Source organism: Vigna angularis, chromosome 8 (genome assembly GCF_016808095.1).
Source record: "Vigna angularis cultivar LongXiaoDou No.4 chromosome 8, ASM1680809v1, whole genome shotgun sequence".
Taxonomy (NCBI): Eukaryota; Viridiplantae; Streptophyta; class Magnoliopsida; order Fabales; family Fabaceae; genus Vigna; species Vigna angularis.
Window position 1 is genome coordinate 29,504,668 of NC_068977.1, and position 144,179 is coordinate 29,648,846.

At 30.1% G+C, this 144,179-nt stretch overlaps 7 protein-coding genes and 1 pseudogene across 16 annotated transcripts; 6 read left to right on the top strand and 2 right to left on the bottom strand.

Annotated features, from left to right (window-relative positions):
• The first annotated feature begins 11,301 nt into the window (after positions 1 to 11,301).
• Positions 11,302 to 14,691, top strand: LOC108345909 (F-box protein PP2-A13). Its single transcript, XM_017584757.2, has 3 exons — positions 11,302 to 11,949; positions 12,165 to 12,283; positions 13,726 to 14,691. The coding sequence occupies exons 1-3, from the start codon at positions 11,611 to 11,613 to the stop codon at positions 14,159 to 14,161; spliced, it is 894 nt and encodes a 297-aa protein (XP_017440246.1). The 5' UTR covers positions 11,302 to 11,610; the 3' UTR covers positions 14,162 to 14,691.
• Positions 14,692 to 18,191: 3,500 nt separating this feature from the next.
• Positions 18,192 to 20,993, top strand: LOC108345908 (F-box protein At4g00755). Of its 3 annotated transcripts, none has more exons than XM_017584756.2 (6): positions 18,192 to 18,384; positions 18,632 to 18,783; positions 18,907 to 19,317; positions 19,420 to 19,595; positions 19,852 to 19,970; positions 20,529 to 20,993. In XM_017584756.2, exons 2-6 carry the CDS (start codon positions 18,648 to 18,650, stop codon positions 20,710 to 20,712), a joined length of 1,026 nt encoding a protein of 341 aa, XP_017440245.1. In that variant the 5' UTR covers positions 18,192 to 18,384; positions 18,632 to 18,647; the 3' UTR covers positions 20,713 to 20,993. The 3 variants fall into 3 exon arrangements, with proteins under 3 accessions (XP_017440245.1, XP_017440244.1, XP_052723140.1); XM_017584755.2 differs by having other exon boundaries at positions 18,195 to 18,384; positions 20,458 to 20,993; XM_052867180.1 differs by lacking the exon at positions 18,632 to 18,783 and having other exon boundaries at positions 18,195 to 18,384; positions 20,458 to 20,993.
• A 4,709-nt stretch (positions 20,994 to 25,702) lies between these two features.
• On the bottom strand, positions 25,703 to 32,895 carry LOC108345390 (probable transcriptional regulator SLK2). Its single transcript, XM_017583988.2, has 10 exons — positions 32,836 to 32,895; positions 30,841 to 32,057; positions 30,522 to 30,653; positions 30,175 to 30,223; positions 29,115 to 29,329; positions 28,957 to 29,025; positions 28,339 to 28,439; positions 27,166 to 27,259; positions 26,985 to 27,054; positions 25,703 to 26,838 (listed from the first exon to the last, which is right to left on the bottom strand). Exons 2-10 carry the CDS (start codon positions 31,798 to 31,800, stop codon positions 25,940 to 25,942), a joined length of 2,589 nt encoding a protein of 862 aa, XP_017439477.1. The 5' UTR covers positions 31,801 to 32,057; positions 32,836 to 32,895; the 3' UTR covers positions 25,703 to 25,939.
• A 586-nt stretch (positions 32,896 to 33,481) lies between these two features.
• On the top strand, positions 33,482 to 44,550 carry LOC108344138 (peroxidase 31-like; annotated as a pseudogene).
• Positions 44,551 to 45,559: 1,009 nt separating this feature from the next.
• On the bottom strand, positions 45,560 to 52,244 carry LOC108345388 (probable transcriptional regulator SLK2). Of its 4 annotated transcripts, XM_052867411.1 has the most exons (11): positions 52,037 to 52,198; positions 50,176 to 51,376; positions 49,842 to 49,973; positions 49,481 to 49,529; positions 48,475 to 48,689; positions 48,316 to 48,384; positions 47,706 to 47,806; positions 47,020 to 47,113; positions 46,843 to 46,912; positions 46,442 to 46,688; positions 45,990 to 46,349 (listed from the first exon to the last, which is right to left on the bottom strand). In XM_052867411.1, exons 2-11 carry the CDS (start codon positions 51,145 to 51,147, stop codon positions 46,130 to 46,132), a joined length of 2,169 nt encoding a protein of 722 aa, XP_052723371.1. In that variant the 5' UTR covers positions 51,148 to 51,376; positions 52,037 to 52,198; the 3' UTR covers positions 45,990 to 46,129. The 4 variants fall into 4 exon arrangements, with proteins under 4 accessions (XP_017439474.1, XP_017439473.1, XP_017439475.1 ...); XM_017583985.2 differs by having other exon boundaries at positions 45,560 to 46,688; positions 52,037 to 52,244; XM_017583984.2 differs by having other exon boundaries at positions 45,560 to 46,688; positions 52,110 to 52,229.
• Positions 52,245 to 60,432: 8,188 nt separating this feature from the next.
• Positions 60,433 to 64,037, top strand: LOC108343912 (protein COFACTOR ASSEMBLY OF COMPLEX C SUBUNIT B CCB2, chloroplastic). Of its 4 annotated transcripts, none has more exons than XR_008244926.1 (7): positions 60,433 to 60,675; positions 60,882 to 61,000; positions 61,121 to 61,192; positions 61,605 to 61,748; positions 62,536 to 62,689; positions 63,035 to 63,153; positions 63,546 to 64,037. XR_008244926.1 is itself a non-coding variant. In XM_052867408.1 (7 exons), the coding sequence occupies exons 1-7, from the start codon at positions 60,495 to 60,497 to the stop codon at positions 63,547 to 63,549; spliced, it is 807 nt and encodes a 268-aa protein (XP_052723368.1). In that variant the 5' UTR covers positions 60,435 to 60,494; the 3' UTR covers positions 63,550 to 64,037. The 4 variants fall into 4 exon arrangements, 2 of the variants coding, with proteins under 2 accessions (XP_052723368.1, XP_017437843.1); XR_008244925.1 differs by having other exon boundaries at positions 60,435 to 60,675; positions 63,035 to 63,212; XM_052867408.1 differs by having other exon boundaries at positions 60,435 to 60,675; positions 63,021 to 63,153.
• Positions 64,038 to 78,879: 14,842 nt separating this feature from the next.
• Positions 78,880 to 81,298, top strand: LOC108345620 (BAG family molecular chaperone regulator 1). Of its 2 annotated transcripts, XM_017584248.2 has the most exons (5): positions 78,880 to 79,186; positions 79,279 to 79,673; positions 79,877 to 80,133; positions 80,255 to 80,401; positions 80,515 to 81,298. In XM_017584248.2, the coding sequence occupies exons 2-5, from the start codon at positions 79,418 to 79,420 to the stop codon at positions 80,944 to 80,946; spliced, it is 1,092 nt and encodes a 363-aa protein (XP_017439737.1). In that variant the 5' UTR covers positions 78,880 to 79,186; positions 79,279 to 79,417; the 3' UTR covers positions 80,947 to 81,298. The 2 variants fall into 2 exon arrangements, with proteins under 2 accessions (XP_017439737.1, XP_052723428.1); XM_052867468.1 differs by lacking the exon at positions 80,515 to 81,298 and having other exon boundaries at positions 80,223 to 80,362.
• Positions 81,299 to 104,176: 22,878 nt separating this feature from the next.
• Positions 104,177 to 106,541, top strand: LOC108345619 (BAG family molecular chaperone regulator 3). The gene is made up of 4 exons (XM_017584247.2): positions 104,177 to 105,054; positions 105,320 to 105,576; positions 105,665 to 105,811; positions 105,916 to 106,541. The coding sequence occupies exons 1-4, from the start codon at positions 104,796 to 104,798 to the stop codon at positions 106,348 to 106,350; spliced, it is 1,098 nt and encodes a 365-aa protein (XP_017439736.1). The 5' UTR covers positions 104,177 to 104,795; the 3' UTR covers positions 106,351 to 106,541.
• The last annotated feature ends 37,638 nt before the right edge of the window (positions 106,542 to 144,179 follow it).

Consider the following 144,179-nt stretch of genomic DNA (forward strand, 5'->3'; position numbering starts at 1 on the left):
TTAACCACATATACTTTTTTATAAATAAAAATTAAGTTAACTAACTTATCATAAAATTATTTCTTTAACAAGTTCAACAATCAAAATTCTAATGAAGGTATAATGTAATTTAATGTCATATTACATTTTAACATATACCTAATTTACTGAGAAATCATTGAAATGAAATTTGTTCTTTGTTACATATAAAATCTCTAATTATTCAAATCTACCTGATAATTTGTTCATGTTTACAGCAATTCATTGATTCAGATTTTGACCACTGGTTGGAGACTACAAATTGAATCCACCCTTATTGAAAACGTTTAATTTATTGAATACCACAGAATTTCAATGCAAAAACAATCAATGAATCTAAAGATTCTGAATTACTTTTTTTTTTTCTAAATTTCTTTCTAACTATTATTACGAGAAAGATGACAAAATAAATTGAGGAACGGGACAGCCTGGCTTTTGACTGAGGAAACAGTTTAATGCTCATTTTAAAAATGGTTGACTAATACTGTGAACAACTTTTTCCTAGTTTGCCCAATTTTCAAGAAACCAAACATGATCTCTTATAATTCCATGACTTGTTATTTGGTTCAGGAATGACAAATGAACTTATCATTATGATATTATCACAATTAGGTTTAATTTAAACACAAAACTCTCATGAATATATATATATATATATATATATATATATATATATATATATATATATATATATATATATATTTTAAATTATTAAAATATTTTTGGTTTATTAGATTGTAAATACAACCTGTATTAACTTTTCTTTTATTATTACTTCTTTCACTTGTTTATAGGATACATTTTGTAAAAAATCTGTGTTAAAAATGTGAGTAGGAGTATAAGTCCTACATTGAATAATGAGAAAATTAAGTATTATATAAGAATATTTATAAATTTATTATTTTAAAATTTTGAATTAAAAGTGTATCAATTCTTTATATAAATTAGGTTCATATTTTATTTGGTATTCTACTTCTTTAATGACTCAGTGATATCATAACTAAAAATTTGTCTTAATAACTAACTCAATATAATTTATGTATTAAAAGTATTCATAACAAATATATCATATAAGAAACAAAACTCATAATGTTTTAGATAGAAAGTACGTAATGTGAATCTCTTGTATAAATTGAATTCATGTATCATTTTAACATGATTATATCGTATTTCTTTTGTCTTAATTTTATTTTTTAAAATAATATTTAATAAACATTTAGAATAAAAGGCCGCTGTATTATTTTTTTTTTTAATGAGATGAGACAAAGTTTTATACCTAATAAATATGAAAACGAAAATAAAGATCAATTATTATTTTACAGGTTAAGATGAAAAAGCAACTTACCTTATGTAGTATCATGATTTATTTTAACTGTTATATTATTAAGTTTTGAACCAATTTGTTGGATTTGAATTTTTAAGTTGATGGATTAATACAGATTGATAAACAACCCTAACCTCCCATACAACCTTCAAGGTAGATATGCCAAATTGTAAATAAGAGGATAATGCATATACAAAATCACACAATATCTTGATTTTGTAAGAAAAATAATAATAAAGTATATACTATGAAACGAATAGCCTCGTGTGACATTTTTTTTATGGCGAACGTTAATATCATAATGAGAACAACTTCTTTTGACAACTATGAGAACAACTAATTAGAATATAGCTTATGTTTTTGTAAATAAATACTTGATCAAATAGAACATGTTACTTATATTAGGTTAAATAATTAATATTCCGTAAATTTTTTAAATGTAACCATGTGTGATTCTCTATTTGCCAGCTACTAGTGTACTTCATGTGGTTTGGTTTTAAACTTCCAAATAACTCTTAACACGTATTTACTTATATATTATAAAGTTGTTTTTACAAAGAAATAATATTATAAGGTTGTAATGAATATTATAAAATGGGGTCAACGAGGGAAATCTTTGGCAACGTAAATTTTTAAATGCATGTGAAGTGTAACACTCTTCAACATTGATCTTCAAAGATTTTTATTCAAGATTCATATCTCCAACCACTACAACTTGAGACTTTTTGTAGGGACAAGAAGAAACTCCTTAAGTATTTAATATTGAACTCGAGATAGAAATAGTATGGAAAAGAAAGACAATATTGGAAAACTTTTCGTTGCTTCTAGGTTGATCATATAATTATGGGATGTTGTTTTGCTTTCATATTATAATGATTATGAGTTATGTGTTAATTCTATGTTTATTTTGGTTTATGGATGACACATAATGTCTTTTAAAAAAAGTACTGTTTAAAAATATTTTAAAACATAATAATTAAATGATTTACAACGTTTCGCATACAATCAATTATATTATATAATATTTGATTTGATTATCATAACTTATATATTAATTATGAGAATTGATTATTTGAAATTTAATTCAATGTTAAATTCTACAAATAATTTTTTACAATTAAACATAATCAATTGGATTATTGTGAGACTCAAAATATTTTAATAATAGACTTTAAAATGAGTAAAAAATGAAGTTTATAAATAGAAGTTAGACGATATTTTTTATCAATTTATTTTAAACTTTTTAAATTTAGAAAATCCTTTTTCTCTCTATATTATCTTTATAGACAAAAATGAATTTTTTTATCACAGAATTGGTATTATTGTAGTAAACAAAACTACTACATCTGTATTGTGTCAGACAGTTTACATACCCCTCACTACATATATACCTTTTAACTTTCTTTTCCATACATCAGTTACTATTCACTTTCTCTCTCGAACTCTACTCTTTTTCTCTGCATAATCTCTCGCACTCATTTCTCTATGTAACACTCACTCCATCTTAACAGTGGTATCAGTAGCAAGGTTGCGAACCTGGTGGATCAGTTCAAGAAGATGGCCGACGTAATACATAGTAACCTTCCTGTGTTTGATGGAAAGGGGTTCGACGGCTGGTGCGTTAAAATGGACGCCATTCTTGGTTTTCAAGAGGTGGACGAGGTAGTCAAGAAGGGTTTCAAGGAACCATTGAAGGGTGACTCTAAAGAGACGAAGCGACAATATAAAGAGAATAAAATATTAGATTGCAAGGCCCGAATGCTTTTGCACCAATGCGTGTCGGCTGCCATCTTCTAGAAGGTGTCGGAGGTAGTAACGGCGAAGGAGGTTTGGGACATTCTTCAAGAAGGCTACGACAACACAGGCAAGGTCAAGAAAATCAAGTTACAATCGCTTCAAAGATAATACGAACTCTTAGGCATGGAAGAGCAAGAATCGGTTGTTGACTATATTGGAAGGATACAAGTGGTGGTGAATGCCATGAGAGCGTGCGATAAGGTTGTGAAAGATAAGAAAATTATGGAGAAAATCCTGAGAACGTTAACTCTGCAATATGACCATATAGTCGTAGCAATTGAAGAATGCAAAGATGTGGAGAATATGAAGGTTGAAGAATTGCAGAACTCAATGGAGGCTCATGAACAACGTTTGCTGGAAAGAAAGAAAAGCAAAAAAAGAAATGGGTCTGGGTTCGAATCAGGCTTTACAAGTAAGAAGTTTTAAACCTAGAGGACGAGGCGCTAGAAGAAGTAGAGGCAGATCTCGGAGATGCAGATCTGGAGGAAGAAGCGTGAGTATCTCTGATCAGAACGTCGGAGAAGAGTACAACGAAAACAAGAGGGGCGGAAAGCAAATGAGAGAGAGAGAGGTAGGAAGAATGTCGATAAGAGGAATATCCAGTGATATATGTGTAGTAAGTATGGACACTACTCATCCGAATGCTGGCACAATGAAGTCGTGAACAAAAGTAAAGAAGATGAAGTCAATCTCGCACAAGATGAAGTCGTGAATAAAAGTTAGGTCTTTACATAGGTCAAATCCTAAATTACCTTAGTAAAAAATTTTATTTCTAATTCATTAACCATTAGATCACAATGAAAATTTATTAAGAGTTCTTAAGATATAGTACTTCATTTTGACTATCTAGATTTCCATTTAAACTTTTGTAGTTAGAGAAATAGTTTTTGTAGCTGAACTAATGTCACATATTTTGTGTTTCAAGTTACTTTAGTAACAATCAATTCCAGCTTTGTTAACCATTGAATTGAACTTAAAATTTTAAAGATATTCTTAACCTAATATTCTTCAATCTCACCGTTCAAATTTATATTTAGAAGTCTGTAATAAAAAATATAACTTTTGCATTTGGAATAAGGTGTGAAATACCGAAAACAAATATTAAAATATTTAAACACTGAATTATACCTTTACTATTACATATTAAAATATTTAAATAGTAAATAATGACTTTACTATTACATATTAAAATATTTAAAAGTGAATGATGACTTTACTACAACATATTAAAGTATTTAAATAATGAATGGTAAGATTTTACTATTATATATTAAAATATTTAAATAGTAAATGATAACTTTAGTATTACTTGTTTGTAAATCTATAAAAAAATAATATCATAAATAATATAAATTTTCTATAATGTCAATAGTTTATCTTTTCGTGGGTGTGAGTGTGATTTTGACTTTATATATATATATATATATATGAGAGTAGATATTTCACGAAAGGTATTGAGAATTATGAACGTGTAAAGTTTTAAATAGGAATAGACGCAGGTATATATTTATAAATGTATTTTAATGTATTTTTGTTAATAAAAAATTATTTTATTTTTAAAAAAATTACTTAAAATTTTGAAAAATATTGAATACGTATTATATAATTTTTTTTACTGAATATTATCATTTAATAATGATTTTATTTGGATAGATAGAACATTTTAATCAATGAAAGCTACTTGTTTATATTGATAAATCTTTAAAAAAAATTTGCTCCAAACCTAAGTGCCAACCCAATACAAATATAGGGTTTGAAACTAAAACCTAAATCTAACCAAATTTTGGCTTCCACTATTTAAAATTAGGTTTTCAATTCTTAAATTTAAGTTGGTTGGTTTTAAACATTATAAAGAGAGATGCTAACATAAAAAAGAAGAAATACCAAAAGGCAAGAGGAGCATAAAGAGAAAAGGAAAAGGAAATTGACCAAGGTGACAATTTATAATTATGTGGATACACCCAAGAATAATTATTTTGGTTTCCTATTGATCAACTTAATGATAACGTTTAACGGAAGTCAATTAATATTAGGAGTCACGATTGACCAAATTTTTTTAATATTCATATAAATAACTTCTTCATTCTTTTTTTTTTCTATTAGATTTGTAACTTATTTTTCTCTCATGATAAGCTTTATTTGAATACCTTATTTATTATCATAATAAGATTATTTTTCTAATAGCTTTATAAAAAAATTTATAGTAAGTTTCTATCTTATTTATATGGAAACAAAATTAGATGCGATAAATTTTGATGTACAAAAACAATTCACTAGTCTATTTAAAATGTATTCTAAAATATAATCTATTTAATAAAAAATCATCTTACTTTAAATATAAATAAATAGAAACATAAAATAAATATTATGTAATAGTATTAAATAACATCAAAAAATTCGATAATATATAAACATTTGTTATGCTCTTGTTTGCTTTTAAATGGATACATTTCAATTATTGATATGACTGTTTTATTAGTAAACTCATTCATAAACTATCATTTCCTCCTTCAAATTTTCCACAAAGCTAACCTTATCTTCCTATCATTTTATTACTATATTTTATTCTCATTCAATTATTTTATTATGTCTTCTTATATTTTAACTAATGATTTCTTAATTTCTTAATTTTTTTCAAGACAATGAATTTCATTTATTTTTTAAAATAATAAATTTTTTTCTCCTTTCAATTTCTTATATTCTCATTTATGTACTAAGAATTTCCATAAATTGAATAGTTCTTTTTAAAAAAAAAACAACTAAAGTTTCAAATTTCATGAAAAATATAAAAAATTGTCTGTTAAAACTTCAATTTCTTATCTTACACTATCTTTCAATTTATCAAATTTTAATCATAAAAACTTCTAGCATTTGATAGGAATGGGATATATAGCATCGATCCTCCAAGTCATTTATTAGATCATAACTTCCAGCATTTTTTTATATTATAAAAGTAGAATTAGTGTTAGTGGTGATTAAAGAGCTATGATATTTTTACTTCCTTAGTTCACGTGCAAATGTAACTGTGTGAATGTGTGCCCAGAAAGAAGAGAAATTCGTCCATATTCCTTAATATGTGAATAATGAACATCATTTATTAATATGTGAATAATGAATTCTAATAACTTTACATAAGAATAAATATTAAAATTACACTTTGAGTATATTGTTTTTGTCACTCCAAAATTACTAGTTAAGATCACTAATACAAAAAAGAATAGATACAATAACACCTATGATATAAAATGGAACAAATTCATCTTAAAGAAGCATTTTTTTTTTCTTTTCATCTAAATTCATGTTCTATAAATTATGTATCCAAAAATAAATCAATAATTAACAAGTAATAAACCCTTTTTCAACAAAAACAAATTTTAATTCTCTTTAAAACAAAAAACCGAAACATATCTACAATTAATAACAGCATAAATTGATATATGATCTTTTTCTAGAAAACGTCTTAGATTTCTCTTGATTAGAGATAAAGAGAAAAAAACATAAATAATATATGTACTCATATCCGAATATCATGACCTATTTATATAATTTTTTTTTATTTTCTCTTAAATTTTAATATTTTAATTTAATCCTTCAATAAATTAAAATATTACTTATCATCTCTACACAATAAACCTTTACAATAAATTTTCTATGATGTATGATTTGTTATATATATATATATATATATATATATATATATATATATATATATATAATTCAAATTGCTATCATCATTAATTAAAAAAAGTAATTGAATTAAAAAATATTAAATACTATGGCTTAAAAATATGTAATTAAAAGAAAAATTATGATAAAAATATGAATCATAAACTGATGATGAATAAAATCAAAGAACATTTCACATCAATAATAACAAAATAAAAGTGTTGTTGGTGTTGCTTACTGCTTTGAGCCAGAGAGGAAATTGCATATTGGGAAAGGCAACAGAAGCAAATTTGCAATGATTATCTTTTTGACCTAATCAGCATTTTTGTGCTGTGTCATTGTTGGGCAAATGAAACATATCCTCAATGCATGCTTCAATCTGTTGCCTAGTCAGCAGCTGTGCTGACTCAGTGCCAGGTATGCATCACTTGTTCCTCCTCCAACACAAACCAAAACTTGTGGATGCCATCGCTTCAAAACCTCAGCTCAAAACAAAATTCCAAACAACTTGTTCATAAATTAATCTCCACTCATCTCCAAATACATTAAATATCATTTCAAACTTCGTGGCTTAAATATTTTCATTTATAAAAAGCCTTTTTAATTTTTTATTTTATTCCAAAAGTGCATAAAGTTACTCCATTTACAACAATAATTCACACAGAAATCACACCGTTCATTGGTTCCTTTTTCTTTCTGTTGTTTTACTAAAATAGGTTAAGATGGTCTAGTTCTTACAAAAGCTTGGAAATTGTTGGTCCACGTTTGAAAAAGATATAAATATCGATTATTGAAGGAAAATAAGAAAGTAAATCTAAGTAAATAATAATGTTTAAACCTTAATTAAGTTTTAAGAAATTAAGAATAAGATTAAGATATAAGCGGTAGTAAATTGTACTTTTTATTAAAGTTCAAATTCTATGAAGAAGAAAAAAATAAAGTTATAAATTAAAGTAAATGTAAATTGAAGGAAATTGATGGACTTTATACTTAGATAAGATGAAATATAATAATGTCTAGCATTATTAAAAATTGAAGCAAATCGATTTTAATTGGAGCAATCTGGTTCGTGACTCTAGTGAACTTCGACCGAATTGTTGATAAACTTATGTGTCAAACGACCAAGCTTAAGAGTAATAATTATAAATTAAAAATAAAAGTAATATTACTTTCTTGAAAAGTTATTAATTTTTCACTTTACTATGTCCCTTTTGATGCTGTGCTGTACTCGCCTATAAATATACAAGAACAAGATGGGACCATTAAGTTTTTTATTTAAAAGTTACCAATATTTCTATGCTTTTACGTTCAAACAAACATTGATGTTATATATGTATTATATAAAGGAATAAATTTGTTTTTGATGTTGTTGATTGACGTAGGAAGGAGCAACAACAGTATATGTTTCTTATGCCTGCAACCGAAACTGGATAAGATCGATTATCCACGGCCCACAACACACCAAACAATTTCTTTTTTTAAAAGGATTATTTGATTTAATTTAATGTAAATGTTGTCTCGTTTGATTTTACAAATTTTATGCAACTAAAAAACTCTTTTTATTTTATATCAATTCATAATGAACCTTAAAACATTTAAAATAACAAGTTTTGGTTGATACGCTGACAAATGCTGAATTTTTTAATGACTAATAATAATAATGAAATGATTTTGTTGAACACGAGATTTTGCAAAATTAAAATTGAGAATCCAAAATTAAACCGTTGAAATGAAACTGAGACGTTGATACCACACCAACTCAAACGCGAAACTTCTGATCTTCCGATGTGACTTTCGGTGCTAATGGATTTAGTTCAATCCACTTTGGATAACATTCTCCCCTTTCCTTTTCAAATTATCTTTTCTTCATCTTAACAACATTCATACCAAACTTTAATTAAACTACAAACTAATTTATACAAACTAATTTAAAAATATAAAAATACATAAATAATTTATACAAGGCACGATTAAATCTATGTATATGGTAAAGTGTTAATTGCTTGGCCATGAGACCGTCATTCAAGGACTTCAAAATCATGTTTATTTGTTTTTTTTTCTCTTTTTAGATAATGAGGTTATCATTTTTTAGGTTATTGTTTTGATATGTGGAATTGAGATTAAGTTTTATTACACGAAAAATCTTAAAACTACAATTAGGCTAATGTTTTAGTTTTAGATTTTCTCTCTCCTGTTTGTTATGATTAGGTGTATTGGAAGTTATCTCCAGAAAATACTCTGATGTTAAAGTCAATGTTTGTCTGAAGTACTGTATAGTAAAAGTAATTAACTACTTATATATGAAACCTGTATTTATAGATTTATGGGTTTTTGATTAGTATGGATCTAATTCCGGTTCAATCACTATCCAATTTGATAATAATTGAGATTAAAGTTGACATGATTATTCTTTTTGTTAATCTTGTTTTTGGTTCGAGCATCCGATAAACCGAGCGTTTCATCAAGATACGTAGACTTTCTCGTCAATGGTTGACCAGACAACATTAGTGTACATGTACTATAGGATTTCAACAATAAAATATAATTATGTTATTATATTTACACTAATTGTTTATCTAATTAAAACAATTATTTATTCTTAAACCATTAACTATTACTAACTAAATAACGAAATTCAATCAATCAAATTTATCTTTTGCTCAACTTCCATATAGATGACATGGAGTTCGTTTGAAAGAAAAAATAATAAAGATAATATAGTTGTGCATCGTTTTTCAAAAAAATAAGAAGATAATTATTTTTATTCTTTTCTTTTATTTTCATGTTTCCTTCGCCATTTATCTGTCTTTACAGTATGCGTATGAAATTATCTAAAACTTTTAGGCGGCACATCCAACATACGAAAAGGCATGCAAAGGTATCATTATATTGGATATGTAAATAATGCAATGATTTATGTTTTATTGTTGGCTCTTATTATTATATGGTCATCACCATCATTATAAAATGGCTAAGACATATTTATATATAAAAGAAATATTTTTTCATGTTCCTATTCAATTTTCTTACACTCTTATAGTGTTTTGTTTCAATCTAAACACTTTTAAAAAACTAACAAAAATTAAAGATTAAAGAGAATAAAAATATAAATTTTATTATGTTTCCCAATAAATTAAGAGACTAGACTATTGAACACTTAAAAGTGATAAATAATAAAATATTCTCATGTCAAAAAGTAAATACTATTTTAAATGCAACTTGAGAAAATAAAATTTTATATTATTTAAATTTTAAAGGACTCATTTGTTTATTAAATAATAGTAAAAACATTTATAAGTGAGTTATTAATTTGTTTGATTGTTTACTGAAAGTTTCCGGAACATTCTTTTTAATCCATAAATCAATTCACGACTCTATTGTATTTTTTTTTACATTTTAAATGAAAGGTCATTTGTTGTATGAACTAAGAAAAAAATAGCTATACTTCGTAAGATAGGGTTATTGATTTCATATACTGTGCCTTTTGTTTTCTTTTCCAAAGATGATTATTTTGGTCTTTTTTTTACTATTTCATTATATATTTCTTTTATGTGTGGTGATAGTAAAGTTCTCTTAAACACAATATGTTAATATTTTTGCTTTGTTTTCAAATGGTCAATGTTCCTGTTTATACATCATACATACGTATAAATTGATTCAAACATAGTGTATTTAATTGAAATGAGAAAAATCAATGATTCAGAAAAACATCAACAATTTTTTAAATTATATTTCTTTCAATATAATCTCATTGTTCCAAATAAATACACATACAAGTAGGTAGGTAAACTAGCTAATTTGATCGGTGGTTTCCTATTGGCTTCTGAGTAAATATTTCAAAAAAATTACGAAAATAGATAAATTCAAAATAAATTATAAAGATAATAAAAAATAACATACACCTTCTATTTAATGATCATCAAATCAATAAAAATCACATTGAGGAGTAATAGTATAAAAATATTATGTTATAAATAAATCTAAACTATTTTTTTATTAAATAAGAGTTTTCTACCTTTATTTGAAAAAAAAACTCAATATTTATAAAAAAAATGAAAAAAATATTAAAAATAATTTTAAATATAATTTAATTTTACAAAAATTATGTATTGGTATTTATTTATGTATTGTAAACTCGTTTTATTAAAAAATATATTAATATTAAAATAAATTTATTTTATTTTAATTTTGTTGATATTAACATCAATTACCATATATTCAAAGTATTAAGTGTATATTTTATTAGTATCAGAATTTACTTGGAATTGGGATAGAAACATAATTTATATTCTATATCATAATAATTGGAAAAAAGAAAACGAAATTCATGAAATATGAGAGAGAATATAGGGCATCCATCGTCTCCACACAGAATGAATATATATTAGGATACAATTAATCAACACCCCATATGATATTCTTTCACACTCATGGACACGTCCACTTTTAATCACCATTTCTTTTTTTTCATGTGCCAAAATAAGAAGAATGACCAAATAATTTTCACTTTATTTATAAGTTTTGCCTCAAGATTCCACACCACAAGTGTCTTTCTTATAAGCCAAAAACTGAGCTTCCCACAACCCTTTCTTTAATCCAAAACTCTCAATAAAACTACATGGAAACACCTTCACTTTCTCCTTCTTTCTCTCTTATGCTCTATCACCTCCTCCTTTACCACTGAACTATCTAACACAACAAATCAACAACAACAACAACAAAATCAACAGCATCAAGAACAAACCCTTTTCACCATACTCTTCAATTCTCCAATCCAAACTTCAATTTCTTCTGCATAATCAATCATGGGGGCTGGTGTTTCCACAAGTGCCACAGAAAATGATGAAGTTGGCACCTTTTCTTTGTCCTCCCCACAGACGACAACCCTTGATGATGTTCCTGAGAATTGCATCTCTTCTCTCATGATGAGTTTTGATCCACAAGAGATTTGCACATTGGCCAGAGTGAACAAGACCTTCCACAGAGCTTCTTCTGCTGACTTTGTCTGGGAATCTAAGTTGCCCTCAAACTATAAATTCCTTCTCAACAAAGTACTTGATCAACACACCAATCTTTCTTCCATCACCAAGAAAGAGATCTATGCCAAACTATGCACACCCAATTTCTTCGATCATGGCACCAAGGTAATTCCATCACTACTTAATTTAGTAATTTCGTTCTTCGACATCAAATTTGATGATGTTGAGGAACCGAACCACTGAATCTTAGATTGATTGATGATTAGTTAATACAGATGTTGTCTTTCCAATTTCATCACTTTTCTTCATCTTGTTTCCGATTTCTTTCTCTCTTTTCATTGCATTGAGAAGTTTGATTTGTTCCTTTGTGGTCAATTTAGGAGATTTGGCTTGACAGATGCAGTGCACAAGTTTGTTTGTTCATTTCTTCAAAAGCCTTCAAGATTACAGGAATAGATGATAGAAGATATTGGAATTATGTTCCGACTGAGGAATCCAGGTGAGATATTCTTATCTATGTAATCAAAAATTAAACAAATACTTAGTTTTTTTTTCTATTTTTATGAATTTTATTTATTTTATATGAAATTTACCATTGCAATTATGTTAAAAAATATACATGTATATTTTTATATATTATTAATAAGTGTATATATATAATTAAACCCAACACAAAAAATAACTAAAAACGTGAAACTGAAACTTCAATATATGCAATTAAGGTTGTAAAATGCTTCTGAATTCTGATGAAAAATGGGTTTGGTTGTGTATTTTTTTGTTATATAATTTATTTTTCTTATAGTTGTTGTTGCGATCAAAATTAAGTCTGTTTTCTTCATGATGAGGTAAAATTAAAAGTGGAGTCTTTTTATTTTTTTGGGTTAAAGTCATTTTCGAATTTTTGAACAAATCCAAAGCCAGCACATGGAATCCAAAACTCTTTTTCTTGCCGTATTTGTGCAGTTGGCGCCTCCGTCGTATAATAATACAATTAAAAAACATAAAAAACGTTTATTTTACGAGAATAGTAGCTATTTTAGGTATTTCAAGAATAAAAAATTAATATTTTAATTTAATATTTTTTTTTTTTTATTTGAGTGTGTTGCAGTTTATATATGTCATAGAAATTTCTCATTTTGAACCGTATTGATAGAAACAGGAAAGTTTTAGGGAGGAACCTTGTTTTGTAATAGGTTTTGGCAATTTGCTTTACCATATTAACGAAAGCGATTCGTCCTAGTCAGCCATTCACATCTTATATGAAAATTAAAGAAAAAAAGTGCAAGCAATTTGCACTTAGGGAATGCTATAAAAATAGATTGAGAAGGACGTTTTGGAAAAGTAATAAATCAATAATTAAAACTTAGACTATTGTCAACTAACTCTTCCTAGTCAGCATCTTTTAGATAAAAAGAACAACAAAGCAAGCAACTTGCATTAATAAGATATTCTGTAATTGCTAAAAAGGACTTCTATTCCATGAAAAGTACTATTAATTAATTAACATTGTATATGTAGGCTTAACTTATGGTAGTTCAATATATATCCGACCACAACATAAACATCTTTTGTTTGAATTCTAGATTCTAATTCTTCGTATTGTTTTTCTGTTTTTAATTTTTTAATATATTAAAAAAATTATAAAATATTTTAAAACATTAAAATTAATATAAATGAATATATTTTAAAATATAAAAAAAAGCAGTAAATAAAATGAGTTTGGATTTTCCATTGATTTTTATGTATTTTTTCTCTATTTGTTTTCAAAATATACTTAAACGGACTTGTAACTATAAATTTCGAGTTGGGACGTGAATTTTAAGAAAACTCAGTTGAAAATGAAAAAAAAAATAGCAGAAATCTTTTTATTTTTTTTGTATATTGTTTCTCTTTTACTAAAATGGATGTATTTTATATGTTTAACATTTTTTAATGATGCAGGTTTAAGAGTGTTGCATATCTTCAACAAATGTGGTGGGTTGAAGTAATAGGAGAGCTAGAGTTTGAGTTTCCAAAGGGAAACTATAGTGTATTTTTCAAGCTTCAATTGGGGAAGCCCACAAAGAGATTGGGCCGGAGAGTGTGCAACCTTGACCAAGTTCATGGATGGGACATCAAGCCCGTCAGATTTCAGCTATCTACATCTGACGGCCAGAGTTCACTCTCACAGTCCTATCTGCGTGGGCCTGGAGAATGGGCCCACTATCATGTTGGGGACTTTGCAGTTGAGAAGCCCAATGGGCCAACAAATATCAAGTTTTCTTTGGCCCAAATTGATTGCACGCACACCAAAGGTGGGCTTTGCATAGATGGGGTAGTGATTTGCCCAAAGGAGTTTTCAGAAAGGCTGAAACAGTTTAAGGGGGAGAAATGTTAGGAACACATTTTTTTGGACATACTCTCTTATTGATTGAAATTTATTAAAAATTATTAAAGAAAAGTTGAAAATCTTTTATTTAGTGAGTTTTTTTTTCTTTCTCGATTTTGTAGTTCTTAATCAATTTTAACCATTAAGAGAGTAAGTTGAAAAGAAGGTGTTACTAGCACTTTTACTTTGGGGAAAGTATACTTGGTATTGTGTTTTCAGTTAATCACTTTTGTGAGAGGAAAATTAGGTCTAGGCTTGTTTAATTAGATTTTATTTTTATTATTTTATATTTTTCAGATTGTCGGGTCTTTTATTAAAAAAAAAAAGGAAGAATTACTTGGGGCACCCTATTTTTGTCATAAAGGAAGTCCTGAACACGAATTGGGAAGAGGAGTTACTTGTAGCAAGGCTGTTGTTGTACTGGGTGTCATAATATTGGTGCAGCTGTGTTTTTTTTTTTACTTTTTTTTTACTTTTTTTTTTTTTGTAAATAAATTTAAATGTGTGAAATAGTATTCAGGTTGTATTTTGGTTTTATACGAAGTAACTTGTAATAATAATTTAACATCTTTCCAAATTTGGGATCATTTTCATTTTTAAACTTAATTAATAAATGAATGTAATTTATTGTCAAACAATGTTAAAAATTTGTTGACATGACAAACTGAGTTATCACATGTGTTTATTTGTAACAACGTTACTTGTCACATCAACAAATTTTGAACTAAAAATTTATTGTGGAGTGTATATATGGCCTTAACAAGCTTCAAGAAGGTGGTTTACCCACTTTAGTAATACTATACTCTGTCACAATTATAAATAATTTAAATCTAATTATTCTTTGTTTACTAAAGGTAGTGATTCAAGTTTTTTATTATCTTAAGGAATGATATTATTATTGTTGGAGTTAATAATGATGCTATTCTATGAATTTTTTATGTGGGTTGAGCTTATGTTTAATTGATGTTATTTGTCTTTTAGTGAATTCCCTTCTTAAGGACTCATTAGTGGTATTAGAGTTGATGATTCATTTTTGTGACCGACTCATATAAGTACAAATGGTCCTTGTATCGAAAGTCTTTTTGATAATAGATTCGAGTACATATGTCTCGTTAAAATAAACAACGATATGAAAAAGTAACTCTTAGTTAATGATGTTTTCGCTCGAGGGAGAGTGTGTACTAATGTGCAAAGAACTAATCCTTAAGAGATTGTTGGAAATCCAAGTGTAAGTCTAAGTTCTAAATTGGATAGCGATAAGAAAATTGAACACCTTAAAGGCTTAAGATCCAAAACCAATTGTCTTAAAGTTTTTGAATGAAAGTGATGTCAATTGTTGGAAGTCCCACATCGACTAGAGATAAAGCCAAATTATAATATATAAGTGAGATGCAGAACCTCACCTTACAAGCTAGTTTTGTGGGGTTGAGTTGGATTTAAAGCGCATTTTCTAATATGGTATCAAAGTCATGGTTGGAATCTATCCTAGTGATATTTTTTGTTTCTTGGACATTTCTATTCCACCAACTATCAGACTGTTATCGGATCATCCAATTTAAACATTCTCCCTTGGTAAAGACCTATCATATTTTAAACATAACAACTCTTCTTCATCAAACATTTAAGGTTAAAAGATACCACAAATCTTACTTTTCTGTTTTAAGATTACAATGATCTAAATCTAAAGAAGGAATATTTACATGTCAAAGATACTATACGTTGTCTCTTTTAAAAGACTTCATAATGATATCATGCAAGCCTGCAACTATTCTTATGGACTCAAATATAGAAATCACACTTAGAATTAAATTAGCTTATCCTGGTTAATATTGACATATGCTTCACTATGAATAAATTTAGTCAATCTATTTATAATCCTTATGTCAATACTCAGCTTAGGTATCTCAAACACACTATTGGATAAGATATTATTTTTAAAATTAATTATGATATTCGACTACATGCTTATGTTGATATTGATGGGGATGTTGTCGAGATAAAAAAATCAACTACTAATTATGCATCCTTTTTTACAACTCTTTAATCTCTTGGAGATAAAAAAGGTAAAACATTGTTAGCAATTCTTCTTAAATGCAGAACTTTTGTCTATTTTGTTACCCCTTTTATCTTTGTAAGTTATTTTAGTAATTTCTTTCTTTTATTGCCTTATATATTTTAGCCAATTCTTCTTTATAAAATAATAATAACTCTCTGTATTTTGTTTTCCTGTTACTCGGTATATTTTTACTTCATTTTTCTTTTCTCTGATAGAGTATCTTGGATCAATATTATGAGTTTATTAGATAAAAATAGGTCTCTTTAAAACTTAATTAAGATGATAGTTTAAATCTTAAAAGTTTGTTTACAATAGTAATCAGTATTTTTTTTTTCTATATCATCCATAATGCTCGAAGTGTTTCATTATTATTTATTAAAAAGAGAAAAAAATTATAAACAAATAATTAAATAAAAAATTGTTCTAAGAGACTCAGCCTGGGATTATAAATTATAACTCTTGCTAGGCTGGGATTATAAGTTATAACTCTTTGCTAGACACTTTTTCATAGTTCTTATTTAATTATTTTATTCTATTATTATTATTATTATTATTTTAATTCGTATTTTCCTTTTATTTAGTCTCCTAAATCCCTAATTTTTTTTATCTGTTCTAGTTTTCTAATTCAATAAAATAATTTAACCTTTACCAGTATCTATTGATTCAACATTATCATTTTTCAATAATACAAAATAGGTTTTAAAAACTGTTATTGATGCTTATCATTGTTGAGAAGAGGAACAAATGGACAATATAGGAGACTTTTCTTTATTAAATTACATTTATAAAATAAAAAATGATTCCTTGACACTAACTTTTTCTTTTACTTATAATTTATTTTAATAATTTAATATTATATTTAAATAATAAAAATAAAGTTTAAAACAAAATAATAATATTTATAATTTTTAAATAAAAGTATAAAAGAATGAAAATGTCAAACTATCTGAAATTTCTAAACATACCCTGAAATTGTACTTATGATTTTAAGATAAGTTAGGCAATCACTTTAATGGGTATGTTTATACAATCATGGCCATGTGATCCAACTTTACCTTTCACCTTTGACATTCACTTTTGTTAGGCGATGTTATCCCACATTTTTTTTTTACTCAATTAGAATTTTAAAAGACTTTTTTATATATAAAAAAAGTTTTTTAGAGCTTAAGAGACTTTGTAAGGATTAATGATTTTTAAATATGTTTTGAAAAAGCTTTTATGATTAGAATTTTTAAAATTTTATAAAGAATGAAATCATATTTGAAAATATTATATGAATTTACAAAAATTTAAATAATTTCATTATTGGGACATCTTTTTTCGCAAATATAGATATCAGTCTTTTTCAGTGCTCAAATAGTGGTGTCATCTTTCTATAAATGTAACATAAGTAATGGAATGATCTTGAGATATCGAACTCAAATATAGCGATAGATACAAAAGGTAATGCCAAATTAATAAATGATGAGAAATAATATAAAATGTTTTAAAACAACTTGTTATAAATTTCAACAATACTTTAAATTAAAACTATCTATATTTTTTGTATATTTCAGTGAAAACAAGTTAAACTTTTGTGTTTTTTTTTTTCTAAACGAAGGCATTTTGAACTTGTTATTAATAAAGAAAATAAATACATAATAAAACATTAAAGTAATTGAAGGTTTATTATATAATGAAATAAAATAAAATAAATCCTCGGAATGTATACATTTTGTATTTAATTCTTTATGCAAGTTAACATTGATAGTATTTTAAATAGTAAATAAACACGTGATTTTAGTATTTTATATCATATTTAATAACAAAAAGCAATCATTTCCATGATAAAAAAACATTATGTATTTTATTACATAAGTTTTGTCTTATTATTTTATGTACCTATGTATTATTTTGTTGGAAATAATCAAACAACAATAAAAAAGATTTTTTTCTATCCTGATTCTGTCTTATCCATCTGCTATCTAAGTTTTCTGAAGAAGTTTTCATAAAAATCTAGAGAAAGTGTTGACTTATTATCGTCTCCAAGTGCAACTAGAAACACTATTTTCTTTACAAACAGCTGTTCCAAACGAATTACCATTCTCCTGCTTCTGTCTAATCTTTATTCTTCAATCCACAATCAAAAGGGTCCCTCTCATATCTTCAGATCCGCACTCTCTTTGCAGAGAAAAAGGTTACCATGTTTCATGTTTTCAATGTTTCGTTATTTGGGTGTAGCTTTATTTGCTCATCAATTTAATTGCTTGAGAAAAGCAACCGCCTTTCCTTTTCAACTTGTTTGTGGATTTTTTTCATTGCATTCTTCCAAAATTAGTCGTAATGCTGGTTGCTTGAAGATTTTCTTTTTCAGATAACCAATTTTACAGTTTATGTTGAGTGTTGTGTTGATGATTGATCATAGCTGTTCTGTCTGCTTTAAGGCTTTGGTTTTTGGAAATGACTGAAGAGAAAAACAAAATGGATTTCATTCAATTGCTTGGACCTGACATGTCAGTCAAGATTCTGACCCATTTGGACGCCCCTTGTGATCTTATTAGGGTTTCTGCTGTTTCTAGTTCTTGGCACCGATTTGGTAATCTTTCTTAGTTTATTTCCTTGTAGTGGGATTTAATTTTTTAGTGCTTTGAACTTTTTTGTCCAAAAAGTGCATATTTTTCTACTCGCGGTATTGATATGCACTCTTGATATTCTGCAGTTCTTGAACATGGCCTTTGCAAGCAACTTTGCTTGGCAATGTTTCCTGAAATATCTGGTGTTACTCATATGATTGAGCTTGACAACATTATTGAACCACTGGGAAACACTCCTGGCAGTTGTGTAAATTGGGAGTATCTAAAGAGAAATCATAAAGTCTATGCATTCTTGTCCTCTGGTCTTCATCCTGTGAGAAAAAGTTGTATCTCTAAAGCTATTAGTGCATCTAGCACTGATAACTATCCTGAAGAAAGCATTCTACACACATTGGAGCCTGGTGATAGAACTGAATATACAGCATCATACTGGTCAAGCAAAGGGGAAAACGATCCTTCTGTTCCTGAGACTTTAGTTTACAAGCTTGTTTCAGAAATGTGTCTTGTTACAGAGATTCATGTCCAACCGTTCCAAGGTTAATAGCTAAATTAAACTCCTTTGTTTTGTGAATTGGGTATGTTGAGGATCATGAACTTTTGCTTGATCATCTGACAAATAATCTATGTTTACTTGTCAGCATTTTTTCAGCATGGCTTGCCTATATATTCTGCTAAGGCTGTCCGATTCAGAATGGGACATCCAAGATACCCAATTGAATCGGAGAGTGCTGTAGATAATATAACTGCTAATGAAGTCTTGGGCGATAATCAATTCATATGGACGTATACTTCACCTGAATTTCCAATGTGCCAAGTGAGTTGCATTTTAAAATGCATTTCTTGAATATTCTTTTATCCATTCAATTCACTCAACAAATAGGAGTTGAGATTCGTCTACTGATCTTTTCTGGGAATCATTCACTTAGTGTACATGTTTTACCTGCTGAATATAGCAAGTGTGAATTTAGCATTTATTCATTTTAGATTGAAACTACATTGTTTTTTACAAAACAGTATTCTATGCTCGTGTTTGACACTTGAAATGGGTCAGTAACATACCGACTTTACAGGAAAACAGCTTGCAAAAATTCAACCTCCCTAAACCTTTTCTGTGCATTGGAGGCATTCTGCTAGTTGAGCTATTGGGTAGAGTTCAAAAACAAGAGATGGATGAATTATTCTACATATGGTTTGTTTCTCAAGCCTTCTCTTTTATCTAATGTACACATACTAAATTGACATAACCTAAAGAACTTAATCTTTGTCTTCCAACTGTCCACTCTTCAATTAGACACTGCTTCTTTCATTATATGACACCAATGCCACTCAAGGGTCATCATGAAAAGGGCTTTTGTTGCAATTTCAGAGTATAGATGAAAAGTAATGTAATAAAAGATGACATTTCATTAAAATGCCATACTTCTATTCTAGGTACACGGGATGTTGAATCATTCATCATGTTGTCATAGTGGCATGAAGAACCTTAATTTATTTCCTTGAGTTCTCTTTGTTAGTTCATTGCCTACATTTTATTTAGTGTTTCTTTTCCAACTTAGAACATGGTTCGATAAAATTCCTCATAAACACTTCTACAGGAGAAATTTATCAAAAGTTCTTATATTTTAAGAATGAATGGGCATTTGTTTGTTTATCTGTCTTGGATTACTATGCTGCAGCATCTCCCATGTTCAAGTCATGGGACGGCCACTTTCACCAGCATTTGATGTTAAAGTTCATCATCCATCAGGGAAGTGTACCTTGAAATACCATCCTCCTCCGACAGATCCTCACATGTCTTCAACATCTTCGCCGGACTCGAGCAGTTCGTCGCGCCTGCGCATAATAACCTCGAGCCTAGTGCAGAGGGGTGTGAGACGTTGGGAGCAAATTCTCTTGGGTGCACTGCTTGGTTCTGGCCCTGTTGTAGTTGATGATTAATGGGAAATTGCAAGGAATGAAGAACCTCAATTGTCAATGTAAAGACTTTTGGCCAAGCATTTGTATAGCATAGCATATGTTGAGCACAATAATTGTAGGGGCAGAGGCAAAGTTTCATCTTTATCTTTTTCTTTGTGTTACATAAGTCTTGTCTTCTTGGCTAGTTATAAAGTGTATAATGCTGTAAAGAATGTGTCTGGTGTGGCTTGAACTGATAAAGACAGACATTTGTGTTGATGATAAGAATGCTAATGCACACAATCTTTGTACCTTTGATATGGTGTTTTCAGATTAGGTTTCTGTGAACTTATATTTTAGAGAATGAGATATGTGCAATGCAAAATAATAGGTTGAGACTATGATGAAATGTGTTTATGTACAATAAGTTTTGAAGTTAAAAGTATAATTGTTGGTTTTACTTCATTTTTCAGAGCGTATTAGCATTTTATGAGGTAAATTCATGTCATTCTCTACTGGAATTGGAGGGGATTTGGTTCTGACAAAGTTATTATTATTATTTATTTTAATAAGTTAGAATAATTATAACAATTTTAAGAGTAAAATTATAAGAAAATGTGTAAAGTGTATATCTTTATTACTTGTTGTATGTATTTCTAAATAAAATGAGAGTTTGGTTTTCGTACTTACTTCCAAAAGGAGTTAAATTATTATTATTATTAGCAAAAATACAAAAATACGTATGTTCTCTTTTTTTATATGATAATATAAAAAAATAAAATTATTATTATTGTTATTATTATAATTATAAAATCAAATCTAAATAACTTTTAAAGTTTTATTACAAATAAATTTTATTTATTTTGTAGGTAATTTTTTAATTAGAAAATGATTAAATTAAAAAAAATGGTCAAATTGAAAAAACAAATAAATTTTAAAAAAAGTGATCAGTGAAACAGTAAAATAATTATTTTAATATATAATAATAATTATCACAATTTATAAATAAAAAATGCTTTAATTATGTTTTGTAATTATATATTTGTTGGTTAATTGAAAGGCTCAAACTTGTTTACTAAATATAATATCAGATTAAATGCACCATTCTATTGAGAAGTAAGTCGCTTATCTGTTTAAAAGAATTTAAGCAAAATTAACTTCAAAATAGACGTTTATTAGGTCAAATTTCCCTAGAAATATTAAGGTAGGCTTTACACAAATTATTTGAAAATGAGTTACTTTTTAAATAATCACTTATTTTTCAAAAACACATAAAAACACGTGAATATTTTTTCAAAAATAAGCTAAAGTAGTTGCATTAAAATGTATAACAAACTAAGCTTTGCCGAGACTATACCTAATTGAATTTATATTTATTTTCGTAATAACTATACTCTATATTCATTCAATTATTTATTAATTCAATTGACTTTAAAAAGGTTATACAAGTTTTATAATGTAAAGTTAACGTTGTGTTTGGATACGATATTTTAATAGAGAATTATTATTTTTTATTAAATTTAAAATTTTTTATAACAAATATATTATTTGGATAAAGAATTTTGAAAGAAATTGAATTAAGAATTTTATTAGAGTAATTTGATTATTTAAAATTAAAAATTAATTTTTTTTAAAATATAAGAATTTGAATATTTTCATATTTTAAAATTTATATTTTGAAATTCATAATTTCGGTTAATTTGGAAATGAGTGGATTTGATTCAATCAAAACTTAAGTAAATTCAATTTGACTTGATATAGTTTTAATATAATGTTTAGGCCTAATTTAACTTAACCAAACTTAATTCAAATTTTCACTCAATTGTCTTGATCTCATGTATGTCCAATCCGAGTGGAATCCGATTGAACTTGACTCAACATGAGCTACTTGGTTGAACATGATCTTACCTCGATTCAGCTTGACTTGGACTCAAGTTAATTCAATTCTAATGGTTTTGGATAACTTAATACAATTGAGTTTTAACCAACTTTGCTTAAGTCGACTGCTCGACCTTACTTAACTTGACCGAGTTTAAGCCGATTTGACTCAAATTAGACATAGACAGACTCAACTCGACCTACTTTAGCTTGATCTTGATTGAGCTAGGCCCAACAACATAAGCGAGAACAAGGATAAATCCATATAAAGAATCCAAGATACGATAAACTCATAGCATAACAAAATATAAACTCATTTGATAAAGCTTAAAAAAAAGTTGAAAAGAGTATGTCCTAATGAAGACCTTTCATGGATGCCTACTAAAAAAATTCTTAGAGTTCTATTAAGACCTCGGCAAGTGTACCAAATCGTTCAAGTAATATAAAATGATAAGACCAAGTATCGTTTCCCAAGAGACTCGTGTAACACTAGTTAATTACACGATTAACAACTCATTTAGATTAACAAATATACGAATAAGTGCAACAAAATAAATTGACAAGGAAATAAAAGTGGTCTTTGGCATCCAGAGACGCTTAAGAGCGGAAAAGACTAGAATTGGTACAAAATGACAATGTTAACGTTAATTTTCACCAATTCACTCTTGTGCATACAAAATTTCATCTTCTCTCCATCAAATTACTAAATTCAATCCATAAAAACACTCTAGCCCTAATTCCTTAAGTGAAAGAGCCTAGCTTTCACCTATTAACTATCAATCTCTTGATTAATTAACAAGCAAAACCCGCATTAAGAACTAGGATCTAAGACAACAAGTGAATCATCTCCCATCTCTAAAATCAATGAACCACTAGGACTCTTGTTTCAGTTATAGATTACATAAGATACATTCCCATACCCATCAATAAAAGATCAAGCCATGAACATCTCTATTACACGCAAGCTTTAAGATTAGAAACAAGAATACTAGCAATTGATAGAAAAGGCATATATATATTTGAATCATTCAACAAATACACAAGAGTTCATAGGCTACGACTAATCCCAACAAGATAGGTTTGGCTCTCCATGTCCATGGAGAGCCTTTAAGCTTACAAAATGGTCATGGAAGAAGAAGAAGAAACCAAAGAGGAAGAAAAGAGTGTTCCCACAAACCCTAGCAGCCCTCCAAGCTCTCCTCTAAGTGAATCGCGCCTCCAAATAACCAAAGACCCAAACTCCTTCGCGTTTTAGGGTTAAATAAGCTCAAATTGCCACATCAGCGAAGGTGACGCTCAACATCCCTGGAGGAGGCGCCTAAGCGAAGCTACGAGGTTGTGGCGCTTAGCGCCCCTGAAGGGGACGCCCAGGCGAGAAATTCTGATAGCATCATGGCGCTCAGCGCCCTATGCTAAGGGGCCCTTAGCGCGAGCACACCAGAAATCAACTTTTGTGCAGTTGGTGCAGGTGGCGCTCAGGGCCCCTAACCTAGGGGCCCTCAGCCTGACTCTGATGCACTGCATTTTTTTCTCTTTTTCTGCATATATCTGCTTGCTTCTATGGCTGGTTCAATTCTTTACATTGGTGGAGGTTTTTCCAAGCACAATTTTAGCTACGAAATAAGGAGATTAATAACGAATTTATATCAATGTAACCGAAAACACATTTATTTAGAAAACAAGACAAAAGAAGAAGATTAAGTAAGTTATAAGCTAGAAAAGAATTGATTTTACTACTAAAATAATGCTTAGATAATTGTAAGAATTAGCATTATCAAGTTCCCATAATCAATTAAACGAAAGAAAGTAAAAACAAATATTAAACTAGACGGAAAAGGTGATCGATCATAAAAGAAAGCTTACGTCTTCGTTTCTTATTCATCTCTTATTCCAAATGTGAATCAAGAAAAAAAAAGATGAAAGAAGGGTTAAGAAAGATCAAACCACACACAATCTTCAAATTCCATTTTTAGATTTAAAATATTGTTAGGGGTAAAGTTAGTTTAGTACAAGACGTATTTAATTTTTAGTCCAATAAAAAACTTCAAATTTAATCTTCAAATTCCAGTTTTTGATTAAACATATTTGATCTTTAATAAAAAAAATGTCATGAATGTTTGTTAAAGAAAATACAATTATCCTTGAAGGAAACCAATATTCTTTTCTTTGTAAATTGAATAAACGCCTGTCACAATTATTAAACATCATAATTCGATTACCTTGAGTATTATTAAATATTATCCAAATCCAAACAAAATTAGTACAATTAAAGTTTTTGTATTAAAAATATAAAAAATTTATTATACTAAAAGACATATTTGTGATATATCATATTTTTATTACAATTTTATCTTTTCTAGATTTACAATAAAAAAATAATAATTGACCATGATTTATATTTATATATATATATATATATATATATATATATATATATATATATATATTCAATTTTTAAAAAATAAATAAACTATTATTATTATTATTTTCATTTCGTAGATTAGTGATCTCATAATTAATCGTCATTCAATTTTAATTTATACTCTTATTAAAATTCTATCAAAGATATTTTTATAATTGATTATATTATATATAATTTAATTTTTCTTTCATCCCATTAATAAAATGTTTTACAATTTTTTTTTATTTTCATTCTATATTTCTTAATCTAAATAACCTATTTTCTATTAAGAACAGTATTTGATTACGTCATTATGTAATTAATTTAATTTTTTATCACATCAATCAAGTTTCCTACAAAATTTTCGGTTGTTTTTACCTGTTTTCACTCAATCCAAATAGTACCATTTTACACCTTGTTTTCCTTCTTTTCTATCATAATTTTGATTGTTATTAAAATCAGATTTTACAAATGTATAAAATTTACTACAAATTTTCACTTTTTACCTTTTAATTCAAATTTTTTCCACCCTCTTTTTATTTCATTAAAATTAGTTGTCATTAACATTATATATCTATATATAGTAATAGACCACTTGGTATCCTTCCCACATCAATTTCACTTTTTATCCTGTGTTTTGCAACGAGTATTTAAATAGCTTAGGAGGACATCTTGCTATGTATTATAGGTAATGTGGTGTTGTCAGTAGTGGCATTTGATTAAGCTTATTAGATAAGAAATGTAAGTGCCGTATAAAATGCTTACTGTCATAGTCCAATAGATTACACTTGCAGGACAAAAACTCTCAAATAAAATCCCTAAACACCTACTCGAGTCCAAGTCCAAACAAATTCCATCGAGAAAATTATGACACTGAAAACCAGGAAAAAAACAGCATCTATTGAAAGTATCCTGTACAATGATAATATAATAAAATAAACACTTCAACAAGATATGCCAATTACATGGCTAAGTTGTGTTAGTCATGCCTTCCATCCAAAACCCATGTTATCATCAAGATCACTGTTAAAGAAGGAGCTATCCGCGAACTCATGGCCAATATCCTGAACCATACCTTGCAAATGTAGACTTTGTGGCATATCAGATGTTCTTGGGTTGAATCCATGGTTGCCACCAGCTGCAGAAGAATCACTGTTGGAAGCTGTTTTGAAGCTGTTATTCCTTGAAATGGGTCCATTGTTTCCTGGAACATTGACAGAACCTCCACTTAAGGATGGAGCATGGCCCCCAAAACCCAGTGCATTTTTTGCCAGATTCCCATTTGCATTGGGTCCACCAAGAGACTGTGATTGCATTCCCCCATTGTTATTTGACATTTCCTGCATCAGTTGCTGGATCATCTGCTGCTGCTGTAGGGCTTGATTTCCTTGGGACCCCTGGGAATGACTTTGTTGCAGTAAACCATTTCCACTTAACGTACGCTGTTGAAGGAGTTGTTGCTGGTGCTGCTGCTGCTGTGGGGGTAGATGGGGACCTGGGAAACCACCTACAGAGTTTTGCATTGAGCCTGGAATTAAAGAAGGACCAGCTCCTTGCAAAGCAGAAGAGGGACTTGGGTTCGAATTACTGAATGAGGATCCAGGATTGGAGCCAGGGCTAGAATTCATTGAATTTTGCCTCATGAGAAGATTTTGGTAGTTGGTAAGAACTAAATGGGCTGACCCACTCAAAGCACCACGATTAACCATATTATGAGTGCTGTTTATGTGGTTGTTCAATCCAGGATTCATTGCCATCAGCTTATTGAGTGTGTTTCTATCAGTAGGCAGACCATGAACACTTGCCATCTGTTCCATTTCCTGCATCTTTTGCATCTGGAGCTTTGAGGCTGTTGCTAGTCGAGGATAATTTTTTAAACTCTCTGCACGTAAATGTTGGATCAATGTTACAAAGGCTAACGACAATGTAAGAATATATTTCCAAAAGCCGAAAATTGAATCAGCTTCATACAAGAATTTTAAACTAAACTCTAGGGTAATATAATCATAAAAACCAGAAGGAAATTACCAATTGCCCCAATTTTGTGCTCTTCACAAATATCAATTAGGTCTTTCATGCTGTTGACAACCTCCGATATCTGTCAACCGCAGGTAATTAGGATTGAGAAAATACATAGCATAACGGATGACTAGTTTTCTCTATAGTACTCAACACTACTAAAATTTTGAAATACAATTTTATAGCATACCTGCAAACATCTCACATATCTTTTAGAAAAACCCAAGTCATTAAGTGATTGCAACTCCAAAATTTTAGCAAGCTGGCGCCCCGCTGTCAATACCCTGATGCAAAATAAACATTACTTTAAGCTTGAGTCCAGTCTCATTGTAATTGTTAACTTGAACTAGGCTCACAACTCAACCCAACGCACAAAACAAATCAATAATATATGTAAAACAACTAATATAATTCTCTTACTAATTGAACCAATCAATGTCACAGACTGTTCTAACCAGATACTTTTTAACCAAACATGGCTTGTAAAATGCCCAACTGGAGAGTTAGACAAATAGAAAACAGAATCTCAATTTCTAATCTCTATTTAATTTAAGATACCATGAGATGCTCTTAATCTTGAATAGCCTTATTGTAAAAATATGAATGCTTGTGACTTGAACAACCCTGTGTACATATAAAAAATGTTAATTTTGTAAAGCATGAGCACCAGAATGCACCAAATATGCCCACTGGAAAATCTCGTACTACAATTAAGATCTTTCCGTTTCCTATTTTATGGCTATTGACTTCCAGCAAGAGTTTTTTTCCTCTCATTTTCCACATCGTTCCAAATTGGATTGCCATATTGCATTTAAAAAAGTAAAAATGTTCAATAACCTTTTTTATTGAAGTTGTATTTTTCAGTTAAAAGTAATAACACGAAAAAAGCCTGTATCACCTAATCACTAACGGCATTTGCACCACCACCCCTCTGCCCCAAAGAAAGAAAAAGGAAACATACAGGGAATCCAGTAAATATGAAAAAATATAGTTTGCACCATATGCTTTCTAGCCATATCGCAGTATGCACTATTACAAGAATAAAACATCAAACAAGCTTTGGAAAATAAGACTGATTTATTATTCTCAATCATAAAAAATACATTATGATACTCTCTATTTGTAATAATCTAATTCTCCAAAAAAGGGAAATAGGAAAACTAGGAAAGTAAAATAAAGGGAAATAGGGAAACTAGGAAAGTAAAATAAAATAAAGATTATATATCTATTTCCTCTAATTAGGAAGATTCTAAAGATATTAACTCAAATTAGAACACAAGCTATGCAGTAAAGAAAAATATATCAACTGAGAAGGATTTACGAAATATACCATAAATTAAGGAACAACAATGCATTAACTTACATGTTGCTGTTTGTTTGCAAATCTTGCTGAGAAACCCCATCAGCCCCACTTTCAGCAATTGTACTCTGGCATTTTTGAGCTACCTGAACTAATTGGTTGACCTGAAAAAGTGTAAATCATATGAATTAGCAGCAAAATGAATACCTCAATTATGCCATATGACCAACCTTAAGACAGGTGATCATCTCTTATTCCTCGTCACTTAGAACTTTAAACCTGTCACCTTTAATTTCAATGATCTCCACTTTAATAAAATAAGGGAAAGCTTCATTAATGCCCACCAATTTCCTTATCCAAATTTCCATATATTAATACTGTCACCATTCACCAATTTTCATTTATGCATGACGTCTTGAGAAATATGATGGAAGAATTCAAGATGTGAGAAGTTAATTATAAAATAAGCATGCACATGCCGAATTTTTTTATACAGAAATATACGGAATATGCAAAGGAATCCACTCAAGGGTAGTCTCAACACCCTCAACTGTCTATTAAAACCAGGCAAGAAATGAAGATCTACTTAACCAAAATATTCAACCAAATAGCACCATCATCTATTCAAAACAAAGAATGACTCCAAAAGTGAAAAGCAGTCTAAACAAAGCAGAATCATACCTGTGGTGCAACCAACCTTCGAGGAATAAGTTCTTCATGCCGCCTTGCGCAGAACTCCCAAGATAATATCTGGGCAAATTAACAAGAATATCAGGAGGTCATTACATAAATAAGATTCAAATAGAAAATACATTAAACTATAAAAACAATTTTGTAACCTTCAAATCTTGAGTGAATATGATGCGAAGTTGGCCTTCACGAACAACGCGAAGCTGCTCATATACACTCTCTTGGACTGCTTTTGCATATTCTAACATCATTGCACCAGAAGGAAATCTTATTTCACGTGGCAAGTCCAGAAACAAAAGTTCATCAATCACTCCACTGCCAAATTTGATTTCATTAAGTCTAGGTAATACTTCATAAGTCGCCTCTGAGAAAATCCAGAATGTAAATATTAGATTATGAGATTTATATAAGAAAATTAAATAAATAAAGTGCTAACCATCTAGCCTACATATACATCCAATGCACAAATTGTGTATCTACCACTGTTGCATGCTAAGAACAAGTAATTTGATCATCCTATTATTGGTTGCATTTAGTTCAGCTAGTTTTGTTAGACTCCAAGGTTAAAAAAGCAAAGTAACAATTAAGATTGTGATATCTGGTCACTGGTAAGCACTGACTTCAGTGGGTACTTATCAGCCACAAAATTTAAACAAAATGAAGTACAAATCGAAATTTTACAATGAAATTAAATTCTCATAAAAACATGCTACAAAACAACAAAACAAGGACCACTTAGATTTGGTTTGATAAAGCAGATTGTTTAAATTTCACGTTTTCAAAAATATTTACAAGTAGATTTAATTACTAATTCGATCCCTATAACAGCACAATCTTTACAATTTAGTCCCTACACCAAAAATGACTCATTTAGTCACTATACAATACTTTTTAAACTCATTTTAGTCCTTACACATTCTTTTTCATCCGTTTTAGTCCCTATAATTCAAGACAACAGTATTGTACTTTCCAACCCTAGAAGATATGTAGGAACCAATATCAGATGAAGGGGCAAAATCGTACAGATTGTGCGGTTATAGAGACCAGATGAATAATTTATCATTACAAATATATCCTTTTTCACTGTGTTTCCTATTTATATAAAGTTGTATACGAAATGATGACATATTTGTAATAATTTGAGAACAAGAAATAAAAAAAGAATCTTAAATCATATGGACTCCAATACTTCCTTTTTCATATACTTACCAAACCCCCTTCCAGATTTAGAACCACAAATATCACACTGCCACGCATCCTGAACAAAGAAAAATCCATGTCAATGCATGTACTTATCAAAGATTTAATAGCACTAACAGATCGAAAGGGTAAAATGGTATATACCAAAAATAGAAAGCAAATCAAATGAAATTATTTAAAGTATAACTCTGCTTGAGCATCATTCTAAGAGTTGTCAACAATTACATAAGTTAATAAAATCTATTAACTTTTTTAGAGAACATTGAATAAATGGTTATCAGAAAATATTAAGACATCACCCTATTTATTTAGCAAGAAATACAATTCAAGAATAAATAACAACTGCAAAAATTTACCATTGCTGCTGGCGGGAAAACACCAAGTGCATGATGCCCAACATTGTTATATAACGACAAGCACCACCGTTTCTTTGCACGATGAGAGTAGTATTCAGCCACAAATTTTCTCCAATACGCAATACTATTATCCTAAAGCAAACAGTAAAATTCAATAACAAAGTTGTAACAAACATAAACTTCAAAATTAAACAATGCGCTCAGATATAATAAGTTCCTGAAACAAAAGGAATAACCTTGAAGAATAAACAGATTATATAGTGAACATATATGTGACACTAAGATAGGCCATCACAGGCAGAAAATAAACAGAACTCACATTTGGCCGTTGCCTTTGATGATAGAGATACTGCATCAATCGACGAGCACAAACCCCACTAACACTATTATCGTATGGACGCTTGACGGCAGAAGAGGGCTGCATCACTTGTTGCTGTAACTGCTGCCTCAATTGCATTTGTTGTTGTTGTTGCTGCTGCTGCTGTTGTTGTTGCAACTGCACTCGCTGTAACTGTGGCATTGACTGAAAGAGTTGTTGTTGTCTCAGTCTCTGCTGTTGTTGAAGCAAAGCCTGTAACTGTGGATTACGACCCTGCAATTGCATGGAATCTTGTCTCTGAAGAATCTGTTGTATAACCTGCTGCTGCTGCATTATATCTTCCTGTTTGATATCCAGTCTAGGTTTTTTGGACAGCTGAGATACATTATTTGGATCATGAATGAAAGATCCAGGGACATGTGCACCCATATGAAGGGTAGACGGACCAGTTTGAGAAGCAGGCAACGATGTCGCACTTGAAGCACCCTGCAGCTGCTGCTGATTCTGCTGCAATTGTTGAACATTCTGATCTTGATGAGAGCTCTGCTGTACTACAGAGGAACCATCAATCACTGATGAGCCCGAAATACTAATATTATTTGACGTAAATGACATGGGTGAGGCAGGTAATCGTAAGTATGAGTCCGTGTTAACACTGGCACTTCGCTGCAAATGGGGGCCACCAGAGAGAGCAGAATTTGCATCTGTGACTAAAGAACTAGCTCCAACACTTGGTGCTGAGTTTGCCACACTATTTAGAACTGCATTATTCATATCCCCAGAAACCAGACCCAGGTTACCGGCTCCCGAAACCGTGCTTGATGAATTAACAAAAGATGAGCTTAAGTGAGAGTTAACTACACTCTGTGACAGTCCATCTCTTTGAAAGAAAACTCCAGAATGTGATGATGATGATTGGGTTAACCCTCCCGTCACCCGCGAAGGTGTCATGGGGGGCATACCCCCTTGGTGACTGCAGTCTATGTAGCTCTCCAGAGGCAAGCTTAACTCGTACTTTAAATATTCTCAAAAAGCTCATGAACTCCAAGTAAACACAGATTGTTTGTGAACTACTGGTAGTATTTCTCCTATCTCTTCTTAAATCTTCAAGCTTCACTCTATTCCAAAGCCTTTTACCAAACCCACCAACTCCCGTCCAACCAAATGCACCCAAAACGGTTATTCTTTCTCAACACTGGACAACTTCTGATCTAAATCTAAAACAACAAAGAATAAAAAAGCATATACATATTCGTTAGTACAAGGAAAACTTCAGCAAAAATAAACACAAGTGGGCGAAAAAAAACCCTGGTTTAGAAGCATAAACCCGGAAATGACCAACTCCCTTTTCCAATAAAAATCACAACGCAACAATCTCACACATCAAATCCTAATTCCAACTGCTTTACCTGCTCTCAAGACAGGAATTCGCTTCAAAGAGAAAAATGAGGTAATAGTTGAGACTGTAATAAAACCACTTTATATGCATGCTAATGGCAAACTATTGAGATGTCTAAATCCACTCGCTTTATTTTCGCATCAGAGCTATGACTGTTCACTTTTCCATCTAAGGTGAATCAGAACCCAAGTGTAAAGATCAATATCATAGTGATAAAAACAAAATCTGAAACTCGAAATTCACATATCCAAAAGCCCTAAAACCCAAAATCAAATTCAAAAACATAAAAAAGGAACTGAAAAGATGAAACTAGTACCCCCAACTCCATTGCTGGCATGCACAATAGTTCACTACCATCAACAAACAACGAAGTAACCAAAATACGGGAACATCGCCCAAACAACAGAAAACGGAAACCTTAAACCTAACACCACAAAAACTAAAGAAAGCAAATAAATTATAATTCTCTACACGAATTTAAAATACAAAACATAAAGGATTCACTTCAAGATCGATCAGTAGCTGAAAAATTGAAAACCCCGAATGAAGATTTCAAACAGTTCGGTGCCAAAACGAATCGTTTAGGAACTACTCACTGCGAAAACCGCGAGCTGAAAAAAAGAAAGCAAACGGAAGTGTAATGAATTGAAATCGCAGAGTTTATAACAAAGTTGGAGTGACCCGTAAAACCGGTCACGCGCTATTGTTCACCTGCAGTGGCAGGTCAGTATTGAGACACGCGTCGCGAAAGTGACAGCAGAGATTAGTCGGTGATACATCGCAGCCACTTCAATACAATTGCTGACGTGGCTGGTTTTGATTGGAAAGCAGTTTTAAACATGAAAGAAACTGTGTGTAGATAATTTTCTCTTAACATCCGTACGTTTAGTTGTAATTGGAGTGTAAAAGTCGAACAGTGTCTTATCTTGTATACAACTTGTTTACACAATTTTCGGAGGCATTTTCTTTTTTATTTCAGCTAGAAATCATTTATATTTAAATTTATTTGCAATATAAATATGTTAATAATTATGATGAACAAATATTTTAATTTGGATCATCCGTTCGTGTTTGATATACTTTTTATATTTTACTGATATTTATTTAGATTAAGCAATAATATTTGTATGATATTAATAATTTATAAAAAAATTTATGTTAGAGAACTTCAATATATAATATATAGATTTAGTTACTTTTTTGGTCTAGAATGTTTTTGTTTGTTAGTATCCGTTTTCAAAAATGTCTATATTTGATCCCAATGTGGTATAAATTGTATTAATAAAGTCCCTTCCCTAAATTGGTATAAATGAATTAACTGTGGTGACATGACTATGAAATCTGATCTTTTTTTTTCTCTCTCTACTGCTCTTCTTGCAACGCCTAATTTTTTCTCTCTTTTCTATTAATGTTTCCTTATACCGTACACTACTTGGTCTAGAACATCAATTTGATGAGTTTTTTCTGCAGTTTGGAAGCCTTCAAATTCAACGAACTTTTTCAAATATTAATTAAAATCAAAATTAGAGAATTGGAGTTAGACAAGCTAATGACTGAATTAGTTTTAATAAAATCTGGAAAGAGAGCAGTAGCAAGAAGAGTTCTCGTTAAATAAATTGAAATTCATATTGAAGAAACCTAATTAAACTTCATATTTGGCAATTTCTCTCTCAAAGCTCACTTCTCTTTCCCAATTTTTAGTCTTTCTTTTTTGCAGGCAGACCTAGCTTTGGGTTGCCTTTGTGGAGCTCGCGCAACAGGGAAGCTTCCTTCCCTTTCTCTTTTCTCGTTTTACCCGTTGCAAGGACTTCTTTCTACTTTTCCTTCGCAGTTCTAGTTGGGGGTTTTGTAGGTAGGGCACGAACACCTTTCTCGAGGTGCGGTAATTGTTGCAGCAGCAGCGCCTCTACGAGGTTTCGACCTCAGAAATCTCTGTTTTGCGAGAAACCCTGTTGATGGCGTCGTTGTGGAGGGAAATAGCGGACCTGGTGTTTCGCGGTCTGGTGGTCTTCGTTCATCAGCGTCCTCGTGGGCACTAGGGTGGTATATCGCATTGGGTAATGATTTATGTTTCTGCTTTGCAGGTGGATGGCGACGTTTTGGTGGTTCACGGGTTGAGGGTTTCGACTTCTGTTCTTCTATGTGGGCTTGCGAATTGGGGGTGGTCCTGAGTTCGTGTTTGGGTTAGGATTTTATTTGTAAATTTCTAATCTTGTTTTCTGTCTTTGCGATCTAAGAAGGTGAGGTTTTTGTTTTAGTATTATTCTTGGGGGTATGGTCTTCTTTCTCTGCTGGGTGGCTAATTTTTTGAGGTGTTAATCAATTGGTAATGTTGCATTATTGCGTTCTGTACTGTAGGGTTTCTTGGCTGATGAAAGAGGTGTTTGAGTTGTGAGGGTTGGTGCTTGTGGTTTTTGAAAAAGTTGGGCATTGTAGGAAGAGCAAAAGAGAGAAAAGAAAAATATCAGATTTCATAGCCATGTCACCACGGAGTTAACTTCGTTTATGACAATTTAACGGAAGAAATTTCATTGATACAATTTATACCACATTGGGACCAAATAGAGGCATTTTTAAAAGCGGGTACTAACGAGCAAAAACACTCTTAATGTGGGGATAAAAAAGCAATTAAGCCTAATATATATGATTTTAATTTGATTTCGCATAACAACACTCTTATATTTATTGTGTTTTTAAGAATGATTATAAACTTTTTAATATGCATATATCATGTATTGTATTCTATTATTTTTAAAACAAAACATATTGACATATCAAATACGTGTCATATTCAATACATGTATCATATCTATGTATCATAGATTAACAATGAAGAAATAGATTGTGTGACTTATTCATATTTAAATTTTTAAATAGATAATTGAAATGACTTAGGAAATAAGACAATTAAATGGTATACTTATTATATGTTAGATTTCCTTTTGAGTAACCTGTGTATTTTGTTATCATTTCGAATTGGATAATCCACTAATCCAATTGATAGAAAATTATCAATGGATCTATTTTTTTTTTACTTTTACTAGAGATTCAGAATATATGGACTCTCTCTAAAACACCTTATATCAATGAAATTTATCGCTATGTTAGCTATGTTATCAACTGAACAGATTAGTCGAGAATCTAAATTATTCTATTTTCTTATACTAGAAATGTATAGCGGTCAACTAGGAACATTTTCTTCTAAAAACATTTTACTTTTTTCCAACATGTGAGAATTAGAATTAATTCTCATTTATCTACTTTCTTCTATGTGGGGTGAAAAAAACACGTTTGTATTCAATTACAAAATTTATTTTATACAATGCAAAAAGCTATGTCATTTTTATTACTGGGAATTCCAAGTATGAATTTATGTAGTTCTAATAAACCAACATTAAATTTTGAATTTTGAATGATTAATTAATCAATTATATCTCGTGACACTGAAAAATACATATTTTTTTAACATAACTAGAGAGCAATCTAAATTGAATAAATTAAGATGGAATAAACTAATTAAGAACTTAAGCAAATATTAAGGTGAAATGACACACAGATAGCAGTGGATGGGGACAAGTTTCATTATCTCATCCTTATTCTTTTAGCAAAATTTCATACTTTATTTCTAAAGTAAAATTTTATACACCCTCGTTTTCATTTTGACGTGTGTGTAGGAAAAAGTTTTACAATAATAACTATATATTATGATGATGGAAAATAGGTAGAAGAAGGAAGAGATAAATGTTACCTTTGTAGCTTTTTCATTTCATTAATGTTTTCACCCAAGTCAAATGTTCTTCCTCTTTCTCATTTAATTTTATCTTCATTTTATCATCCTTTTCAAAATCTAATTGCACCATGGTGAAATTGAGAAGTTAAGGAATGTATTGAATCAATCGGATTTAAAAATAAAGTAAGTTTTTATATACCCTAGAAAATCACTCTTCTCTAGTTTTCTTATTGTTTTAGTTATCAATCTTAGTGGGGTTAGTTAAAGAAAGTGGTCCTCTCAACTTGATTTACTATAGATTGAGTTTTTGTCTTTTTTGGATAACTTGCTCAAGGTTCTAATTGTGAGAGGTTAGGTTTCTTGAGTTGAGGGAGATTAACTTTGAGGAAAAGCTATTTTTAAGGTAAGAAAAGGTGGTTGAGATTTTAAAATATTATAGTTTCATATTGTAGTGGTTTAAGGATAAACATTTGTTATTGCATATTATTATGGGATAAATTGGTTACATTGTTGTTGATTGAATTCGACTATTATTATTCTTGGATTTTGTTCTTTGTTTATTTCATTAAGCATGAATGATTTGATCTATTATAATTTGCTATAATCAGAATGAGAGTGTGCTAAATATTGGGGCGGGGGGTGGGTGAGTGGGTGGGGGTGAAAAGGTGGGGCTAGATGGGTGGATGTATGTGTGGGGAGGGGAGGTGTATGTGTGTGTGTGCATGTGTTTGTGTTTGTGTGAAAGTATTTGTGTGTGTATGTGTGTGTATGTTTCTCTGTCTTTGTGTGTATGTTTGTGTGTGTGAAGAGGCAAGGGCTTGTTATGCTCTCAACTTGAGGGTAACATTGTATACACCTTTGTCTAACCCGACCTACATTAGCATCCTATCCTAGTAGTCGAGCAGCTTGCCCCGCTTTAGATACACAATCGACCTTCCTTCGATGAGTTAATGCAACATTGTACCTTAGGGGTTTTATCCTCCCAAGCCACTAAGGTCGATCGTATTACGTCTGAGCAGGCTATGAGCATATAGAAAAATTCCTTCAACGAAACGTAGATCTATTCTCTTAGTGCCCGACTAACATGTCAAGCAATGACCCAACTTTCCTATGTCGTCACATTTTCATCCTTTCACAGGCCAAACTCGTGGCTTAAAGAAAGCAAAAGTATGAAAAAGAATGTCGGTACTCGTGGGTATCCACAAGTAAAATCCGCTACAGGTATTTAGTACCCGCGGGTAAGAGGTATTTGCGGGTAGCGGGTATTTTAATACCTGCTTGTTAACGGGTCGGGTCTCACATTATCCGTACCCGCGGGTACCCATTACCCGTTTGAATAATGAAATTACAATTTTATCCCATTAATTTTTTTTTTCTAACTGTTTAATTTTCATCAAAAATGGGCTAAGGCTCAATGGTGGCACAGAGCACATTCTGATTCGTAAATCCAACACAATGTATGTCCGATGGTGGCATAGAGCGTGTTCTGATAGCACGGGCACGGTTGTTGCACAAATGAAAAAAGAGGCAAAACAATAAAACCTGATTTAAACCTAAGGATAAATTACATGTTAACGAACGAGTAATAGGTACCCACGGGTATCAATTATTCGCAACGAGTTTTATCCATAGATACCTGTGAGCGCGAGTTTTTGTCATCCCTAGCTAGGATCATGAGAAAAAAATCTTTGAGATCTCCTAAACTTCGTCGAGTTGGATGACCCCAATCACGACTTATTTGACCTCAATGAGCTCTTTATTGACCAAGTAAAAGCAAAACACATACAACGACATACAACATTCTATACCTTACAAACCAGGAAATCTTTAGAAGAGGGCTTTACTAGCCCTTTACTCCAATGTCTTGACCAAGAACGAGTCCAATACATACTAGTCGAGATACATCATGCCATATGCGGTATGAATTTTGTGGCTCGGTGCATGGTCAAAAGAATACTAAGAAATTGGTACTACTGGCCCACTCTAAGAAGGGATGCTCATGAGTACATTACAAAATTTCAGGAATGTCAATAATTCAATCCATTGCACTGAGTTCCCCTTGAGAAGCTACACATAATAACCTCTCCTTAGCCATTTGCCACATCGGAGGTTGACATACTAGGCATTTTTCCCTTAGCAAAACGACAAGTAAAATTTCTCATTGTAGTTATAGACTATTTTACTAAGTGGATATAAGTGGAACCACTTGCTACCATCTTGGCTCAACAAGTGCAAAAGTTTTGTTAGAGAAATATTTTATGTCGTCATGGATTGCCACATTCCATAATCATTGATAATGACTAACAATTCATCAATGTTGGTTTTGAATGATTCCTCAACCAACTCGGCATAAAACACAGGCTCTCATCAGTGGAGCACCCCAAATCAAACAAGCAGGTCGAAGTCGCCAACAAAGTCATCCTTACTGATCTAAAAAAGAAGTTGGGAAAAGCCAAATGGCTTTGGGCTGAGGAGATATCAGCCATATTATGGTGTTACCATTGCACCCCACAATCATCAACAAAAGAAACACCTTTTCTTTTAGCTGATGGCACTAAATCATGATACCAGTAGAGCTTGGTGAGACTTCCTATAGATGAAAACATTTTAGCGATACACACAAAGATGAAAACCTATGAGCTGAACTAAATCTCATACATGAGATATGAGAAGAAACCTATGTGAGAAAAGCAACAGTCAAAGAGCAGCTTAGCGCCACAATACCCGAGTTCGAGAAAGGTCCTTCCAAAAGGGAGATATAGTCTAGAGAATGCTCAACAATGCCCGCAGAACTGGAGGTAAACTTGTCCCCAATTAGGAAGGTCCCTTCTGCGTGACAGATTCTCTCCAAAATGATGCCTACAAGTTAGAGAAACTCGAAGGAAAGCTCGTTCCAATACCATGGAACGCCACACACTTAAATATATATAGTTATATGAGTCTTTTTCCTTTCATCTTTACTTTTCTTTTGACTTTAAAGATGTAATATGAGGACGTGTGTAAAGTTTTTCCTTCAACCAAATTTTTTCCTTAAGTTGGGTTTTATCAAGCAAGATTTTAATGAGGCACACCTTGATCTCTAATAAAAATCCATTTTTTTTATTCATATTAATGTTTCTCAACATTCCACAGAAGACCACCGAGATGGCACCAGAGTTACTAGATTGTAACATGAGAAAAAACCACGAAGTTGACACTCGAGTTACTAAATTGTAACGTGAAAAAGGACTATGGAGTTGTCACTCAAGTTACTAGATTGTAACATGAAGAAAGACCATGAAGTTCGCACTCAAATTACTATGTAACTTTAGAAAATACCATGGAGATAGCACTCAAGTTACTAGATTGTAACTTGAGAAAAGACCATGGAGTTGGCGCTCGAGTTACTATTTTGTAACATGAGAAAAGACTAGGTATTTAGCACCCAAGTTATTAGATTATAACATGAGAAAAGACTTGATCAAAGCAAGACATCAAAGGTCATCAAAGCAAGGCAAGTCATCAAGTCAATCAAACAAAGAAAACACCTAGTTAATTGAACACTAGACCGGGTACACGATGAACTCAACATTTCAATATCTAAGTACAAAAACAACAGCAACTTCCCATTACAATACCTGAATCCCCTCCTCCTGAAGAACCCAGCACTCGTCGATTTGTTGACCCCAAAGCTACCTTCGTCATTTGCTTGCTAGAATTCAAAAGTTAGTTCATCAGGATTTTGGCCGACTTCTACACACAAGTCGTCCATCTCGATCTTCACCTTGGTCATTTTCACTTGAAGATTCATTTGAAGATTCTTGAATTTTTCCTTCATTCCTTTTAGTTGGCACACCTCTAAGTTTTCGCTCGTCAATTTCTAATCGACCTTCAAATACAGGTCGACCCAATCAACCACCTCGGTCACTTTCACTTCCTTCTACAATAGGCAATTTCAAGAGAGGACAAGAAACGTGAGGACAAGAAATTCAAGGACAAGCTCAAAAAAGATTAAAAATGACGTGAGAAATACTCAAAGAGAGTATTCAAAGTGAAGTAACGATAAAGAAATTCACTATAGAAACAAGTTCAAAGTCATCATCAGTTTGGCCAAAAATAAACATCAATCTACCCAAACCAACAAAAGTCGCCTAAAGCCGGCAACACCTAATTAAACCTACCAAAGTCGACAGCCTAGCATAAAGCTTTCTTAAAGTCAATAACACAAGATGGGAGGATTATTCTTAAGTAGTGACTTTCGAACGAGCTTGGTTGAATGACCAATTTCTAAGCCAAACTATATATGAGCTTGGCCGAATGGTCAAACAATATGAGCTTGGTCGAATAGTCAATCCACCTACAAGCTCAATTGAATTTTTAAACAATATATGAGTTTGGCCTAATGGCCAATCCACCTGCAAACTCTACAAGTCGACAGAGCCCTACCACAAGAACGATCTCGAGTCTTGCTTAAGCTAAATCAAAATTTCAAAACTAGAGGGACTTATGTACATATCTAACCCAAATGTGCTAAGCGGCACAACCCAACAAGGGTCCATTACTAAATCTTAGTAGTTTTATTATATCTTCTAATAGTCATTAAATGTCGTTTAATAGCATGTCTCTAACATATATATTCCCTATTTAAATCATATAACTCAATACCCTATAAATAAATATGGTATTTCCTAAGGAAATATACTTTGAAACTCATATTTGTTATTTCATACTTAAAAGATCCAAATCTCTTGCTAACTTGAACGTCGAAGAATCTTTTGTTGGTGGATCTTCCCCTTGTTGAAACAATACCGTCTAGAGAGATTGGTTCGCCTAACATCTTTGGTTTTGAAGTTTAACAAATAACATTAAACGAAATATCATCTTAGGAAGAAGAGTTTATGAAGAAATTGCACATAGACACAACTTGGGAAAACATAGATATATCCTTGAGTGATCACAAGAGAGAGTGTCTGAAAATTAGGCAACAAACAACATCTATCAAATAGAATCATCCAGATGACTATTTGTTCAAGAGATAGAAACCAAAAGAATTAGGCTCAAATAATCTAGAAGTGTCTAGCAAAAACACTGAAAACCTAAGAAAACTTAAACCAAAAGTGTCTAAGTGCTAATTTGAAAAGTCTTATCATAAGAGATATAGCAAACAACTTTTTCCCATACTATAAGGATCAACAAGTGAAACGTCTGATTAATGAGAAGAGTTCCCAAGAACACCTTGAAAAACAATAGGCTTAAATGATCAAGAAGAAAAGTGGTTTGCAAAGGTATTGGCTTAGAGAAAGAAATGAGTTAAAACGATATGACGCACTCTCAAATAGAAGCGTCTGATAAGTAGGAAAAAGCTACATAAAATTGTGAGACATTATGCTTAAAATATAAACATATTCACAAAGTGATGAGTGAAAAAGTTTATAAGAGAATCTTGTAAAACAATAAGCATGAGAAGCTATTAAGCACAAATATGTTTTACAAAGATAATTTTCAACAAGCATCGTCTAAGGAAGACATGCAAAAATATCAGGATAAGTTCTCCTGTGCTGAAACTAACATATTTATCCTTGATAAGAACAAAACATTGAAAGTTTAAACATTGCATATTCAATTAGTGTTAATGAGAGAAAAGACATAAGCAAAGACATCATCTAACGGATATAAGCTCTAAACAATGAGACGTAGTCTTAAATATGTTATTAATAGAAACATCTTATATAAGAAACAATACGATGAAAAGCGTGCAAAACAAACAAATCTTAATAATGTTTTTCATTCACAAGCGTCTAAATGCTTTGTATCGTTTGTCAATATTTGAACATTGAACTAAATTAGATACATTTATTATTGACATGACATATGATAAAAAAATTTTGAACAAGAAATTATATTTAATGTATATAAATGTTCAAAACATTAAATGTTCATTAATGCATGTAAGACATTGAGAGAAGAAGATAACATTTTGGGAATGTTTATATTTAAGACTTTTGCTAAGTTGTGCCTCAATAAAAACTTTGATAAAGCATTATACAAGTTCGGGGGGGGGGGGGGGGGGGGGGGGATCAAACTAAAGACCATACATTTTACAATGGACATTTACATCCACATGAATTAAACCCGTGGAACGCGGAGTTCAATGAGAAATAATGAAGTTGTTGTTCAGTAAAGTACACCAACTTATTTGAATAAATGTTATGTCTCATTCATATGATGAGGTCTACTATAAATTATGACAATAATAAAGTTAAGGTATGTTTATTTTTAAAATACCTCTTAATAAACCTAATAACAATTACTTTACGGGTATGACTCACAAATCACCTTTTGAGGGTTGACTTAATGAGTCTAATGGTAGGGCTAACATTTTGAGACATGAGTAAGTCTTTAAATGATACTCATAAAACAAGATAGATGTATAAGGTCATAATGTACTATCACTTTGGAACTTAAAATGAACACATTGTATGTGTTATTTACTAATTAAGTCTCTACATTTTTTTTGGGTGAAAGTTTATGAGTACTAGGTATAATAGTCAAAGTAGGAATGTTTCTTGTGTAAAATACAACATTTTATTTTGTTTTACTTTCTAAATTTGGTGGGAGATTGCTGAAAATATTCAATATAATTTAAAAAATAAATAAATTATCCTTTTGTTATTCAAACTTTTATGAACTATTAATTTTATGGTAAATGTTGTATGTAGATGGACAATTTTCTAATTTTATTACATTCATTTTGGTTTTATTAGATTTATTAGTATTTACTGTAATAATACACAACAACTCATATAATCATATTTAATTATGTTGGATTATCATTATTTGAATCAGAATTATTATTATAAATAAAACATATTTACATGAGAAAAATACACATGTTGGACTATCATTATTTAAATCAGAATTATTATTATTATAAATAAAACATATTTTCATGAGAAAAATACACAACGACTCGTATAAATGTTTTTGTCTTCTATTTTATATTATCTTTTAAAATATTTATGTTCACAAGATTCATATATCTTTTTGTATTTACATATTATTATATCTTGAAAAATAAGTGCATATTATTATATCTTATCCTATATCACAAATTTAACCTTATTTGTTATAAGAATTATTTGGCTTCATCAAATTTTTTTTATAATATCTCTAGTTATTATTTTTTTATTTTGGTTTTGTCTAACAAAAAGTTCAAGAAATATACTTTCAAACTGTTTTTCCTAATGCCAAAATCATATTCATGCGAAAAAATTATTTGCATGAAAGGGCGTAAATTTAAACATTTATTAGGATAAATTCATTGTTGTTTTTGGACATTTTAACTTACATCGTAAACTTAACCATCTTATTAAAACTCTATGCATTAATCTCCCAATACGTGACATGTCATGTAAAGGACACAATATCACAAAAAGTAGCAAACTAACATTATTAGTTAAAATAAACTTTAGAGAATAATTATGAATTTTTCGTTTCACTTTTAAAATCTAAACAAAAAGACATTATACAGTTTAAATCCAAATGATTATTAATCCAATCCCTTTTACTGGTCTTTCCTCCTATATTAAAGAGAAAATAAAAGGTAAAATTAAACAAATACAATGTGGTCTTTTTATTTGCCTATCAATAGTTTTATTTATTGACTGCAAAAATGTTAATGAATGTAATAGAAAGGTTTAATATCATTTTGGTCCCACTTTCGTTGGATAATGTCAATTCAGTCCTCATTTTTAAAAGTGTTTGGAATATGTCTACAGTTAGTAAAATTTGTGTCTAATTTGTCCCTTCCGTTAAGTATAACCAAACGGAGTTAGTGTGTTGATGAATAGTGTGTTAATAAAACATCATATTGAGGTTTTTTAAAGATAGGGTTTTTATATTAGGGAAAAAATTGATTTAGGGTTTTTACATCGCGACGCCGACATCAACCTCTCCCTCCTCGGCGACACCGACATCAACCTCTCCCTCCCCGACGACGCCTTCAACCTCGTTGTCCGCGCCAAGACCGCCCTCGAACGGGCCTGCCCAAACACCGTCTCCTACGCCGACATCCTCTTTGCCGCAACCCGCGACCTTCTGACCATGCTCGGCTGCCCCTTCTACCCCATTTTCCTCAGGCGTCATGACGACCGCTTCTCTTCCACCGCCTCCGTCCCCAACCACCTCCCACTTCATCCATGCCAATGTCCCAAATCACGGAAATCTTCACCCGTCACGGCTTCTCCGTGGAGGAGTTCGTCGCTCTGAGTGGGGACCACACCGTGGGATTCTCCCACTGCTCCGAATTCGTCACCAACCTCTCGAACTCCTCTTCATCCTAGAACCCTCGTTTTTCTAAACCTTTATCCAAAGCTTGCGCCGATTACAGAACCAACCCTACCCTTTTTGTCTTCAATTACATTATGATTCCCAACAAGTTACAATGACCCTGTTACAAGACCATTCCTGGAGGGCTTCGCCAAGGATCAAGCTAGGTTCTTTAGGGTTTTTGCCTCGGCGATGCAAAAGCTGAGTCTGCTCAATGTGCAGACAAGGAGAAAGGGGGAGATCCAACGCAGGTGTGATCAGATTAATTGATTCTTTCTTCTTTTTGGAAGTTGTTGATGATTTGATGATATAAGATCTTTTGATTTAAGATGAGAATGAAACCTCTGTTGTGCATGAATTTAATGTTTTTGAGGTTGATTATACATACATAGAGTTCGGTTGTGTGAGGTAGGGAAATGGGGGAATGAAGCAATTGTCCTTGATCTTGGATAGATGAATCTGAGTTATGGTTTTTGAATGTAATATTATAAGATTTAATTAATAAAGTTTCTCATTTTGATCTGTTTTCTCATAATTCATGTAGTTTTGAGATTGCATACAAATTGGTGTGGAGTAATTGAATATGGATTCTAGATTAAACAAGAAGAAGACCCAATTATGTAAGAAATCAGAATTCATGTAGTTTTGAGATTGCATACAAATTAGTGTGGAGTAATTGAATATGGATTCTAGGTTAAACAAGAAGAAGACCCAATTATGTAAGAAAGTAACACGTTAGAATGTACAAAACAATATATTGACACGTTATCAATCACTAGTGCCGAATCATCAACACACTAACTCCGTTTGGTTATACTTAACGAAAAGAACAAATTAGACACAAATTTTACTAACTATGAACATATTCCAAACACTTTTAAAAATGATTGAATTGATATTATCCAACGAAAGTGGGAACTAAAAAAGGGTATTAAACCTAATAGAAACTATGCTAATTTTATATACTTACAGACTAAACATGAAAAATTCTCTTTCACTCTCATCCATTCCCTTCAATTAAAACTCCTTTTACTTGAATAGCAGACTTTACATTTTTAATTTAGAGTCAATTTCTTTTGTCCCAAATTAGACTTAATATCACAATTACACTTGGCTTCATTTTTCCCCGTAACCGTCTCACATTATGTGTTAACGTATTTGAAACACTTCCGAGGCTTATACATGACCCAGTTTGAGAACTTCAGCAAGACATCATGATTTGTATTAGCAGGTGACAGTGCTCTCAGTGGTATTTTATTAAGTTTGAGATAAAAAAATGTAAGTGCCGTATAAAAAGCTTACTGCTCTTTTCAATAGTCCAATACACTTGCAGGACAAAGATGTCAAATAAAACCCTAAAACACCTAACGGATTCCAAGTCCAATCGAAATCAATGAAAAGAAAATGACAGGAAAATCAAGAGAGAAAACAGCATCTATTAAAAGTATCCTGTACAAAACTAAAACACTTCAACAAAAGACATGCCAATTACATGACCCAGTTGTGTTAGTCATGCCTTCCAGCCAAAACCCATTTCATCATCAAGATCACTGTTAAAGAAGGGGTTATCCGCGAACTCATGGCCAATGTCCTGAACCACATCTTGCAAATGTAGACTTTGCGGCATATCAGATGTTCTTGGGTTGAATCCACTGTTGCCAGCAGCGGCAGAAGAATCACTGTTTGAAGCTGTTTTGAAGCTATTATTCCTCGAAATGGGTCCATTGTTTCGTGGAACATTGGCAGAACCTCCGCTTACGGATGGAGTATTGCCCCCAAAACCCAATGCATTCTTTGCCATATTCCCATTTGCATTGGGTCCACCAAGAGGCTGTGATTGCATTCCCCCATTGTTATTTGACACTTCCTTCACTAGTTGGTGGATCATCTGCTGCTGCTGTAGAGCTTGATTTCCTTGGGACCCCGGTGAATGATTTTGTTGCAGTAAACCATTTGCGCTTAATGTGCGCTGTTGGAGGAGTTGCGGCAGCGGCTGCAGGGTTTGATGGGAACCTGGGAAGCCACCTACAGGCGAGTTTTGCATTGGGCCTGGAACTAAAGAAGGACCAGCTCCTTGCAAAGCAGAAGAGGAACTTGGGTTAGAATTATTGAATGAGGATCCTTCGCGCTGAAGGGAGCCAGGGCTAGAATTCATTGAATTTTGCCTTATGAGAAGATTTTGGTAGTTGGTTGTAAGTGCTGAATGGGCTGACCCACTCAAAGCACTACGATTAACCACATTTTGACCGTTGTTTATCTGGTTGTTCAATCCAGGATTCATTGCCATCAGCTTATTGAGCGTGTTTCTATCAGTTGGCAGACCATGAACATTTGCCAGCTGCTCCATTTCCTGCATCTTTTGCATCTGGAGCTTTGAGGCATTTGTTAGTAGAGGATAACTTTTCAAACTCTCTGCAGGTTAAAGTTGGACCTATGTTACGAAGGCCAGTGGCAATGTAAAAGTATAATTCCAAAAGCCAAAACTTAAAACAGCTTCGTACAACTACAATAATTGAAAATATAACACAAAAGAGTAATATCGACATAAAAACAACACGCAAATTACCTATTGCCCCAACGTTTTGCTCGCCACAGATATCTATTAGGTCTTTCATGCTGTTGACAACCTCCGCAATCTGTCAACCATTGTAGCAGGTAAATAAGGGTTGAGAAAAGACATAGCATAACAAATGTGTGGTTTTCTCTACAGTGCTCAAGCTGTAAGAAATTTTGAATAGCATACCTGCAAACATCTCACATATCTTTTAGAAAAACCCAAGTCATTAAGCGATTGCAACTCCAACATCTTTGCAAGCTGGCGCCCTGTTGTCAACACCCTGGTGCAAATAAACATTATTTTAAGCTTTGAAGCTTGAATCCACTCTCATTGTAATTGTTAACTAGATGTTACATAAACTGTTCTAACCAGCAGATACTTTTAACCAAGCATGGCTTATAAAATGCCCAAGTAGAGAGTTTGGTTGACAAAAGGGAAATAGATTCTCAATTTCTAATCTATATTTAAAATGCCATGAGAAGCTCTTAATCTTGAATAAACTCAATGTAAAAATATGAATGCCAGACTTGGGATCTCTGTATATAAAAAAAATGTTATTTCTGTGATGCAGGGCACCAGAATGCAACCAAAATGCCAACGGGGAAAATCTTATACCGTAAGATCTTCCTACCGTATTTTTTTCCTCTCATTTTTCCCATGGTTATACATTAGGATTGCAATTCAGTAAGTCCAATAAAAATGAAAAAACATAGTTTGCACCAAGTTGTTCATCCATCTATCAACCAAACTCAAGTATGCACCATTCCAAGAATACACATCGCACAAGTGTGCAATGAAGAGAAATACACAGACTGAGAAGGATTTGCTTAAAACACCAAATATCAAGTTACAACAATGCATTATTAACTTACACGTTGCTTTTTGTTTGCAAATCTTGTTGAGAAACCCCATCTGCCCCACTTTCAGCAATTGTACTCTGGCACTTTTGAGCTACATGTACTAACTGGTTGACCTGCAAATTTGCGAATCATATGAATTACAGCCAAATCAATACCTCTATATTGCCATCCAATCAACCTTCAAAAAGGTGAGCAATTTTAAGCCTTGCCACTGGGGCATTTAAACCTTTCAACTTTAATTTCCTTGATCTCCCCTTCATGAAATTAGAAGGGAAGTTTCATTGACGCCTATCAATTTCCCTGCCCAAATTTCAACTTACTACAGTAAAGTTCACCAAATTGTACTTCGGCATTCAGTCCTGATGAATATAATGGAAGAATTCAAGCATGTAAAGAGTTAATTATGCAACAAGCATGCATATGAAGAAGTTTTTGTGCAGAAAAATTCTGAACATGCAAAGTAGACTACTTTAGGGAAGTCCCTACACTCCCAAATACCAATCAAACCAAGCAACAAATGAAGATCTACATAACAAATATTCTACCAAATAGCATCATCGTCTATTAAAAACAACGAATGACTGCAAAAGTGAAAAGCATTCTAAAGGAAGCAGAAACACACCTGTGGTGCAACCAACCTTCGAGGAAGAAGTTCTTCATGCCGCCTTGCACAGAACTCCCAAGATAATATCTGTCCAAATTACGAAGAATTTCAGGTCATTATTATAAAAAGAAATATTCAAATAGAAAATATACTAGCCTATAATAACAATTTTCTAACCTTCAAATCTTGACTGAATATGATGCGTAGTTGACCTTCACGCACAACTCGAAGCTGCTCATATACACTCTCTTGAACTGCTTTTGCATATTCTAACATCATTGCACCAGAAGAAAATCTTATTTCACGTGGCAAGTCCAGAAACAACAGTTCATCAATGACACCGCCAGCAAATTTGATTTCATTAAGTCTAGGTAATACTTCATAAGTTGCCTCTGTAACAAAATCCATAATAGACATATTAGATTATAAGATTTACATCAGAAATTAAAAGAAATAGCAAGCTAATTATCTAGCTTACAGATACATGCAATGCACAAATTCTGTATCTGCCACTATTGCACCCTAAGAAATGGCACCGACCAATTAAAGGTTACAGTTAGTTCAGTTTATTTTTTCTTACTTGAAGGTTAAACCTAAGTAACAAAAATCAAGAATGTGATCACAGGCCACTGGTCATTTGGTCAGCACTGACTTCAGTAGCAAAATTAAACAAGCGAAATACAAAATAGAATTTTTTAACGACACTAAATTTCCATATTAACATACTATAGAATCACAACACAAGGGACAGTTTTGTTGGTTTGGTTTATAAAGCAGTTTGTTTTCTGTTTGTTTTCTATTTGTTTTCAAAAAATTTACAGTTTAGTCTCTCTTAGTCCCTATAATTCTGCACAACAGAACTGTAATTTTTCATCCCTAAAAGATGTGCAGTGGTCAAATTGAGTAGTTGCTAAATGTAGGGACTAACTCATAAAGATTGGGTGGCTATAAAGACCAATTGAATATTTAATCGTTACAAATATGTCATTTTTTCACTGTTTTCTGCTTTCAGAAAGTTGTATAGGAAATTAGGAAAACAACAAAACTCCAATTTATAGTTTCTTCCATAAATCTGGGAAACAGGAAATAAAGTGACACTTATGTGATTAATTATGAGAACAGGAATAAATGAAAAAAAAACCCAGCCATACAGGCTACAATATTTCCTTTTACAAATACTTACCAAATCCCCTTCCAGATTTACAACCACATATGTCACATTGCCATGCATCCTGAACAAAGAAAAAATCCATATCAATGTATGCACTCATCAAAGATGCAATAGAACTACAAGATTAAAAGGGAAAAATGACATAGACCTAAAATAAAAAAGAAAACAAATGCAATAATTTGAAATATAACTGAGTTGGCAGATTGGCAGCATTCTTTGAATTGTCAACAATTACATGATCACGTGATACATTTAATTAAAAGTTTGAATGGAATATTTTATAAATAACTATCAGCAAATTAAGGCATCGCCCCCATTTATTGTGCAACCAAGACATACTAGTCAAGGATAAATAAAAAGTGCAAAGATTTACCGTAGCTGCTTGGGGGAAAACACCAAGTGCATGATGGCCAACATTGTTATACAACGACAAACACCAACGTTTCCTTGCACGAGGAGAGTAATATTCAGCCACAAATTTTCTCCAATAAGCAATACTATTATCCTGAAAAAAACAGAAAAAATTCAAAACTAGAGTAATAACTAATATAGAAATTAAAAAATACCCAAAGCATAAAACAATGTGCTCACATATAATTAAGCTCCTCAAAGAAAAAGGAATAAACTTCATAAAGAAAACAAAACCTAGATAGATGATGTAGTGAATATAGATTTGACACTATGAATGCAGCAAATAAGCAACTCACATTTGGCCGTTGCCTTTGATGATAGAGATATTGCATCAGTCGACGAGCACAAACCCCACTGACACCATTGTCACATGGGCGCTTGACAGAAGAAGAGGGCTGCATCACTTGTTGCTGTAATTGCTGCCTATATTGCATTTGTTGTTGTTGAAGTTGTTGTTGCTGTTGTTGCTGCAAGTGCACTCGCTGTAATTGGGGCATTGACTGAAAGATTTGTTGTTGTCTAAGTCTCTGCTGTTGTTGAAATAAAGCCTGTAACTGCGGACTACGACCCTGCAATTGCATGGAATCTTGTCTTTGAAGAATCTGTTGCATGACCTGCTTCTGCTGCTGCTGCTGCATTATATCTTCCTGCTTGATATCCAACCTAGATCTTTTGGACAGCTGAGATGCATTATTTGGATCATGAATGAAAGATCCAGGGACATGCGCACCCATATGAACGGAAGTCGGACCAGTTTGAGACGCAGGCAACGATGTAGCACTTGCAGTGCCCTGCAGCTGCTGCTGATTCTGCTGCAATTGTTGAACATTATGATCTGGATGAGAGCTCTGCTGTACTACAGAGGAACCATCGATCACTGATGAGCCCGAAATACTAATATTGTTTGACGTAAATGACATGGGTGAGGCAGGTAATCGTAAGTATGAGTCCGTATTAACACTGGCACTTCGCTGCAAATGGGGGCCACCAGAGAGAGCAGAATTTGCATCAGTGACTAAAGAACTAGCTCCAACACTTGGTGCTGAGTTTGCCACACTGTTCAAACCTACATTATTCATATCACCAGAAACCGGACCCAGGTTTGTTCGACGGGTTCCCGTAACTGTGCTAGATGAGTTAACAATAGATGAACTTAAGTGAGTGTTAACTAAACTCTGTGACTGCCCATCTCCTTGAAAGAAAATTCCAGAATGTGAAGATGATTGGGTTAACCCTCCTGTCACCCGCGAAGGTGTCATGGAGGTCATCCCCCCTTGGAGACTGCAATCTGTGTAGCTCTCCACAGCCAAGCCTACTGGTATTTAAAATAGTCTAAAATAGCTCTTGTACTCTACGTAACAGACAGATTACGTGTGAACCCCTGATAGTATCCAAGCTTTATTCCAAAACCTTTTACCCAACCCAATAACTCCGGTTCAACCAAATGCATCCAGAATTGTTCTTCCTTCTGAACACTGGACAATTGCTGTTTTAAATCTAACAACAAAGAAAAGAACACATATGCATATTCATTAGTACAAGGAAAACTCCAGCTAAATCAAATGAAAACGACCAAACAAAGACCTGGCATGAATTTTAGAGCATGCCCGAAATTGACCAACACCCTTTTTCAGAAAGAAAAATCACAAACCAAATCCTTTTTCTAGCCGCTTTACGTGCTCTTAAGAGAGGAATTCGCTTCGAAGAAAAAGTAAGGTAACAGTTAAAAATAGAAAGATGTCTAAATTCTCTCGCTTTATTTTCTCATCAGAGCTATGAGTATTCACTTTTCCATCTAAAATCAATCAGAACCCAAAGCCATCAAAAGATCAATATCATAATGATAAAATAAAATCCTATACTATAAATTCACATAATCAAAAGCCCTAAAGCCCCAAATCAAATTCAAAAACATAACAAAGGAACCAAAAAGAACAAACTAGAACCCCAATTTCATTCCTGGCACGCACAATAATTCACAACCATCAAGAAACTGCGAAGTGACCAAAATAAGAGAATGTCCCCCAAACAATAGAAAACGCAAACCTCAAACCTAACACCACAAAAATCAAAAATGAAAATAGCAAATAATTTATAATTCTCTACACGAATTTAAAATACAAACAGAAAGGATTCACTCCAAGATCGATCAGTAACTGAAAAATTGAAAAACACCAATGAAGCTTTCAGAACAGCTCAGTGCAAAAACGAATCGTTGGGAACTACTCACAGCGAAACCGCTAGCTGAAAATAAAAAGAAAGCCAACGGAAGCGCAGTGAATTGGAATCGCAGAGAATAAGAAAAGAAAAAAAAAAAGAACGATGTGAATATCGGAGAGAGAAGAGTTTATAACAATGTGGAAATGACCGGTGAACCGATCACGCGCTATCTTTCACCTGCAGTGGCAGGTCACAAGATTCAGACACGTGTCAAGAAAGACTGTGGTGATAGTCGGTGATAAATCCGCAGCCGCTTCGAGGCATATTGCTGACGTGGCGAGTTTCAGTTGGAAGAGAGACTTTGGCATGAGAGAACCTGTGTGTAGGTTATTTCACTCACCATCCATTGTTTAGTTTTTTTTAATTTGGAGTCCAAAAGTCATTTAGTGTCTTATCTTTAATGGTGTTTATCATAATCCATTGGATTTAGAAAAAATGTAGACAGATTAATTTTCATTTATCTTAATTGGTTTAAATTTTTTTCAAAATAAAATTTAAATATGAAAAAAAAAACTCGTGAATTTGTTCAGTTTAGATTTAATTCAGTACATTTACACCTTCAAAACTTTATTTTAAAAAAAAAATACATAATTTTATTAAAAAATAATAACGTAACTATATCGGATACCTAGGACATCTTTATCGTGATCGATTTTTCAGCTAACTAACTGAATAGATATGTTATTAAAAAGAATTCATGTATAACAATTAAAAAATATTATTTGTTTTATTTAGATATATTGGATTTTTAAATCTTATCTATCATATTCCCAACATTCAATTTAATTGGTTTTTGGTTCAATTGGATGTGATTATGCTGAAAATTAAATTAAATTAAATTGAATTAAATTGAATTAAATTGATTCAATTTGGACTATGATAAGAAGTACTTTAAAGTAACATTTTCATTTATTTAAACCAAATATTATATTTTACCTGGAAGATATTGCTATAAAAGTACTTATAGTAGTCTGAAGTGACAGTTTACGCCAGTCACATAGTATAAGATCACCTGTAGTGGGCGGTCACATGTTCATTTGGAGTTTAACGGATCAGAACGCAACCGTTTATAAACGTGATTGATGATGTGGCAGCTGTTCATCGGGAAGCTCTTTCCCATATTAAGAGAAACTGTGTGTAGGTGATTATCGCTCCGAAAACGAATTTGGTTCTAAAGTTTTAGGGGGAAATTGAATTTCAACAATAGCTTTTTTTCCTTATAAAAAAACAGGACTATAATAAATATATTGAAATTATTATAAAAAAAAACTTTATTTTAACTAATTTATGTGCTTTTGCTGAGTACCGGTACTTCACATCAAACTTTTTTAATTGAATTTTTTTATATTATAAACTAATAATTTAATTATAATATATAAATAATGTATATTTTTCTTCATTCATGAATTAATATATATTTAAAGTTATTATTAATTTTTTATAAAATAATTACTATAATCTATCTTCTCACCGAGTCAACTAAATTAATATCAAATGTACTTTCAATTGCAACTTCACTACCCACTCATTTACTAAAGACATGAGTGTTGTTGAGCCGCTTGTATCGACAATCGGTTTATAATAAATATTTTAAAGTTATGTCAATCATAATTTCTAATTAGTAGATAATATTATAAAATAAGCACTGAAAACACGTGAAATTAGATTAAAATCAAATATTTTTAAAATATAGTATTGTCATCTCACTACCAAAACATGAATTAACTCTTAATGTTATTCTTATATGTTTTAATTACTGTATAAATTTAATAAATCTCAGTTTGATTTAAGATTCCAATTTTCCTTGGCAAAAAAAAAGTTGTATATTACAAGGCTGGTTTTCATTTTAAAAATATTATTTTAAACTAATATAAGTATCCCAATATTACACAAATTTAGAAAGAAATAAATAAAATATTAAAAATAGTTTTAAAAATCATTCAATTATTTTAATTAGCAATAAAGATATGAATTACAATACTCAAGTTGAACTTGAACGATAATATTTTTAGAGGTCATTCTTTAACTGGCTTGGAAACTTTTACTTCATATATATTTTTAATCATTTTTTGTTTTTATATAATTTTAAACACAAAAAACTAATGTAATTAATCTCAATTTTAAATTTGATTTAACAAATACTAATATTGTAACACTTAGAAGATATGCAAATGTAGCACACAAAGCAAAAAATCCAAGTTACTAGGTGATAACAAAAATAAGGATTCTACAACATCATGTTCAATTTAAAAGACTTACAAGGTAAAGAGATCATTAAAACAAAAGAGATATCAAGGTAGAACAAACAACTCAAAACATAAGACCAAAAACAAAAGAAACACGACATTCCTGTGCCTAAACACAGGAAAAAACAAAAGTACAATCACCTTCCTAAAGCACGAGTGTAAAGGAAGCATGACTTCGAGGATTAAGGGGCTCATGTTCCTACTTGATCCAACAAGCCTATTAAAGAGTGTGTTCTAAAAAGGTCATTTAAGTCTTTTCATTATGGAGTAACCAAAACTTATTCTTATTTGGGTCATATTTATATGTTATAATTATATCTTAATAGTTTGGTGTGTTAGTTGTTATTTATCATTATGTTACTATTTATTATATTGTTATTATACTTTTTATATAAGTACTATTTTAATAGAAACATAGACTCATGTTAATCCTATAAATATAATTAGTATTCTCCAATGAATACTCACTCTCACACTCTATGATAAACATTAATACACTTGATTATACAAAGGTTTTAACTCTTTTACTAATTTAAGCTTTAGAGAGTCTTTTTCTTTAACATCAAGAGTTCCTTTTCAAGCAAAAGAAGCGATCAAATCATCATTAAAATCTTGTCACCTATTCGCAAGTCCATGCTCAAGATTCATATAAGATCAAGGTCATTATTTGACGAACATAGTTTGAATACTCACTCTCACACCCTATCATAATCATTAATACACTCGATTATTCAAATATCTTAACTTTTTTACTAACTTGAGCATCAAAAAGTCTTTTCCAGAAAGATCTCCCCATTCTCAAAAGTAATAAAGCCCTTTTCAAACAAAAAAAATGATCAAATCAGTATTAGAATCTTGTCATATATCTGCAAACACACGCTCAAAATTCAAATAAGATGAAAATAATTTTTTTACAAAGTTTTAATCTTTTCTATAAAATCTCTATCATTCTATCTTTTATCATATATCATCTTAAATAAATTTAGCTCAACTTAAATTACAACCATTTTAAATTCAACAATTAAAAATAATTTTATAATAATATAAAATATTTTTTATCAAATCTAAAATATAATTTATACATGCAAGTATTTATTCACTACAATATTCTATATATTCTCTTATGTTTTTTTAATACAAAACTGAACACTAATAAATTTTAAATACATATAACTTATATTTATTTTTTAAATTCGGAATGTTTTGACATAATCCAACAAGAATAGTGGTTGCACAGGATTACATGGGATACCAATTTGACGCGTTGTTTTCAAGGGTATATATATGGTATTTAACTATCATAGATGATGATGTTCTCTACTGAACCGTTGGATGGGAATGTTGAAATCTGATTGGATAGTAGAAAAGGGTGTAAGAGTTTTAATATATGCACGGATGTGTTTTAGCATTCAGATATTTGTTGCCATTAGTGTTTCTTCTACTATTGCTATAAGTGGTTAATGGACAGAGACGTGAATAATATTAGCATGTGCAAGGTGTATGTGGCTAGTCTAACGTTGTCAATATTAAAAAGCGTGATAAGATAAGATAAAACGTGGTTGAACTAATTTATTATTTTACTCATTTTTTTATATTAAATTATAATATGTTTTTTCTTGAATTTTTAATTTTTTATATTATTATTCTCATACTTTTAAAACTTCATAGCTTTGGTTTAAATTTTAATTTTGTAAACATCTATTTCTTATTTTGCTTTAGTTGAATTTTATATTTTAGGTGTAGGATCGTTACAACTTCTATATAATTGTTTCTTTATATGTTTATTAAATTTAATCTAATTAAGAAAATGTAAAATAAATCAATAATCATTATATTTTTTTAATGTGATTCATATATCACATAAATAAATATATTTTGATATATTATCTAATATAACTTTAAACAAACTATGATATATTTTTAGTTTAGAAAATAAGCATAACAAATTACATTTAAATTAAAGATATAGGAATTATAAGTTGTATTATAATAATTTAGATTGATTTGTCATAATCAACACCTTTTACAAAATTGGTATTAATTAAATATGTTTCAACAAATGAAAATTTAATCTTAGTTTTTTATGTCATGATGACTTTTTGCACATAAATATTTTATAAGAGTTAAAAAAAATCACTTTATTTTTTCACTTTTTCATTAAAAAAATACACATAATGTATTTCTAAATATCATTTGTATTCCAAAAATCTAACTACAACTTTTTCTCGAGTAAGTATAATTTCCTTTATTTTAAAATTACACAAATATATTAATAATAGAATTATAAATTCTCATAATTATTTTGATGTCTCCTTTTGTTACAATCGTAGTGCAAAATTCCGTGTTTATTAATTTTGATATCTTAATTATGTAATTAAATTCTCTATAAAGTTAAAATATGTTACTTTTACAGTGAATGTTTAATGCTTCGATCATTGAGGTCATTGTATCATCTCAAGTATCACATTCTCACAAGTGATTCTAATAGCACTTACATTCCTTTATAGCTATACTACAATATCATACATATATCACAAAAAACATTTCTTCATTTTTTATATAATTAATCATACCTTGCATGAAGTGTTTTTCACTTAGAAAATTTTTCCTAAAAAAATGTTTCGTCCTAAATTCAGCTTAAGTGAAAATAAGAAAAAAAATCTCTCACGATCTCATAAGTATACAATTCCAAAAGAGAAAGATTGAATACAAATATTCAATAGTTGTTTCAATGAAAGATGTGACTAATGCTTTAAAACTATGTGATAAAAATAGTGATGACAATGAAATCAAAGAAATGTTAGATGGAATGAAATTGATATCAATTCTCATAAAGGATGGGTTAAAACTCTTAAATTGAAAAAATAATTAATTATCATAAAAGTTATTCTAATTGAGTAAAAGTATTAAAAAAAGACTCTTATTTTTATAAGATATTACATGAAAACTAAAAGTAGAGTCGTTATGATATTCAGATGTAAAAAGGATATTCACGTTACACTCAATAAAAATGAAAAGATGAGTGATGAGTCATCGGATTAATTGTCACAAGTGATCCTGACAACATCCAAATTGGGGTTCTTATAAGAAGAACTCCACAAAACTCTCTTAAATTTTTTTATTAAATTCACATATCTATCAATATATTAAAAAGTCCATCTTTTTATAAGATGAATTAGATAAGACAATGAGAATTCCACATCAATTGTCAATTAATTTTCTTTAATACACACTATTATAAATCATTATTTCCTATATTTAATTAAAAAATAAAGTTACAATGAAAACTCAAAAGATCCCTTAAGATCATATCAATATATCTTTGGCTTAGTTAAGTTTTAAGCACATGATGAATTTAGGTGTGTTGAGTTGGGTTTCTAATAAATTTTGGTGGTTTATTGAGTACTATAAAATTGTATACTTTTGAGAGGAGTATCTATCATCTAATTTTTCTATTAATTAAGTGATGTGACTATTATATTTTCATGTAACCTTACTTAGTTGTCGTCATATATTACTTCAAAGTTTTATAATTTTGTGATTTAAGTCTTTTTACATTTTTTATACCTCTCTAACAACGAATTTCTTGACGACGTTTCCACAAATTTATCATAAAAATCTAAGTATTAGCTTATCAACCTCCCATACAATAGTTTCAATAAAGGAATACTACACTTTGTGTGAATGATGCAAAATCTCCAGGTGGTTGAACTCCAATTGCATTCATAAAACCTTATCTTTAATATTTAATAATGAGCTTAGGAAAAAAAATGATATAAAAGCACATGACAACAAAAATGATAAAAACGGGGGATTATGATTCTAATTATGCCATACTCCTTAATTCCTATTGCACTTGAAGTTATAATTAATATTCAAATTACTATAATTAATATTCAAATTACTAACTTCTCCTAGATTAGTTTATATCTGATAATCAAATACTAATAATTGTAACACCCTTACCTATCAATTAGGTTATTGTTAACCTTTTACTAAACATCTCAAAATAGCACACATGATGCCTACATTCCTCCTCGTATATTATTCGAAATATAAAGTGCATATTAGTACAAGGAATAAACATATACACAAATTTAACAACTCTTAGTCCTTTAATTTGAACACCCACACCTACACCATCTCTTGCTCCCATTTAACACATGAGTGTAGGAGATAGAATGTCACAATCCAAAAATTGGATAAGCTAGCATATTGTTATAAAAACTATCAATTTTAAAAACATATTATAAAACATAAAATCCTTTCACATCATACTCAACAATTATACAATATCATTCTAATTGAATAATAATCACTATTGACAATATACTTTACTTTCAAAAGACTCGTCGTTAAATTAACATGTGTCATATGACCATTTACTCACATAGAGTCACCTATCAGGAACTATGTCCTACTAATATGACAAGGTAAGTTTTTCCACCTACGATACATGGTTCTTTTCTCATACCTCACTCGAGAGGAAAGAACATCTATCGACTCCCACTACCTAAATATATTATTTTCTCATACCTCATATTTAACAACACATATCAATCAACATCAATATTCAACAATGCACAAGAACTCAAATAATTTATGTAATCAAATTAGTATAAATTAAGCTAACTTATTTGACCTGAACTTGAGCTTCTAACTCAATTAAACTTCAAAAACTCTAGCTCTTATGAGATACCTTATATGTATATAGAAAACTTAGATCAATGATATGAACATAACCAACAATCCTTATCATACATAGATTCATTTTGAACACCTTTGAGGCATATGCAAATTTTAGCTCATGCAAGCTAAACTAGTAAAAATTGACTCAAAGTTAGAGATAAAAATGAACTTATTCAAAATGAAATTCTAATTTGTTGATTTCTATGGTACAATCTCATCTTCAAATAAATGAGTAAATGAGTAAAATTTAAAGAGAATGTAGATGAGAAAAAAATAATGATTTATAAAGAGATAATAAATTATTTTTATAAAATGAAACTCGATTAATAGATTTTCTATATATAAATCAATTTTTTAATAATAAAATAATCAAGTTTGATTACTAAAACTATTGTTAAACATTTTTTTAGGTTATTAAACTAATTATTTTTATCCCTAATTCAATTCCTACTCTAGTGATATTTTAAATTTGAAAATAAAATATAAAGTTGGTATTTCAACATGTTAAAAACACTCTTAAATTTTTTTTCCACCGATTAAAGTATCAATTTATTCTACAACTTCATCAATAATAAGTAATTGTTAATTTTAATATAAATTAAAATAAAAAGAAAAAAATTGTTGAATAATATGAAATTATATGGATAAACAAACCCAAAAAGATAAAAAAAAAAGGAGAAATGATGCAATTCAAAATTTCCACAATAATATTTATACTCCTTATGCACATAAATTGTTTTACCATATTCTTTTGCTTAAAAAACCCTATATTTTAAGGCAACTAGTTTCTCTAAAATTAAAATTTCATTTTTATTTATAGTGAAAATTTATGTGGTTGTAACTGGCCTCTCCATTGTGTGTGCTAATGGGTCTCGGAAATGTGCTAATTCATTATAAGGACTTGATATTTTTTTTTCGATCATTAAAATTTCTTAGTCTTTCATGATTTATAATTAATAATAACTTTTCAAAATAACACATAATAAACATTATTAGTTTTGGTTGCAAACTTATATTACTAAGCAAAATTTGGTTTATCATTAACTTATGTGATTTCTTATTCAATTATGTTTGTAGAATTTAAAACAAACAGGTGAAAGTTGGTTCTTTTGTTTATATTCATAGGACATTAAACCCTTTATTTATTTAATATAGAATTTCTGACATTGTAATGATTTTTTCATAAAACCTTTTAGAAGAAAATAAATAAGAAAAAAAATATTTTCTTCATAAAATTAAATTAGCTTATACAGAATCTAATTTTAAATCTACACAATTTTTTGAATTTTTTTTATCTTTAACTTAACATGCAAAAATTATTTATTTATTTATTTTTAGTTAGAGGGGAAGTGGTTCAGTCATACCTGTACCTGTGGTCACTAAATCAACCCATTTGAGTTTGACAGACGTTTTTAAGGAAATGAAACTCCGTTTTGACAAACGTTATCCAGAAACAAAACATGAACAACATAGCCACCATCTGTTTCAAACCCTGCATTCCTTTCCCAGTACAATCTCCCAAAACCAGCTTCAGAAAATTCCCACTCACAATACCTCGATCCAGTCTTCAAGATTCTCAACCACCCAACTCAACCCAACAACAACAACAACTCAATCTCTCTGTTCTTCGCTTCACATTGGGTCTCTTTCTAAACACAATAGCTAATCTTAATTAATCAACTATAGGTAAATGGTTAAAACAAAAATAATTTTTTAATCTGTAATGTGTAATTACACTGTCAAAATCTGGCATGAAACAAAAAAGAATCAATTTTTAGCTATTTCTATTATATTAGCCATCAATTTTAGCATTTGGGTTCACTTTGGGTTTTTTGCATTGCTTCCAGGGATACCTGGGTTGGATGAATCCTACTTGCCTAGATGGATCGGTTATGGCTTTGGTTCGCTTCTCCTTTTGAATCACTTTCTTGGGAGTGATGCAGCCGCTGTTACACCAGCTCAGCTTGTGAGAGAAATTAAAGCTGAAAACTGCATTTTTGTTTTGCATTTTTCAGTTTTCGATTGGTCGAGTTTATTTAATTTTCTCGGGTGTGGTTCAAAATTGTTGTTTTCCTTTGTTATGCAGAGCACAGAGGTTTTGGGTCTGTCTTTAGCTTCCTTCTCAATTGTGCTGCCCTACCTTGGTAAATTTCTCAAGGTAAGTAACTGGTTTTATTCTTGCAGAATTAATTCAATTTTCCACCCTAGTGAACATGTTCAGTTAGAGTTAGGTACATATGTGCAGATCCATATATTCAAAAAGGGTTCCCCTTTCAAGAAAAAACTCTTTCTTTTTCCAATATGTTTAACAATTAAGTAACCCTACTTTTTGTTGATATCTTAAGTGACCATAGTCGCAGTTTTACCGTAATCCTTGATATTGTGGAAAGTTACGGATAAATAGAGCTGTATTTTGGTTGCAGAGACTTCGAAAACCTTGATGTTACTGCCACAATTGTAGTAGTTGTGGACCCTTTTCTAAAATATTGTTTTTGTATATAATATATATGGAGCTCAAACATGAAGTTTTTCATGTAAAATATTGATCCTTAACCAAGTTTGGGAAATAGGGTGCTCAACCAGTGGACGAAAAGACTATACCAGAAGGGACTGAACAAATATTTGTCATGTCAACAGAGGTAGGGAATGGCCTGAAGGAGGATCTGGCTTGGGCATCATATGTTTTGCTGCGTAATACAAATGCCATAGCTATGGTATGTCTCATAGATTATCATTATTAATTTAAAGAAACACATGAATTCTTGTATGTTTTATGATATATGTTTCCCCTCGCAATTGCAGACCAATCTCTGTCTGTTTTGTATGTTATATGTGCTAAGACCAGCATTGTCTGAATAGAGGGTAGGGATCTTTTGATATCAAATGTATAGGTCTTTAACCATGACATATGAGGATTGAATGGCAATCAAGAAAAAAAGTGGTAGGTTGATTGCTGCTGGGGTTCTTCATTTGTAGGTTACCTATAAGTACCATTTTAAGCTTTCATTGAGTCTTAGGGTTGACCCTAACCTTGGAATGCCACAATCTTCCCTCCTCCTAAACTTTAATTGTAAATGAGAAACCAAAAAGATTTGGTAGGTTTGCCCCAAAATGAAAAGAAAAAGAAAAGGCCTAAAGGGACAACGATGTTGATAGCTGTGACCACATTTGTTGTGTTGATTTGAATTATATATGTTTGAGGTGAAAATTTGAAATTACTTGTTCAAAAGGTAAAACTGTCAAGTAACCAATGTGTAAATTGATTGCCATTTCTGCTAGAGTAAATGTATTTTGCATCATTACTCAGCCTACATAGCAGACAGTGGTTATTAGGACTGGTTAGATTTGTTAGAAGTTATCCAATCTGTAAAGTTAGATTTTTAAATTGTAGTTGTCATGTAAAATATAGATACCTTGTTCTATTTTCATTCATCAGTTCAATTCAGTGTACAATTCTTCTTCTTCTTCTACCTTATTTCTTAACCATCTCAATCTGTTCAGCTAATTTTAATTCAAGGAGAAATATGTGCAAGGGGATACTGGAACATACCAGATGATACATCAAAAGAAATTCTTCCGGATTGGTTTAAGAAAAAAATTGAAAAAGCTGGCCTGTATGATTTGAAAGACACCCTATATTTTCCCCAAGACGCAGGTATTCAAATTCTTTTATAGTTTTGGTTCAGTAAGCATATTGAAGCAGCTTGTTTTTCAGGTAAAATCTTCTAGGAGATAGAAAAGCATCTGCACATTCAGTTGATTATTTTTAGTTGTCCAAAACTAGAATAGATGCCCCATTAAAATTTCAAACTAAAATGTATGGTTGAAATGAAATCTTTTTACCAAAGACTAAATCCAAATACAGATGGGTCTGGAAAATTATGATCAAGAAGCCTGAACAAACAGTGATCCTGCCTCTGGTCGGATGAACATTGTATGGTTTTGTATTTTTGTTCAGAAATCTGAAAGTTTGATGAATGTTTCAGATTCCGAATTTCAGGATCTGGTACCTATGGGGACTCGCTGTCTTTTGATCCAACCAGTCTTACATGTTTCTAATGAGAATGATGTTGGATTGCAAAAACCTGGTGGATTCATTCTTCTGGCCTCAACTACAAGGTATGCATTTAGCAATAAAGACAAAGCCTGGATTGCAGCCGTGGCAAACAAATTTAGAGGTAATAGCATTAGTGTGTTTGAAGAATCATAGAAGACTTTACACTTCATCTTTTAATAATCATTAAGTCTTTTATTTTTCTGTGTCTCTTTTATTATTGATATTTTGCTGTTAACAAGCACAACCTGCTGTTTATCAAAGACAACAAAAGACATAACCATAATACAATTCAATAATTACAACAGAAAATTGAACATTTATTCTGTTGCCATTTCATACTTTTTTGACAATCTTTAGTGCTGAAAGGTTTTGAATGCTTACATCAATTTGTGTTTTACCATGGTTATGAAAATTGAACCATGCAATGCCATTGTATGAACTATTTATGACACAGGTAGAGTGGTGTAGCCATCTGATTATCTAAGGCAATGCAAGAGTATCTGTTGTACAACGAAAATGAAGATTGAAATCTGTGGCATAGGATTTAACAGCTCAAAATCAAGACTTTCTTGGTTAAATTAAGGGGAAAAAATTAGGAAATTGAAGACTTAAGTGGAATATGTGAGGGGTCAGACTGATTTGCAAGAATTGGGATGAGGATTGGAGATCAGTCAGTAGCAGCTTTTGGACAATGATGAACATTTTCTATAAATTTTGAAAAAGTGGGTGATTGATTCTAATTTGAATCAATGGAGGCATCTCAAATTTGAAAATTACTATTAGTCTTTATACTTGTTTATCAGTGTAGTTTATGAAAGAATTAATGTAATTTTTTTGTGTTTTTCTTAGAAGGAGTTTATGGAAAATTCGTCAAACAGGTTTTGGTCTTGACTTGTATTCTTTATAGATGTATAGAAGTTGGTCTTATTGCAGCAGTTACCATGATGATCTGAGATTCTGGTTAGCCATGTCAATTTGATGTCTCATCTAGTTTTACTCTACTCTCCATAAATAAATATAAAAAATTTCTTCATTTTAAAAAGGAAGATAAAAATTGTAGATTCAGTAAAATTAAAAAAATCTAAATTGTATAGAAACTTTTTTCCTTGTCTGAATTTTGAATTTTTATGGCTATTGATCACCCTTGTTACTCTTCGCATTGCAACATTTTTCATAGTTTTTTTTTTTTTTTTTTTTTTTTTTACAGAAGTTTTAGAAAGATTTCTGGAAACTGAAAAAGAAAATGAAAGATGTAGATGAATTCAAAAGAAGTTTAAAGAGAAGAAAAATCAAAGAATTGAGAGAAATATAGAGTACATCCAACATATAAATGGATCTTGAATTGGCCCAAAATAAAATAAAAGCAATTTAAAAGAGGACATATCTTTTACCACCTTCATACTTTCTTTCTACACCCGTATAGGTGTATGTCCAAATTATCTATGAGTCTATGAGTAGAGGATATCATGATTGTACAATCCGTAAATCTAAAATTGATTTCGAATTGTATAATTCAAATTTATTTTTTTTTTATAAAATTTGAAATACGTTTCTAAAATTTCATAATTTTTTTTTTATTACGTAAAATTTGAAAATCCATAAATATATTTCAGATTCCAGATTATATATAGTTTACATAACCTAAAAACTAAAAAAATGTATTCCAAATTTTATAGAATGTATTTCTATATTATAGAATTTAAAATATATTTTAGAAATTCGTGTATTCTAAAATATGCAATTTAGAATGTTTATGATTGCAAAATTAGAAACCATGGATACATATTTTAAATTATGTAATTTATTACCTTTTCAAATTATACAATGCAGAAATCTGAAATATATTATGTGATTATGCAAAATGCATCTTCAAATTAAGTAATACATAAATATATTTTAGATTATAATGTAAATATATTTACATATAATTTTAAGATCTAAAAGTACATTTTAGATTTGTGAATTTTGCCGTGTAAATCTAAATATGAATATTTTAGTTATTTTGTCGTTAGAGACAATGTGTCAAATGACTATTCATTTTTAAAAAAGTTTCAATTTCATTTTTAAATTTGTTAATATGTATCAATCAAGTCTTTACTATTAGTTTTTTAAAAATGGCGTTAAAAATGTGGTGACGTGACAAAGGACAACTTATACGTGTCAAAATTTGTAATTATACAATAGAGAGGTGGAGAGGTCTGCAAGACATCCAAAGAGCTCAACTAAGAAATAGAGAACTTAAACAATTTGGCAAGATATCCAGATGGAGAAGTCACAAGCTCAACAAGACATCAAGAGAGCTTGGTAAAGTGCACAAAGAAATTACATAGCTCGATAAGACATTCAGAGAGCTCGATAAAGTGCATGGAAAAGTCATATAGTTTGGCAAGTCATATATCACTAAATCTACTTTCATATTCATAAGCATACTTTTGATTTACTCCGAATTTCAAAGAGAGGCTGGGGATCCACCAAAAACTCTATTTAGAGTGATCACCTGCTTTAGTTCTCCCTTAAACTTGAGAAAAAGACAATGTGAAAACGAAAAGTGTCTCTGATACGAGGCATCGTAGGGAATCTGAATAGAAGGAAGCAGAGCCTCAAGCCAATCTCAAAGCATCCTCTGGTGGGGGGGGGGAACTTCTCTCGAACACACCTATCATGCCTATGTTTCTCAAATAAGAGAGTTGGGCACCAGACATAGCATTCCATATAGGCGGGTCATAGATGCCATTACCAACTCTCGTCTTCTTTTGGACAGGGCTGGTGGTAGGTGGATTTAACACCTATAAACGTATTTTAAGTTTAAGAGCGATCACTTTAAATTTTTACTATATTTATAAAATAAGCGGAGGTCGTGTACAACAACCTAACCGCATAAGCCTGGGCTGGGCCTACCTTCATCCCTAGAGGAGCCGTATGAGGCGGAAGCTCCACGTACAGTTTTGAAGCCGAGCCTTTCCAGCAATGGGGCCTAGGGACCGATATGATGATTGGTTTAGGTAGGGTGGTTGGCCTATTACGAGGACTTGTAGGGATTAGTGCGTGAGACCGCGATCCACAAATTGACGCATGAGAGTCACCCTTTACTTAGGAATGAAGAGGGGAAAAGCTAGATGTGACTTCTTCATGTACTTTACCGAACTCTCTGAAGGTATTGCCGAGCTATGTGGCTTCTCAATGTACTTTACCAATATATATTGATGTCTTACCAAGCTATGTGACTTCTTGGTACACCTTACCAAGCTCTAGGGATGTCTTGCCGACTATGATGAAGTCGCCAAGATTTTCGTTTTTTTTTCTTACCAGCTCAAATTTCCACATCATAAAAATTCTTATGTGTGTTACGTCTGCATAAATTACCACGAAAGCATGCTAATCAATCAACGTAAACAAAGTGGCAACAAAAAAAGGACTTGATTGATGTACATTGACACATTTGAGAATGAAATTGAAACTTTTTTTAAAAGTGGACACCCAGTTGACACATCATGATGGAATACTGTTCGATGAACCTTCCTCAGTGTCCTCTATTTGTATTGTTACGTTTTATTGTATACGTTTATAGCTTGCATAGAGCACGAGTCACTATAAATACCCAACTTCACTATTGTATTTGCCACTTTTGAGATTATTGAGAAATTGAATTTCTGAAATCAGAAATAATTCCTCCTTGAAAGTCAGGCTAGAGAATCCTAGGGATCTTTCTCTAGCCACCTTCCAAGCACACACCTCCGTACTTTCATTCTTTCATTCTGTATTTGTGCTTCATCAATTTTCTCTCTTCTCCATGCAACACCACTCACCAATGTGTGTAAGACTTCTCGCGCGCATCAGCAACCACATTTTCTTTCTCTACATGTGTCAGCCCTCACAACATCCTCATTTGCACTTCGCATCTCGCTTAACCACATTTCATTTTTCTCTCGTGAGCATCAACAAAATTTCTTTCTCTCTCTCTCTCTCTCTCTCTCTCTCTCTCTCTCGAGAGAGAGAGAGAGAGAGAGAGAGAGAGAGAGAGAGAGAGAGAGAGAGAGAGAGAGAGAAGAGAGAGAGAGAGAAAGAGAGAGAGAGAGAGAAAGAGAGAGAGAGAGAAAGAGAGAGAGAGAGAAAGAGAGAGAGAGAGAGAAAGAGAGAGAGATAGAGTTTTTCATTCGCAAGCCTCAAATCTTCACAGAACCGCCATTTTCCCTCGCATATCTCATTACATCAGCCACTTCCACCATTAAATCCTCTTTTCCGTTGAACATCTTCATCAATCTAGGGTTCCTTAATCATCTAGGTATTTTTCCACCATTTCCACCATTCATTATTCGATTTCTACTGATTAAACACATTTTTTCCATTCATTCCTCGTTTTCTACCGTTCAATCTTGCTTTTGAACCGAATAATCAGTTCTTTAGGGTTATATTCATGATCTATGGTTTTCAACCGAACAAAATCACAAACCTAGGGTTCTAGTGATTTCATTCTCAGTTTATGTTCGTTCACCATAGGATTTGTGTTTCTCCTTCGGTTCGTTTTCGATTTCTCTTTCTCCTTCAAGTTCTCATCATTCCACTGTGTCATACTTGTCAAGGAAGCTTCGAGGAGTCCATATTGTGTTCGTTTGGTGTTCTTCTCGGAGCATATTCCATCAAACACCTTTTATGCATCCAGGTTTTACTACACTTATAACCATCCGTTGTCTTCTCTGGTTCTTGGAGAATCTTCTTGATTGAAGCTTGAAGTTACCTCCATAAAATAGTATCAGGGCATATTCCATCACATCATCTAAAAAATGGAATTGAAACACTTCTACAAAGGTAAAAAAAAAAAGATAGAAAAAAAGTAATTGCCTTTGCCTTAAAAAAATGAATGAAAGAGAAAAATTTACCTGTGTCAATTGATAAGGTTAAAATCATAATCAATATCTATTTAGGAAAACGATACCCTAGAAAATTCTAAAAAATACCCACTTTATTTCATTGATATTTATTCCAAACTAATGATTTTTTGGTCATTTGTATTTATACACAATTTAAAATTTTACTGTTTTATCCTGTGATTTGACACAAAAACAATTTACTTGTTTAAAAAATTGGAACACACCACTTCACTTATGTCCTCCATTCTTTTATTCTTTTCTCATCTCATATTTGCCACCCATCAGGCACCACCACAACAAACAACTCGACGCCAATCCTCTACCTATAGAGCTCAACATGATTAAAAGAATTAGAATGCGCCCACGACACAACACGTTACTTCATTTAAGGTCTCATTCTCTACCTTCCTCAATTGTATCTCTAGTATTGTGTTATTTTTTATCATTAAACTAAATGCATCAGTCAAAAACCTGGCCAGGAAAAATAAAAAAATAAAAATATTACATTTTGGATGATAGGAAAAATACAAAAATTGGCTGGACGGACAAGTTGGTCTAGTTGGGTTGGCTGGCTGGATGGGTGGATTCCAAAATCTATGAGCATGGCCTTGGCCCTCTGACCGTGACCATGTTTATAAAATTACAAAATTCAAGCAATTGTGAAGTTTCTTATGACATGGAATCTTCAACAACAAATGCTTTTGGGATTTTGATTGGAAATGATTATATGAATCGAATGAAAATATATTAGTCACTTTTGTTTTTGTGTTTGATTAAGCATGTGATAAACGAGATGGATGGATTGAGGAGATGGTTGGGATGGAGTGAGATGTCAAACTTGCTGAGATGGACATGATGATGGGATGACCAAGATGTATTGGACTGACCAACATGAACTGGACTGACCAACATGAACAAGCTAATGTGATGCCCGAGAAAGACAAGCTGACGTAATGGTTAGGATGGACAAGCTGACATGATTACTGAGAAGGACCGAGCTAACGGGATTGTCGGGATGTCTGAAATAAACTTGGCTGACGGGATTGTTTGGATGGACTAGGCTGACGGGCTGGCCAGGATGGATGTGATGACTGTGATGGATAGGCTAATGGGGTGGCCAAAATGAACGTTTTAGCCAGACTAACATAATGATCAGGTTGGACGAGATGGATAAGTTGACGTGATGGTCAAACTTGTTAGGATGGTTAGGATAGACTAAGCTGGCAGGATTTCCTGAATGGACCAGACTACTAGGATTGTCGAAGTATCCTAACTGACGGATTAACCGACTTTATGGGGTGATGGATGAGATGATTGATCTTGTCAGACTAGTCGAACTCACGGGATGACCACAATGGTCGGTTGGACAGACTTACAAATATTAAACTTATTTATATAAATATATTATATTTTAAATTTATTATTATAAAAAAACAAAAAAAAAACTCATGATCATGAGACTAGTATATTTATTATCTTGTTCGTGTTCCTAAGTCTCATAAAAGTTTTGTTGCAATAATATTATTCTTTATGAGAGGGTTGGTGCAACAAACACTCCCAACATTAAAAATAATTTAATGTCACATAAAAACAACATGTATAACTTGCATGTAACAACCATAACGAAGTTGACCTTAAATTTTAATCGAAAGTAAATAAGTTATAAGATCAGTGAAGCAGATGGTGCTGCTACAAACAATTATGACTAACACGCGTTTTTATGCCAAATTCTTTTCTCTATTTAATAAGAATGAATAATTATTTAACAGCTTAGGATAGGAGTAGGAGGCATGTAACTTTAACCACCTTAACCATGTACATTATTAATACATCCTATTTTGTTGAGACAAATTTTGATGAATAAACGAGACTTTTGAATCAACTAAGATATGATATTTTGTATTTTGTCTTTCAAGGTTATTACTGTGAAAACTAGAGATTCCATACAATTTATATAAATTTAACAAGAAAAACACAGACATGATCTTTCCTAAATGTTTTTATTCAACAATCACATGGATTATGTTTATATGAGTTTGAGAAGAATTGTTTGTTTGAAGAACATTAAAGAATAGTTAGTTTTATTAATTAAGGAGGTGCATTTGTTTTTTCAAATTTACTGGATTAATAAATTTTTAAATAATTACATAAAATAAAATCATGTTTCAAAACATGGCATCTATATTTAAATAAAATGTTATTTAAATATACTACTATTTTCTTTTATATATTTTAAGCAAAGTTGTTAATGAAACATTATTCATTCTTTTTCTTATTTTTTACAATTAACTTTTAATTTCAGATAAACATTTTTTTTATTTTAATTTTTTTAATTGTTTGATTAATAATTTAAAATTTAAATATTAAAGTATTATCATATTTTTTTTCAACACATATATATAATATTTTAGGTTATTCATTCATCCATTGCTAATTTATTAGCATAAAAATTACCGCAACATAATATAAAAGTATTGATGCAATGAGGTCAATTCATGTTATCCGCACAAAAATGCAAGACTTTTGGTTGTATATATTAACAGTAATATGAACTTTATAACTATGAAGGAGATCATTTTCAAGAAATAGTTGGAATGCTAAATTTAAATCATGACGCTGAGTCAACTAGTTTTGAAAATATTTATTTTTCTTATTACCAATGGATTTTTGAGCCAACAATTTGTTTGAACGATCCAAAATAGTTTTACTCCAACATTCTTATGTGAGTATATGTTGTGTATCTAATACTTATTATAGACTGTAACTTAGTAATTAATGTAAAATTGCTTATGAATAATATGTTATGACTTAAATAACTTCTGTAACACCTTCTTATGATATACAGATTGCACTTTAAATAGTATTTTTCTTAGCAATAATTCATATAACCATATTATTATAATATTATTTTTGAAGAACAATGCAAACAACTGTGTCTGCTACCTTGGAGTGCAGAATTGCGCCATTCAAAACCTCATTGAAGCATAACAGATCACAGCAGAGATGATTAAATAATGCTAAGTTTGTGAGTACCCCCACATTTACTCATACAGATAACCCAAAGTCCCAAAACCATATATGGCATATACCTCATTATTGTCATTTCTTGGGACACCCCTCAGGTCACAGTCACACACCCAATACAATTCAATCTTTCTTCAAGATTAAACACAACTTCAAAAAGTTCCTTTGACTTTATAAACACTCTTAACCAAAATTTTAGATTACTTTCTAACTTAAAACATCTTTAAAAGAGGATTGGTAAGAGATATAAGTTTAACTCACTAAATAAATTGACACTATCTCTAGATGAAAACCTTAAAACAATCTATACATTAATTGTTTCTTATGATATTAATATTCTTCATTTTACTATATTTGAGACTTAGATTCAATGTTAAATTCTGGGTATTAACTTTTTGACATTTTTACACAAGAATGTTTAATCCTATAAGACTTTTTACTATTTAAGTTGAGATATACAAGTGATTTGATCTTGGATGAAATTTTTTTACAGCAACTTCATTTTTGAGTGTTTCATTTATTGGCATATCAGTTTCCCAAAGGGATGCAGAATGCATGGAACACAATTGTTTGAAAATGGACCAAAGATGAATGTTGAAAATGCATATTTCTTGTTAAGAATTCTTGGACATTTTTATAATTGAAGGCTTTGCCCTAGAGAAAGATCCTATTTTTAGGTGGTCATGTATGTGCAACATATGCCCCCCTTCCCCATTTGCTGTTAAGGACTTTTCTTTCTTTAATTGAACTTCATTGGTGATTGGGACAAAATGCTTGGCTCACTTGCCTTGAAGCAGATGCCAAGTGGTCCATGTGTGGTCAAATGTGCAAAAAACCAATGGAGCAGCCATGTGCCACTGCCACTACTAAGGGGAAAACATGTGAAGTGAGTAGTCAAATACCAATATATGTCATACTAGGCTTCACTACAAATTAAGAAGAAAATAAAACAGTAAAAAAAAATACTATACACAGGCCATTGAATGGGGAAAAACAAAAAAAGAAAAAAAAAATCAAAGTTATGCAGATCTGGTTCCTCCCTGAGATAAACTATTTTGCTGACTTTTGTATTTTACAAACAACTTGTTTTTTCATGTGTTTATAGGTGAAACTGAAGTATCCTTTGAGAGTTTAAAGATTATTCTCTTTTATTGTTTAAATTTTATTCAAGAGGTTGATCTTTTCTAAAAGATGTTTCTGATCCGAATTCAACACGTTAAATAAAAATAAAAAAGTAAATCATCATATAAAAATGAAAATCCATAAACTTATTATTTTAAAATTTTGGACACAGATCACGTTACATTGTATGGAATATCATCACTAAATCTCTCCTTTGAAAAAACTTAATAGTTCTTCCTTATTCATAGATATGAGATCAGATCCTTGACCTTTGAGAGGTGCAAAAAGTGCTATTTTCATACACATGCACTTTGATCAAACCCTCGATCACATAGACATGGTTATTCAACCATATTACAACATGTTAATATGCGAAAACACGAAAAATTGTTTTGCAGACACATAAAATCAAAGGTTTAATTGATATTTTTAATGAACTGTGTTGTTGATTGTCAAACTGTTACATTCCTGATTAAAAAGCGTGTGGTGATTGGGAAATTGTTACATGGTTGAAGAAATGAAAACAGGTTCGTATTAGTATATGTCTGAAGGGAATGTTCTTACACGTTACTCATGAGGCCATTGGAATCACCATTTCCGACATTGATAACAAGAAGGGTGGGCTCACCTATGCTTTTGTGCACACTTTGAGTAGGAATCCAGTTTCTCAAAGATAGCTCTTAGAGATCCTTCTAAGTATATATGTTGTGTTGCAAGTTAATCAACTCCTTCCCACATAAAATTAAATATTTAAAAAAATAGAAATCACAATAAAAAGAACATAATAGTGTTAACTATTTAAATTGCATAAATATAAAGTAATAATTAAATAAATATCAAATAATTATAAAAAATAAAAAAATTATATGTGTATCAATAAGTTACGGAATTAAAAAAATTAAGATAAATTAATAAGAACGCTTTAAAAAGAAGATAAAACGAATATGTATATATTTATTCTATCTCATACGTTTATACTTAATGAAAAAATATCCAATTATTCATCTTAGAATGGATTGTATATAGAAATGAGCGGAGTTTGAATAAATTTATCATCAATGTTTATTAGATTTATTAGATTTAATTCAACCAAATTCAGGATTGATTGAGTTGGATTAAGGGAGTGATATGTTTTAAATTGGTCTTGTTAAAATTTGTAAAATCAAAATATTATCTTATTAAATTTTTAGAATATTTTTTGTTTTTGAAAAAATAACCGTACTAACATTTAAAGAATTGAATGATTTAATTTTTTTAAAATTTATATTTAACTAACAGAGTAATAAAATAAATTGAATAATATTTATTTATTTTACCGAAATCTTGACTGTTAATTTGGTGACATGTGACAAGATGCTAAAATCTTTTATGAATATAGTGAGTATGAAAGATTATAATATAAAGTGAGTATTTATGTGAGAATACTAGTTATATTTATAGGATTAACAGAGTTATGAAGTTATATTTTCATGAAAATAATACTTATGTCAAATATATAATAACAATGTAATTAATAATAATAGAATGATATGTATAGTTTTAACGTCGATAAGTGGATGGTGTCTTAATAAACATATGTTTTTGTTGATTTAAAATAAAGAAGCTTAATAAGTTCTGTTACTATATTATGTCCATTAGGTTAGATAAAAACAATTATATTATTAATATTATATTTCGTCATTTCCTTTTATAATGTATAATTTAAGTAAAATAATACAAACATAACTATGATATGACATTATATAAAATTATTATAAATATAAATATAATATTCCTACTATTTAAGATTTTTTTCTATCCTATGCTTATCTCAACTCTTTCCTCCAATGAAATAGTAAATTCAATTTTAGTCTTTATCAAACTTAATTCCTCTAATTATTATCCTACATTATTTAAGTAGGTTAATTATCTTTCCATTGCTAATAGCCTTGTTGACTTTGTTATTGTGAAATATATTATTTTTTTCGAATTTCAAAAATATTTTCTCATAGATTCCTCCATCATTTTATATAGAATAATTAAAATTGATCAATGAAAAAATCGTAAATAGTTTACATAAAAAAGTTTTGGTGTATCAGTCCAAAATAAATCATGTGGAAGCAACAACTATAACAATGCTGAAGATTCAATGCTAAAATTGAATTTGTATTTACTTTTTTATTATTTAACATAATCTTCTAGCTTATACATCATAAGCAAATGTATTGTTATTAAAGATAGCCACTTACTTTTGTTTTTTCTTACTAGAAATTGATCATTGGCCTGTAAAGTACTCATCAATCTTGCACCAATTTCAAACTTAAGATAAGAAAAATCCTCTCCTCTATTACCTTGTTTAAAAAAATATATTTTTTTCATATCTCTCTGATAGTAAAATTTAATAATAAACCTACACGTTGACACTAGAGTAATAAACGAAGAAAAAGAGAGAAAGTTTTTTATATTATTATTTAATTAAGAAGGGTTGATTAAAAAATTCCAACATAGTGCAAACGTGCTTAATGTCATGGCTATAGAAAACTGCTTAAGTCAGGCTTTATACGATATCATAAGGTTATGCATATAATAGACTTTAAAGGGCAACAAATCCTAAAGCCACATTAGGCAATTCTACCTCCATTCATAGGGTTCCTTCTACCATTACATAATACTCAAATTATTACACCTTATTTTATATATATATATATATATATATATATATATATATATATATATATATATATATATATATATATATATATATATATTATTTAATAGGTATGTTTATGGATTCCTTTGTTTATAAAATTTGAAAGTTAACTTAAAACTTGTTTTCAACTTAATTCAGAGTTGTTGAAAATCAGCATGTGATAAATATGAATACTTTTTTACCCATTCGAAAGTAAAACTCAATTACATAAAATTGTGAATATCAACAAATATTTAAATAAAAAAATTATAAATACTATGAAAATTGCATGGAAAGTGAGTCTTGTAAGTAATTGAAAACTGTTTATATTATATTTTTCATCTTTTTTTTACTGATCCAATTTTTTTTTACATCATTAAAAGATTGGTTGTTTGGTCGGTCAAGTATAATTCTATTTTTATTAGTTTTATTTGTGTACTACATGATTGTATGGTCATATGGTGATTGGACGGTTTTAATGTGTTAATCATATCACAAATATGATTATGTATAACTCTAAGATTGAGTGGTGGCATTAAGAGGTCGAATAATTTGCCTAAAAAAAATTATTCGTAATATATATTAGTTTAACACAAAGTATGATTATAATTAATTTTGTCGTAATTAGATTGTCATTAATTTAAAATTTTTCGAAATTTATAAATAAAAGTGTGAGATAAACAAATATGTGATGACATTTAATATACATTAATTGTATGAACAACCAAAATTTGACATTGGAGTACATAACTTCCAAGTTTAATCGAACAGACAGATAGGACGAACAGTGACATAAGAACAAACATTCAGACCTTCAAGAGATCTGTAATATAGTGAATCGTTAACCTCGATCCCACACCTAAAACAATTTTAAAACTTTTTCGTATCGATCTGATATGGTCAAGTGAGGCCAAACGGTTGGAATCAACACACCTAAATCAATATCAAAGTCATTTATCATAAAATAGATAAATACTTAAGTTTGAGCAAGTTTTGGCTATAATTAAACTAACTTTAACCAAATTTCACTAGGAAAACTATAAATATAGCAGTTAGTAGACCAAGCATTGATTATAATATTTATTACTCTTGTATTCGCGTGTCCAGTGATTTTAATATTGATGAATATTTAACTCCCTATTGGAGAAAACATAAAAAATTTGTTGTTTATTTGAGTGAAGTTGGAGGTAAATGAGAGAGGATTTGAAAGTAAATTTTTTTAATCTCTCACGTGAATCAAATTCTACACTAATTTTCACAAACTTTATTTTCGAATTCACTCTTCAGTTACCTCCAAATCCACTCAAATAAACAACAAAAAAATTTACTTTCAAATTCTCTCAAATCTCCTCAATCGCTCTTCTCCAAATCCATTCAAGTGAAAAAGATTTAAGTGACTAAACTATATTTATAAATTTCTTTTTCTTCAAACATTAAATTCACTAATTTCCAAATTAAGTGAATTTAAGTATACAAGTTTCACATATTTAATAAGTTCAAAAAAAATTTTGAAATTTATATTATAAGTAAGAAATTATAATCAATTTAGAATAACAACAACTATTCAAACAAATTTGAGCACAAAAATATAATATTTTTATATTTTAAATATATTATATTCTGTATGTTCCATAAAAAACAAATATTAGATTTTCTTGTGATAGACTCTTTCAACTATCACTTGCTATAAATCTGTTAACAAATGATTACAAATCACCTTTGTCATTCATCATAGTATTTGGTACAACATCAATGCTATAGTTGTTATTTGATAAAAAAATAGTGTGAGAAAAAGTTGAAATCAAAATGAATTTTTTTGCTACAAACTTTAAAAATAATAATATATTAAATAAATTATTTTTAACAAAATATAATTCTTCTCAAATAATTATGTAAGAAACTTAAACAATGTTGTAGTGGTTAATTGAAAAGTAAATATAAACATTTTTTTTCCAAAGATATTTAAACAGTGTTGTAGTGGTTAACTTAATCCTATTGTACTTTAAAGACATGAAAAGTAGGAATGTTCTTTACTATTTAATTGGATCAAAAAGCAAAGTTTTGATTCTTAAATTGTAAATTTTAACAAAAAAAGCTTAAAAGAAGGGAACATAACGTGAAATGTACTAACAAAACGAAATGTAGAAACAAGTAATCAAATAAGACTCTAGATGATTTTTTTTTTCTTCTCAGTTCTTCACTTTCACCAAAGTGCTAAAAAATGCAAAAAAAATATCAATTTACTCATTAAATATGTAAAAAAATATTAATATAGTTATTAAAAAATAAATAAATTTAATCAAAATATTAAAAAATAAATTAATTTCCAACATTAAATATTTCCAATTTATGATATTTAAAAGTCATGGCACATAACCAATAAGAAGCTTTGGCAGTAAATACTGAGTATTTGTTTTGAACAACTCCATCATAAAATTAAATCTACAAAGGCTTCCCACCTTAACACTTCATTGGTGAAACACAAATGATTGGTCTATTCCTAAATTCCCTAAATACCCCTATATGACACGTGTCATCTAGGAAACAAGGGACGCAACATCTTTACCATGAACCAAAATGCACAAAAACTTTAACAGCATAGATTTCTCTTCTCTTTGTCTCGTTTTCTTAACCATTAGTTTATGAAACAAAAATTACTTTGCCGCCTTTCCTTGTCTCTTTCTCTTTCTTTCCACCCACTATATTTTTTTTTTACATATATATATTACTTTAATTGTCTGTTTGATTTTCTAATTAAAATTAAAATATATATAAACCAAATTGACCATTTTTCACTTGGTTACGATATAGTCTAGTTAAACTTAAAAGAATACAAACATTATTAAAAAAATATTATTACTTATATTTTTTTACTGATAATAATATGAAATCGTGTTTGTATAATAATTAAATTGAAAACTTATTTTTGTTTTGTTCAAAATTTTAATAACAAACATATTTTATTAAAAATAAAAACATACTACTAAAATATAATCTCAAATATTTCTAAACTTTTTTTTAACGCTCTCATCTTTCTCAATTTATGCATTATCATATGTTTCTTAAAAAGAATGATCGCAAATAGAAACTGTAAGTTAACATATAAACATAAAAATCTCAGTTTATATAACTACAACTGTACATAGCTTACCATCCATTCGCTCACTACAACTATACTAAGAATCCAAGATTTCACCTTTTACTTATACAGACCTCATCATAAACATATCAACCCCATTTTTTATCCATACAAGATTTCTTACACAACATCAATACATCATAAATACTAGTTAACATGTAAGACAAAAAAACACAAAAATATTAATGTAAGCTTTTTGTATCTTTTACTCTTCACTTCTCTTTTTTTTTATTTTTTTATTAAAATTCTCTTTCAAAATTTTGTCATTATCTAATCATATTATTTTAAAGGAATACTTGTTTTACTAAATCTTAACTTTTTTAAAAAATCTTTTAAAATAAAGCAAACTCTTTAAATTTTAACTTAGAAACTGTTTTATTTAAAATATTTGAATGTTCTCCTAATTATTAAAATTTATACGTTGAATAATAAAATAAATTTGTTTGTTTGTGAGTTATAATTAATTTTTGAAAGTTGAGACTTTGATATACATAAAAATTGTTACATTCATTTAACATTATTCTTGTTTTATTTTTATTTTAATTATAAAAATTTATTTTTATGATTATTTTATTTTTGTATTACAGTGAAATAAATATAAAAATGTGTCAATATATTATTGTTAATTTTTTATTTTTATTACCAAAAAAATTTTGTCCCCTTATAAATTCACAAGCACATGTTTGTGGATGACTTCAAAGAAAAATAATCTACAGTTGTTTTAAAACAAATTAAGTCTGACTAAGACTAAGTCAAAGTGATCTACAAGGAAAAATTAAATTACAATTTGATCAATGGATGATGAAATGCTTAATTTTATTAGTAGGAAAACAAACAAAAGAATAATTGATGAATGATATTTTAATGACAATTATTAAAACAATGTTATTTTAATTAAATAATTAATTAAATAATTAAATGCAGAGTATATATGAATATCACAAAGAGTCAGCATAGTTAGCTGGCCACTCGTTTTTATATTCCTTTTCTCTTCTGTTTTCATTTCACCATTTTTCTTTCTTCCATTTCTCCAGAACACCAAGGAGAATCAGTTTTTCTTTGTTTCAATTCTTTACTCTGTTCACTTTCATCATTCATCAACATCTTCTCCTCAACATCATTCATAAGAAAAACAATACAGTTTCAGATTATTCTAGCTTCTCATCTTTTTCTTATTCAAGATTTTGCTGTAAAATTCTGAAACTCACAGTTTCAGCCACATTTCGGCTTAAAGATCTGTACTTTGACTCCAGGAAGGTTCAGCTTTTGAAGGGGTTGGTGTTCATTTTCCTCATAAGCCATTGATTAGTCCAGACCTCTTATTGTTTTGGAATGGTCAGAGATTTCTGAGACTCGTTTTTTGCAGGTGTTTGGTGAATTGAGTCAGCGTGGTTTCTGTCATGGGTGGTTGAGAATCCGAGTTGTCTGAGATCTAGCTATCTCTTTTCTTCTGTTCCTCACACACCCTTTGTTGCATAGTGGTGAAAGTGAAAGAGTGAGAGAAGATGATGAAGATGAAGAATAGTTATAGTAGTAATAACCAAAAGACAAATGGTCTTGCTTCCATCAGGAAAGGAGGTTCAGATGGTGGCAGAGTTGAGTCTGGGTCAAAGGAATGGGAGATGAGACCGGGCGGAATGCTGGTTCAGATGAGAACCACCGAGTCGGATCGGAACTCAGTGCTTGTTCCTTCCATTAGAGTTAGGGTCAAGCATGGTTCAATTTACCATGAAGTCAACATTAGTTCCCAAGCTACATTTGGTAACTCTTCACTTTTTTCAGTTTTAATGTTATTAATTTCCCTTTATGTTCTCTCTCTGTCGGTTGCTTTACCTTTTTCTTGTGGGACAAAACTTGTTCCATATAAACACTGTTTTTGTTCTCTAAGAATTTGCTTTTAGTATTGCTTTTGTCCTTTTTGGTTGTATGGGTCATGGTGTGTGTTCAATTTCTGGGTTTTGCAGGGGAGTTGAAGAAGATGCTATCAGGGATAACTGGGTTACATCATGAAGACCAAAAGCTGTTATACAAAGACAAGGAAAGGGATTCAAAGGCCTTTCTTGACATGGTTGGCGTGAAGGATAAATCCAAGATAGTACTAGTTGAAGACCCTATTAGTCAAGAGAAGAGGTTGTTAGAGAGAAGGAAGAATGCTAAGATGGAGAAAGCTGCAAAATCAATCTCAGAAATCAGCTTGGAAGTAGATAGGCTTGCAGGGAGGGTATGTATTGTGGTTTCTAATGATATTCATTTATTATTGTTTTCAATTTTTATTTTTTTTCATTTTCAAACATTCAAATGCCTGTGTAGTTGGAAGCTGATCAGTGATTGGAATTGGTTAGGTATCAGCATTTGAGTCAATTATCAACAAAGGTGGAAGATTTGCAGAAACAGATGTGCTTAATCTGATTGAGTTATTGATGAATCAATTGCTTAAACTAGATGGTATAATGGCTGAAGGTGATGTGAAATTACAGAGGAAAATTCAGGTAATGCTAGATACTGAGATACATTTTACTCATTTTTGTTTATCAGTGTATCTCAAATTACATCTGTTTAAGCAACTTCTAGTTCTAATGTTAGTGAAACATTAATTTTGAAGGTAAAAAGAGTTCAAAAGTATGTTGAAACTCTGGATTTGCTGAAGGTTAAGAATTCCTTGCCTGGTAGCAATGGACACCATGCACCAGTGCAGCATCAACAGAAGCATTCAAATGGTCAAAAACTGGAAACAGTTTTAGAGCAACAAGAAAAGCACTCAAATGGACATAACAGATTAGCCTTAGCACCAATTCAGGAACAGCAACAACAAAAACAGCCAAGGAACTCAAATGAAAATTTCCTAGAACTTTTCCATGAAGAACAACATCAACCCTCAAGGAATTCCACCTCAGGAGTTGTAGTTACCACAAATTGGGAATTGTTTGATTTTGCCCCACCATTAATCCCTGTTCAATCCACATCCCCTCCCCCACCACCCCTAGTGGCCAATAGTTCAGGTCCTCCCAAGTTCAATTGGGAACTCTTCAACTAACTTCCATACCATGTGTTTTCACTTGTGTGGATGTGATTTGGGTTTGTCTTTCACTTTGAGTGTCATCTGTTTTACATTCTTTTTCTGTTTTTAGATTTGTTTGCAACCCCTTATAATCTGTCACCTATACTTAAAAAATAAAGGGGTTGCTATCATAGTGATCATCATAGAAAAAGTTACATTTCTGTGATTTTGGTGTCCACTGAATTCACTTACCAAATGGATGAGCCTATTTTTGATGGATATCTACAATATTATTATAAGCACTTGTAAACTATGTTATTGGAAGCAAGCATTATGATTTAACCTTAAAGGAAGGTATGTTTGAGTGTCTAAAATCCCATTTAAAGAATGGTTTTGCTTTGTTTTCATTACCATTTATTGGCATAGGTTTTGCTGTATTTCTTGGTGAAGCAGCATTAGACCATTGGTTGATGACATGATAACAGTTTCTCAGTATATTAGGTTCTTGTGGGGCTACAAGTGACAAAAAGACTCATACAAAAAGAGTTTTACTAGTTCAGCCAATGATAGCAAGCCAAGTGCAAAAAGTGTTTTGAAAGCAGAGAAGATGAAATCATAACAATGGATTAGAGATTAGCATTAACAAATCAGAAAGTTTGCTAATGTTACCATTTGGAAATGGAAAGTTCCACATTTAGAAACTTCCCTTCTTTGAAATCAAGCAAAGGGCGTGAGAACACAAGAGTGAAGAATAAGCATGTTCACTATGCCAAGTTTGCCACATTCATGCAATGATTATGTAGCAGAAACATTGACATTTGTGTGGCTAATGATCGTAGTAATCAACTGCATAAATAATCATGTATGGACTGAAATAACAAAGTACAAGGCTCATGTTAATGGCAGTAAAATGATTGGACTATTGTAAATCTTGCTCAGATTGACCTACGTAAGAACTTTACATGGGACAAACCCTTCACTATAAAATTTGGACTTTCATTTCTTTAAAAAATCACACAAACACTTGTTGCCCATCTTTGAGTAAAAATGACCCAATTCTTGATGAATATTTTAAGAGAGGATCTTGTAAATATATATTTCCAATAAATGTATTTATATGGACAAAAATATTCCTAAAACATAACCTCACATTCTTATATCTAAAGATGATATAGAAATATGGTCTTATGGAGACATTGTCTTAATATTATGAAATCACTATTATACATATCAATGATGGAAATCAATTGTTATGTTAATGAAAAACTTGGCTGGATAGTGAAATATTAGATATAATTTAAAGGGAAAATATTACATGCACAACCTTCTTCATTAGGACACTTGATAAAGTAATAATATTTTTATCATTTATTATTGACTCATTTCAAATTATCTTATATTTTAAAATATAAAATACTATGTTATTGTGTAGATTTTGATAAAAACATTTGTCATCTTCTTCATCTTCAATATGTGTCCTATTCTTCTTATTCAATACGTGTCTTCTTTTTTTCTCCTTCTTCCTCAACATATACATATGTCTTCTTTTTCGATATGTTTCTTTTTACTCTTCTCAAAGTGTTTCTTCTTAGTTTTCTTCAATTATTTAATAATAAAAATTATAATATATTATTTTTCATTCAAATTTATAAATTACACATTAAATAAATAAATATATATATTTCTAAAAGTAAAATTAATATAAATTTAACATATTAAAATAAAATAACATAATAAACACATTCAGATACACAATCATAATTACCTCTATGTTTTCATCAATTATTTTATAAAGTATGAACATGTATATTTAATTCATTTAGTCTTCATGTATTTTAAATATTAAGAATCCATAACATGATGTTTTATTTTTTTTTAATGTTTTAAAATTATGATATATATATATATATATATATATATATATATATATGTTAAAAACTTTAAAAAATTTAAGATGCATTTTAATCAAATTATTAAAAAAAATTAAGATATTAAATATTATAAAAAATTATAAATTGTTAAAATGAATGTCTTAAAATTAAAAAATATATAATTATATAATGTATTAAAAGAATTATAAATTTTAAAGTCCAATTAATCAAATTATTAAAAAATAATATAAAATGAAAATAATATATATATATATATATATATATATATATAATAAAATTGGTTAATACTATTTGAAAATTATTAAATTTGAAGTCGTACGTCTTTTAAGTGTACGACTTCACTTTAATTTTTATGTTACATTAAAACTAATGTGTACGAGGCACAATTTTTATTTTGAAGTCCGTAATATTTTTAAAATGTTATTTTTTGTAAATTTTACTGCATTCATGTAGGAAAACTCACTAGCAAATTCAAAAGATTAGGCTCAAATTTTATATTTTAAACAATTACGTGTTTATAAAATTTATTTTATGAAAGAAAATGTGTTATGATTTTTGTTTTAAAGTTGAACCTAAAGTTGTATTACTCAACTTATTTGTCCTGAATTTCGTAAGACCTCACTTGAAGCTTGCATCAACTTTTGTCCTGAAATTAAGAAATAAATCTTCTCTCCTCTTTCTTATTAAAACATAACACAAAAAGCACCACTTACGAAAATAATAAACCTACATCAATGTTTGCATATATATAATAATTAATGATTTGAATTGTTTTAACTATCATTTTTACGTTTTTTTTAAATCTTTTTAACCTTTATAAGCATAACTAAATTTATTAATTGAAAAATGCAAGGAAACTACTCTTGAGAAGTAGTTATTAACATAAAAATAAAAATTATAAATACTCTTATTGTTTAATTAGAATATTATGAAAATTCATAGAAAAGGATGTATACATACACATTTTGTATAACTTTTAGAAATAATAGATAAAAAATTTCTTTTCTTTTTCGGTTAGTCATAATGAATGTATAGAAGTAACGTATATGCAAACCTGAACCTGAAGTAACTAGAAATTGCCATGCTTATTACATTTTAAATACTTAAGAGCATGCATGAAGAAAAAGTGTGTTCCATATGAATTATTTGTTTATGGTTATGGTAGATAAAATAGCTTATCGTTTGATGTGTCAATGTAAACTACACAATATGCTATCCAAATTTTATTTCTTTATGTGGAAACATTTTCTTACAAGAGTTCAAAACACATTTAGATATACAATTTACGTCCTTCACATTGAAAGATCATGCATAAATGACTAATAACAACAAATTAAAATATATAAAATTAAATTACCCATCATTATTCTAAATTCAAATTATAATACACTTTAAATTATAATAATTATTTAGAAATTTGTTTATAGATGAGATTTACATATATCTATATATTCTATTAATAAATGATTTAAGGATGATTCTAATAACGCATAATCCAGTAGGTCTAACAAGTTTATATATTTAAATTATTGTGAATTTTTAATATATATTTCTCGTGTTAATGGTGAGTTATTCAATAATAATTTAATAAAAAACTTTATTATAACATATTTAAATAATTTTAATATTATAATAATGAGTAAATCTGAGTCTAATTTAATTCTACAAATCTGACTTATTAATTATAAAATAAAATTTGCATTTATTTATATACTGATAATTAATAGATTTGATGAAAGAAAAGTATGAAATAATGAGAGAAAAATAATTGAATTGTTGAAAAATGGTTGTTTGACTTAAAAATAATAATAAGATGATGCGAATGGCGTAGGGATAATGGCATTGGGTATATGGGAAACATCTGAACCTTGCAATTGCATTGCATGGTGTTCTATCATTTTCATAGCAGCTGGGTTTTGGTTATACATAGCAATTAACAGCCATTTCTAGCCAAAAGTTCAACCTTTCAAAGTTTATATTACAAACGTCGTTGTAACTCACCATCATTCAATTCAACCCTCTCAAAAGTACCCACTTGGACCTCCAAACTTTTCAATGTCTGCAAATAACACACATTAATTTCTGCATCACAAACAAAGGAATTGTCCATCCAAACCAAACATCTCTTTTTCTTTGCTAAAGTGAAATTTTTTTCTTATGGGTCTCTTTTTTTTGGACTTTTCTCCACCGACACCTCTTTTATTTAACCAAAATTTTTTCTATAGATGAAAATTTGTCTCTCTGTTTCTTTCTTATTCTGTGATTATTGTTGTGTTATGATGTTATGTGCGGTGATTTTCTTCTTTTGTTTTCTTTTATGTCTTCTAATTTCGTTAACAAAAGTTGTTAGATTCTTCTTTTCAAATGTGACAGTACTACTTGCAAGTACAGAGACACCCTACCATATCTTTACCTTTACAATGCTTTTATTTGACACTTTCAACCGACGTGTATACTTAGTTAATCATGCTTACCACAAATAATCATTCACCGATCAACACAAAATCCTGTCTTTCCAAAATATATATAACACTATAACATTTCATTATAAGATTAGTTTTGTCAAATATGTAGCTTAATTTCGGTCCCAATAATTATATGGAAAGTTCTTATTTTCCACGGTTTATTTTGTGTGTGTGGAATTTAAGGTGAAGTGTATTATTGCACATTTCCCAAGCACACCTAGAAATTATTATTTAACAAAATTTGTAAGTTGATAAGCTCATGTTTTATGAATAAAAAAGTGTAAAAAAACTAAGTTGAACTGGAACTATTCTTTTGAAAAGCTAAAACAAATCACTTTATGAAAATAATCTGACTTCAAACCTTCTTGCCTTTTAAGGGAAGAAAATAAAAATAAAATATGAGGTATTGAAGAAAAAAAATGGATTAAAAGAAAAAGATGATGAAGCAAATTAAAAATGTATTTGTTCATTTGAATAGAAAGTATCATGAAAATAATTTTATTTTTAAAAGTAATAAATAAATTAAGTAAAACTAGTAATTATAAAGTTATATATATATATATATATATATATATATATATATATATATATATATTGTGAAGAGAGATGAAATATGAATACTTTTGAAAAATACTATTTCTTTAAAAGAATTTCATTATTTTCTTCACATTAATTAAAGGTAAAAAAATCAATGAAAAGTTGATTAGTTTGTAATTTTTTTATATGTAATAAGGAAAATAGTTTCTTTCTACTCGTTCTCTTGTATCCATCACTTTTTACTTCCCCGTTTTCCTTTCAACGAATGGATTGATAAAATAATTTAATTAAGTGTTTTTATAAAAAAAATTAAATCACATAGGTATGAAAAAGAAAATCAAACTAAATTTGTTAAAAAAAAAATCAAATCATCTTGAAAAAAAAAAAGTCAAATTGAACCATCTAAAGTTATGAAATGATTAGTTTATTTTTTTTTTAATTCGAACTTGCAAACCCTAGTCTTATCCGCAGCAAATAAACTGACACTGTTGTCGAAACCATGTTGAGAATGAAGCTAAACCTTTCCCTACCACTTTCCATTGTAATTAATTTTCGTAAGTAGAAAACCGAAACATAATAATAAACAAAGTTTTGCATGTGATATGTGTTCTAACCAACAGTATAGACAATGAATGAACTGTTACTCACACATCCCAACTAATAATCATTCACAATTAAGGGAGAAGAATGGACAAAAATCACACTGAAGATCTAGACATGTCCGTGACGTTGCCTTGGACACTGATATTACATAGTTCTGAAAGTGAGTGCATAGGTTTCCAAGTTTTGCATACTGTTTTCTCCTGATAAAGAACCAGAAAACAAGCCACCAACACCTTCCAACAACAACAACATGAACATGCAAAATAATACTATGATTTCTGCTGCATTGTGCAGAGGATTCTTGTAATTCCCTTAAATTACAAGACTTGTTTCTGGTTCACACTTTGACCACACTCCACACCCCACTTCACATGCTTACACATGCATGTGGCTTCAACACAAACCATACGCTATCACGAAACCTATACAAACATTCTAGTTCTACCTAACATGTTATCATCTTTATCAGTATTCCATGTCCCATCAACCAGCTTCTCTATTTCTCTTTACTCTTCTTTAATCTTCATTCTTTGCCCTACTTATGTATATGTGTGTGCATGACTCCATTTCTTCCACATGGAACTAACTATATAAGCACATTAAATATCTTTCATATAACATCCATTTCAATAACTGTGTACATAATATATATATTTCATATAGAAAAGAATTGGAATATATATAATATTAAAAACAATACTTTAATCGAGAAAAGGAAAGTTTGTGTTGTTTTAAAATTGATTAACTTATCAATAAAATCTATTGAACTATTTTTTTCTTAAAAAAAACTTTTCTAACGTAGAAATGACATATAAACTCATCTACACTTTCAAAATTTCTCCGATCTATACAAATAATTATCATACTTATTGAGTATTGGTACAAGTATAAGTATTACTTAACTTTTAAATTGATTGAGGATGTGCTTAAATATGTATATATTCGTCCAACCCTTTTTCACAAATTTGTCTTAATATTTATTTCTTTCATTATATTCATCCATGTTTTAAATTACAAAAACACTTTTAATTTATTAAATAATCTGAGAAATCTATATTAAATATTTTATCCTTAATTTCTGTAACTCAATTCATACACATATTTAATCATTTAATTTTTTTCTTTTATTATTTGACATTTATTCAATTATTACTTTATACTCTTATTTGATATTAATACAATTATAATTAATTTTAAATATTTAATATCCTAAAAAAGAAAAATATATATATTTTTATATTAAATAATTGATAATGCAATGTTTTTACTGTAACTTTTATTTTTATAAAAATTATTTAATTAATATTTAAAATAATAAAAAATATATATAAATATGAGTACAGATATAACTATTTTTCAATACAAATAAGATAAAATAAGATATTAGGAGATATGAGAATCAAGGTGTAATTTTACCTTGAAAAATAGTCAAACATACACTAATTCCGTTTAATTGTTATCCCTGTTCTAACTAAGTAATTATGATAATTTTATTAAATTATAAAATAAACTAGTTAATTAACTTAAAAATTAATTATATTATGTCAATCACATACAATATATATATATATATATATATATATATATATATATTATTATATAACTTTAAACATAACATAACTATAGTTTTTTTATGATAAATATTAATAACATATTCTTTAACTAATACTTTTTTATATACAAACTCTCATGTATGAAATTTACGTGAATTTCACTGAACATATGGATCTTATTCTCTATATGGAAAATCTCATTTCTAAATTAACAAGTCTAACTAAAACTCCAATTAATAATTAATAAGAGAGAAGATTCCAGGAAAAAGCATGTTAGAGAATATTATCTTCTTAAACGTTTATTATTTATAAATGAATTTAATTAATAGGTCATGATTTCATAATTTAATTTGACTTGTTGCTGATATGTTTTCCTTCAAATAATATAGCAACAACTAAAGAAAACTCACGGAGAGTGATACAATAACTGACCATATATGAGTAGGGTCAATGTAAGGATTTTGTTTCATAATATAATTTTTTTGGTACTCTATATAGGTAAAATAAAGTATATAATATTTACAAATATGTGAGCAATAATAATATAATAAAACAGCGTTGTGATTCATCTATATATCTTTTCTTCTAAATATCTTTTCAAAGTCTTTCATATGTTAAAACACATTATCTTTATAATAATAAATATGATATTAGTTATGTATAATAGTTGAGGAGTAATATCAAAAGCAATTAATCACCAAGAACTTTATAGTTTAAAATTTAATGTTGATATGATCTTTTGGTGCAAGATTTATGTTATGATTTTATAATAAATTAAAAATTTATATAAAGATGAGTAAGAAGAATATATAAATAGAACGATTCATGAGGTTTTTTTTTTATAATTTAGTGATAATTGCTACAAGAATAATATAAAGTAAGTGAAAAATTATATAGTGTTCGGAGTTTCGATATTTCTGCATTAAAAAAAATGCTTTCACTTAAAATGAAGATATCTAATATACAATTTGAGTTAGAATCATACTCTAAATAAAACATAAATAAGATTAACAATATATTAAATTAAGTAAAAGTATCCATAAACTTATTATTTTAAAATTTTAAGTTAAATGTAGTGTTTTTGGGTTAACGTAGTGTCATGATTTTTTACATAGTTAGTAGAAAGAATACTAAATTTATTGTTTTACCTAATTGAAATGAATGGTTTTTTTTATATAGATTCACAATTGCGTGATTGTATTGTAAACATCACATTATTGTATAAAATAAAAATGACCTTCATTTTATTATTTTAATTTTTATAAAAATAATGACTCGTATAATTTAAATACAAGATGTTATATATAATGGTGCTTTGCGTAAGAGTTCATACATTAAAAATCATCGCAATCTTTAGACATAGAAGTTAATGCTGAGGCTAGTATCCAACTAACAAAAATTGAAATATATATGTCTAGATTAATTGAACAACAAATATCGTGTAATATGAATGATTATATGTATAATAAGTGCTTTTGAATATGACAATGATAAAAATAGTTTAATGTCTAGACGCTTAATTATGAGGTAGCTTTAGATAATGTTTTGTCCAGATTATTTAAAAAATTAATTTTCATAAAACGATTTAAAATGTACGTCCCCATTTTGAAATCAATAATTTAGAATACAAAATATCAATTAATCAAAACTTTTCTCCCTTTTTTCTAATGTGTCAAGAAGAAATCACTTTTACCATTAAAAAGTTATATAAAATAATTAATCATTCCTAATTTACATCAAACTGAAAATACACTCACTAGTTTCAAAGTTATTATAATTGATTAGTGATTCATTTTCGGATTATTTCAAAGTTTTCATAAAAGATGCATAATATAGGAGACCCATCATTTTAATTAGCCACATGAAAAATGTACGAAGAAAACTTTATGTACAAGTTCTATATAAAAAAACAAAGTGAACAATACTCGATTTATTCTTTTGAAATATTCAAAATGCATAACAAACATTTATTTTGTTTTACAACTTCTAGTTTGATGTACTCTTTTATGAATGTAGAAGTACCTTTTTAATTTTTACTTAATCTAAAAACACTTTAATATTTTAAAAATGTGAAATTCAATCTTAAAAAATTAATTTTAAAAATTAAATTTGTTACTTTTTATATTGACATATACATTTTAATAAACAAATAAATTTTAAATCTAATTAAATCTTAAAAGAATAATATAATCTTTTATTGATGTGAAATTTTTTAAAAAGTAGTACTAAAAAAATATAATAAGATATTTAGTTTTTTCTTTTTTATATTCTTTTCATATGATTTTATGTATTAAGTCTTTACTTACTTGTAATTGGTCGGTATCTTGTCAACAATCAAATGTCTCATTTTCAACTCTCCAGTCCCCTAAACAACAAATTTTTTTATTAAAAACTAATTCACATGGATGCTTAAAAGAGCGTATAACTAATCTCTATTAATAATCAAAGATGCATTAATAAAGAGATATGAATATATAATAATATAAAAATTAGGGATATCCGATTAGAAAAAGCTTTGATTGAAATATGTGAGATCTCGAAATTTTAAAACGTAATTAACATGTCAAATCTGTAATTATTACACTGCTGAGTCACCTGTCAGTTTCCATAAAAGCGTCTCGTCACACGTTCAGTGCATTATGTAAGACCCATGAAAAATATTTATAGTAAATTTTAGTATTTTATTAGTAATAATAATTTCAATGGATAGAAAAATATAAATTTTGGATATAAAATTATAGTAATTTTATAAGGAGAGGTTAAAATTTTTGATAACTTATTTAGTATTTTTTTTTAAGAAAATCGAATAGTAAAAAGTGAATAGTGAATAGTAAATAGTAAAAAGTAAATAGTAAAAATAAATTTTCAGCATTTGGATTCCTTAGCATGGAAGAAAGTAGTAGGTAGAAATTAGGATCAGATTTGATGAGAAAGTGATTGAAATATTATTTTTAAATAATATTAAAATAATAAATAATATTAAAATATTAAGGAATAGTAAATTTTTTTTACTATAAATAGCCATGGGAGGGAAGGGTATTTGGCACCAAGAGAAGAGGAATCAAGTGAGAGCTTGAGAAATAGAGAAGAAAAAGTTAGGGAGAAATTTTTAGTTGCAAGAAGAGTAGAGGTTCTGAAGGGTTTCGGGGGAAACAAATTCGGAGCAGGAGATTAAGTCTGGAATAGAGGTAGGGGAGCTAATCTTTCTAAGCTTTTATATTATGATTTAGTACTGTTTTATTACTATTCATGTCTTGAAATTATGTATGAATATTGTTAATGCTTACTGTATGTTTATCTATATTGATATTCAGTGTAAATATTATATGCTGTTGTTTTGAATCTGTTAATAAGAAATTTGTTAAAAACTAGTTGAGGAACACTTTGGCTAAGGAAAGACTTGGTACTTAAGTTGTCCATTGTGACGCACCTCTCTTTCCTGGAAGTCTCCTCGACAAGTTTTTAACTTAAATCTTGTGTACAGATTATGTACTGTTAAATTATCATGTAATATATCTTGTTGGAATATATTCAGTTTGTATGATTTCTGAAATGATTGAAGTTTATTTGATTTGAATTTATGCATCTGAACATGTATGAGTATTATGGGGAAATGTCGTAAGGGTATAATATGAGTCGAGGAATGTGAGTATGGTATGAGTCTCGCGGAGAGATTCTGTAATGTCATGGTATGTGTATGAGGATTATGGGTAGATTTCGTAATGGTATAATATGAGTTAAGGAATGTGAGCATTGTATGAGTTTCGTGGAGAGATTCTGTAATGACATGGTATGTGCGTATATGTTGATGTTGAGGGTCATGAAGTTGGAGGTTATCCTGATACTCTAATAATCAATCAGTCTCAAGTAGAGAATGATGAATTATGTGGTGAGAGGGGCAGGAGGTCCTGGTCTATGTGCCGGTTTAGGACATAGTGAGGGGACTAACCTTGTGAATGGTATGGAGGGCAGAATGTTCTGGTCTATGTGCCGGTTTAGGACATAGTGAGGGGACTAACATTATGAATGGTATGGAGGGCAGAATGTCCTGGTCTATGTGCCGGTTTTGGACATAGTGAGGGGACTAAGAATGACATCACAAGTGAAAAACCTTCCGTTGTATCGCTCATCAACATATCGTTGGGATAAGTGCCTATGGAATATCGTTGGGATAAGTGCCTATTGAATATCGTTGGGATAAGTGCCTATTGGGTATTGTGGAATGAGTGTCTATTGGGTATAGTGGTGTTTATTGGGTATTTTGGTGTTTATTGGGTATTGTGGGACGAGTGTTCAATGAGTGTTTATTGGGTATTATGGAATGAGTGTCTATTGGGTATTTTGGTGTTTATTGGGTATTTTGGTGTTTATTGGGTATTGTGGGACGAGTGTTCAATGAGTGTTTATTGGGTATTATGGAATGAGTGTCCATTGGGTATTTTGGTGTTTATTGGGTATTTTGGTGTTTATTGGGTATTGTGGGACGAGTGTTCAATAGGAATTGTGGTACGATGGTATGAGGGTGTCTGACATAATTATTATATGATGTTTGTATCGAAGTAATTATGCATGTCTTATAAATGATTTGTTGCATGTTAGCTCACCCTACTTGTTTGTGTTTTGTGTTTGGGTATGTGCGATGATCGTATAATTCGTTATACGGGAGCAGATGAAGGAATGTCGCCTCACATAGTGCCAAGGAAAGGGAGGAGTAGAAGAACTATAATTAGAATCTTTTTACATGTATAGACTTATATCAACTAGGAAATTTTAAAGGGTGAGATTACGGAATGTTACCGTAAATGTAATGTTAATTATCAAGTGTGAAAATTTGGGATGTTACATTAATGTGAAAAGTTGGGATGTTACATTAATGTGAGAATTTGGGATGTTACATTAATGGTATCAGAGCAGTTCGTCCTTAGGATGACCTTTGTGTCGTGGGTCTGTTGTGTCTTCTCTATGAAGTATTGAGTCTAAATGGTATACTTACCATTTTCTCCAAGTCTAGATAGTAGAGTATTGTGTCTAACTACTCATGACTTTTACGAGAGATGATTTTCCTTTCTTAGTTCTCAAGGTTTATGAAAGATATTAGAATTAGTTAAAGCCTTCATAGGGAGATATAATACTAGAATCTGAGTTTCAAAGGATAAGTGAAGATGTTGGTGTTTAGAAGTTATGTTTTAAAATGTTTGCAGGACAAAATCAGAAGATTAGATATCTTACGTTTCACAAAAAGGAGTTAAGTTCAAAGGCTAGATTAAGAGAAGTTTTGGATAAGCATGAATGTAGCAAGGTTTGAGAAATCAGTTTGGTTTAGTATATCAGTAATGTTAGAAGTCAGAAGTGAGGGAAGTGTTGGTGAGAAACAGAGTGGCATTGTGTGAGATTGGTAACATGGATCGATGTATCAGTGATGGTTGGAATCTGAAGAAAGAAAATGGTGGAAGATTTGAAGATAAAGTTTAAAATAAAAAGGGATAGGAATACTAAAGTAGATTAAGGATAAATCAAATATTAGACGAAGAAGAGTAGAAGAGAAGTGATATAAGGCATAAAGAGGATTGAGAGAAAGTTTAATAGAAGGAGAAATTTGTAAGTTAAGAGAACACGAGGTCTTTAGAGAAGAATGAAGTATTGAATGGATTCTAAGCTAAATGGATGATCAAAAAGAGATGGTTAGATTTTTCCAGTAAATGTATTAGAGATAAAATTTGAGAGTATGTGATTTTGGTATGATGAGTGGTAGAGAAAATCCAGGTACGAAAATTTTGGCTTTCAGCTTATGCAAAGTTTTGGTATTTTTATGAGAGGATTAAAGAGTCCTGATTTATGGTTGAAAATCTTATTGATTTTGGAATATTAAAGTTAGTAGAGGTAGTGTAAGTTGAATTAATACTATGAACATGGCAAGATAAGGAAGAAGAAGAGTTTGGAAATAGATAAAAAGGAGAGTTGCAATACTAATGTGATTAGGGAATTTGGAATAATTAAGAAGTTGTAGGTTGTGATTGGAGCAATTTTCATCAGGTATAGTTATATGGTAGTACTCAAACCTCAATGGTGATGTAAAGGATGGGTAAAGATTTATATGTCGCACCTTGATCTCTGACCAATGATGTGTGTGAGTGAACTTATTTATATTTACTTTTAGTTCGCATAAGATAAAAATTTGAGATTTGGTTAACACTAAATATCCTGGGGATATGGTTTTGATCTAGGGAAGCACGTTATAATTGAGGTTGGTTGTGGTTGATTGCCTTGATAATCTCTCTAGATCATTTAACTTATGTGACATAAGTGGTTTATTTAAACGAGTAGGTGCAGTACTGATAAAGAATATAGTTAAATTCGGCCTTATTGAGATTAAAATAAGTTGTTTCAGAATTTATAACATTGTTGATTGAGTGATCTGCTGAGTCTTATTAGAGATACACAATTGTTAGGTACTGGGTTAGAGACAACGTTAAGTTTGTGGATTCATGTTAGGTTAGGATGTGGGAAGGTATTTTGAGGACAAGGTTTATATTCCTAAGATTTAGAGTTTATAAGTTAATTCTTGGAGAATGTTTTAACTTAGGCTAGTAATGTTTGCTAGGAAAACAATTAGATGAAGGTTGAGGTAATTTGGAGTATAATCTTGAAAGAAGCTTGATTATTCTAGTTTTGTCAAGTATTTCAGAAGTGTTTATCAGGTGAAAAAAAAAATAGTGGTTCAACATTTAGTGTGGGTTAAATAAAGGATGAGGATCAGTATTTTAGGGATATCTGACCAATGCAAGTGAAGGATAGATATTGTAGTCTAGAGTATGATCGAAAGGATGGTTTGGTCATGTTCCAATATGTTTTTAGAAGTTTATGGTCTTCAAGAATTGTGAGTTGATTGTTGAACATTAAGTGTGGTTAAGGGTGAAGGCAGTATTACCGAGAGTCAGATAAGTTCATCAAGGACGAGTGAAGGAAATGATGCATGATCTTAAGTGTGGAAGGGTTTCTATGGATGTTATAAATCATACTAAATATAGGTATTATTTTTGGACAAGTTCTTGTTAAATGGGTATAGAAAAGAAAAACATAAAGGATGAATTGTTTAGTAATAGTGTTTTGGACTCCGTGTAATCATCAGAGTAATTATAAATTTTACGGAGAATAGAAGTAGAGGGTAAGGTGGAACAATCTAGTATAATTTTGGTAAACATAAGTGGCTTTTAGAGGTGTACGATTTCTAGGAGTAGAAATTGTGTTGAGAAAATATAATGGAAGGTTGTTACGGAAAAAGAATAATTCCTAGAGTTTTACAGGGTCATGAAAGTCATAAATAGGGATCTATAAGGAGAATCACTTTCTGGTTATAGTAGGAATAAAAAGTTTTCTGGAATTTTGTGATTAATAGTTTATGAGTAATGAGTTCTTTTAAAACATTAATGGATTATTTTGAGACTAGTGGGGTATGTGTAATGGTGGTTTTGACGAGGCTAGAAGTGACAAGTGAGAGTGTTTTGAAGGTTTATGATTTTAATTTTTTCGTGAGTACATTTCAATTTGAGATGGTAGAAATTTTATGCACAAAATAAGTAGAGTAAATGAGTTTACAAGGAAACTAGAAGATAAGGTGAAATAATCATAACTTTATTTTTTATGTCAAATTTTCGAATTTTCGAGGACGAAAATTTTTGTTGTTGGGGAGAGTGTAAGACCCATGAAAAATATTTATAGTAAATTTTAGTATTTTATTAGTAATAATAATTTTAATGGATAGAAAAATATAAATTTTGGATATAAAATTATAGTAATTTTATAAGGAGAGGTTAAAATTTTTGATAACTTATTTAGTATTTTTTTTTTAAGAAAATCGAATAGTAAAAAGTGAATAGTGAATAGTAAATAGTAAAAATAAATTTTCAGCATTTGGATTCCTTAGCATGGAAGAAAGTAGTAGGTAGAAATTAGGATCAGATTTGGTGAGAAAGTGATTGAAATATTATTTTTAAATAATATTAAAATAATAAATAATATTAAAATATTAAGGAATAGTAAATTTTTTTTACTATAAATAGCCATGGGAGGGAAGGGTATTTGGCACCAAGAGAAGAGGAATCAAGTGAGAGCTTGAGAAATAGAGAAGAAAAAGTTAGGGAGAAATTTTTAGTTGCAAGAAGAGTAGAGGTTCTGAAGGGTTTCGGGGGAAACAAATTCGGAGCAGGAGATTAAGTCTGGAATAGAGGTAGGGGAGCTAATCTTTCTAAGCTTTTATATTATGATTTAGTACTGTTTTATTACTATTCATGTCTTGAAATTATGTATGAATATTGTTAATGCTTACTGTATGTTTATCTATATTGATATTCGGTGTAAATATTATATGCTGTTGTTTTGAATCTGTTAATAAGAAATTTGTTAAAAACTAGTTGAGGAACACTTTGGCTAAGGAAAGACTTGGTACTTAAGTTGTCCATTGTGACGCACCTCTCTTTCCTGGAAGTCTCCTCGACAAGTTTTTAACTTAAATCTTGTGTACAGATTATGTACTGTTAAATTATCATGTAATATATCTTGTTGGAATATATTCAGTTTGTATGATTTCTGAAATGATTGAAGTTTATTTGATTTGAATTTATGCATCTGAACATGTATGAGTATTATGGGGAAATGTCGTAAGGGTATAATATGAGTCGAGGAATGTGAGTATGGTATGAGTCTCGCAGAGAGATTCTGTAATGTCATGGTATGTGTATGAGGATTATGGGTAGATTTCGTAATGGTATAATATGAGTTAAGGAATGTGAGCATTGTATGAGTTTCGTGGAGAGATTCTGTAATGACATGGTATGTGCGTATATGTTGATGTTGAGGGTCATGAAGTTGGAGGTTATCCTGATACTCTAATAATCAATCAGTCTCAAGTAGAGAATGATGAATTATGTGGTGAGAGGGGCAGGAGGTCCTGGTCTATGTGCCGGTTTAGGACATAGTGAGGGGACTAACCTTGTGAATGGTATGGAGGGCAGAATGTCCTGGTCTATGTGCCGGTTTAGGACATAGTGAGGGGACTAACATTATGAATGGTATGGAGGGCAGAATGTCCTGGTCTATGTGCCGGTTTTGGACATAGTGAGGGGACTAAGAATGACATCACAAGTGAAAAACCTTCCGTTGTATCGCTCATCAACATATCGTTGGGATAAGTGCCTATGGAATATCGTTGGGATAAGTGCCTATTGAATATCGTTGGGATAAGTGCCTATTGGGTATTGTGGAATGAGTGTCTATTGGGTATAGTGGTGTTTATTGGGTATTTTGGTGTTTATTGGGTATTGTGGGACGAGTGTTCAATGAGTGTTTATTGGGTATTATGGAATGAGTGTCTATTGGGTATTTTGGTGTTTATTGGGTATTTTGGTGTTTATTGGGTATTGTGGGACGAGTGTTCAATGAGTGTTTATTGGGTATTATGGAATGAGTGTCCATTGGGTATTTTGGTGTTTATTGGGTATTTTGGTGTTTATTGGGTATTGTGGGACGAGTGTTCAATAGGAATTGTGGTACGATGGTATGAGGGTGTCTGACATAATTATTATATGATGTTTGTATCGAAGTAATTATGCATGTCTTATAAATGATTTGTTGCATGTTAGCTCACCCTACTTGTTTGTGTTTTGTGTTTGGGTATGTGCGATGATCGTATAATTCGTTATACGGGAGCAGATGAAGGAATGTCGCCTCACATAGTGCCAAGGAAAGGGAGGAGTAGAAGAACTATAATTAGAATCTTTTTACATGTATAGACTTATATCAACTAGGAAATTTTAAAGGGTGAGATTACGGAATGTTACCGTAAATGTAATGTTAATTATCAAGTGTGAAAATTTGGGATGTTACATTAATGTGAAAAGTTGGGATGTTACATTAATGTGAGAATTTGGGATGTTACACATTAAAAACGCACCAACCGCTGCATGCACGAGCGCCACTTGTCACTTTGGAAGGTTCTGAAATCAGAGTGAGTGTGCAGGTGTCGGATGGAGAGACGTTCGTCCGCTCGAACGTGGACTGAACAAAACTTGAGTTTCGAAAAACTCTTCCTCTCACCTGAACCTCTCATCTCCTTCCTCAGAACCCCAACTCTTCATCTTCTCCAACTTCTCTCTAAAACATCTAAACTTCTCTCTTCTGTAACTCACTGGTTCCTTCTCCGATCACGTTTCAGAGACGTAGGAACGTTCGTCCAGCTGTGATCTTCCTTTTGGACCGAACAGAGTTTGGATCGGAACTGGTAAGTTCTCGTCGTCAACCGTTTATCTTTTCTGGTTTCATGCGAACCCTAGTTTGGTTGCATGCATGGGTTCTAAGTCTGAGTTGTTCTGATTTTTGGTGTTTTAGACTAAGTGGAATTTGTTGAGTGAACCTGAGTGTAGAACGCTGTTAGAGGTCGAACCAAAACCTTGCATTTGGGAGTTCACTGCTATCCAGGTAAGGGAAGCTTATTAAATTTAATTCGTATGTTTGTCGTGTATTGTATGAACATTATGTGTGTCGCATGAAGTATGAACTGTGTTATTTGATTGTTGGTATATGATCATAAGTATGAGTTGATATGAGTATTTGAAAATATGAAATATATATATATATATATGCTGAGAAATGAGTGAATGTAAGTGAAACTTGAATATGAACTTCTCTATGATAACGTACGTCCGACATTAAACGGTTCTTGACCGTTTGGTGTTCTAGTAAAATTCTTTGAATTGAAATACTTTCATTCGGGAAGATTTCTGGTCGAGGTTGAGCTGTGTCGGTCCTTTACATAGAGCTCATAATGAGCAGTGTCGAACACCCTTGTTACTACAAATAATCCATCTGTGTCGACCTACTGTGTCGATCACCCTTGTGACTACAGATCATCCATCTGTGTCGACCTACTGTGTCGATCACCCTTGTGACTACAGATCATCCATCTGTGTCGACCTACTGTGTCGATCACCCTTGTTACTACAGATCATCCATTTGTGTCGACCTACTGTGTCGATCACCCTTGTGACTACAGATCATCCATCTGTGTCGACCTACTGTGTCGATCACTCTTGTGACTACAGATCATCCATCTGTGTCGACCTACTGTGTCGATCACCCTTGTGACTACAAATCATCCATCAGTGTCGACCTACAGTGTCGATCACCCTTGTGACTACATATCATCCATCTGTGTCGACCTACTGTGTCGATCACCCTTGTGACCACAGATCCTCCATCTGTGTCGACCGACAGTGTCGAGTAACCTTGATTAATACAGGTCGTCCATCTATTTGGTAATTGGTTCTATTCTGTTTTGGAACGGAGTAAATTCTTCGGCTTTGTTCTCCACGGTTGTCCTCATTATGAAGGGGGCTGAACGTTCGTCTCTTTTAAGAAAGTGGAACATAGAATGAAAATGTGAATAAAAGGAAGTATTAAGGTGTGCGAACACTATAAGAAGTGAAATGATGATTTTGGTATTTGAACGAGCGTTCCATGGAGGGACGACTCTGATGTTTATTGAATATTAAATTTTTGGTAAAGTATGACTGTTGATAAGTTAAGCCTCGCAGTCCATCCTGATGTTCCGTGAATACTATCTTCATGTAGAGGAAGTATGTCATGTGTGGGAACGGCAGGAGGTCCTTAGTCCATAAGTTAACATGGGCGACGTAAGAACGGACTAACCTCGAGTGGCAGCTGTTTGGTGTATCCCAGTTACTACACCACTCGGGTGCAAGGACGCTTGTAACTACACAGATTCATACAGTCCGGACGGTCGGTCTAGTATTCATATATTTATGTTTTGGATGATGTTAAGTGTATTGAAGTTATGGGTTTTGTTTGAATAGAAATGTTGAAGTACGAATTTAAATTACTTAAGCTTACCCTTTCGTTCTTCTTTGTGTTGTCATCTTGTTATGTACGTTCGTCCTGTCCTTGCAATGATCATCCGCGTGGATGTGAGCAGATGGTGATGCGTCCCTTGAAGAAATGCTAGAAGAAGAAAATTTGGAGGACGCAACTCTGGTGGATGTGGAAGTCAAAGCCGAGCCTTAGAGCGCTCGCTCATGTGTTGTAGTTTCGATAAGTTTATTTGGTGGACGTTCGGTTATAGTTTTGTAAAGCCGTTCGTCCTTGAACTCTTGTATGTTTTTAACGTTCGTTATTTTCTGTATATTTTGGCCGTTCGACATTTAACGCTCGTTCGGTTTAATTGTACGACTGCACTGTTTATGTGCTTAATGTAATTAATTCTGATTATGGTAATTACTATATTTTGGTATGTTACAAAATACACCGACATCTTTGTTTTTGTGGTGTAATTACATATTATATAATCTATAATTAATAAAAGTGTACTTTATTTTGTAAATTCTATTCTCGATTTATCTTTTTAACTTTCTCAAATACTACATAACATATATATCGTTTTAATTTGTTCATCCTTTATTCAAATTTTATTTGATGTTTATATATATATATATATATATATATATATATATATATATATATATATATATATATATATATATATATATATATATATATCAAAAGATATTTACCGCTCTTTAATTCCACTACTCTTTTACTAAATCTCGAGTCAAATTAACAATATAAAGCTTAAAAAAAATATATTTAAAGATTTAAAATTACTTTTTTTTAAAGAAATATAACATGAGTTAAACATTTTTATTTCTTTAAATAAATACTCAAAAGTCATATTAATTATGTGTAATCTATGTTTGATTGGCTGTATAGTCTTTTTATAAGACCTTGCATGAGTTAAACTATTAATAAGATGTACAGTGTGTGATAAATTACATACACAACTTAGTTACGCTTTTTTTTTATTTGAATGTGTATGGGCTATTTCCTTTTTCATATAATTTTTTTTTCATATGAAAAATATTATTATTATTATTTTCATACAATTTTATCTCTCTCAATTTACACAAACCACGTTAATTTATCGTCATCCATGTATTAGTATTTTAATTATTGATTTCTTTCAATCTTACTTTTTTTTTCGTAAAAAAGTATCATGATTTTAATTTATTAATTGCAAATCTAAAATACAATTTACATATTTGAAGATATTTATTTTATATGAATATTAATTATACTATAATTTATACATTTAACAAATTTTATCCATAAAAAATGAAAATTTGTATAAATAAATACTTATATTTTATTATATAATAAAAAATAGATGATGTAATGATAAAGTAAAACCGTTTCAATTTTTTCACATTAAACCAATTCATTATATATAGTAAATTTGTGGTTTCTAATAACCACTATCATAAAATTTATATTCGCCGTCGTTTTTAATTGGCTGACAATATAAAAAACAACATTAATATTAAGGTAAGAAAATATTGAAATTCAGTTAGAGTTGACTCAATTATAGGAGGAGTTAGGTTCAAATTTTATGGCTGGTTATAATAATAAAAATAAATGAAGTAAACTATTTGCTATTATTATATAAACGTAAAATGTGTAGTATTTTTTAAAATAATATATTGTTTAATTATATAAGAGATATTTGCATAATTAGTGTAACCCACAACCACCATGGCAAACCAGTAGCACTCTGTCACGTGCCACTAACCTCGCACGTGCGAAACTGTCGGTGGATCGTAAATGTGGGAGACACCCTTTGAATTTCAAGAGAGACAATAGGTCGAAAAATATGTACTCTGCTTATCTTTTAGAATCATGATCATGCCTATGCACGCCACGTGTCCCTCATTCATTCATCTCCTTCCATCTCTCTTTTTCTCCCTTTTCCATCTAAGTTTTTACCCTAATGCATTGCAAAACTATCTTATATAACTTTATAAAGCTAGACTATTGACATAAAAACATTTAATAGAACTAATTAATAAATTAATAAATATAAAATAATGTAAGAAAATAACTACTTTATTTGAATTTCACGCACTTAAAATATATAGTTAAAATAACGATATAGTAACAATTAACTTAGCAAATTTCCAAGGAAGTGTTTCTTTCAAAAGAAATCATTCATGTACTGAAAATACTCTTGCACTTGAGATATTATTAATTATAGCACTCAATTTTCTTAATTATAAAGAACAATATTCCCATACAAGAAACCTTTCAGTAGTACTACATTTGCCAAGTGCATGCTTCAAAACCTTAAATAGGGTTTCTCAATTTTTATTTATGCTTTAAAAAAATAAAATAAACATTTTAATTTTTTATTATAACATGAAGAAACAAAAATCAAACATGGTGCTTGTCTATTTTATAGATAAGTCCCGTCATTTCAATTTCGCTTTTAAACACCAATTTTTTTCGAGTCATATAAATAATAATTGATAATGTCTAGTCCCTATATTTTCGTAAGAAAACGATGGCATTGTTTGAATATTTTGAGAGATTAAAAAGAAATTGTGATAGAATTATTATATTATAATTAGATAAAATTGCAATGGTGAGAATGAGATTGATGATTAAGGAGAAAGGTAGTTAGTCGAAAATGAATTATAGTATTGATAAAGGATGGAGAAAGAGAGTTATATTAAGTGGTAGGTTAGTTTACAGAAATCGTGAATAAAAAGTATAAAATGGTAATAGAAAAAAGGACAGATATCGTAATTGTCTGATTAATAGAGGAAAAGACAAGTTAACCTAATGTTCCCATTAAATGAAGCTATTGGCATGCAAATGGCATCAAAAACGAAATTTTACCTGAATCGAAAGGGACCAAAGTGCTTGGCCTCCATTTTTGAATTCTTCCCCTTCCATCTACATACTTTCAACTATTATATAATGCAACAAAATAAAGCGTCGGTGATCACATGTATTAATAATATTATTAATTAATTTTCTGTGTTAATTTCAACAAATACCATCATTCTTCTATAATACAAAATACATGTTCAAAATATTTAATTTTTATAATAAATTTAATGATGAAATTAGAAAAGCAAAAGTAGATCATGCCTTATAACCTCAACTAGTACAAATGGGTCAATGGTTAATTTTGCATATTTTAGTTTTGAAAGATGAAAAAGTAGGACTATGACTTACTATTGAATTGGAAGAAAAGCAAGGTTTTGATTCTTAAATTATAGATTGTTACAAAGAAAGGCACAAAAGAAGGAACCAGCACGTGTGTAAGTACTCATAAAAAAACCTAGAACCAAGTCATCAAACCCTAGATTGTTTCATTTGAGTTTCACTTTCACCTAGGTTAAAATTACTTCCAAGGAGAGACATCACACGTGCCGGTGACCAATCAGAAGCTTTCCCGGGTAAAGATTCACTGTTTGAACAACTCAGTATAACTCTTCGCTGCACAACATCAATCATTGGTCTACCCCCAAATTCCCTAACTACCCCTACAAATACACGTGGCATCCAGAGAACTGGGGACACAGCATCTTTATGCTGAACCAAAATGTACTCAAACTCTAACACTCTCTTCCCTCCGTCGGTTTTGTTAACCATTTATGAAGAAATTAAGATTGCTTTGCCGGCTTTTGTTGTCTTCTTCTCTTACTTTTCAACCACCATTTTTTATTTCTTTTTCTTTCAACTTTTTATATTAATTTAACTATTATTAATTTTGTAAATTATTGAGGATTAAACAAATTGTTAGTAAAGAGAAATTACCCATACAGAGATGTTGATGATCTTTCGGTTTTGCTATTGTGAATTAATTGTTAGTATCTATTAATTGATATAAATATTTTAAATTTATCTATCAATATACATCATATATTAAGTATGACTTTAATATAATTGCTATAAAAATAATTAACTTATCGTGTATAGTAATATGTAAATTAAGTTATTCCTCTTTCGGGCATGATACATGTACTGATTAGCGTAAGGGAATTAAAATTAAAATGAAGTTCATGTTTGTTTTCAATTATTTTCAAAACAATTATTGCTTAAAGAGTTTTTTAAAAAATAAATCAACTATTTTAAAACAAACTAATTCAGACTTGCCCAAAGTCAAAATGCTCTCTAAAGTGAAAGGACAAAAATAATTACAATTTGATCAGTGGGTGATGAAATACTTAATCTCATTAATGGGGCACAAGAAACAAAAGCATAATTGATCATATGATATTTTTAAGGACAATTATTAAAAACTTAATTAGTCCAATTAAATAATTAATTAATTAAGTGCAGAGTATATATCACAGGGTGTCAGCATAGTTAGCTGGCCACTCGTTTTTATATTATTTTTTTTTTCTGTTTCCATTTCATCACTTTCTTCTCCCTTTGATTTCTCCACAACAGCAAGGGAGAATCAGTTCCTCATCCCTGCAAATTCTTTCCAGATTCTCACTTTCTTCAATCTCTTCTCATCAGTTTCCTTCAGAAAAACGAAAAACACAGCTTCAGATTGTTCAAGCTCTTTGTTTTTTCCTTGTTCAAGATTATGCTGTAAAATTCTGAAACTCGCAGGTTTCAGCCACATTTTAGTGAAAAGATCTGTGCCTTGACCCCTGGCAGGTTCACCTTTTGAAGGGGTTGGAGTAGTTCTTCCTCACAAGCCATTGATTGGTCCAAGTTTATTTTTTTTTCTCTCTCTATCCAAGTTCAAAGCTTTTTGGTGTTTTTTATCCCGTGTCTTTCTCTCTCTTGCTGTGGAATGCTGGGGTCAGAGATTTCTGAGACATGTTCTTGCAGGCTTTCGGTGAATTGGGTCAGTGTGGTTTCTGTCATGGGTGGTAGAGAATCTGAGTCCTCAGAGATCTAAGCCTCTCCGGTCTTTCCATAAGCACACACCCTTTTGTTGCATAGTTGTGAAAGTTAAAGAGTGAGAGAAGATGATGAGGATGAGGAATAGTGGTGGTAATAACAATCATAAGACAAACGGTCTTTCTTCCATCATGAATGCAGGAGGCTCAGCTGCTTGTAGATCTGAGCCTGGTTCAAAGGAATGGGAGATGAGACCAGGTGGAATGCTGGTTCAGATGAGAACCGCTGATTCGGATCGGAACCCAGTTCTTGTTCCCACAATTAGAGTTAGGGTCAAGTACGGTTCAATTTACCATGAAGTCAACATTAGTTCTCAAGCTACATTTGGTAACTCTTCACTTTTTATTTATTTTTTCTCAAGTTTTAATGGTTTTTGTTTGCTAGTTATGTTTCTTTACCCTTTTCTTGCGAGACAAAACTTGGACACAAGTTTTTAGGTAATTTTAGTGTTGTTCCTGTTATCTTATAGAAATTAGAGTTTTACCTTTACATAGATTTCTTAGTGAAATTCTAATTCTGATCGAAGGATAATACAAAAATTACCCATGTCTAGGTTTTGGTGAATTTTGTTTTTATATTTCTGGGTTTGCAGGGGAGTTGAAGAAGATGTTGTCAGGACCAACTGGGTTACACCATGAAGACCAAAAGCTGTTTTACAAAGACAAGGAGAGGGATTCAAAGGCTTTTCTTGACATGGTTGGGGTGAAGGATAAATCCAAGATAGTGCTAGTTGAAGATCCTATTAGTCAAGAGAAGAGGTTGTTAGAGATAAGGAAGAATGCTAAGATGGAGAAAGCTGCAAAATCCATCTCAGCAATCAGCTTGGAAGTAGACAGGCTTGCAGGGAGGGTATGTATTGTGGTTGCTATTGATATTACTATGAATTTTTCTTTTCATTTTTGCAAAATTTTGATTATGAATGATTGGAATTGGTTAGGTATCAGCCTTTGAGTCAATTATTAGCAAAGGTGGGAAAGTTGTGGAAACAGATGTTCTGAATCTGATTGAGTTGTTGATGAATCAATTGCTTAAATTGGACGGTATAATGGCTGATGGGGATGTGAAATTACAGAGGAAAATGCAGGTAATGTTAGGAATAGGAGATTCAGATGCATCATGCTCATTTGTGTTATTTACAATATCTCAATTGCCTTCATTCATGGTTCTAAAAAAGCTTAATTTTTGAAGGTAAAAAGAGTTCAAAAGTATGTTGAAACTCTTGATCTGCTGAAGGTTAAGAATTCTGTGCCTAGCAGCAATGGAGACCATGGTGCAGTGCAGCCTCAACAACAGAAGCATTCAAATGGGCAGAGGCTGGGAGGTGTTCAAGAGAAACAACAAAAGCATTCAAATGGACATAATAGGTTAGCCTTAGCACCAATTCAAGAGCAGCAACAAGAACAACCTAGGAACTCAAATGAGAAATCTCTAGCACTTTACCAAGAGCAACAACAGCAAACCTCAAGGAATTCGACCTCAGAAGTTGTAGTTACCACAAACTGGGAGTTGTTTGATTCTGCCCCACCATTAATCCCTGTGCAGTCCACATCCCCACCACAACAACCCCCCTCAGTGACTCATAATTCAGGTCCTCCAAAGTTCAATTGGGAATTCTTCAACTGAGTACCATACCACTTGCTTTTACTTGTGTGGATGTGATTTGGGTTTGTCTTCCACTTCAGAGTGTTATATGTTTTACATTCTTTTCTGTATTTAGATTTGTTTACCAACCCCTTATAATCTGTCATTTACTTCACAAATAAATAGGGTTGCCATCATAGTCATTATCATAAAAAAAAGTTACATTTCTGTGATTTTGGTGTCCACCGAATTCATTAATCAAATGTAAGGGCCTATTTTTGATATATATATATATATATATATATATATATACACACTATGGTTATAAGCATTTGTGGCATAGTTAATGTAAACATTAGGATTCAACCACATAGCTTAATTTTGAGGTTCAATGCCATTGCTGTGTGTTTTGGTGTATTTCTTGATGAAGCAGTGTTGGACCATTGGTTGCTGATATAATAGGAATTATTTAGCAGTATCTTTGTGGGGGGCCACAAGTTGCAAAAAGACTTACATATGTTAAAGGGTTTTACTAATCCAACCAATGATAAGAAGGCAAGTATAAAAAGTGTTTTGAAAGTGGAGAAGTTGAAATGATAACTGTGGATTGTAAATTACTATTAAGAAATCAGAAAGTTTTGCTAATGATACCATTTCAGCACAGAGGGCATTCCAGATTTAGAAATTTCCCTTCTTTGGCCACAAGCAAAGGCTGTGAGAATTGAGGAGTGAAGAATAAGCCTGTTTCAGTCTCCTAAGCTTGATTCTGCAATTTAGACCTGTTATTATGATAATTCATGCAATGATTACGTACAAGAGGCATTGACATTTGTCCTAGTAAGCCTACAAAATCATCAACTTTTTTGTAGCTAATGATATACTATGAAAGTAATACACAGATTTGGAAGAAAGCAATCCATCCTGGGAATCATAACTGCACATATAACTATGTATTATGACTTGAAACAACAAAGTACAAGGCTCGTGTTAGTGGTAATTATATCATCAAACTTTTTCTCCCACGAAATTAGGCTTCAGGTTTTATTTTACGTAAACTTGTCACTAAGTAAAATCATTTCATTATAAATCTTGGCTTGCTCAGATTGGTCTTTCTTAACTTTTCATGGAGGCAAATTCTCTCTGTAATTTATACCTTCATCTTTTAAAGAAAGTACAACAGTACTCAACTTTTTGAACATGTAGTTATGTTACCAATGCTTCATATATATTTTTTTCTTGAGTTAAAGCACCCATCCAAGCTTAATTTTTTTTAATGATTATTAATCAAATAGTGCAATGAATAAATGGTTTACAAATACTAATATTTTAATTAAGTATTTAGAATCAATCTTGGCGGGTGTCATGTAAGTTAAAAATAAATAAGCTTAATTCAACTTATTTTTCTGTAAGTCAAAAGTTTTGTAATCTTGTTTGATCTAAATTATGGATCAAGTAGGTTGACTCATTTAATAATATTTTGTTCTCCTAATTTATTTTTTATATTAATTAATACAATTAAAATGTTGACCATTTTTATTAAATATTATTATAAAAATAATAGTTAGATTAAACAAATAAATTAATCAACCAAACTATTCAAATATTATTTAATAACATTTTAAATTTTTAAAAAAAATCAAATTATCAACCTACATTTTTATTAAATAATTATAATAAAAAATTATAAAAAATAATAAAAAGTTATTAATAGTGAGTCACGGGATAATTCACTTCCTATTCAAACTTGTTTAACCTACAAATTAAATGAGTTAGATTAAATTTGACCTATATTTTGAAAAGACTAAATTTTTTTACAAATTAACCAAACTCAAATCCGTAGTAAACTGAGTTAATTAACCGATTGAATCCATTTTGACATCTTTAATCTCTTAACATCTTTAGTTTTTATTACTCTTTCATAATTCAATTATTAATTAATTGTGTCCTAAATTAGCTATACTCACCAAATATGAAATATGTGTATTTAGCAAATATAGTAAACAAAAACTTTCCCTTCTCTCCTCTATTCAGCTATAAGGAACACAATTTATAGAACCACATTAAAGACAAAAATATAAGCCTCTTATTCCTTAACATCATTTATTTTAGAATGTTTTTGTCAATTATTGTGAAACTAATCTAGATTAATTGTGTGATCAAGATCCAACGATTAGTCCGAAAGAGTTGATATTTGAATCGAAAATGCAATATGTTTAATCTTTAAGTTAATGTGTTTATCAAACTAGTGAGCTAGTCGACTTTTATAATACTTACTTTTATTAATATCTTTGAAAGATTATGACAAATATATGAATCCTACTCTAAGAGGAATTAGTAAGATCATTATGTGATCAATATGGGTTGTTGAGTTATTGTCGAATTATAGTTGTGTTGTTGTCGAGCTATAACTTAGTTGTTGTCGAACTTTTCATGTTATCGAGTTGTTGTTGAGTTATTGTCGAGTTGTTGTTGAGTTGTTGTCGAGCTTATTCATATTGTCGAATTTGTCATGTGTTTCCGACCTTCATAACAAATATAATCTTTATGTTTTTTTTACGTTATGCTTCCTATTTTATATTTTTTTTTTCCTTTTCTTTTTACAACACAATACACTTTTTTTTTCACATCAAACATGTTATTTTTCTCTTGCTCATTACCTTTCTCATAAAACTATAAAAATAATATATATATTTGATAGGGGTAATAAAACGAATTAATTCATCATGTCATTAGCATCACAGTAGACATTTATATAAATATTTTCTTAAATTTTAATTAATTAACAAATATCTATAATAAGATAGGTCGAGAGGATTCAAATTATTACACGTTCAATCACAATCAATAATTTAAACTTTTAATTTATAACAGTTTAAAATTTAAATTATAATATTATATAATATATATATATATATATATATATATATATATATATATATATATAAAGAAATTTAATGCGTACAAAAAGGAAAACATAGGGTGTAGAAAGAAAAACCCTTACATGAACATTCCTTTATGCCCATATGGAAGAGAAAAAAAAAATAACAGAAAAGTCCTGTTAAAATTTGGAGGGATTTGCTCCCTCCACCACCCCAACTGCTCCCTACACCTCTTTACTATTTTTTTTTATTTTAAAAGTACTCTACACCTTCCCGCAACAATCTTTCTCTTTCTCTCTTTGTATTGATAGAGTATTTACATGGCAACTTCACAGAACCACATATCATATTTACGACTAACTTTTGGTTTTTAATTTTCTGAATGACTGTATTTTATTGTTTTGTCCTGTATATTGTGTCCAAAACTTTGACAATCTGGCTTTCGTTATGCTGGATTTGTGTGGTTACGAGAAGAGAATTTGTTTTTGCTTACACTGTTTCGTTTATTTGTTTTGTTTGTGTCTACAGTGACAATATTTTTCTCCTGTCATATGTGTCGCATTTTGACCCTTTGGCAAGGGTTGGATGGTCTCTTGAGTTATTTGGTTGACAATCAAATAATGCGCGATCACTTGTTAACACGATTTATTTCTTCCTGACATCTGATATGCAGTGCCATGTAAATGTTCCGTAATGTAGAGAGAGAGAAAGAGAGAAATTGTTGAAGAGGTGTAGAGTATTTTTGAAATAAAAAAATTAATGAGGAGGTGTAGGGAGCAATTAGGGATGGTGGAGGAAGCAACACCCAAATTTGGATCCATCTCATTAGTTTATCGGAGAATCAGCTTAGTTTCTTGGTATCATCTTGAGAAAGTGTTACTCATTACACCACCCCACGTTTCTCTCTACACTCCTACATTTTTTAAAATCCTAAAACTATTTCAAAAAAATCTTACACTCCTCTTCTTTTCTTCAACAAATTTCAAAATCTGTTGAAGAAAAATTCTTTCAACGGATTTCGAAATCCGTTGAAGAATTTTTTAAACTTTCAACGAATTTTGAAGTCCGTTAAAACTTTTGAAAAATCTTCAATGAAATTTGAAATCTATTGAAGGAATTTTTCTTCAACCTTCGACGAGTTTCAACATTCGATAAAGAATATTTTTTTAAATGGATTTCAAAATTCGTTGAAGAATTGTTGGTAAACTTTAATGAATTTCGAAATTCGTTGAAGAAAGATATTTTTAGGATGTGAAAGTGCAGAGAGGAAAAATGTGAAGGTGCAGGAAGTCACACTCTCTTGATAGTGTGAAACAACTAAAGAAGTGCACACAAATCATGATATTGTTTTCTGCACCAATACGGGGCTTTCTTTTTGCACCTCATATTTCCATAAGTACGCCAATTCTTAGTTTGTTATTATTTTAAATTGTGTAATTTGAAAACTTTTTCCTACTTCTGAACTGTGTGATTTAGGTATCACTTTTTAAATGAAAAAACTTTTGGTTTGTTTTTTTTTTCCGAAATTCTGTAATATGTAAGTTTTTTTACTAATAGATTGTGCTACAAGAAAAAAAAACTTAAATTTTTTATAAGAAAAAATTTCGTAATCTAAAATATTTTTCTAGATCACAAAATTCATGAATTATATTTTTATTTTTATATGGCGTAGTTCAAAATTAATTTTTTTAATATGAAAAGCAACTTGCAAATTGTATAAACCGAAACATTTTGTTCCTTGGATTTTTATTCATGACAACAAGAAAGGCAACGCAGTTTGATATTTTAACCACCCTGATGGAGGTACACATGGAAACTAAGGAGTGCAGAAAACAAAGGCCGCGTATGTGTACCTAGTTAGAGCATATAACACAACCCACTTCTAATTGGGCTTCAAGCCTTATTACAAATAGATAATTACCAAAATAGGGCAGTTCAATTAATTAAACCCAAGAAATCTCAATAACATTGATGTAACTTTATCCCAACACCTTTTTCACAAAAGAATATAAAATATTATATATATATATATATATATAAAAGGCATTAGAAGAATATAACTTTAGGTTTTGGAATAATTAGATTACTATGTATAAACATTCTACCCTTGCCTTTCAATAAATAAAAAACGAAATTCAAATATCTTGAATTCAAATAAGATAGGCGAAGGATTTAAAATTAAAACTTAGCATAGAACGTTACGGATTCAACTTTTTTTTTTTTTTGTGTAAATCCCGTTTTACAAAAGCGTCACGGAAGCTTTGTTCACCAATGACTATGAGGTCGAGATTGACGAGTGACAAGGATAAAGAAAATTCTCTTTAATGCACAAATAAGTTGAATTCAATTCACATTTTATTTTAAAATTTCGTGATGTTTACCATTTCCACTAAGCATATATACTTTCTTATTATAAATACTTTACTTTTCCACACTACTTTGAATCTTCTGTCAAAAAAGGACCAAACACACGTGCACACTTTGAAGTCTCTCATTCTCACGTTGGATTCCAAATCTAAGTCCTTCATTTTCTTAGAAATTTATCTTCACCCTTTTTAGGCTAATAATTTCATTTTAAAAAATATAATTGTGATTAATGTTAAGTTTTTACACTTTTATTTATCCAATATAACTAATTGTTACATAAATAGTTTTCCAAACCTATAAAAAAGAATATCCATTAATTTATTAAATTAAGATTTTGGGTACAAAGTATATGTGATTGGATTCAGATTTTATTAGTGTTTTACATTTTCAATAAATCTTCTCCTTAATATATCTAAATTTATAAAATTAAATATGTTATCAAGTTGATGTTTATAAATTTGATTGCAAGAGAATGGAACTCTCTTTCTTTCCCCTTAAGCATATATGCCTTTTGCCTCTTCTATTGCTAACACCTAATTCTATTTTTTACTCTCTAAAACCTCAGTCAAATGATATGAAAGTTGAAACAGGTATTAGTTTTTAATTTTCTATGATATGATTTTCAGAAATAAAAATTTATTTTTTTATCTTACATTTTTATCCATTATTAATAAAAAATATCAGAATACAAAAAGTAAATTAAATTATGACACTTTTATATGATAAAAATGTTTTCTTGCATAACAAGCGCATCATCCTTCAACTCTTTCTTTTTCTTTTCTTTTCTTTTTGTTCATTATATATATCATACTGCAGAAAAAATAGTTAGGTGAAATTCCCTACATGCATAGGGAAGAGTCATTGTTCTTTTTAAAAGTCAGAATAAGTTTTATTAGTATAACTAAAATAATGGACAATGTGCATACTGTTCATAAACTATTGTATTCTTTTTCTACTTTGTAAAAAGAAAGATTACAAAGGCAACAATGGAAGCCGCCATAGTCACTTTCTCACTCAAAATCACCACGCCTATCAATTAATATTTATTTTCTGTATGCAATTTTCTTTAATTTAGTTTATTCTAGTACTTTTTTAAATGATTTTTCAATACAATATTACATTTTTGAAGCATTCAAAACAGATCTATCATAAATTAATAACATGAAAATAAAAAGTATTTATAAGTTCTAATTTGACGTTGTTTCTATTTGAAGTAAATATATCCTTTCACTTCTATTCACTTCAATACATTTTTCCTGTTTCTATTCGATGAAATTATTCAATATATTTTTGCATGTAAAGAACTGAACATTTCGAATGTAAAAAATTTAATAATAAATGAGTAACATAAGACATAGCATTTTACTAATATAAGATATGAATCACTTAAATTATCTTAAAAGAGTAAAAATTTAAATTTAACTCAATTTACTCACGCATTCCTACAAGATCAGTTTATAAAATAAATAAAGTTTGTATATTAAGCTTTTTTTTTTTGCGGTACAAGCTCTTCAAAATGTATAATATATAATATGAAACAGATAGAATGCATGTTACTTAAGTCTTTGAAATCTAAATCCATTAGCGTAAAATATGGCATAAAATACTTCATCTTATTCTGTGTTAGGTTGTCCAGGATCATTTGATTTTCTTAAATATATTTTGATTACTTGAAAATAACACTTTGAAATCTAAATTGACAACCTGGTCATTTGTGGCATAATTCATAATCAAAATTTCTCTGCCTGCTGCTGAGCTTTTGCAACTTCCCATTTCATTTCCTATTTCCTCCTCAGCCTTTAGATATTTTATCAAATATATATTTCCTATATTCATTTTATATTCTTATATTTACTTATTGAAAATAGTTATAAATATGATTTCCAAAATAATTGTCACAATCAAAAGTAGTAGAAACGATTGTGTACTTAAGTCTTCTAATTAAAAATTGAATATAGATAAAATGAATTTATAGTATATAAATATGTGTAAATTTTATTTTATAAGTTATTTTTGTTTGAATCAGATTTAAAGTTTATTTCTTAAGATGTCATTAGAGTTATATGAAGTTTATTTTATAAAATTTGTTGTTTGTTGGATTTATCATACTACTCACTATTGGACAATTATCAAATCATCTATTAATGTTTAACACTAAATTCAAAATATATATATCTCCACGTGAATGAATGTATTAGAGATCTTACATATTGATTAGAGTTAAGAAATTTTTTTAATATATAAATCAATATAAATTTCATTTTCTAAACATATTTTACAATATTGATTTAGACTTAAAATTTATTTTCTAAAGAAAATCTAAGATTGTATTAATCATTTGAGTATGGAGTAGTGATTGAAATTATTTTTTCACTTCAAAATGAACCATTTTATTAGAAATAAGATTATTTAAATGTCAAAGGAAATGCAAGTTATATATATATATATATATATATATATATATATATATATATATATATATATATATAAAACAAAGCTAAATAATATATTATTGATTATATAAATATTGAGCACTTGTAAGTAATTTTTATAATTAAAAAAGAAATGATGTTAAACTATTTTTATATACATGTACTACTTTATGTAATAAGGTTAATCAAAATAAACTATGAATAAATTTATGAAAAATACATGTACAACCCTTAATCTTGGATTTGTGGGGCTAAATGAGTTTAATAAATGATAATTTAGGGTGATTATTTTCATAACAACTTTTAGGAATTATATTCCCTATAATAAAAATGAACCTCCATGTTATATTAGCTTTAATGAAGCCCACAGAAAGTGGGGAAAGGCATCCCAATCATTCTGTTTTTGTAAACTCAGTTGATCCCTCTTATTCGTTCCAACGTTTCAAATTGAAATTTTGTGAAGAAGAATATTCTTGGAATCACTCTGTGTTAATTTCTTGGATGTGAAGCAAATGGTGAATTTTTCTATTAAATCATGCTTTGAAACCAAACGAATATATATCTAAGTCAATGATGACTTAAAATAATTTAGGTCTTACATTACAGCAGAAGGCTTTCATAATCCATGGTTCAATGTTTTTCTTACAAGAAACATTTTTCTTAATAACGTTAGAGGAGTAAAAGTAACCATGTCGTGTTTTGATGAGGAAATGAATTTGAATTTTGTGTCTTCCTTTGTACATTCAAGATGTGAAATTAGTGTAGTCAGATTCCACTCATGTTTTGGTATGAACAAGTTGCACAAAGTTCAATTACACTTAACAATCTTATGTAATAGATGATGATACTAAAGGGTATTAGACTGTTGATGAACAAATAGTGGATTCAAATTTGTATCCCATTATAACAAATATCACCTTTATAAACAATCATCTTACGTTTGAATCAGTCTCTTTCAAACATGTTAATCTAGATTAAAATCCAAGAATCAGCATATGTAAAATTTTCGTTTCATACATAAACATTCTTGTTTTCCTAAGATATCTTTTTAGGCTACACACCAACACCAAGAGTGAAGAATTTAATAGAACATGTTCATACTTTTAATCACTCTTATTATTGATTATGATTTATTAAAAATTGCAAATTTTGACTACTCTCATATCCTTTTTATTAACTATATTTCTCCTGATTTTATAATTTTTTAATAAAGTTAAAATAATAGTAAAATGTGTATTAAACAGAATCAATAAGCAAATATATTACAAAACTAAATTCAATCTTCAAAACAAGTTACAATATCCAAAAATAAAAAATAAAAATAGATCATCGACTAAGTATTCAATAGCATAATTATTTCTCTTTTCCTCTAGTTATTCATAATAAAATCAATTCTTTAAATGTATGCTCCAATCACTTTTCACTATGATAGGAAAATAATTGTATCTAACTCAATATAAAATTGGTTTGGAAACTTAAATTTATACATTTAACTCAATATTTCAAAATTAATTTATAGAATGAGTTTTATATCTTATTTATATATTTTTAATCATATTTTTAGTCAATGTAGAATTTTCACTAGTCAATAGAATTTTCACTAGAATTTTTACTAATCAATGTAGAATTTTCACCAGTCAATATAGACTTTTCGCTGAGATTGAGTATTTATAAATGATTCAATAAAAACCTAATAGCAAATAAATAAAACCTAAATAATTTTAATAGTATCTCAATGATTATATTTATATATATTTTATTCTCACAAAATAAATTTATAAAATTATAAAATGAGGTTTAGATATCAGTCGTATTATAATTTAATTATATAATTATAGGAAACTTTCCATAAATAACAAAGAAGAAAGTGAGTTGGAGCCCTCTTGATAGGTGCAATGCACTGGTGGCAAAGGCTGCACATGTAAGCCATGAACGAAAACAAGTGTATGTCATTTTCGGCAGTACATAGAAGATCCAAGTTGACACGGAAACATGCGTTACTAAAGAAAATGAAAACCCTAAAAAAGTAGCTGTCTCACATTGAGAGGCGACCAACCCTAGATGTTGAACCCTAATCCTTTCTCTCAATTTCAACCATTGATTGTTGACCAATACATACCTTTGATTTTCCCCCAACCTCAAGATGCTCAACTTTTCGTACATAATTCATGTCTACACATGAGGGAGCCGATGCCTATGTTGTTGCCACTTACCCTGTAATGGCCCAGTTTAATACTCACATTATCACCCAAATCACCATCATATACTACACATAATTTTATCTTTATATAGTGAGATGACTCTGAAAACAATACACACATTTCATCACCATCATTACTTTTATACTATTATATCATTTTTAGCTGAGGTAGGCATCTGTATATAAAATTAATATATAGTGTTAAATGATGTGATTAGTAAACTATAACCTTTTTCTCCTGTCAAACGATAAGAACCCTAGATAAATCTAACTAAACTTCAAAGTTGAAAGTTGATATATATATATTTTCTTGGTTAACTCATGGGGATTAGTGGTCCAGCCTCTACTCCCGGAGAACAACCTTATTACTGGCTAATTTGGAGGAATATGCTATTTGACACAAATGGGGATTAGTGTAAGATAAGTTAGATTATTCATTAATTACGTTCATTGATGTGAATATATATATATATATATATATATATATATATATATATATATATATATATATATATATATATATATATATATATATATATATATATATATATATATATATATATATATATATATATATATATATATATATATATATATATATATATATATATATGTTGTAGGATGAACTAACTTTCGATGCAGATCCATGCAGCTTTAGTTTTATCTATAATTCTATACTAGTTAGTATATATGTGAGATGCTTATTAAATGATTTTGAAATATGGAATGGATTAAATAATTTAGAAGTAAATGGATTGATGATTGAATGACTTTACTATATTAAGAAATAAACAATTTTTTATTGAATATTTTGGTTTTTTACTAAAATGTATTAATTTATAAGAATAGGTATCGTGTTCTCAGTAAAATTTAAGATTATCTTAATATTGGTATTAGTTTATAGCATTAATGCAAGTTCAACCTTAATCAATCCCTATTTATACGTTAATTTTATCGTAATCGTATACATAGGCTTAGGCTACTACACCATAGCACGTGTCATTGTTTTGAAGCAAAACCACATTTATTGCGAAAGGCATTGATGCCACTGTCTTTGGCCTATTTTTACTTTTTTTTTTTTTGCTTTTTATAATGATTTGGTGAGTCCTTCACAGTGATTCTTTATTAACACAAACTGTGATAAGAAAGGATGTTATGACCACAAGATAATTTACTTCAAGTATTTCAAAGGTATAGTTGTTTTATATTTTCAAATTTATAAAGTTAAAGTCATTATATTTATTTTACGCTATTTCCCTTTATTTACATATAGTCGTATTATAAACATTTAATGTTTTTAGATTACTTTTTGTTTAATTGGTATTATAGTGAGATATTTGTTGTACTGATTTAATATGATTATTTAACTTTTGTCATTTTTAATTCAATATGATTTGTTTAGTGATATTAACATCATTTGAAAAATATCACATGTAAATTTTGTTTTTCACTTTTCTATCATTTGTCACTTTTCATAATCATTTTCTTTCTTTCTCTCTTTATTTTATTCGATTTCCACCACTCTTTTTCCATTTTTTCCTTTTTCCTTCTTTTAGGGTTTCTTATACCTTCTACATGTTGGGATTTTTAGGATTTTTAAAAATATGAGAGATATGTTGTATGGAGAAACTTACTATTTATTTTATTTATCTATTATATAGAGTAAAATGTAATAAAATATCAAATATTCGTAATATCTCAATCTTGATTTTCTAAAAATTAATTTAAATGAAAAAAATATCAAGTAAATATTTTCAACACTACACCCCCTCTCTCAAATAACATTAACTAAAACTTGACTAAATGATTTTTTTTGGAAGTTTTTAGTATGAAACAACATAAAGCGAAGTTAAGCAAAATATTTTGTCCTTTAATTTACTTGCACAATTCACAATATAAATGAATTATCACTATCATCTTCTGAACAGCACTAACATTAATTTAATGAAAAAAAATTAAAAAATTACGTTAAATCAATCAAGAATTTTAGAATCAAAATAGTAATTAATTTTTTTCATTTTTTTTCTTAATAACCACATTCCTTTCAAGGCTTTAAAAAAATTATCAATGTTGATATCAAGTAATTATAGTAGATAATTTAACATGTATATTTTGTTTCAATTTTTTAGCATTTCATCATTTTTAAAGTGATCTATTTATTTTGAAATGGAATATTACATCTGGACCGTCGGTGCCAAACAAAGTGAGTGTGATGGTTTCCTAGACTATGATTCTTTGTCTGTCTACTTTATGAGGTGAGGTCAGTTAAAGTGTTATGATTTAGTTTGAATGGTTTCAATGAATGAGTTAGCATCTCACTGGCTTCACCAATTTTGTATTGTAGTCAGTGTATGATCTTCTATATTTCAACACCTTTGAAACTTTTGATGATTGATGTGATGGAAAGAGACATGTTTCTTCATCTATGGAATGCAAGTCATGATTTTTGAGGTACTAAAAATAGATAAAAAACATTCGACTTATGTAATTTAACATTGTTACCTGTCTAGATTATTCATTTCTAAACTACGGCTTTATCCATCCTTTTAGGCAGCAATACTTCTACAAGTTATTTTTTTTTATTGTGTTACGTGATGGTCTTATGAAACCATTCTTAAGGAGAATATACATATATATATATATATATATATATATATATATATATATATATATATGAGTTTGTTAACCTGTTTTTCAGTTGGTACATTTTAACAATATGTATCGGGTTTTAGTAGACAAAAATACTCTTATATATCATGGATTCTAAGTTTTAAGATTAAGGGTATTTTAATAATTTCATTCTCAAAACTTAAAAAAAAACAAGAAACTCTCATACTCTTACTTATCTCCCTCATTCCTCTCAATCATTTCTCTTTCATCTCTCTCACTCTAACATTTTCTCTGTCACCCTATTGTAGCCCCAAGTGAAAAAATCAGAAACATTCGTCGTTAAACAATTTGCCTTTGTAAAGAGTTGAGTCATTGACATATTTGCCTTCAGATAAAGGTTCATTCAAGATCTCTTCAATTTCATCATCTTCACTAACCTCTCTAATTTCATCATCTGTAGATGTTGAATCATCATCTCTAAAAAACCCCTCTATGCCAATTACCAATTCTTTCACATGTCATTATGCTTGTGAAAATTAGATAAGACAAAAATTATAAAATCAAAACTCATTATAAAATCATTTATTTAAGAAATTGTTTAACCGCGAGTGTTTTTATTTTTTCTAGGCCAATTACCATTTTTTTTGGATGTCATTATGCTTGTGAAAATTAGATAAAATTAGATAAGACAAAAATTATAAAATGAAAATTCATTATAAAATCATTTTTTGTAAGAAATTGTTTAACATCGAGTGTTTCTGATTTTTTTTAGTTGGGGCTACGATAGAGAAAATGTTGGAATGAGAGAGATGAAAGAGAAAGGATCGAGAGGAATGAGAGAGGTGAGTAAAGATTTGGGGTTTTTTTGTTTAGTTTTGAGAATGAAAATTATTAAAATACCCTTAACCTTAAAACTTAGAATCCATGATATATAAGGGTATTTTTGTCTACTAAAACCCGGTACACATTGCTAAAATGTACCAACTGAAAAACAGACGTGCGCGCGTTAGCAAACCTCATATATATATATATATATATATATATATATATATATATATATATATATATATATATATATATATATATATATATATATATATATATATATATATATATATATATATATATATATATATTCTCTTTATTAAGTAGTCTTGTTGCTACCCTTCATATTACACATCTAAAAGAAATTTATCTAATCACTAGTAAAAAACTTGATTTATTACCGCGCACATTATGCATCGGTTCACCAGAACCCAAAGCATAATATTGCGCGGTGACATTTTTGAAATTATATCGACAATATAGGCCTCGGTTGCAACAGAACCGCGACAGTATATGCCTTTTGGCCTCGGTTCTGAGGGGAACTGCGACTTATTGTCCCTGTAAAATTTTGACATTCCCCCCAAGGCAGTCGTGAAATAAATTTGGAGTCAGACTGTCAAGGAATAAGCCTCGGTTCTTAGGGGAACCGCTGCCTATTCCCTGATCTGAACAAATTTTAAATATTTAAGAGAATAGGCCTCGGTTAGGCGGGGAACCGCGACATAAAGGTTGAAAAAAAATTCAAAATTGTCATTTCAGATCAATTTTAAATTGTTTTTTTAGGAGAATAGACCTCGGTTAAGTTGGGAACCGAGGTCGTATCCCCTCTATTACCCCAGTTTTCTAATGAATCGAGGTTGTAACATTTGATTAGGTTAAACAAATATTACAGAGAATGAACGATTTCGTCTTCCTCGAACGCAAATTGTTCTTCTCCAACGATTTCTCTTTGCAACTTCTTCTTCTTCTATGCCGCCGCGATCTTTCTCCCTTCTTCCTTACACCACCGTTGCGCCGTCGTCGTCACTGTAGAAGGACTTCCTTCCTCATTTTTCATCACCTACGTTTGTATCCGATCAAATTTGGCTTTGGTCACTGGAGTTTTTTCGTGTTTTTTTTAGTTTTTGGGTTGGTTTGATACGTTTTTTTTATTGATTCGGATTATCAAACTTACGTTTTGTTGTATTTTTTTTTAGGTATTGTGTTTTTTCTTTTAAATTTGTTCCGTTTCAAATCGTGGGTTGTTCCATCTTCTCCATTATTGTGTGGTTTTTCACGCTCCCAGGTTCGTATTATTCTGTTTATTAATTTTTATTTTGTTAATTTTTAATTTTTTGTAGGTTGAATATGAATAATTATGTGTGATTGAATGTTTGAATTGATAATTTGAATGCTTATTAATTGTTTGATTGTATGATTGTATTATTCTGTTTATTATTTTTCATTTTGTTAATTTTTAATTTTGTGTGTGTTGAATATGAATAATTATGTATGATTGAATGTTTGAATTGATAATTTGAATGTATATTAATAGTTTGATATTATGATTGAATTGATTGTATGTTGAATATATTGTATAATTGTATGATTGTAATTTTGTAGAATAATTGTATGATTGTAAAAAAAACAGGATTTTGGCTACAGTTCAAGCAGGAACCGCTGTCATATTCCCAGGTTATTATCTCGGTTGTGATTAAACCGAGGCCAAAGGTTACACGAAAATAAAAAAAAAACAGGGTTTTGGTCACGGTTCAAGCAAGAACCGCTGTCATATCCCCAGGGTATTACCTCGGTTGGAACCGTGACCTAAAGTGTCAGACCTTTTTACCTCGCTTGTATATGCCGCGGTTCTAAAACCGAAAGGTATATTAAAAAACAACCGGTATCGTTTCCCTTCGATGCACTAGTGAATGCTTGGTTATATTTAGATGTTTATACAAAAGTGGGTTTAATAAGTAATTTAGTTTTTATATTTAAACTTTTAATTTCTTTTGATTCTTATATTATTTATTTAATTGAATTTTTTTAAAGACTTTAATATAACTTTTTCTGTAAAATGAGGGTTAATGTTGCATGAAATATATTATATGTAAATATGTATGTTTATCATATGTTAAAATTTAAATTTATTACGTGTCAAAATTTGAATAATTGTTTATTTTATAATCTATTTTTCATGTATTATCTTTTCATACAAATTACATAAATTTAACAAAAGAGGTTACATTTAGTATTTTAAATATAAATAAAAACTCAATTAAATAAAAATATATATAAAGATCAAGCCAAAATTATTAATTGATCCCCTTTATAACTCAAAGTATGTGTTAGTACAAATTAGTTTTACACATAGACTTTACAATATATATAATCTAGATCATGAAGTCCAATTCAATTAAAAATTGAAATTTATCTTATTTTTATTGGTTAGGCATTACTCATCGATATATATATATATATATATATATATATATATATATATAATTTTAGGATATTTTAATATTGTAATTTTCCTGTCAAATAGCAACTACTCATTGCATTTAGTTTCCTTTCGAGGTATGTTATTTTAGTAACAAGTCATCATTTTATTAAATCGTATTTAAAGAAACATTTACTTGTTCACTAACTTATTTGATTTAGTCTTAATTAATTTTATAGATTCTCAAATTTTATATTAAGTATATTTTCGATGCTAACAAAATATATAATAATATTTCATGCAATGAAAATATATAAAACTAATTTTGTAATCAATAATATTTTTTTCCAACGAAGATCAAAACACTTGTTAGTGTGTGTCTCCCTAAGTTCATTACTAAATTGATAATAAATTAACTCATTAATTTACTAATCAAGGTTGATGTTTAGCAATACTTCTTAACGATATTGATATCATGAAATATCTTTTACTTTAGAACTACTAGAAGATTAATATATTATTTCCTTCTATCTTTATAAAATTCTAGAATATGTAAGTTAACATAAATAATGACCTAAGAAACTTCTTTCTTCTTTCATTCATAGCATCCTGACCAGTGTCTTTATTTTTATAGAGCTCAAACTCATTTTCAAGAGTTCATGAATTCTTTCTTGATTAACTACTAATCCTACAAAAATTTAATCATATCCAATAATCATTCAACTAACATCATGAAGCGTTAGATATTCAATATCAAAGTATTATAAAAAGTATTATAAATAATTTGTTAATTACATGTATGGTCTAAGGAAAGTTATATATTTTTTTTCTTCAAATCCCATTGACAAATTTAAAGGTAATATTAATCATTATGATTTTTTCTTTGAGTCAGTTCAATGATGATATATCTATAAGTACCATTTATATGTGTAATTTAAAAAATAATCTTTATATGATAAATATATATATATATATATATATATATATATATATATATATTTTGATATATTTATGTAAGTATGACGTTCTTGCACTCATGGAAAGGTAAACTGGAAACCCCATGCATACCATAGCTGGAAACCCAAGCCACCACACGAGGTTAGTCCATCATCCCTCACTATAGCTGGAAACTACAAACTACACATGAGTTTAGTCCGATAGCTGGAACCCCAAGCTATACGCAACCAGGCCTCCTGTTATTCTCACCACATGCGCCACCCTTCTCTACTTGAGACTCGGTGACCATTAGAATGTCAGGATGAACGTCAGCTTAGTCTAACCATATTCATACTTTCACCACTTTGAAACCACCACTGAGACATTCCTCCTTGAAATTCTCTTTCATATCACATTATAAATACCATACCTCAATACTAACATATTTTCTCATCCATAACACATTTAAATGACATCAAGCCGAACAGCAAAATAAACATCACCCTTGAACACGACAAAACGTGAAAGATCAACATAGCCTATGAACAAGACCGAACGAAAGAACACCCCCAATATGAGAACATGACCGAGCGGTCATTTAAAAAGCAAGACTCAAGCATGAGCCGAACACGATTTTAGGGTCGAACACTAAAACAACCAAATATTATTGCCTTAGACCGATCACTATTGGCTTTGGCCGAACACTATCAGCCTAGGTCGAACACTTAGAATTTAGACCTAACACCAATACCTAACACAAATTTGAGAGTCAATTCTGCAGAATCATGAACTCAATGACCGAGAATCATATTTACTATACAGACCAAACTCAAATCGAACACAATTACCCCCTTTCCATTACCACACGTCCTTCCAATTTTACTCGGCCACTGAACCATAATCATGTAGATACACAATCATCATAAACACAACATCAATATTTCACACCAACATCACTGAACACCAATTCATTCAATTTCACATACATTCAACATCATCAAACAACATTTTCATACATCAAAATTGAGTAATTAAACTATCTAGCTTCCCTTACCTCTTAACTGGACCGAACAACTCTATCACTTCCGAAATTTTGCTCTTAACACTAGAAAATCTTAAGAACCTGCAGTTCACCAATTTTCGGTAACGGACCAACCCAAAATACCAGAAAAGTGATCAGAAATAAGAAGAAGAAGCTTATGAACACATGCAATCGGAAATGTGGCTTGCATGTGTCAGAAAGTTTCAGAATCCTACAAGAACCCCAGAGATTGAAACTTACCCGTTCTAAACGAGACTTTGATCGGTGAAAATTGAAGTTCTTGATACCAGAGGTGATTAAGTGTGGTCAGATGATTGAAAAGATGAAATGAGATAAAGAATTTCTAGAGAGAAAGAGGGAAAAAGAAGAGGCTGGAGTTTTAGAGAGATACAGATTCTGAGAAAATGAGATAAACTAAGGTTTGTAAAATTCTATATAATGTTCAATCTCTTTTATTACTTATTCTATAAAATATGTCCCTCCCTTCCAAGTGTCATTTTCAGGGGTTTGACATTCCTCAATCAAGAACAACTTAAATTAAAATTTGTAAGACTTATTACTTATTATTATAATATTTATTATTATAACAAGTCTTTAATTTTAACCAAGACATTATCATATGATATAAATAAATATGACACATAAATAAATAATAAATACAATCTTATTATTACTAACATGACAGATTTTATTTGAAACATACTTCATGTAAGACCCATGAAAAATATTTATAATAGTAAATTTTAGCATTTTATTAGTAATAATAATTTTAATGGATAGAAAAATATGTAAATTTTGGATATAAAATTATAGTAATTCTAGAAGGAGAGCTTCAAAATTTTGATAACTTATTTAGAATTTTTTTTAGAAAATTGAATAGTAAAAAGTGAATAGTGAATAGTAATAAAAACTTTTTTTTAAGAATTTCTTAGTATGGAAGGAATTAAGATCAGATTTGAAGACATTATTAAGGAATCCATTATGAATCCATTAAGTAAAGTAGTGATTAAGAAATTAGTATAATAAAATAATATTAAAAAAATTAATGAATAGTAAAATTTTTTTACCTATAAATAGCCATGGGAGGGAAGGGCATTTTGCACCAAGAGAAGAGGAATTGAGAGCTTGAGAAATAGAGAAGAAAGAGTTAGGGAAAAAATTTTAATTGCAAGAAGAGTAGAGGTTCTGAAGAGTTTTCGGGGAAACAAATTCGGATCAGGAGATTAAGTCTGGAATAGAGGTAAGGGGAGCTAACTTTTCTATGCTTTTATAATATGATTTAGTATTGTTTTTATTACTATTCATGTCTTGAAATTCTGTGTGAATAATGTTAATGCTTACTGTATATCTATCTATATGGCATTTCGGTGTTAATATTATATGTTGCTGTTTTGAATCTGTAAATAAGAAATTTGTTAAAAACTAGTTGAGGAACACTTTGGCTAAGGAAAGACTTGGTACTTAAGTTGTCCATTGTGAATCACCTCTCTTTCCTGGAAGTCTACTCGATATGTTTTTAACTTAAATCCTATTGAACAGATTATGTACTGTTAATTTATTTTGTGATATATTCAGTTTGTATGATTTCTGAAATGATTGGATTTTATTGCATTTGAATTTATGTATCTGAACATGGTTGTGAACTATAATGAGGTGATTTATGTGGGAAGTATGTGAATGCATGAGATATGTTGGATTCACTGTGATAATATGATAGTATCTGGTTATTCATGTCTTGGGTTAAGTTTCAAAGTGAGAGTATGGTTCATATACGTAATTCCATGATCCTCAAGGAGAGGATACATGGTGGTGATTTGGGGGTGTATAGAATGATTGCATGGTAGCTTAGTTTTTGGGGTCATCCTGAAACTCCAATGGTCTTTCTTCTCATGTAGAGAGGATTGAACCATGTGGTGAGGAGTAGCAGGAGGTCCTAGTCTTGGGTGCTTCCATATGATCCAAGGTGAGTGATGACGGATTAACCTCGTGATTGTGGCCGGGCAGTAGTGCCCAAGTTTCATAAGGCGGTAGTGCCCAAGTTCCATAAGGCGGTAGTGCCCAAGTTTTATAAGGCGGTAGTGCCCAAGTTTCATAAGGTGGTAGTGCCCAAGTTTCATAAAGCCACCACGAGTGCAAGACCCGCCATAGCTCGGTAATCATTCTAGTCCGGACGAGTCGGGGTATAAAGTAACAAGTCTTGTGATGTCATTTTATCATGTGTATCAAAGTAATAGATGAATATGTATGTTGTGATTGTTGTATGATGGTATGAGTATGTTTGACATAATTATTATATGAGGTTTGCATGCATGTTTTATAAATGATTGGTTGCATGTTAGCTCACTCTACTTGTTTGTGTTTGGGTATGTGCGATGATCGTATAATTCGTTATACGGGAGCAGATGAAGGAATGTCGCCTCACACAGTGTCAAGGAAAGGGAGGAGTAGAAGAACTATAATTAGAACCTTTTTAAATGTATAGACTTATATCAACTAGGAAATTTTAAAGGGTGAGATTACGGGATGTTACCGTAAATGTAATGTTAATTATCAAGTGTGAAAATTTGGGATGTTACATTAATGTGAAAAGTTGGGATGTTACATTAATGTGAGAATTTGGGATGTTACACTTCAAATCTAACTATATCACAAAATTAATAACCACAACACTTACAAAATAAATAAATCATATTAATGACAAATAAGCGTTTTATATATTGGACTTAGAATGACTTAATTTTTTATGTTATTTAATGAACAAATTTATATCCACTTCATTATATATAAATTTATATCCATCAATGTTATTGTATTTATATCCGTCAATTCCATTACTCATCATACACTAAAAACTCTCATTAGTTTACAATGTTCAATTTCTTCTTTTAAAGGTTAATGATGATGAGGATGTGCTAATTGGAATCTGGATGATACTCTCTGATTTCTCAAAAAATTATAAAAAAGTTTTACTCTTTTCGTATGAAATGTGTGGATTGGAGGAACCTGATTTGGTTAGAAGATATGCCACCAACCAAAACTTTGGTTCTTTTGAAGTTGTTGTATGATTGTTTACCTATTAATTTGGAAGTTCAAAATAAAAGAGTGATTTTATACTTTATGAGTTCTTTTTGTGTTGAATAATGTTGAATATCTTGTTCACATGTGGGAATGGTGGATGGAATTTTTTCAGAATTTAAAGTTTTCTTCTTTGAATTTGGTTGTTCAGTTTATGAAGTGTCCTTATAGTCTTTTGTTTAAAACGATTAAAGTGACTGTCATTACTGTAATTATTGGGATGATTTTGAGGATGAGAAATCTTAGTAGATTTTGAATCTAATTTTGTTTCCTTATGCTAATTTTTAAATTAAGGAGTTAGTGTGCATGAATGGAAATAAATAGAAGAAACATATGAGTAGTAGTCTCGAAATAAATAGAAGAAACATATGAGTAGTAGTCTCTAATTGTTTAATGTTAAAAATTTTCAGCATTCAAACTATGTAGGATAAAGTGATTTCATTTATGGACGTAATATAGTAAGTTCCATATACTTATTGACTTAAAGTGAATATTGACAGTGTAGCTAGGGGTTGTCTTGATTTTGCTTCATGTGCTAGTATTTTTAAAGGAAATTGAGGTGAATATGAGGATTTTACAGGTTTTTTGGGATAAAGACTTCTATTATGCTGAGTTTATATGACCATTTATGCTTTGAAACATGCTTCGAGGGCGGACTTTCAAATGCTTTGATTAGAAATTGATTCATCTTTAGTCTATCAGTTTTTTGGATCAATAAGTAGTTCCTTGAAATCTTAAAGAGAGATGACATTGATGTTTGTATTTTTTTATGCATATGCAGTTCAAAGTCTCTCATGTTTTTGTTGAAGAAATCATTATACTGATAAATTAGCTAATTTAGCTTTCATTCATAGAAAAAACATAAGCAATTTAATATTTTACCTATATGTATTTATTTATATTTATTTTTCATAATTGGTAAAGTTTGTCAATGTTTTGTGAAATATTAATTTTATCACGAGTTTGATATGGTCCTTCCATGTTTTTATTCTTTTATTCTATTTTTTATTTTTAGTAAATATTCATTGAATGATAAATGATTGATGGATTTTAGAATGTCAAAAATGATGTTTAATATGAATTTGTTTAGAATATTGTATGTAAAGACATACAAAGTATTTAATTTAACTTTGGTCATGGTTAAAGGGATAATATAGTGGATTGCACCACGTTTAACTAATGTTAAAATATCATATCAATTCCGTTAATTACAAATAATTAAAACCAATTGATAATAATATACATGTATTTCTTTTATTTTAAATTAACAAGTATAATGCATTATGTTTAAAGAAAAAAAATAATATTATAAATTAAAAGAAATGAAAATAGAATATTAATAATAAATAAATATATTTAACTTATTTACTTTTACTTTCTTTCAATTTCAAATATTTTTATTTTCTTTTTTTACTTCCTGACTACTCTAAACAAAACATGTGTAAAATGAAAATGTAAAGGATCTTGCTTAAGTTAAAAGAAAAAGTCACATGTCTACAATTTATGAGATCATACAGTCTGGCGAGGAAATGTAGAGTTTTTCTCATATTCTTACACAATGATCAATGACAGAACATTAGGATTGCTAGAAATTAAAAAGAAAATGTATATTAATATGATGGATCCTCCACTTCAGTCTGTTAGAAAATGATGTGATACATATTATTGTATATGCTGAAATTAATGGTTTTTGCACATGATGAAATCAAGCGAAAGATTAGTAGATAATATTTTAAGAAATGAGAATTTAATATTTGAATGGAAATAAAAAAGAATTATGTGGTGAGATCTTAAATAAAAATAATCCTTGGCTTGACTTTGTTGATTAATTACGATGATAATGATAATAATTAATTTGCATGGTTTGAAGAGAAAGCACAGCCCTTGAACTAGAAGAATGAAAAAGTGACCTAAGATTGGTCTATGGTAAGCCCTAAACGTCCTTGAGCTGTGGGATTCTGTGGTGATATGATTGAGATAAAGAAAAGAGATACCAAAAGATTAGAAAACGTGCCTTTTGCCTTTTCATCACCACCAAGAGTGCCAAATTGACACGTCATGTGCCTGTTCAAGCTCACAAAAAGTAGTGCCAAGATTACGTTTTGATTTGAACAAAACACCCTTATCTACGTCTTATGTGACATTTTCGCATATCGTTTCATACTTACGTACCATTTTGTTCGGTAAGGTGTCTTGTCTCCTAAGAGGGTGTTCTGGTTTTCTAGTTTACTCTTCTCAAACTCTCAAATGCTCATACTACGCACATTCCTCTTATTTTTCACATAACTTCCAAAATTTTCTCCATTACCACCCATGCACTCATCATCATCTTCCTAACAAAATTTCATTTTCATACTTCAAACTTAATTCATCACCTTTTTTTTCTTATGTGATTTAGTATCTCGTATTTAAAATTTTATATCAATGAAAAATAAGATAAATATAATATATATATATATATATATAAATTTTATTTTATAAATTGATTTTTTGTAAAATTAAATTATCGAGTTTCATATTCAAAATAAATATAAGAAATGACGAATTAAATATTTGTCAATTAAAAATCAAATGAATTTATAATATATAAATAAATTTAAATTTTATAAAACAAATCAAGTTTAATTAATTTTATAAAATTAAATTAAACTTAACATTTATTATAAATAACTACACATCTTACTTTTAAAGTCAATCTTTAGAACTGAAGTATTGTTAAAGTTTATTTTTCAAGACCTAGCGAAATAAAAAGAAATGTTGATAGGAAGGAGAAGTTGTAGATCGCTGTAATAAAAGTATAGCTGTTTTATTGCCTATATACATTTATTTATGTATCAGGTTTGTCTAGGGAAGAAATTCAGGAAGATTAAACACTGACATACGAAAGATGACAGAAGTTAACTAATACATGCATATAGTATTGTTTTGTAGAAATCTGATTGAGAAATGTTGAAGGTGATTAATATTCACTTACAAAAATTAAACTAATTAAAAAAATGTACTGTTATGATATATTAACACTATAAGAAATATGGTGTTTATTGTGACATTAGTACAAAGCTGAACATATTTACAAATACGAACACGTTATCATTATAATGTTTGATTAGTCTGTACTATAGTAGGACATTAATAGAGGCGATCAAGTCAACATTAAAGATGATGATATAAATAAATTAATATAATACTAATTCAGCCTAGCCTATGTTAACTGACTTCAAAGATTTGAAATTTAAGCATTTATTGATTGAAACTTAGAATTGGTGTAGTCAAAGTTAATCTAACTTATTTTTAATAATTTTATTTTTAGCTTTCACTTCGTCGTTAATAAATATATAAAAAAAACTTATTTAGTACATATTGTTTTCATACAGTGGGCATTAGAAAAAAAATAATTTATTATTTATTTTGACAGACCCTTGGTTTATGCTTCTCTAGCCTATGTGAGGAGAATCATTATAAAAGTGAGTTACATGAGAGGATATTCAATAGGAAATATATTTGTAATTTTTTTTTCTTATTATGTTGTTTAATTTTTTTATTTAATGATGAACATTGTTAAAATATGTCAAATATATATTATTAAATTTTTTCATATTTCTTTTTCAATGATTAAAATCTCTTTCAATTCAAAATGTGTTAAGTTTGCAAATTTTCTTTCACTTAACATTTTAATTTATACTTAGACTCACTTAAATTTATATATATATATTTCAATTGTCAAACTTAAATTTATATATATATATATATATATATATATATATATATATATATATATATATATTCATTTTTAAAATTTGAGACCAAAATATATCAAAGTTTTGGAGATGAACAAATTTAAATTTCATATCAAAGTTGTAACATCCCAAAAATACAATATAACACCATATACGAGAATATCACATATTAATAATACTACACATCATTTCTACACATAACAAGATACTATTATGGCCGAACGACCTTACATAATAGTAGGGGATTAAAACCGCACGCTGGCTACAACTCTACCTAACGTTTTGCAAAATAAACTTATATCGAACGGTCTTACAAAAGATGAAGCCAACAACTGACCGAACGTTCCTAAGGTTCGGTCTTCACTTCCGCCTCTTCCAATGCTTCTTCCAGCAACTCTTCTCCTTCTGCTCACATCCACACGGATGATCATTACAACAAGACAACAACCGAACGCACAACCCAGACCAAATGATAAATAGGATAAACTTATGTAATTTAATTTATATCAATAAAACATACAATGTTCGTGATTAAAATCAAACAACAATCAAATCATAATTCATACATCATGGCATGCAAAGACCGACCACTTGACTATGACTGCCCGGACTGTATGAATCCTGTGTAGCTACGACGTTTGTGCACCCGGGTGATGTAGTAACTGGGATACCCTCAACAGCTGCCGCCCGAGGTTAATCCGTTTCGTCCAAGTTAACCTTATGGACTAGGACCTCCTGCCATTCCCACACATGACTTACTCCTCTCTACGTGAGAATGAGTAATCATGGAATATTAGGATAAACGCCCGCTAAGCTTTGTCCACATTCATACTTTACCAATCAATAACCACTTTCTGAGATATTCCTCCCTGGAATACTTTTTCATCATCAAACTATTTCATTCACATCACATTTCAAATTGTCTTATACTTCATCATCAATATATTCAACTGAATTAAAATCACCCTTTCTCATCATAGCACAAGTCCGACTGAAATAACACTTCTTAGAAACTAACATGACCGAGCGCTATTTACAAATTTATCCACTTCAATAAACAGACCCCTAAGAGTTCAACTCGGACATCACGAAGCCTAGGCCGAGTACTAAGACTCTGGGCCGAACACCTTTTAAAGACTAACACTGTTTGACACCCAATACTAATAACTGATGAGAAACTATGAAGTAACGAACGCTATTGAGTTTAGTTGAAGACTCTTATTCTAAAAACGGTAATAATAGATTACTGAAACGAGACCCAGCGCTTGGTTTAAGACCGAGCCTTGTAGAAACCGTACACTAGTGAACGAGCGCTGGTCCAAGACCAAGTACTTATATATATATATATATATATATATATATATATATATATATATATATATATATATATATATATATATATATACTTGCGCTACACTTAATTTTGTTTTTAATGAAGATTAACGATAACATCTACGACTTTAAGTAGTATAGTATACATTAACTAAACTGTTTAGAAAACCTAAAGGAGAACTACACTAAGTTGAATGCTCATTTACGTATATCTAATATTATAAAACGATCTCCATTAACGAGATTCTCTCTAGAATAAGAATTTAGTTTAGACAGACGCTTAAAGGAACACTGAACGGTCAAATACTGACTCTCAGTTACAATTTACCTAATTCTGCAGAGTATTACAGAATGACTCTCAGACAATATCCCTAAAGCATGATAAATCAGATAAGACTATACACTTCTATGAAGAATCGAACGATCACTAATGACGCTCGACCATACTACATCATTTACTCATATTACTACAAGTTGAAGATCAAACCCTATCTCAACTCAGTTCACACCATTTATCAATCGTCCATTCACACATCCAAACATGCAGTAACATGGATATTTCATACTCATCAATTAGTCAAACAACGTATCATACAAACATACAAACGTTCAAAACAACAATCTTAATCAAATTATATAAGTTTCCCTTACCTCTACACGTAACCGAACGCTCACAGATGCAGAATAGAGTTCACCACTACCAAGGACCTTAACGTTCGACAGTCACACTTTAAGAAACTGAACCAAACAAAAGACCAGAAATACTCAGAATAATACGATTCGCTCAGGCAACCAAAAATCTGAATTTGCATGCGAGAAGAAATGAACGTGCTAAAGAGAAAGAAACTCACCGGCTTAGAACCACAAATCGATCGGTTTAAACGAAAGCTCTTGACGCCAGGAGAGTTCAAACGGTGCTTGAGAGGTGATCGAAAGAAGAAAAGATGAGATTTCCTAGAGAGAAGGTGAAGAAGATTTAGAGAGAAGGAGGAGGAAATGGTTTCAGCAGTTTGGAGAAGAAGGAAAGCATGCAGAGAAATGTCACGACATTTGAAATTTGGCATTAAGTACTACCGTCACCCAAAACCGAACGACCACTCTCCTACAATCACTTGTGTTCCACTACTGAAACTCTGACTCTCTCTTCGTGACAATTGACTCCCACTACTTGGGGTTTTTAGTGGGTTTTAATGGGTCTGACAAAAGTTTAAAAACTAAAAATATATTTGAAATATGATTACAACTTGCCCAACTTTATTGCACAATGCAAGATAATGATCAATCCACTTCATGCATTTGAAATAGGGTTAAATATATTTATAATCCTTAAACTTGGACGTTAAATTGAAATCCACCATTTTTTAAAATTTTATATATTTTGGTTGTCAAACTTTAAAAAGGAAAGAATATAGTCATCTTAACCAACAATATTAGTTTTTTTAATGTGTCAAACAACATTTCAAGTTGATATTTCAACTTTTTACACTGTTTGACATGTTCCAGCTCAAATGTGAATATAAAATGTTGTTTAATACAAAAAAACTAGCATCATTAGGTTAAGAGGACTAGTATTCATTTTTAAAGTTTAAAAAACAAACGAATTTCAATTTTGCATCAAATTTTAAAGATTAAAAATATATTTAACTCTTTGAAATATCACATTGATTTTGTAATAACATTTTCAAATTTAAATCAAAATTGATGGTAATATTTTGATAACACTACAACAAAAAACACAAATTATGGAAATCCAAAAGCCGTTAGTTATAGGAAAATTCTATTAATAAGGTAATATATTTGATAAAAAAGGAATGACAAAAAATCTGATGGTGAAATGAATCTCAAAATATTTCACTACAAAGTCGGTCAATCATTATTTTGTCACTTATTATTGAAGAATTTTGAACAATAGTAATCATCACAATTTAGTTATTTTTCTTGTTCCTCTCGTCTTACTCTTCTTTTTCTTTCTTTTCTTTTTCTTACTATTCTTCTTCCTTCTTTTCTCCTCCTCATCTTTCTCTCCTATGTGGCCGCTTCTATTTCTTTCTTATCTGGATCATTCTCTTTTTTTTCCTTTTCACTATCTTCAATTCAATTATAAAACACATTTCATTAAATGAATTTTATAAACGAATCCATTACTAACATATTTTATTGACAGATTTTACAAACAAATTTATTATAAACAAATTATAATTTATTAATAAATTCTTTGTATAGACTTAGCAACAAAAGTATATGCCACTAATAAAAAAATAAATTTTATAAACAAATTTATTTTTGTCGACAAATTTGTATTAGTTACTACAAAATTTATAGTAATATATATATATATATATATATATATATATATATATATATATATATATATATATATATATATATATATATATATATATATATGTGTGTGTGTGTGATTTTACACATTTGTAAGCAAATTTCGCTCTTTTGTGATATGCAAAATAAATAATAGATTTTATATTGTTTACGAAGAAAAACTTTTAAATTTAAATCAAGTGATGTTGCAAAATTAATTCCAACCAGCAAATTCAAAACTCAACTAAACTAGTTTTTGAGTCCACATCAAATTGAGATTTGATTTTTTTTTTCTTATGAAGTCCTCACAAATTACTTTTATTATTTTTTATTTTAATATTTTAATATAATTAGTGCCAACTAAATGATACAATTCTTAAAAATTTATAGTTAAACATATAATTATGTTTAACATCAATGTAGAGTTGGCTTGACCATCTGTATTAGCGTAACGTTATGCTAAACCAACTAATAACCAATATTGCAGTAGTGAACATGCCAATAGTAAAATATATCTTGTACCAAAACATTTGTTTATTGATACGATACATTATATTGTTAATTACAAATATCTGGTATTTATATAATGTTAATAATTCAATTTAGGTAATTGTGATATCGATAGAAGCAAAGTTGCGCATAAATAATATTTATATAATTTTAATTATGTACTTTCTCTATCTGTATTTATCAAAACACGCGCGCGCACAGTATGAAAAATATTAACATCATCAAGGGAATAAATACACAATACAGATATTGTATTAAATTGTTAATGTATTTTGAACTAATCTTTTGTATTTTTAGTATTTTTATTCATGTTATTGTATGAGTTTTATGGCTGAATTATAGTCTTAACTTCAATTTTGGTCTATCAATAACATTATTGTGTTAACTTCAATTTTTATAGATTTACACACTAATTTCATAAAATCCAATTCTACACATTCATTACCACTACAAATATTCAAATGACTTAAATTTATTCAAATTTCAATTCAACTCAATAAATATACAATAAAATGTAATATTTTATTATAAAAGAAAAAACGAATACGTCAAGTGGTGACTAATCAAAACTCACAACAAAAATTATTCACACAAGTTGAAAGAAACCTTAATAAAATATGATTAAAAATGATCTCCTATACTAAATTTATTATAATAATATCATCAAATACAAAATATTATCTATTAAATAGTATTTTATATCCATACATAATTTCTTAAAACATTTACTTTTATGTTAAGAAAATAATAACACTAATTAAATTGAGCTAAAATAACTTAACACAATTTAAATCGATCATAAAATATACATATGAAGTCAATTTTCAAAATTCGAATCCATTCAAATCAATTTCAAGTCCAACTAAATTAACGAATGGAGATGGATATGATCATGGTGAGCCTCATGCTCACGTTGTGAATATATCCCTCAAATAAAAAAAGTTGTAACCTAAGTATATAAGATAATACATATAAGAAGACACTTTTCAACAAAGCCATAATTATAATTGTATAGTCCAATGATATAATTTATGTGTTCCTTTGGTGACCCCTTACGATAAAAAGAATGATTTTCCATGCAATTCATGCAAAACTAGCATTGATTCCCAATATTATCTGGGTCGATTATAATACATCAAATTGTGTAATGATTAGATACTTTTTTGATGAAAGTGATCCAATGAAGAATTTGTTATATTAAAAGAATCCGGCCAAAATATCTTAATATTTTCATTGTTGATCTGAGTTAATTTGGATGACGAAGAAAAATCCATTGAAAGGGCATCATGATATAATAGATAATGGGTATTATGAGAGGATTATTCATTAATTATACATGACCTTTCTGAACACTTAAGGTAGACTAGAGTAGCTAGGTAGCATCTTATCATTATTATTTTAGGTCAACCCCATATATACAGATGCCAACTCAGTAGTTCATATCTTACCACTTGGCATCATGTGTTTTGCTTTGTATCATTTAGAATCCAGGTGGTCCAACATCAATATTACTTCTATAATTATTAGATATGTAGTAATAAACCTAAACTAATAATCACCCTATCTCTTTTTTCTCTATTATTTGTGTAATTTAGGCATCTTTTGCTGACTTCATCTGCCAACTCAATTTCAGATGATATTCTCCATGGAATAGCTCAAAAATATTAAATGTATGTATGGACAATTTTTTTATTGATTGGATATAGGTACATGCATGAATAACATATTCTATTCTTTATATTAAGTTCGGAGATGGAGTTGGATATATATATATTCGTTATGTTCTTATTTTTATAGTTGTCTATGTTTTAAATTTCTAAAATATAAGTAATTATATAATAAACTTATATTAAATTTTATCTGATTATTAATTTTATAATTTATTTTAAGACAGATATCTTTTTTTTTGTAATTTTTACTCTTTTAATATAATTATTTGGATTTTATCAAATTATTATTTGATATTTTTATTTGAGTTTAATTTTGTGACATGCAAAAAATATAGTATTATAATAATATATAATAATAACAATATTATAATAATGGATAATAGGTAGAAGAAGGAAATACATTTTATCTATGTAGTCTTGACTTCACTCAAGCCAAATAATTTTTCATTTTCTCTTTTGGATTTCATTTTCATTTCTCATTTTCCTTTTCAAATTCTAATTGCACCAACGGAGCAAATTTCAAAATAGCTTAAATTTTATATATTTTATAAAATCATTCTTCTCTTTATATTTCGTATTCTTTTAGTCATCCATCTTAGTAAGGTCAGTTTAGAAAAGTAGTCCTCTCAACTTGATTTATCACATACTTGAGTTTTTGTCTTGTTTGGATAATTTGTTCTGTATTTCTAATTATGAGTGAAAGTAGTTCTTAAACTAAAAGAGTCTAAATTTGAGGATAAGTTATTCTTTTAAGGCAAGAGAAATTAGTTTAGTTCCTAATTATGAGTGAAAGTGGTTCTTAAACTAAAAGAGTTTAAATTTGAGAGTAAGTTATTATTTTAAGGTAAAAGAAATTAGTTTAGATTTTAGAATACTATTGCTTTATATTGGTTGTGGTAATAATAATATTTGATTTTGCATACTGTTGCTTTATATTGGTTGTGGTAATAATAATATAACGATGGATATTACCGAAGGTCCTAAACCGTCGATAATATCGAAGAATCATGACCTTCGGTATTTACCGACGGCTTATGGCCTTCGGTAGTTACGACTTATGGCCTTCGGTAATATCGGTCGGTAACTATCGACGGTTTGCGACCTTCGATAATTGGTTTTTGACTGCCGGTAATTCAGAGACTTTATACTGTTACCGACGATAGTATCCGTCGGTAATGTATAGTATAGATTTCGGGGCTATTACTTCACTCCCTACCCACCACAATACACCTGCCAATCAATATCATCATACATCAATGCACTCAATATTTGTTTCATAAAATGCAGGTTGCACTGCTATTTGTACACTGCCTACCCACAACAATACACCTGCCAATCAATATCATCATACATCAATGCACTCAATATTTGTTTTATAAAATGCAATCAATATCAAGAAACATCAAAACATCAAACATGAAATATATCATTAATACCATAGAAGTACTTGTCAATAGTAATAAATGTCAAAACACAAATGTCTTTAAACTAAGCAACTAAGTTTTAAAAGTTTATCGACTATTAATACCATAGAAGTAGTTGTTAATAGTAGTAAACATCAAAACTCAAAAAAGTTTTTAAACTAAGCAACTAAGTTTTAAAAGTTCATCAACTCCTAATAGTCAGTATAGTCATCAAAATCTTCTTCTTCTTCTTCTTCTTGTTGCTGAGGCAGCTGTTGTTGGACAGGTGGTTGCACTAGAGTGGGCTGCATGGGCTGTATCGGTGAGTGTGGCTGGTGGGAAGATGATGGGGCATATACTTCTTGCTGAGTTATTAATTTCCTGAACAAATCTTCAAGAGTCTTCAATCTGGTCATATCTGCATCATAAGCCTCTCTACTGACCATGTTGATTTGCTCAGTATTGTTGGATGTAGATGATTGATGTTTCAATATCCCTCTTCTTGCTTATTGGTGCAAATTTTGTGCTAGGGTGATTGCTCGTGCTAGTGGTAGCATCTTGAGGGATGGAAATTCATATAGGTCTTGATATAAGTGCCTCCGCAGCAAGGAAAAACAACCTTATAAAAACACTTTTTTGTAGTGAGGATTTGAGTGAAAATTGGCAACTCCTATAGCCAAATTTTGAGAGACCAGCTCCATATCAAAGTGAATGAGAGATTGAGTGTTTTGAAACTAAAAGAAACTTGCTAGAGGAGAGCCAACACCCTAAAACAATTTAGAAAGTGAGTTTGTGAGATTACACCCAAAGCTAAGTAGCCTTAGCTGAGAACAAAATTCTGCACTTGCCTTCCAATTCTGAAAACTCCATTTTTTGAAATTGAATGGTGTTATCAATTTGGCTTATACAATATATGATTTCAGAAACATTTTACATGATCAAAAGGATTTTGAAAACTTGTTGATTGAACTGTTTTTATTTCAATTGAAGGTGCAATTTCAACTTCTCAAAGTTGTTCAAAAACATATTTCTTCACATCTAACCAATTGGGTTTTCTTGTTTTTCTGGTGCTACTACATAGATTGTACAACTAGTACAAACTCACTTTTCATCCATTTTTGTTTTGACCAGTTTGGTGCTTAAAATCTAGCTGATTCAATACTTGTTTTGGACCAATTGAATTGCTCAATTGAAGCCTTAGATATTCTTGATGGTTTGATATAACAGTGCAGGTTTTCAAAGTTGAAACTTGATTCAACAATAGTTTAAGAACCATATTTCCACGTGATTTCAGAGTTTGAATAAGCAAAGTTCATAGAGGATATGCATTTCAACAATTTTCACCAGGCAGGCATAAACACAAAGCCAATCAAAATTGTTAAGATACATCAACCATATCACCAGACCAATTATTACAGATCATCATTACAAGGTACTCATACAATTAACACCTAAGCACTTGTTCACTATCATACAACAAGAAACGTTTACTATTTGATTTATGCAGAGAAGAGAAAAATCTATTATAATATTTTAGGGTCTCACATATAACACCCAAACATCCCCAAAACATAACTAAATATTAATATTATTTATTCAACACCTAAAAACTTCAAAACAAAGTCATTATATGCCATACACAGACCCCAAAACACATCTAATGTACTTTCTCACACACCACACCACATTTTCAACACATGAATATCATATATGTGGGGTTTCAGGTGGGGAACGAAGGGATGTTACCTCACGAGTGAAGTGTCGACAGCGGGAGTCTATAAACCGCAAGTGAAGTTAAGCCCAATGAAGCTTGCGGAAGAGCGATTGAACTATAATATTGGTGATTCTCGAGCTGAGGTCACGGTTGAAGCACAATGGAGGGGGCGAACTCCAGGAACCTACACCTACGACCCTTGGAAAAGATCACTACGAGGGCAGTTCTCGAGCTGATGTCAAATATGAAGCACAATGGAGGGAGGCGAACTGCGATAACCCACACCTATGACCCTTGGAGAAGATCACTGCGAGGGATCTCAGATTGGGCAAATCAAAGAAGGAAGGGAATAAGGATTTTCGTGCGAAATGAAAATGTGAGAGGGAATACATGATTTTCGCCCTAATTGATCAAAGAAAAGGGAGGCGTGCAAACTCCGGTAGTCAACGCCTACGACCGTTGGAGAAGATGAGTGTGAGGGTTTTGAGATTGGGGAAATCAAAGAAGGGGTTGAGGGAATAAGGGTTTTCGTGCAAAATGAAAATCTGAGAGGAAATACTCTAATTTTGGGCCTAAATCATCGAAGACATTATGGACGGCCAAGAGCCGTCGGTAATATATTTCACCAAAGCATTACCGAAGGCGTTAAGCCCGTCGGTAATATTCTGCCGGTAGCTAGCCTTTTTCCTGAAGTGGATAAATCAAATGGATCAATTTCATACATATACTCAGAACTTTTGGACACCAAAGAAAAAATGAATCACAAAAACCTCTAGGGGTTTAGAATGATGTGTGCCAGCTATGTACTGTTGGTCGCAAACTGAGAGTTGGATTTTAGTGAAGTTCAGGGATTGTGACACTGGATGCCAAACAACCACCGTTGGGTGATAATTATTGATTTTACATGTTTTTGTGTGTTTAAAAACATAATTTTTAGACAAATACTAACTATAGGGACACTAAAATTAAACCCAACATTGCAAATATTAGAAAAAGACTCACTTGTAAGGTTATACTGCCATGAACCGTCCATGACCAAAAATCATCTTGGTCCACTTGACAATTTTAAATACTTTATATGTTACATTTTCTTGCACATTAACTCTTTAGTGAAAATATTTTATTTTTAGCGTCCACTTGAGAACTTTACAAACTTTATGGTTTAACTAAGTCATTGAATATAAGAATCTTACACAAGTTTTTTGAATAAAAATAATATTTATGCGAACTACTATGTCACGCTTATTGTTGGTTTTATAATCAACATGGTGTCAAAATAAACTTTGGACTGAACCTTAAGGAGGCCGTGTTAATTTTGCTGTGCAAGAACAAGACTTTGTTAGATGAGAGTTAAGAAAAATATTATGTTTTTAAATGTTAAAATAACTATACCATTACATTTTGTTATATTTGATTGAAACGTTGTAATTAAATTTTATATTAATACATCAAAAAATAAATTCTAAATTTTTAGCATTTAAGTTGAAATAAATAATTTGATTGTTGGTACGGGATGAGTATGGTTTGAAGTAAGGCACATATGCATAATTAATAACGCGTATTATCGAGGAATCTTGTGTGTTCTTGAGCAATGGTGCAGTAAGTAACAACAAATATCTATTCACAACATTATCGAGAATTCAACTAAAAAATATATTTAATAGTACATCTGTCAGACAGGAATCTTTTAATAGAATCTCGACAGAATCTATCTTATATTCTATCATATTAACCACGCTGCTAATTCTAACTTCAATTATAATTAGCAATTGCAGATTTATCGAATTTATTTTTTATGAGCTTGTGATCACCAGCATTATTTTTATTTATCACAATAGTTTGCTAATGAAATAGATAGAGATGAAATTTTTTAAAATAAAAGTTAGAGTGTTGTTATGGTAGAGATAAGAATTAAGATTGTTAATTATAAAAATTGATAATAGTTATTAAAAAGTTACAAGTAATCAAACTTTTTTACTGTATAAATATTATACTTGCATTTTATAATAAAAGATGAAACTGGTATTTTATTAAAATTTTAACTTTATTAGTTTCAATTATTTATTTTAATAAATGATTTATTATTATTATTGTTATTTCAATACATAATTTTGTAAGTTCTAGTGAATGTCTCATTGAGATGAAGGCATTCTTTTTAAGCATATCTCTTTATCTTCGATACAGTTTGATATTTTTTTTCATATATTATTTTAATTGAATTTGGACGGAGATGTGGTGAATTGAATATGTTTATATTAAATCAAGTTTGGATCTTTCAAACTTGGTATATCACGTGTGATAAGGATGATTTTAGCTAATATGCATGCGATTAATTCTTTTATATATATATATATATATATATATATATATATATATATATATATATATATATATATATATATATATATATTAAAAGTTTACAAATTATTCATTGTCTTGCCTATAAATTTTTTTTTACTGCCCATGTTTTAATCATTCAAATCCAAAAGTGTAGTTAAAATGAGTGAATTCAACAGCATTGAAACTACCAAAAATATGTTAATATATAGATATATGATCTTTCTTTCTTTTATTCAATTAAGGACATTGAGATGGAAATTCTATATACCATACATACACCGGAAAATCTGCCATTAACATCAAGCATTACCACCAACACATACATGGAGATACATGTAACATCAACATCAATTGTTATAGTCTTTACAAACTTATGTTTTGTTTTTCTTATAAATGTAAATTCTATTAATTCAACTATTGCATAAAATTTTCATATATAACAAATCGAGTTATGTAATTTTCAAATAATTATAAAACTAATTAATAATTCACTATATACTTTTATTTTAATGTGCAATATATATTCGCGTTATAAAATAGAACTAAATCTTTATCATTAGTTTACATATCTATAATTTAAATATTTAAATTAGGTAGATCTTAATATATAACATTATATATAGTATAGCATAATTGTTTTTATCCGTAATATATTGTGAGGACCGTATATTTTAGGAGAAGTGATGGGGACATGGCAGTCACCCACTTCTTGCGTTATTGGAGTGCATTATTGGAGTGCAATTATAGGAATGGGAGAAAGAGGGGGGATGGTCTCATTTGGGCATCGGAGGAGAGCAGCTCAGAGGAAGGGAACCCTTCCTTTCATTTTCAACCGTTCAAAGAGCACCCAAAGGAAGCAATACCAACTTTGGAAGGGCTGAGAGGAGGATCTAGGTTGGGCATCTTGTGAGGGTGGAGTTCTTGCACCAAGATCTGGGAGAGGAAGTGGAGAGCTGCTGAAGTTGCTAGGAGATCTTGAGCTACACGTCTGGGAGGAGTTAGATCACTAATTTTACAAAGGAAGTCTTCAAGAGGTAAGGGAAGTTAGATCTTTTGTTGGATTGTTGAAATATGTTGTATTTGATGCAAATTTGGGAAGAAGGGGATGAAAATTGGGGTCTTCTGGGTTTTCTGGAATCTGGTGCGATTCTGCAGATTTCGGCAGAACGCGCGTACGTCCAATTTTGGTGAGTCAAAATTGGACGTTCGTCCAATTTGCTCGACCGTGGTCGTCCCAAATATATGAGCGTTCGGTTTGGTATTGAGCGTTCGCGTTTGTCCTTAGGTAAAGTTAGTCATGTACAAGACGTTTGTCCAAACTGTATACAGTGAATTAGTAATTGTAGTCGTTCGTCCTTAATCTGGGATTCGTAAGTTTGGATCGTAAGCGTTCGGTCTTGGGTATTAGTGATCATGAGCGTTCGACTTAATTTAGTATAATCGGACTTGAATCTTGAACGTCCGCTTTGATGAATAAGTGATTGTAGCGTTCGACCTTCATCTGACATTCTTATGTTTGAATCTTGAACGTTCGGTTTTGATGTATTAGTGTGCGTTCAGTCTTAGATTGATATTCGTAAATTTAGATCTTGAGCGTTCGGTATTGACGAATTAGTGATTATAGTCGTTCGTCTTTAATTTGGATTCTCGGGTTTTGATGTTGAGCGTTCGGTTTTGGGTATTAGTGATTACGAGCGTTCGACCGTAATTTGATATTCTAAGTTTGAATCTTAAGCGTTCGGTCTTGATATCTGTTAGTGACTGTTAGCGCTCGATCTTGATCAATTAGTTTCAGGCTTCAATCTGAAGCGTTCGGTCTTATTATGTGTTAGTGAACGCTCGGTCTTGATAACGTTTTCAGTTAGTGATCGTCCATAGTGAGCGTTCGATCTTGGTGATGTTTTCTGGTTAGTGATCGTTCATATGGAACGATCGTTGTCGAGGATGTTAGTCCTCAGGTGGTACCCGTCATAGGCAACGTTCGTTCTTGATGAGACTTGATCTTTGAGTATTTGTCCAAACAATAGTCGATTCAATATGATGTTGGGTTTTAACGTTCGG

Excerpts from the sequence above, each read along its gene's own strand:
- LOC108345909 (XM_017584757.2), top strand. The coding sequence starts at position 11,611 with ATGGGGGCTGGTGTTTCCACAAGTGCCACAGAAAATGATGAAGTTGGC. Across the intron at positions 11,950-12,164 it reads TCTTCGATCATGGCACCAAG|GAGATTTGGCTTGACAGATG; the intron begins GTAATTCCATCA and ends TGGTCAATTTAG. Across the intron at positions 12,284-13,725 it reads GTTCCGACTGAGGAATCCAG|GTTTAAGAGTGTTGCATATC; the intron begins GTGAGATATTCT and ends TTAATGATGCAG.
- LOC108345908 (XM_017584755.2), top strand. The coding sequence starts at position 18,648 with ATGACTGAAGAGAAAAACAAAATGGATTTCATTCAATTGCTTGGACCT. Across the intron at positions 18,784-18,906 it reads TAGTTCTTGGCACCGATTTG|TTCTTGAACATGGCCTTTGC; the intron begins GTAATCTTTCTT and ends GATATTCTGCAG. Across the intron at positions 19,971-20,457 it reads GATGAATTATTCTACATATG|CATCTCCCATGTTCAAGTCA; the intron begins GTTTGTTTCTCA and ends ACTATGCTGCAG.
- LOC108345390 (XM_017583988.2), bottom strand. The coding sequence starts at position 31,800 with ATGCCCCCCATGACACCTTCGCGGGTGACGGGAGGGTTAACCCAATCA. Across the intron at positions 30,654-30,840 it reads ATCAAAGGCAACGGCCAAAT|GATAATAGTATTGCGTATTG; the intron begins GTGAGTTCTGTT and ends TGTTTGCTTTAG. Across the intron at positions 30,224-30,521 it reads TTTTCCCGCCAGCAGCAATG|GATGCGTGGCAGTGTGATAT; the intron begins GTAAATTTTTGC and ends TTCTTTGTTCAG.
- LOC108345388 (XM_017583985.2), bottom strand. The coding sequence starts at position 51,147 with ATGACCTCCATGACACCTTCGCGGGTGACAGGAGGGTTAACCCAATCA. Across the intron at positions 48,690-49,480 it reads TAAATCTGGAAGGGGATTTG|AGGCAACTTATGAAGTATTA; the intron begins GTAAGTATTTGT and ends ATTTTGTTACAG. Across the intron at positions 46,689-46,842 it reads GCAAAACGTTGGGGCAATAG|AGAGTTTGAAAAGTTATCCT; the intron begins GTAATTTGCGTG and ends TTTAACCTGCAG.
- LOC108343912 (XM_017582354.2), top strand. The coding sequence starts at position 60,495 with ATGAACAACATAGCCACCATCTGTTTCAAACCCTGCATTCCTTTCCCA. Across the intron at positions 61,001-61,120 it reads CTGTTACACCAGCTCAGCTT|AGCACAGAGGTTTTGGGTCT; the intron begins GTGAGAGAAATT and ends TTTGTTATGCAG. Across the intron at positions 61,193-61,604 it reads ACCTTGGTAAATTTCTCAAG|GGTGCTCAACCAGTGGACGA; the intron begins GTAAGTAACTGG and ends TTTGGGAAATAG.
- LOC108345620 (XM_017584248.2), top strand. The coding sequence starts at position 79,418 with ATGATGAAGATGAAGAATAGTTATAGTAGTAATAACCAAAAGACAAAT. Across the intron at positions 79,674-79,876 it reads TAGTTCCCAAGCTACATTTG|GGGAGTTGAAGAAGATGCTA; the intron begins GTAACTCTTCAC and ends TGGGTTTTGCAG. Across the intron at positions 80,402-80,514 it reads AATTACAGAGGAAAATTCAG|GTAAAAAGAGTTCAAAAGTA; the intron begins GTAATGCTAGAT and ends TTAATTTTGAAG.
- LOC108345619 (XM_017584247.2), top strand. The coding sequence starts at position 104,796 with ATGATGAGGATGAGGAATAGTGGTGGTAATAACAATCATAAGACAAAC. Across the intron at positions 105,055-105,319 it reads TAGTTCTCAAGCTACATTTG|GGGAGTTGAAGAAGATGTTG; the intron begins GTAACTCTTCAC and ends CTGGGTTTGCAG. Across the intron at positions 105,577-105,664 it reads TAGACAGGCTTGCAGGGAGG|GTATCAGCCTTTGAGTCAAT; the intron begins GTATGTATTGTG and ends GGAATTGGTTAG.